The sequence below is a fragment of the Stomoxys calcitrans genome, chromosome 3, assembly GCF_963082655.1.
Source record: "Stomoxys calcitrans chromosome 3, idStoCalc2.1, whole genome shotgun sequence".
Lineage (NCBI taxonomy): Eukaryota > Metazoa > Arthropoda > Insecta > Diptera > Muscidae > Stomoxys > Stomoxys calcitrans.
In genome coordinates, this window is record NC_081554.1 from 104,362,795 (window position 1) to 104,506,973 (window position 144,179).

Here is a 144,179-nt window from a genome sequence, read left to right on the forward strand (position 1 = left end):
GAAAATCCGATCATTAACCAGATCCTCCACTTGGGACCGATGTTCTGGTGGAATGCTACCGGTTGCACAGCCGATATTGATGTCTGCATAAGTCAGCTCATCTCTGTTGTGTTTCCTTGCCACTCTGGCGTAAGAGAGCGGCTCTTTACCATTCTCAGCGACCATCTTCCCCTTCCGTGATGGCTGTGGCCTTTTGGAAGTCACAGTCCTCCATGAAGACTCAGGGGCCGTGCGCGCTTCCTTCGTTCCTGTTCCAACTTTGTCTACTTCCGCAGGACACTGTCTGGAGTCTTCATTGCGGGATGGCTGACTTGGTTTTCCCAGAGTACTTGAAAGCGGGAAGCTCTTCTTCTTCTTCAGTATTTTAGCAGTGTTATGCTCTTCGGGGGATCTGATTTTTTTCCAGCTTCCGTAGAAGTGCTTGGAATTTCAGTTCTATCCCTTCCAGCATCCTGCACTTTTGCCCGATTACGCTACAGGTACATACTCCTCTGTCTCCTTCTTCGATCGCTTCCTCGGTCTGCTTGTGAGCTTAGCAAAGCCATCGCTCACTTCTGCTGTCATCCCCATCCCCTCATCTCTTGATTCGGCTGGGATGACTGTTTCATTGACACAGTCGCTGTCTGAATCCGAGTCAGAAACACCACCTTTACCTAAAGGCTAGGGACGAACTGTGCATCCCTTTGGTTTATCCGTCCCTTCCTAATTTATTAGTCTGACGACTAGTTGTGCGCTTGAAGCATTACTCTCGACTACAGGTGCCAAGGCACCCACACCTATAGGAGGGGAGGACAACATGCTGCGGTCTGACGCCACCACCGCAGATGTTGAGTCTTTGGATTTCTAGCCTACTCCAAAAGGCTTAAAATTTCTTTCGTAATAGGTAGTACCTATTCCGAGATACATACGAATACATATTTATTTTTTCTTTGTGGAGCGAAATAAAAACACGTCCGCTTCACTCAACGGCTATATTATTTGTCAAAATTTGTTAACAGGGCAAAGAAAATTAGATTCGCCCTGACATTTAAAATTATCGGCAATTTGGTTTCGACAATACAGAGCAAGTAAGAAGTTGATTGATTTTTGAGTGTCAAGAAAACATATATTTAAAAATGTTCAAAATACCAATTAGCTCCAGAGGCTTTATCCACAAAAGCTTTGAATCTCAGTGAGAATCCGGGCGGCACCTACTCTTGTGTAAATACTCAGTGCCTATAATGCTCGATATGACAAGGCATGTAATTGGCGCCTTTAAATAACCAATGGCCACCCTTTTTGAGTGGTGATCGGTCCTTTGGACCGGAACAAGCTTGCTCACCTACATGAGCCTAACGAGGATCGTCACTTACACATGAGAATGAGAGTACAACAAAAACCCACAAAATCACCATGATGGCAGGTTTAAATAGTTTTCCTAAGGTTTTTTATAAAAAGTACTGTGCCACTGTTCCGGATAGTATCGATGGAACTAAGATATCCCTAGTAACAGGAGTTACATAGACGGATGGTTCCAAATTAAACGACCAGGTGGGCTTTGGCGTGTACTCTAAAGGTCTAGAATTGGTCATATGGAAAAAGTTACTTGACCACTGCAGTGTGTATCAAGCAGAGATCCTTGCAATTAAGGAAGTGGTGGAATGGCTAAGATATAATGAATGTCATTACGACGATTGGCACAAATAATTTCTCAGACAGCTATTAAATCCCTTGGAGAACGTATTTCTGAACACGGAAACCCCCTCGACAGTCGCAGATCTCTCAACGAGATGGCTGGACAGTTCAAAATTCACCTGTTTTGGGTACCGGGCCACAGAGATAACTTAGGGAATTGTAAAACGGATGAGCTTGCGAGACTAGGAACTAGAGGGTATGCCTCTAGCGACATGTAAGCTAAGTTTTCAGGACCAGGCCCGAAGAACAACGAATGATAGATTTTCACAATGAGGGGGCTGTGTGCATTCCAAAACTATGTGGCCTAATCTACACTTGAGGAGGTCAACTGCTTTGCTGTCATTGGTTAGAACAGACGTCTCAGTCATTGTGTCCGTCATGACAGGTCACTGTATAATCGGAAAACATGCTGATAGACTGAAGGTTCCCAGCAACGACTTTTTCAGAAGCTGTGAGGACATCGAAGTAGAAGCGACTATAAAACACCATACGTGTGTGTGTCCCGCGCTAGCAGTTAGAAGGAGTTCCACTTTAGGTTCTCATTTCTTTGAGAACCTGTCTGATTTAGCAGATGTGAACATTCGCAAGTTATTGGGCATTTTTTAGCGATCTGGATGGATGGAACTAGAAGGCGTCTTCCTTCTTCTGTTCCTGTGGTATCATAATGGACGAAAACGTCTAAGTGAATCTGATGGCAGACTGCCACTTAAACCTAACCTAACCTTCAAAAGGTTATTGTAACCGTAGACAGCTACCAAGTGAGTGCTAACAAATGCCTCAAATATTGGGCTGCCCAACAAGTAATTGCGGATTTTTTAAAAGAAAGTAAATGCATTTTTAATAAAACTTAGAATGAACTTTAATCAAATATACTTTTTTAACACTTTTTTTCTAAAGTAAGCTAAAAGTAACAGCTGATAACTGACGAAAGGGGGTTGTGTACCTCCTTTTGGCTCTTGGATATCTGTCGGATTTTCAGCTCATTTGAAAAGGACAGTTAAAGTTTGTTGGGTACGAGGATGACGTTGTCATCATGGTGTGTGGCCGTTCAGAGTACATATAGTATGCTGCCAAAATACTATGTAACTTTGTATGTCTAGGCGACCTCACCTGTGATGGACTAAATATCCTGAAAAGCCATTGCGCTGGAAACATGGCGGACTAAAGCTGGATTTGTGGGGGAGAGGAGGAGTCATTGATGGTTGAGTACTTATTGTGGGACTGCCCTGGAATTGAGAGTAGGTGTAGAATTATGGCTGCACAAAATCTATTTTCCTTTCTAAATTATCTTCATGCAAAAGTCCTTTCGCCATTCTTGACTACTATAGCTTTATATTGCACATTGAAAGAAGCTTCTCCAGACCAGGCCATATTGGCATGCATGTTGGCTCCTAATCTTCTTCATTTTAATGTCTGGCATCATACTGGCGTAAAGTTTATCCGCTTTCTTCTGCACTTTTTGAATCTTTCTGGGGCGACACAATAGACCTAAGTTCCCTGAGTCAAACTAATAGTGAATGAGGTTGCTAGATGTCTGCCATTATATACCCTAAGTTTAAAAACCATAACAGCAGCAAACACTATAAATTATTTATTTTGATGTTTATTTTTTTGTATGGCGAATTAAAAAAAGAGTTAACATATCAAATTCTCTCAGCTGGGTTGATGCGGCCACCTGATAAATACGCCTTGACTGAAACAAAGAATATAAGAATGCGTGTTATTTGACATCAAAGCTACCGTAAAGGGTGAGACATCTCTGTTTTATATACATATGTTGTTTATTACGAATTTGGTAAAATAGAATACTAGTTATTGGTCAAAGTGCTCTTTACAAAGCGCAATTTGTTGCTGTAAAAACCAACTTGAGGTTATTCTTTGGCAGGACTTGTTAGACAGCCAAATTCGCGTCTGGTTTTTATTACTGGCCTAACCTATGGTAGTCAAACGGACGATACTGGAGGCGACATTACTGAGCACTTTAAAGTTCACTTTTGCCTTATAATTTTAACAAATGTATTCCATATGATATGTGGTTTAACTTGGTAGGTTCCTTGTCATTTGTTGTTGTCCAAGATACCACGTTTTTAAACGTTGAGTAATTTCCGTAAATGACGGCCTCCGTACAGATTGTTCGTGCCAACATTCAATCATTAATGAGTATACTGCTGATGGACAATCCTCTGGACAATGTAAAAGTTGTCTAGATCTGACTAAATTTATGACCTCCTGGTTGCTGTGTCCATAATATGGCTAAAAAAAATAAATTAAATAAATAAGTTATACATACATGGTTTATTTTTATTAATACCTGTACACCGTAACTGTATATTTCCCATAAAACCACACCGAATGACCAAACATCACTCTCAGTAGTAAATTTCCCATAAAGTATTGATTCAGATGGCATCCAACGAACAGGCAAAAGCGATTTTGATTGTACCCTACCAAAAAAGGAAATTTAAAGCTAGAATTAATTTAAAGATAGTTTCACATAGTTAATTTAAGCAGACCTGTAATAATCCGAACTGTATATATCACGAGATAGCCCGAAATCAGAAATTTTTACCATTAAATTTTCACCAACTAAGCAGTTACGCGCAGCCAAATCGCGGTGAACATAGTGATGTGCGGACAGGTATTCCATTCCTTCGCTTATTTGTACAGATATTTTAAGAAAATCAAGTTGATTTAATGTCTTGTTTTCATTTGGGGAATTTGATATCAAGAACTCATGCAAATCCCCATTTGACATGTATTCAAAAAGCATACAAAATGGTTCTTTATTTAAAACGACTCCAAGTATACAAACTATTTTATCGTGCTTAAGATCAGATATTAGTTCAATTTCACGTTTAAAATCTTGTTGCGTCTTCAAAGACGCGTCTTCCTTAAGGGCTTTGATAGCTACATACTTTTTGTCAGATCCGCTTGCATTGAGAAGACCCTTATAGACCTTTCCTATATGAAAAATAAATATTTTATAATATTGTATTTTCAATAGTTATGTATATAAGAATATCTTACCAAATGCCCCTTCTCCAAGCTCTTCCACAAATTCGACGTCCTGTAATGAATAATGTGGTATTTTCAAAATAGATCCCCTATCGCAATTTTGAATAAAGGTCGAAGAAACGCCAACAAAATGGTTTGTACTAACTCGTGGTATTTCGAGGGACCCACTTATTTGAGAACTTCCATATATATTTTTGTCAGCGTTGGGGGTGTTTATCTGTAGTAATTATTTTGAAAAAATAAGTGAATAGTTCCGTTAAATTTCATGTATAAATTCTACATTTTGAATGCTTGTCATTTCGTTGCATCTTCTACGTCGGCTAATAAATAAAATAGTATATATCAAAAGGAGGCATGCAATTGTCGCAATCGTTGTTGAAATATACATCCACAGATTGTCAGAACACTTTGGAATATCACACAGCTCTACATTTTTTTCGAAAGATTTTTCCCCGACAAAGCACCACGGTTCCTTTTCCACTCCGCCAGGATTCCTAGAATGCATTGGATTAAAAAAATGGCTGAACCCAATCTTATTTAAATTACCTGCAGTAATTTTGTCCTACTAATTCGGGAAAATCGGATATTTCTTTCATGAGCCAAGACCATCGCAAACAAGATTTTCCGGAAGCGGATATAGCCAAAGTTCCTCTATAACTTGATCCATCATCCCAATAGCAAGTTTGAGTTTTATCAACATCTATTACAATACCCAGACTTGAACAATCTGTATGCCGTGGAAGTCTAGAACACTCTTCAAGCGGTAATTTTTGACCAATCACTGGATGTCGCTTGGCTATTGCATACTCTCTTTGACAAAGTTCATTCTCAAGAATTTCGCACTCTTCCCTACAAATCCGTTTTAGGTTTTCGGTTTCCTTTGTTGGAGGATAGTAGCTGGGTACCTCCCCATTGTCCGTCATGAGAGTTTTCCGTTTTAGAACCAATTTTAATTCAAGTGCAGTCTTATCCATGAAGCGCTTATGGCGTTTATAAAGTATATGATTTTTTCGTCCATCAACATCTGATGACACATTTTTGCTTGATTTACCCTCTTTGTGAATTGCTCTGTTTGAAAAATAGAGCATATTTGTACGTTCTGGTGTTCGACACAATGGTAAAGTACTGTAGCACAAACTTGGCAGAGCATATATACGACAGTTCTGATTCATGTCTCTAAAAAGGGATTTATTTAGTACTTTGCGATGTAGTAAAAATACTATTTTTGAAACATTATTATATAAGTTGATTGGATTGCATTGGATAGAATAAAAATTAACACAAAAGTTCGAAAACGTATATGTTTTTCAAAAATACCAGGCAATTTATTTCACAAGCCTTATTTTGATACCAAAAAATATAAAATTTTAAAGATATAAAACAAAAACTAAAATAGAATATAATTCAAATCAAACATTGCCTTTTTTAAAGTCTATTCTGTAACTTCTTTATGAAAAATCAATAAGTGAAATTCATGTTCTGCTCTTAAAAATACAGTTCATAAAAATTTTGTCAAATTCTATGACTGTGTACTATACCCATACGTTACTGGAGGAGGCAATTTTTAACCGATGTGGCTATTTCTGTTGATATTGCACACATGCACAAATTATGGTCTAAATCTGTCCATAACTCGATATAAGTAGCACCCATACTTCTGTCATGTAATTTTGTAAGTGGTGTTTTGTTATGACCTCGAACATCCATGCGTGCAATGGGTCTATAACCTTATGTAGTATGTGGTAGAAATTTTTCAAAGAAAAAACACGCGTCACAAACTTCGACGTGTGGTAAATTTTGCACCAGCACATGATGCACTACAGATACCAAAACACATCGGCCTAAACAAGACAATAAATGACAAGATACACAGAGAATTGGATCGCAAAATTGAGAAAGAAGTTTTTCAACAAGTATGTGTTTAGGGTACAAAAATTACCACCACGTAGCCAGTAAAAGGTTAAATTCACTAAACTGTCGAAAACAATTATTATTTAACTACAATTTAGATTTGTTAATTTTCCAAAAAGGGCTCCCAGGTGGATATGGAGCAGCTGAAAAGTTCATTCGGATTCCTAAATGTGAGATATTTTGTGAATTTTTAAAATTGGATCAATATGTAGTTGTAGGTGTTAACGTTTGCTATTATGTGATCTATGGGAGTTTGAGATTTAAAATATAACACGGTTCCAGAATGCAAAATATTGGAAACATTTTTAGTATTTTGAACTATATTTGCACCTTCCGCAAATTTTAAGTTTATTTTAATTCATTTTTATGTTCTTATGGCCGTATTTACAAATAAACCTATTTCAAATCTTCTTTAAGTTTGTGAATGCCGGTGCTAATGTTTACATTCTTATGTTTTGTGATTTCACCACCGGAGAAATTCATTTTCTCATTCGTTTTGCAACACTTGTCATTTTCCAAGAGACAATGGAAATTTTCAAAAAACTTTTTGGGAGGAAAGAGAGCGTTTTCAGCTTTCGGGTAAATGCGTGCAAAATGTTGAAATGGCGACGGAAGACATGATCATCACTTGCGAGTGTTAATAAGCATTGCAAACATTTCGATTTAAGCAAATGCACTGCAAAAAATTTCAAGGGTCTCATGTTTGTTAACGGTTATAAACACAAACAGATATCGTATATAAAAGCAGACTTTTAGCATTGCTTGATGCTGGAACAGTATAAAGGCAGCTGGGTCTTCATGATTTGTGAGCGGAAATTGAATTAAGCGTTGGAAAAACGAAATTTCTGCAAATAATTTAATTACGAAACCGGTAAATACAACGCTGTGGGCAATTTCAAACAGAATCAGGACAATAAAAACAATTACAAAAATCTCAAACCAAAAAGACCTTGCTGGCAGTGTGGAGCTATGCACTTTGTACGAGAATGTTCTTACACGCAGCATAATGTACACAGTGTAATAAAACTGGTCACGAGGAAGGTTATTGTTTGTGTATTTCTAACAAATCATCTCAAAAAAAAACCAAATACGCACAATACTAACCGTGTGCACACAACCAAATCTAAATACATACGTTACGTTTCGGTGTCTATCAACAACACATGCATCGCACTACAGCATGACACAGGGCCCAACGTAATTATGATCTCCATAGACAACTGGATACGACAAGTATCATCAACATTTTTGGAGTTTGAAGTGTTAGTAATCGTAAATGGCAATTCGCAAGAATGCAGCATTTTGGTCTCATCACAACCCAATTTAAATTTGTTTGGAGCAGATCATCGAGCGTTTAACATTGTGGAATGACCTAATCGACGGGTACATATCAAGAAAATGTCTGCAGCTGAACGAATAACGAAAACCTACGATAACTTTATCCGGATGTTTTCAAACCTCATGTTGGCCACTGTACCCATTTTAAGGCACACCTTCCACTTAAAAGTCAAACAGTTCCTGTTTTTGATCAAAAAGGCCAGTTGCTTATGCTGTTCGCGAAAAGTTAGATAATTTGTTTGCCAAGCTAGAACTTGAAGAAATAATCACACCAAACAACTTTTCGGAATGGGCCGCCCTAATTGTTGTTGTGAAAAAGGCATCAGGTGAGCTTCTTATATGTGGTGACTATACCACAGGTTTAAATGCACAATTGGAGCCATATTCATTTCCACTGCCAATTCCGGATAAAATTTGTGCAAATTTGTGCTGTTACTTTTCCACCATAGATCTTAACAACGCCTGCATTCAAATGGAAGTAGACGATGGCACGAAAAAGCTACTTGTCATGAGCCCCGCTCCAAGTGTTCGTTCAGCTCCAGACGCATTTCAGCAATGCATCGAAACAATGCACTATGGTTCCAATGACCCATTTTTTGGCCAAAAGTAAAAAAAGGAGTTTCGACATATTTTTGATTTTTTCCAATAGAAAACACTCCAAAAAGGACAGAAACCAAAGGGGTTTTTTTTTTTTTTTTTAAATCATTAACAAATTCTCAGTTAGGGGTAGGTCGAATTTGAATCATTTTTAGAAAATTCTCTCCTTTTACACGTCGGAATATTTTTTCTACTTTGCTTTCATAAATTAGATGCTTTAAAAATAGTTATAAAACAATGATATACCCGAAATTAAAGGTACTTACAAGACCTTTCAGAAACATATACAAAAAGTTGTCACTTTCCGTTGTTTGAGAGAAATGAGCGGTTTTTTTTAAATAAACATTTTTACTTTGTTTAGAAAATGCCAAAAAAGAATGGAGTTAAACTAAAAAGTACATGAAAGCTAGATGCCAAGGTCTGCCAAAACAAAAAATTGGACAAATTTCTTCTACTTTTCGCCTATATAATTCCCCTTTTTTAAGTTTTACCAAAGCATAGAAAATTTAGCAGTGAAAAAAAAATACTTTATTAACTCTTTTTATAGAAAAAACAGACAGGACACGAGTTACTTATATGGTGCGATGCGAACTCTCACCACATTTCGTGGGGTAGTACCAACACTAATAAGCGGGGTCAAGCCCTGGCAGAGTTCTTGAATTCTATCTTTGTTAATAGGATTAGGGAGGAGGTATTAGATGTGACGATATGTTCGGAAAATCTATTCGATGAGGTTCATGGTTGGAGGGTCTCCATGGAACACTCTTGCTCTGACCATCGCTACATTAGGTTTAGAATAGCACGTCCAACGCCGAATCCGATAAGCTTCCAGAATAATCCGATAAGCTTCCAAGTCAGAAGAAGACTTGGGTAGGATAATTAAGATTGTCCAAGTATAGAAGAGATAAACGAAAATGTCAACGGGATTACGACTGCACTGGTAAAGACTTTCAAAGAAGGTTTATAAATACGGAATTAATGGTGAAGGGATCCTTGAGGAACTTCAAACCATTTAAGTCACCCGGACCTGATGGAATATTACCGGCGTTACTACAGAAGGAGGTAGACTATCTGGCGCCCCACCAGGCCAATATTTTGATATTTCGTGCCTGGGACTTGCATACACTCCGAAATCCTGGCAGGAGGCAATGGTGGTATTTATACCCGAGCCCGGCAAGGCAAGTTATGCGACACCAAAGGCCTACAGACCCATAAGCCTTACGTCCTTTCTACTCAAAACCATGGAACGTATTGTGGACACCATGATTAAGAGTAGGAGATCCAGCGAACTGCTCAAATACAAAAACCATGCCTATGTCAAGGGAAGGTCGGTGGAGACTGCCCTGCACGAGGTTGTGCATAAAATAGAAGAATCCTTCGATGTTAAAACGTACACACTGGCGGTGTGCATTGACATCGCGTGGGCATTTAACAATGTGCGGGGTGACACTCTGATACAATCCTTAGACCAGTACAGGGTGGACCTGGCCCTTAGAGACTGGATAAACCATATGCTTAGGAACAGGTGGATAAATTGTATGTCCCATGACATAAATATAAGGGAGAAAGTGGCACAAGGCACGCCATAGAGGGCATTTTATCGCCACTCCTATGGATGACCACCATAAATGACCTATTACAGATGCTGACTGAGGAGGGATTTGAACCCGTCTGCTAAGCAGACGATGTTATAATACTTCTAAGGGGTAAGGTAACCCAGAGAAGACTGAAATATGCCTGTTCACGAGGAAGACGAAGGTGGGCCAATTTAACGCACCACGTTTCCTCAACGAAACGAAACAAGGTCAAATACTTGGGTGCGATCTTGGACAGGAAACTGAATTGGAATTGTCACACTCAGGAGCGTACTGAGAAGGCTCAAGATGTTGGGCAATATGTAGAAGGGTCATAGGCTCGAAATGGGGCCTGAATCCGAAGAAAGTCCACTGGATCTACAGGAACGTGATTAGACCAACACTTACTTACGCCACAGTAACTTGGTGGGTTGCTATGGAGAAAAAGTGCAACATAAGGACCATACAACGGGTGCAGAGAACATGTTGTCTTGGCATAGGAGGAGCGATGAGGACCACGCCCACCAGGGCACTGGATACTATTCTATTGTAGATATCCGACCCATTGATATACAGATTAAGTGTTGGGCAGCCACTGCGGCTATGAGACTTAAGGCGATGGGAGCAGCTCATACCATCGCGCTATAATTCAGGCGACGATAGGACACCTGGAAGGAAGGGCAGAAGTTTCCGATCGGATACCTGAGATGAACCTTGAAGTCGAGTGCGAGGCACTGCTGCCATCGGCACAGTCTTGGATTGACGGAACCCTAGTATTGCCATCTTGAAGATCATGATACACGGATGGATCAAAGCTAGAGGACAGAGTGGGCCTAGGGGTTTACATAGAGAAGCCAGGGACTGGGATCTGTTTTAGACGGTCAGGCAGTCTAAAACAGATCCCAGTCCGGTCCTGCAGGCGAAGATCCGGGCGATCACGGAATGCGTGAAGTGAATGTGAACATCTTTACCGACAGTAAAATTGCCATAAGGGCAATAACAACCAGGACGGTAAGGTCACGAACAGTCTTGCAGTGTAAGAAGATTAACGCCTTCTCTGAGGAGGGCAAAATTCGCATCGTTTGGATGCCGAGCCATAACGGAGTAAGGGGAAATGAATGGGCAGACGATTTGGCGGTGAAGGCCAGAGGACTGCCGTCAATAAACTTGGTTAACCCGATGCCTTTCGGGTCGACACAGTCCGAGTTAAGGGAGTGGGTAGAAAGGCGAAAATCCTATGGGGGGATAAAGATCGTGAGAAGATGAGGCTTTTATTAAAAGGAAGTAAGAAGGAGGTCAGTATAGCTATTGATATTATAACGGGACACGTAGGACTACGAGCTCACTTATGTTAATTCGGTGCGGCAAATGCGGACACAATACCAGAAATGAACCAACTTAGGGGCGTGGCATGGAAAACAATTAAAGATTTTGTAAGTAGCACGGAATTCCTAGTTTAGACTTTCTTTTTAGAGGTTACCTTATAGTTTTTAGAGCATACAACAAGCCGATTAATGGCTTAGGCGTATGTCTATAGTGGCATGCTGCCCCATTAATATCTGCACCCTCTTTTCAAACTAACCTGACTATTTTTTATCGTCCATATCCTTCTGCGATTGAAAGGGCAGTGTACCATGCATGAAGAAATCTCACAGCAGCGTAGACAAATTATTCTCGTATTGAGAGAGTCGTTAAATTTCATCAAGCTCTGAAAAAGCTTGATGATGGAGGTACATTAATTGAGTATCTTGTTGCCATATTTTTAAAACGTTACCGCTCAACATCTAATCCGGCAATAGAGGGTAAGGCTGAATTGTTCATAGGGGGGAAAGTCCAAAACAACTTGGAACTACTAAAAAAGCCAACACTAAACAACAACCGCATCGCAATGTAAAGATGGAAAATCAGTTTAACAAACAGTATAGAGCAAAGCACAGATACTCATTTGCTCAAAAAATATTCGAAAAGCTTTATAAGCACATTGAAATGGAATGGCATCCTGACGTAATCACAAAAGTTTTGATAAACGTTAACTATGAAATCAAGAATGATGGTAATCCAGATTTTCGTGCTGTTCGATCAACCAGTTTCTTGTGAACCAATGAATGATTCTTTACAATCTTCTCATCATTTGTCAAAATCCTTTATTTGTCAAAACATCAAACACTCAAAAATTTGTGCAAATTTGCACAAATTGTTACTGGAAGTCGTTCGCCTACTTTATTTGCCATCATAAGAGAGCAGGAGAATGCGTGAGTGTGTGAGAACAGCTGTTTAATTCAAATAAATAGCAACAGAGAGTAAAGGCTATTCTTATTCTCCAGCAAATTTTTTGTTGGAAAAGTACGCGAAAAGACCTAATATATCTTATTTTGTTCGCCTTTGTAGCAGATTTTGTTCGTTTGTTCATCCAAAATATCTGTTCAATTATTTTTGCAAATTTTGAAACGCTGGTGTTCTAAAACACTGTTGTAGCAATAGGAAACTTAACTACAACCAGTCGGAATACAGTGTTTTCGGATAGCAGAATGACTTCTATCAAATATAGAAGGAGTTGACGTAGGTGGGTGAAGCTTAGGAGACATAGGACCAAAATGGATCATATAGGCTCACGATTTGGAATAGTTCCCATATAGACCGATCTTCCGATTTTACTTGCAGAGACCACAAAATGCTCATATTCTATCCGACTTCCCTCAAATTTGAAACAGACTTTTCGGACAAAGACAAATAGGATAGTTTTTTTACATAGACCGATCTCCTGATTAATGGTTTTGGCCTATTAAGTACCTATTTTTCAACCGATTGTACTGTATTAGTGAATTATATAACACCTCTCAAAGCCGTATCGAATGTGATTCAAATCGGACCATATTTGTATATACCATATAGACCGATCTCTCGATTTTGGCGACCATAAAATACATATTTGTCATATTTTCATTTCCCGTTTGCACAATATCTACCATGGACGTTTGCACTGCATGCAAAATTTCAGCCGAATCGTATACAAATTACGGCTTCCAGAGGCTGAATATATAAAATCCGTAGATAGGTTAATATAATAACGTTTGTCCTTTGCTAACGCAGGAAAATGCAGCTGATACTTTTACAGGTTTAAGAACATACTTTTTAAGACTTAAGAAACAAAAAACTAGGGCGAATGTTTTCGAACATTTTTTTTCTTGATCCACTTAAGTTGGGACTCACTTCCATGAGTTCGTTTTACTAAGTACTTCAGTTATGAGTAACTGTTGTTGTTGTTGTTGTAGCAGTTTATTGTGTACTATCTTTCGTCTGCTTGATTCTGTTGAGTGTCAAGACCCAGGAACTCCGCGACTAAGATGGGGTGCGTCCACAGGGATCTGGGTCTGAGTCGAGTGGGTCTGGCCGGGCAGTTAAACAGGTGACGTGTATCGTGCGGTCCCTGGTTACAGTCGGGACATACATCTTCCACGTCGGCATCAATCCTAGCTCTGTGGGAATTGAGGCGGCTGCATCTGCCGGAACGTAATTGAGCCAGAATCACTCTGGTTTGCCGGGGGAGGTCGATTTCTTCGGGTGCAATGGGTGGCGGTCGTACTCCAAGGACTACATTCACCCGGTAGCCAGTTAACGCGTCTGCTACCGTGTCTGCATGAATGTTGTTCAGACCCGCTTGATATGCCGCTTGATCTAGAGGTTCTCTCTTGTAGCGCTGGACCTCACGCTCTAGATCATGTAGATCTACCTTAAGGCTTCTGGGCGGTGGGTATCTATCCACAAGATGATGATTTGGATGATTTCTGCGATAACAGCCCAAAAGGTATTGCTTAGACAGCATGTAGTTATGTCTTCGCACTGGTAGGATCTTTGTCTCCTGGTGGAGGTGGTCCACATGAGAACTAAGGAGGCAGCCCGTCGCAGTTCGGAGGGCGGCATTCTGACAGATCTGAATATTATTCCACTGCGTGTCACAAAGCTGACGTGACCACACTGGCGCTGCATAACTTACCACAGACCGGCCAATTGCTTTGTACGTGGTCAACAAGGTTTCTTTGTCTGCACCCCAAGTGCTGCCAGCGAGTGACTTGAGGACCTTATTTCTACTTTTGACTTTATTGCAGATTGCTGTGGCATGTGGGGAGAAAGTGTAGGAGCTGTCAAATGTGACTCCAAGTATTTTGGGACACTTGATGGTCGGAATCAATTCTCCATCGACCATCACAGTCAGCTCAGAATTCACCTCACGCGTATTTGTAGTGAACAGTGTGGCTGAAGATTTGGTGGCGGATATCTTCAGATTTCTTGCAGCGAAATATGAGGCAAGCTCGTTGAGGTAGACGTTCAACCTATCGCAGATGTCATCAATGGGTGGGGGGCCTGATGCCAAGATCGTACAGTCGTCCGCATATGATACGATCTCTATGCCGTCTGGAGGAGGTGGGATGGAGGAAAGGTAGAGGTTAAACAGAGCCGGAGATATCACCCCGCCTTGGGGAACTCCCTGTTTCACTCTACGGTGTTTTGACTTCTTGTCCCTAAATTCCACAAATGACTGGCGGCCACACAGATAATTCGCGACCCAACGTTTAAGGCCTGGCTGGAGGGACGTGTTGGCGATGTCCTCAAATAATTTGGCATGGCTGACCGTGTCGAATGCCTTCGATAGGTCCAATGCCACGAGGACCGTCCTATCACATGGCCTGGGTTGATTGAAGCCACGGCAAATGTGTGTGGTGATGGCATGCAAAGCTGTTGTTGTGCTGTGCAGTCTCCGAAATCCGTGTTGATGCTCGGCGAATGGAAATTCTCCTACGAGGCTCGGGAGGAGTAATGCCTCAAGCGTCTTAGCCACTGGTGAGAGAAGGGAGATCGGTCTGTACGACTCCCCCAAACTCGGGTCTTTACCAGGCTTCAGTAGCGGGATCACTCTGCCCATTTTCCAGACATCGGGAACTATAAGAGTGTTCAATGACAGGTTAAGGACAGTGGTAAGGTACTCAACTCCAGGTAAATCCAGATTCTTCAGCATCAATGTAGAGATTCCGTCGGGGCCCAACGCCTTGGAAGATTTGGCGCCACGGATGACATTCGTAACTTCGCCCACGGTAAATTGTGATGGCTGTTCATCGGCTCGGAGACCACGAATACGGCGAATGGCTCTCCTCCTTGCCCTGTCTCTCTCGGGATGCACGATAAATTGACGGTTGAACAACCTGGCGCATCTCTTCGGATCAGTCACGGTTAACTCGCCAAAAGTGACTGAGGTCCTGTCGTCCCGTCTACCGGGGTTCGAGAGAGACTTAACAGTGGCCCACAATTTGCCTGCACCGGTGCCTAAGTTACATTGCTCCAAGTGTTCCAGCCACAAATTCCGCTTATGTTCGTTGACTACCCTGTTTATTTCCAGATTCAGCTCGCTGATTCTGGGGTTAGCGGGGTCCATAGCACGAATCCCATCACGCTCGTCTGCGAGTACCACTGCTTGCGCCGGGAAATTGGGTCGCACTTGCGGTATTCGACCGGCTGGTATAAAGCGAGCGGCTGCTGCGTTGATGATGTCTCGGAATTTCCTCTCGGCCACAAGCACATCAGAGGGGGGTGGCAGTTCATTGAAGCGGCGATTGGTATACTCTCTGAAGCCAGTCCAATTGGCCTTCTTATAGTTGATGAACGTTCGGCGCTCAGAGGTTATGAAGTCGGGTGGTCGGTCGATGGTGAGGATTATGGGGAGGTGGTCTGACCCCAAAGAGATGACGGCTTGCCATGATACGTCACTCAGGAGATCAGGGGATGCGATTGAGATGTCTGGCGAGCTGCTGCACCTCCTCGTAATCCTAGTGGGGGCATCCTCATTCACCGTGCAAAACGTGGAGCTATCTATCTGCTCTGCCAAAGCTATGCCACGCTGGTCGTTGCCTAGGGGAGAATGCCATGACGAGTGATGTGCATTGAAATCCCCCAGAACCAGACGACTATGGCCAGATAGCAACCCACTTATGTCGGGGCTGTAGGCCTGGCCATTAATCGGGACACAGCTGCCAACCGGCGGTATATACACGTTGTATATCTCTATCTCGGCAGTACCAGACTTGACTGCTACCCCCATACATTCCATGTATGGGTCACTAGCGTCAAGCGCAGGCGAGATAGGTCTATACTGCACGGAATGGTGTATAACGAAGGCCAATCCCCCACCTCCATTCCTTGAGCGATCCTTACGTAGCACATTGTAGCCGTGACAACTGTGCAAGCTGCAGGTGTTAGTCAGCTTTGTCTCCTGGATCGCTGCGACCGATATGCTCTTCCGACTCATAAAATCCACAATCTCATCAATCTTGCCTCGCAGTCCATTGCAGTTTAACTGCAGGAACGATACATTTCCCGACACTGGCCTGGCAATAGTAGGGCTAGGGTGCTGTCTTTGCATAAATTGCCGTACGGGAGAGGTCGGGGGGGTCACATAGTCCGACGACGAGGACGCCGAAGGCGACGACGGCGACGCTTGTGACCCACTGCTGGCTGTGTTCGCACAGCACCTAGCGACATAGCCAGTATGACTATACTCCCGTAGCGAAGTTAGGCCAGAGCAAGAACGGAAATGTACCCACTCCAAGCACCTGTTACACCTCACCGACACTGACCGATGATGAAGGCGGTTCTGGCAAACGGAACAGAACCAGGGTCCGGGGTTCTTTTCAATCCCGGCACGGACCAAAAGCATACGGAGAAGGCACTCCGGGATGTGCCTCTCCCATGACGAAAAAAGACGAACACGTACACTGAGGCGGCAGCCCTTGCCGATGAAGATTCTATCGGGTCAATCCGGTACGTACAACCGGCTGCCATGGGATTGTAACTGCCATGAGTAACTGTAAATATCATATGGTCAATATTTGTATTCAAAAAAACACAGTTTAAAACATACTGTTTACGAGCATACTTTTTAAGACTTAAGAAACAAACAAACTAGAGCGAAAGTTGTCGAACTTTTTTTCGTCATTAAACAAGAAAAAGACTATATACACAAAACTACTTGATATATTGAAACCAAAAGTCACATTTACTGTAATTGGAATGTTCTCTACCAAATTGCATGCGGATTGTGTCGACTTTTGCCAATTTTAAGCACGGTCCTGACACTGTGCATCGTACCCATATAGAAATCGGACTATTTCAGGGAATATATTTTGCTCATAGTGTTGAAACCCTGGTTAGAAAGTGTTTAAGTTCTCTTTTTCTGCGATGAATAATTTTCAGATAAGTTATTTGGCCGGATCTATGACTGCTTTTTCACATTTTACTTTGTTTCAAATGTTTGGCTGAAATAGAGCATGTGCTAAATCGAATTGCAGCCAAATTAAGATTATTTTTCCTGTGAACTTTGTTAAGGACTTGGCCTTATTCTTACCAAGTGCGGGTGAGCTGCGGTTTTTGTAGGGTGCCTGTTCCCTCGAAGAGTCTACATGCCTCTGGATGATGATTTTATTAGACGGCAGAGGAAATGGAAGGGGCAGGAATTCTGCTGTTTGAGGGTGGAGATGACATATGGGTGGAGATGACATATGGGACTTCTTTTCGGCGGGCCAATTAGTTTGTTTTATTTAGTTATTGGTAGCAAAATTATGACTTCTTTTATTGGGTTGCCCAAAAAGTAATTGCGGATTTTTTAAAAGAAAGTAAATGCATTTCTAATAAAACTTAGAAAAACTTTTTTTCTAAAGCAAGCTAAAAGTAGCAGCTGATAACTAACAGAAATGAGAATGCAATTACAGAGTCACAAGCTGTGAAAAAATTTATCAACGCCGACTATATGAAAAATCCGCATTTACTTTTTGGGCAACCCAATAATTCTGCGGATGGTTTGTTGATATTGACTGTTAAAACAATGATAGTATGGTAGTTTTAGAAGACGCCTGGAGGAATGGAACACAGGGTGTCGGTACACGGTATTATCTGTGGACCTGGTTGTCATTAGAATTAAGGAGAGGATCTCAGAGCAACAACAATTCTAATGGCTAGGTCTGATTGCGAAGATGGTGACAAAATAGTTAGAAATAAAGGTATATAGAGTTTATTTGAAAGTAAATAGTTTATAGCCAATAGCATGGAGGTTGCGCGTAGTCTGGCGTCAGCAGTCTTACGCATGCTGTGAAGTTATATAGAAGTCAGTTAAGTACGTTTACATTGGTCACTAAATCCGGATTTATGGCCTTTTCGAGATTCAAGTGTAAAATCCTGTGCTTTTTTGCAGGATTTATTTTTAAATCTCAAATAATCTAATTTCCTGGCTGGAATAATCGATAGAAGTACCAAAAAATGCGACTGTTGCTATGATGTTAATTTTTGTACAGCTGATTGTCAAGCATTAAAAACAGCTAAATGGACAATAACAAGTAAGTAATTTTTATTTAAAAGTTATATTGCATTAAAAGTAATAATTTATTTTTATTTTAGTGCAGCAAAACAAAAAGAAAGCGTTGGTCGGCCGAAAGCGAGGAGATCTTATTTTCGCTTTGGGATGAACACATTGAGGAGCTGCGGGGAAAAAAATCCCACATATATTCAAGGATGGCAGCAGAGATGTCCGCAAGTGGGTACTTATATACGGATACAGCATTTCAGTACCATAATACGGCATTGATAGAAAAGCAATCCCGTATGGTACAAAAACAATTCTGGATGGTATGGATGAAACATAAAATGATTAGTACTGTTTGGTATTAGCCTTTTTACCTAATTGGCATTGGTTTCAATCCCAATCTGTTATTGGTTTAGGCACCTGACCCTTATTGGTTCTAGTACCAAACCGTTTTTGATTATTCCACCCCCTTATAAACCATTAAAAATAATTGTTATCTATTCATTTCGATTATTTATGTTATTAATTACAAAAGGTAATGTTACACCATGACCAATCTCAATTATTTGTATTCAGCAATTGATTCCATGTCCATTAGATTCCCAGAAGTAGTTTTCATACGAATACACACCACACAGCATCGTTTTCCACACAATGGACTTTCACGTTTTTGGATCACCTGGATCTGGTAATGCAGCATTTGTTGTTGCTGAGATGGGTTGTGTTGTTGCGCCGCCATATGTTGCTGTATCCGTAATGTTTGCTGCACCATATGAGCCGATGGATTATGATACAGCGTTCGTTTGCAGTTTTATGTGCTGTTGCTGAGGATCGGACTGTGACTGCATTATTGTTTGCTGTTGTCGCTATGCGATTATCGCCTTAGACAACACGTGGTTGTTGCCTCATTATCAGCTCCTGTATCAAAACTAGCTGTCCAGATGACTGTTGTACTGTCAGTTGTGCTTTACCAAACAGCAGGTTTTACTGTTGAAGTTGTTGTGACTATGCGGTTGCATTCTGTAGATTATTTGAGGTTGTTGTTGCTGCTGTTGGATTGCGGTCGAAACTTGATGTTCTGCTTGAATCTGCAGTTGTTTTCGATCTCTGTAAAATATGCTGTTGTTGGGGAGGCGATGGTGGCGGCTGATGGTAAATAATTTGCTGATGAGTTTGCTCTTGGGGATGAGGTTGATATTGTTGTTGCATTGTAGGTGGCGGTGGTGGGGGCTGTAGTTGTATATACACTTTCTTCTGCTTTTTATTTGCAATTTAAATTTTTGTGCAAATGAAAAACTACACGTAACGTAGGTATACATAAACAAAAATCAGCTGACTGTCACTTATTATATCCCAAAAACGCAGAGTAGACGGTCTGGATTTATTTTTGGATTTACCTAAATCCAGATCATAAAAATTTCAATGTAAATGTGCTATAAGGTTTTACTGAAATAACCAAAGTTTTTTTTAAAGTGTGCAAAAGGAGAGGTTAACCATTGCGTATGGCAAAGACAGTAAAAAAGAAATCAGTAAAAGCAAGAGGATTGTTAGGTTTCTTATTTAAGATCGCTAGTTAAACCCAACGTAGTATACCAATAATAACCTCCTTCGATTTGCGTGCAGTGTGTGGTTGTGATTACCGTAAGTCTAGGCACAGATATAGCTGTAACGTGCTGATAATAATAAGGTTTCTTTCAGCAGTGTGGCCAAGAGTCTAAGCGTAGGGTGAAAGAGCGAGTAACCTGTGTCTGGAGGACAATGGATTTGGCCACAGGAGTTTAATTTTAAATCCAACTATCACAGATATATATAGGTAGACAAATCGGTAGGATAAGTTGGAACAATTCCAACGGAGATTTCTGCTAGAGTTAACCTCCCGGTAGTCCACACAACGGTATTACTCGTATAATAGTGGGTGCTGAAATTGGCTTGCCAAGAACCTTATGGCATGGAGGCATATGCTATAAATATTGCAGTTTAGTTGGGATAGCAGCTTGGTCAAGTGAGACGTTTGACTGGCTGTATCATTTCGTTTCGAGATTTTTTTTTAATACTGTTTAATGTTTTTAAGGCGTTAAAATTTAACATTAGTTTTAGGCGTTAAAATTGAACATATTAGCTGCAGTAAGAAGTCTTTTATATGTGTATGTATTTATTGTGTTAAGATTTTATTTCTCTCTTTGTTCAATTGTAAGGGTCATACTAGTTGTTTGATTGGTCTGTTTTTTTTTTACTTGATTTTTTTTGTTTTGTTTTAATTTTACCGTCCAGGTCTTGGTGAGTAATAGGAGTAAAAACGATATTCCGCCTGAAAAGCTCTTTAGGTTTGGAGTGAATTTAGCACTCAAGGGTTTAGTTAACTAGACAAAGGAACAGAACATATAAAAAGCCAGTTTATTAAGATGTTATGGCTGGTACTATGTTTGTTTTTCACCGGTGAAAACTCGTGTATTTCACGATTACTTTTTTGAAACACTACAAAAATCTCAATGATAACATAATAATTTTACAAAAATTTGTTCATAAGTAATGAGGGCATGTCCTACTGAATGAAATCAGCAAGTTTTTTTGCTTCAAAATCTATTATCCAAAAAAAGTAATCATTCTTCAAGTTTTTTGCCTGTTAGGGCGAGATCATTTAAAAGTCTTCTAACCAAAGACGAAACGCGTCCCATAGTGGTTGGTGTGTGTTGCTATCTTTGGCTTTACTTTTTCATTTGCATCTCCGATCATTGAGCTCCTCTCGAAAGAGAAACAAACTGAAATTGTAAAATTTAATGATCTCAAAATCTCAGGCAAAAAACTTGAAGAATGAAAAATTCGGCAGAGCCCGGCCAGGATTCGAACCTGGGCAGACGGAACAACAGCGAGAGCCATTGCCGTTGTCTAAGCGTTCGAAGCCATTAATACAAATTCTAACAGATGAACTAGATCATGTGTGGTACGGAAGAAAGTGTAATTTACCACAGACAGAATGTCTGCCATTACACAAAAATAAATGCATTGAAAAAGTACATCTAAAAAGCAGGGTTGTCGAGCTTGGTTAATGTGGTAATTGTAACATAGATGCGTTTTCGCAATTAATACGATTCAAATACAACATACCAACGCACAACCCTTGAAGCCATTACACCTAATATGGTTGAAAAGTCTTCTAACCAAAGACGAAACGCGTCCCATAGTGGTTGGTGTGTGTTGCTATATTTGGCTTTCCTTTTCCATTTGCATCTCCGATCATTGAGCTCGTCTCGAAAGAGAAACAAACTGAAAGAAAAAGTAATCATGAAAAAATTTTGCTAAAAGCGAATTTAGTACAACCCTTTAGTCATTTAATTTCGTTTTGCACGTAAATTGTAATGAAGAATTTCTTTTTATATCATTATTATTATTTTTTGATTTGAAAGTAGATAATTCCAATACATTGATTGTTTATTAGGAGCTAATGTGATATCGATTTTTACAATAAGTAATTTTCATATTTGTGTAAAGGAGATTTAATTATGGTTGATAATTGGTTTTATAAGGATCTTAAGTCAAATAGGTGTCCAAGGGGATATGTCCCAGTAGTTGGGAAGGGAAGGTAAGTGATTTGTTGGTGGAGATAGTGGTCATTACAATATGTGATGGATGGCTTTTGGATGGTAAGGAAGCATATCTGGGAGACCTTTCCCATATACATTTTTTCAGATGGTCGGACGATTTCGTGTTGTTAATTTCAATAGTCTAGTAAAGTCACAGTACCGAGATCAGAGTTAGTTGGGGCAAGATCACATAAGCAGGATGGCATCCAAAGGAAACGGATGTACATTTTGAAATAGTCGGATTTGATGTTTATCTTTACGGTACGTGCATATCTTTTGCCTTTATAGAACAAAATCAAATCCAGGTACGGAAAGAGGGTATCAATAGCCCCAGAACACGAGTGACTTGTTCGCTGAAAGAAGAATGGCACGAACAGTTTATGAGTATTCAGAGACATTTTTTGTAACTACATTCCCTTAGTCTTCCAAGTATGGATTCAGGATTTGAGGAAGTCCTTGGTATCCAAGTATGCGCCATTAATCGAGAAGGAATATCTTCCTTCTTGACTAACTCTAGTGCTGCACATGGCAAGATCTTATAAATCCTTTTTAGCGCACAACGATACATTTCAATTGAGCGTTGATGTCCGAAGGCAATTAGTCTGTATCGTCCCCAATACCAGCCTGCATCGTCACAAACTGGAGAAGACCCAGGAAATTCCGCAAGGACATCGGAGTAGTCTGATGACAGTCCAATGACTATCCCATTCCAATTATTCGTAGGTATGGTATTCTCCTTTGTCGACAACTGCCATCACCAAACTGTCCCTGGTGACATTAGCAAAAGTTCTTCAACCCATCTTACTATTGTTCGCCCTAGTTCTTTTAGGCATGGATGCCCTCCAGGTGACCGTAGTCTTTTGGAGTTTCCGTATCTAAACGTGTAGTCTTTGTGGTAGCCTGTGGAGCGAAGCCCCGATCCCAATTTAGGGTCTTAGGATCATTCGCAATAAACCTGAGAGCGATGTGCCTCTTATTATTCAAACCTCTAACCTCTTAAAGTGCGTGTTGGTTTGCCGGGGAAATTATAGGCATGCGAAGATAGAATAGGTTCGGCCTTGTTCTTAAGTCTCGAACCAGGTGCCTTCAAAAGTCTCTGCTGATTGGTCGTATGTCGGCTATGGAGCCTGGAGCAGACGCTCCACCATTCGAGGTTTCAATAGCAGGCAACGTCCGCTCCACTCGACGGTTCAAATTAGTAAGGGGATAACGACCGTGTTGATGTTCACGCCGGACATGCTAACCTTTGCGCCAGGTTGGCCTCCAATATTTTTTTTAATATTACTTATCAAAACTATTATTGGCTACTAGTTATCGACTGGCATTCAACTGGCAAAGACGTTTCTCGTCGCGATCCACTCAATCGTATAACAACACATAAAAAGGGATCACAAAAAAACCAACAACTTATCTTTTTTTCTCTTTCTTTAAAGACGTTTTTTTCATTCTCTCAAAAAAAAAACAACAACAACTGATTAGAGGTACGAAAACTTATAAAAGTTGCAAAGAAATAAACCCGAAACCCCAAGATATGTTGTGATTACTTCCACCGATGTCAAAAAGTGCCTAGATTCCATTTCCACAGAAGTAAAGTCCATATCATTGTTAAGAAACGGTAGTCTCCTAATACTTATATGCAGCACCCGCGTAGCGGAGAGCCTAGTGCAAATTACATGATAAATTAAACTCCGTTAAAGGAACCATATACACGTTCCGGAAGATAAAATTGTTAAGGAAATGAAAGAACAAGGTGTGACCGAAGTATACAAATACACTGTCCCCAGCGAAGACGGTAAATCTCGTATTCCTACCGGCACTATGGTTTTAACATTCGATCTTAATCGACTGCCAAGGACTGTAGTAGCTGGGTGGTACACATGTTTAGTAAAATACTACACACCAAACCCAATGCAGTGCAAAAACTGTCAACGTTAAACGTTGACGTCCTAAGGACACACAAATAAAAGATGCAAAGGTGTCGACACGTGTCCCGAGTGCAGTCTTCCCCCCATGTGCTAGAAAAATGCACGAGAAAATTGTGCTCAAACTGTAATGGACCGCATAGCTCTACTGATAGAAACTGCCCTAGATACAAGCAAATGAAACAAATATTGAAAATTAAAGCAGAAGAATACTGCAGCATGGCAGAAGCTTGGAGAATTTATAAAGAAAAGAACCCAATTTATCCAAATTAAACCACTACATACACAGCCGTTTTTACAGAAAGCAACACAACATAACAATCCAACAACGAACTCAATAATACTAAATTCCGTCCACCAGCAACAAAACAAACAAAAAAACAATACTCACCACACAATTACACTCAAATACTCCCACCTCCAACAACCAAACACAACAGAGCATTCTAATTCTCCTCAAACCAACCACCACCAAGAACACAACAAACAACGAAAAATTTATTTATTTACGAAAAACAACAAACTAACTCCAATGTACATTCTGAATGAAAAACGTATCAAATAAAACAACAACTACACCAAAAAACAAACCATTATCACCGATTTCTTCCTTAACACAAACTCTAATCAGAGACAATGCGTATTTTATCACAGGGGAATCAATAGATGAAGAAACTATAGATCTTAGCACTCTATAAATACAACTTTCATTTTCTTTTTCTCCCTTTTGTATCATGATATTTTAAATTTTACAATGGACTATTAAAAGTCTTAAATCAAATTACAGTGATCTTCAAATGCTCATCAAACACTCAGATCCCGATTTCAAGAGACCAGAATACCACCTAACTCCACCTTCCTTATTTCAAAAAATTACATGGATTCTTCCGCAACTCGCCTTTAACACCACTGGCAAGCAAGGAGTTGCTATTTTCATAAAGAAAACAATTCCACACAAACAAATAACAGTGAATTCAGTATACCAAGTTGTAGCCGTTGAAAAACAGAACACAATACTCTCGTTCTACGTGCCTCCCATCGAAGATTCATCATTACATCACTTGGCACAGACTATGTCATCCCTCAATGGGCCACTATTAGTACTAGGGAAATGGGGCTCCCCCACAAATTGTTGAAATGAACCTGCAATATTTATACTTGTTCCATGTTATATTAGAATAACTTAGTTGCCTTAGCTTTCTATGCTCATTTGTCATATACCAAAAATAGTATTAATAAATTTTTCTTCACTTCATTTTAAATACTCGAATAGACTAGTTGTCTTTATTCTATCACTTCCACTTTTACATCAGGTTATGGGCCTTTTGTACTGTTTTTGGTAGAATTGTCTCGCGAAATACAACAATAATACAAGGTGCATTTTTCAAACGCGATGGCTTCAGCTTTAAATTTTCCATTCGAAAGGCTACGTGGACGTGAAAATTTCGATGTTTGGAGAAGACATGCGAAGTCATGTTTGGTAATAAAGAAATGCTGGAAAGTTGTGGAAAAAGGCGTAACTGGGGACAACGATAATGAAGCGAATGAACTTGCTTTAGCGGAGATAACGCTAATGATCGAACCCACCAATTTTGCTCACATTGCAAAAGCTAAAACGGCTAAAGAGGCTTGGGATTCGCTAGTGCGTGCTTATGAGACACAGGATTAACCCGGAAAGTTGAATTGTTGAAACAGTTGGTGCAACTTAAGCTTGGCGATTTTTCTTCAATGCAAGAATACGTTAATGCAATGATTTTAACGTCAATTAAGGTAAACAATGCAGGTCTGAACATCAATGACGAGGTGACGGCTTCACTAATGTTGGCTGGGCTGCCGGAAGAATTCCAATCATTGGTGATGGCAGTTGAGAATTCAACTGTTGATTCTGTGAAGAACCTATTGTTGCAAGATGCGAAATTTGACAATGGTAAGAAAGAAAGTGCAATGGTGTTTAAAAAGAAATTTAAAAATGGGAAATTTAAGTGCCATTCTTGTAATGAAATCGGCCATATCAGTAAAAATTGCCCACAGAAAAACAAAAATAATACGAAAAAAAACAACGAAAAATAATGGTGACGTTTTGTTTGCTGCTCTGTTAACTGAAAGAGAAAATTCGAACGAGTGGTATATTGACTCCGGTGCGACATCCCATATGACCAATAATGATGAGCTGTTGCATAACAAAACTGAAGTCCGTAACAAGGAAATAGTTGTCGCTAACAATAACAAATTGAAAATTTTGTCTTCAGGAGATGTCCAAATGTCTCTAAAATTGGGAAAAAATTAACGTAAAGCAGTTGTTAAAAATGTTGAGTATGTTCCAAACCTTTGTGCAAATTTAATGTCAGTTTGTCAGTTAACTCAGAATGGCAATAAGGTTGTTTTTGAGAAAAATATTTGCCAGATTTTTAGCAAGAAAGGTGATTTGATTGGGAAAGCATTTATGTGCAATGGTTTGTATCGCCTGAACTGTGATGTGTTTGCCTCCGACGAAAAAGCTCTCATTGCGAATGTAAGTTCAAATTTATGGCATCGGCGACTAGGTCACATTTGCAATGAAAATCTCCGAAGTGTTAAATCGGCTTGTTTTGGTATAAATTGTGAAATTAGCTCCAAATATCAATGTGCAACGTGTATTGAGGGAAAACAAAAACGAAATTCTTTTAAAGATACTGGTGAAAGAGCTACGGAGTTACTGGAAGTGGTGCACTCTGATTTACTTGGTCCATTTAGAGAAAAATCTTTCTCGGGAAACTGTTATTTATTAACATTTGTGGATGATTTTTCCAGAAAAGTTTTTGTTTACCCAATTAAACGAAAATCAGAGGTTTTTGAAAGATTTATGGAATTTAAGAAATCTGTGGAAAATGAATGTTCCAGTAAAATCAAAATATTACGCACTGACAACGGAACAGAATATGTAAACAACAAATTATCCGATTTTCTGAAGAACCATGGAATAAAACACCAGAAAACCTGTCCATACACACCTGAACAAAATGGGGTGGCAGAAAGAATGAATAAGACTGTGGTAGAAAGGATGCGTTGTATGTTATTCGACAGCGGTTTAAGAAAAATTTTGGGCAAAAGCTGCTGTGACTTCTGTATATCTCATAAACCGAGTTCCATGCAGGGGAAATGCCCGTACTCCAGAGGAAGTTTGGTCAAATAAAAAGCCTACATTAAAACATTTAAGAGTATTTGGTTGCAAAGCTATGGAAAAAATTGAAATTGTCGAAAAAGTCCATTGAAAGTATATTAGTTGGGTACAGTTCAGAGTCAAAGGCTTATCGACTGTTTGATCCAGTAAGAAAAGAAATCATTACCAGCAGAGATGTGGTTTTTTTTTCGAAAACGAATTTCTTGGTGAAACTCTAAATAAAAATCAAATTTTGTATTTTCCAGAAGTGTATAAAGAGATTAATTCTGAAGGTGTCAATTCTGGGGAAAGTACGTCAGTAGAATTGCCAATGGCGAAAGAACCAGAAATAGAAAGTACTTCAGAAGATTTGCCAATTGCTGGAGAATCAGAAAATGATATATTGGATTTGCCACCAAATGCTGAAAATAATTCAACAAGCAGTGAAGAAGATTTCTTTGATAGCATAATGCTGGAAACAGGACACAATGACGAAAATTCAGAAATCCCATCGATGGAACTTTCCGAAGCAGTAACTGAAAATATTCAAATTCGACGTTCTGGGAGGATAGCAAATAGGCCTAAACGTTCATTTGTATTTAGTGCTTTGGAGTTCGTGTCTAATGACCCAACAAATTTATCTGAAGCAATTTCATCTCCTTATTCTGAGGAATGGAAGCAAGCTATGAAAGAAGAATACGATTCTCTGATTGCAAATAAAACTTGGATTTTAACGGATTTACCACCTGACAAGAAACCAATTCCTGCAAAGTGGGTTTTTAAAACGAAAATTGGTGCACATAACAAGGTATTGCGAAGAAAGGCAAGGTTGGTGGCAAAAGGTTATAGCCAAGAAAAAGGAGTAGACTACAACGAAATTTTTGCTCCTGTGGTAAGATATGAATCCGTACGGTTTTTAATTGGATTAGCTGCCAAGCATAATTTGAAAATACATCAAATGGATGCGGTTACAGCATTTTTAAACGGAACACTTAAGGAAGAAATCTACATGGACCAGCCCGAAGGTATGAATGATGGAACTGGAAGATATTGCAAACTACAAAAATCCATATATGGGCTAAAAGAAGCTAGCCGTGTATGGAACGAAACGATTAACAAAGTTTTGTTGAAGATGGGTCTCACTCGATGCGATACTGATCAGTGTATTTACTACAAAATTGAAAATGATGATAGAACGTATGTTGCAATTTACGTAGACGATGCACAGTGGGCCAAATGGCAAAAAAATTGGAAATAAGTCTACAACTTTTTATCTGTTGATTTTAGCCATACAAAATGTTCTAGACATTTGTAGAGGAGGACATAGGCTTTCAGAAAAGTGCTGTTGTTGGTCCATATCTTTAATACAGGGTGAGCTACAGGGTGTGAAAGTTGACCACTTTTGACTTCTCCAAGCTTCTGGGGGCCATAACTTTTGATCTACTCAACCGATTTACATGATTTAGGACTCTAGAGAAAGAGCTTGACAAGATCTAAAAAACTTATGCATAAAGTACCATGCCATCGTGTACTGTTAAGGAGTTATGAATTGTTTAATTTTAAAATATGAAAATTTGGCCTTGGTTTTTTTCAGTGTTTTTTAAATAACTCCGTCAATTTTAAAGCTACAAACTTCATACTTCACACAAATTATGCCAGCATATGTGTGCATAAAATACAAAAGGAATCACGTGAATATCTTTGGCGGTTTAAAAATGGCATCGTTTTCAATATGAAAAATATTTTTTTTGTCAAAAAATTGCAAAATTTTTCAAAAAAGATACTCCCATTTCCTTTAAGTTTTCGCAAACTTTGGCCGTCAAAGCATTATCATTTCTTTCCATTTTCACAAAGTCGAGGTATTAAGAAAAGTTTTAAGTGCTAATTTGGCTAATTTCGATATCAAACAACACCGTTATCTTAAGACCAAAATGGCCAATTTTTTTACTAAACTTCAAAAGTTTCTCACTGGAAAAAAAGTTCCACGGGGATTTTTTCGCTTTTTTTGAACTTAAATGAAAGCTTAAAATGTTCCCAACATTTTAAGGTATGTCTCGCCATATCCTAGCCATAAATGAGATCGTAGCGATCAAAATACTGAAAAAAGTCAATTTTCAAGTAGTGCTATATTCATTGCTAAAAAACAAGTATTACGTCACATTTTATTGCAAAGATGTTAAATAAACTTTTATTTGGTAACACTTCTTCTACAAAACACAAAAAGAATCATGGAAATATCTCTATTCTATTCCATTTTATGGAACCGGCAATAAAAAAGTCAATTTTTCAAAAAAGTCGAATTTCCCAAATTTTGTTTTTGTTGTCCTAATTGCACATGACACACTATAGCCATATTTACGCAACATACCTTATCGTAAAGGAAATTTTCATACCTTTCCAACAATGTATAAAACATTTCTCAACTCGGATTCTATCTACTCTAAAATTCATTTACACTTCATTAAACTCTATATAAAAATGTCTATTTGTGAAATGGAACCTTATATGGGGCCTACACTAAAACATTGATAGATTTGCCCAGGGTTTACAATACAAATGTGTTAGAATAAAAAAAGGTCTCCTGCCAAAGTTTAAAAAAATTGGAATAAAAATATGTGTTTTAGAGCGAAAACACTTCGCATCGGCGTGCGTTTGTATAGTACCTACATCTATTTTTAATGTAAGCTGATGATTTTTGAATAAAAAGTAACCTAGAAATATACCTGCATATATATATATATTTGTGTTAAGATTTGATGCAGACAAATGTTACCTGTTTCGCTATGTCGAATTCCCAGGAAATCCACCGTATCAATGAATGTGAAAAAACCTACCCATAAAAAATTCATTGTCATTTTTTTTAACCAAATTCGAGTCCAGGTAAATAATTATAGAAGAGTAAGTAAAAAGAGGCACTTTGGAACCCTTTTTACGATTGCGTCTGATACCTGAAATGGGTCATTAATTGTGAATATATTGCATAAATATTTGAACAAAATCCAAATTTTCTTCATTATATTTTGTAGAGGCGTAAAGGACATTTATAAGTTATGGAAGTCATACTGAAGTATTCCACTCTTTCGAAAATTGTATGGGACATCAAAAATGATTCCAAATCATACACGGAGTCATTTAAGGAACTTGTTTACACTTTGGACCACATATATGGAATAAGGCTAAATAAAGACGCTTTAGACAAACTTGAAAAATTCTACAAATCATTTGAGAGAAGGTTGCCAGAATGTTCATTCGCAAAAATCAAGTTTTTCAAAATGTATGAGAAGTGGCTGAAATCGGATCTACTTATTGAAATTAAACCGCTGATTCCCGGCCGGCCTAGCAAAGCATACGACGAAGTTACGGAGAAAACCAAAAAGAAAAAACAAGAGGAACTATTGGCGGCACATCCGCCAAATTTAATAAAAGATACGTTCAAAACAGCATTGTTAAAAACACAACCAAAAAATGTTGGACGAATTGTCGATGTTTTACCATTAGCATCTCCGAAAAGGGTAAAGAGAATGGTAGCATCAAATCTTAACACAAATATATATATATATGCAGGTATATTTCTAGGTTACTTTTTATTCAAAAATCATCAGCTTACATTAAAAATAGATGTAGGTACTATACAAACGCACGCCGATGCGAAGTGTTTTCGCTCTAAAACACATATTTTTATTCCAATTTTTTTAAACTTTGGCAGGAGACCTTTTTTTATTCTAACACATTTGTATTGTAAACCCTGGGCAAATCTATCAATGTTTTAGTGTAGGCCCCATATAAGGTTCCATTTCACAAATAGACATTTTTATATAGAGTTTAATGAAGTGTAAATGAATTTTAGAGTAGATAGAATCCGAGTTGAGAAATGTTTTATACATTGTTGGAAAGGTATGAAAATTTCCTTTACGATAAGGTATGTTGCGTAAATATGGCTATAGTGTGTCATGTGCAATTAGGACAACAAAAACAAAATTTGGGAAATTCGACTTTTTTGAAAAATTGACTTTTTTATTGCCGGTTCCATAAAATGGAATAGAATAGAGATATTTCCATGATTCTTTTTGTGTTTTGTAGAAGAAGTGTTACCAAATAAAAGTTTATTTAACATCTTTGCAATAAAATGTGACGTAATACTTGTTTTTTAGCAATGAATATAGCACTACTTGAAAATTGACTTTTTTCAGTATTTTGATCGCTACGATCTCATTTATGGCTAGGATATGGCGAGACATACCTTAAAATGTTGGGAACATTTTAAGCTTTCATTTAAGTTCAAAAAAAGCGAAAAAATCCCCGTGGAACTTTTTTTCCAGTGAGAAACTTTTGAAGTTTAGTAAAAAAATTGGCCATTTTGGTCTTAAGATAACGGTGTTGTTTGATATCGAAATTAGCCAAATTAGCACTTAAAACTTTTCTTAATACCTCGACTTTGTGAAAATGGAAAGAAATGATAATGCTTTGACGGCCAAAGTTTGCGAAAACTTAAAGGAAATGGGAGTATCTTTTTTGAAAAATTTTGCAATTTTTTGACAAAAAAAATATTTTTCATATTGAAAACGATGCCATTTTTAAACCGCCAAAGATATTCACGTGATTCCTTTTGTATTTTATGCACACATATGCTGGCATAATTTGTGTGAAGTATGAAGTTTATAGCTTTAAAATTGACGGAGTTATTTAAAAAACACTGAAAAAAACCAAGGCCAAATTTTCATATTTTAAAATTAAACAATTCATAACTCCTTAACAGTACACGATGGCATGGTACTTTATGCATAAGTTTTTTAGATCTTGTCAAGCTCTTTCTCTAGAGTCCTAAATCATGTAAATCGGTTGAGTAGATCAAAAGTTATGGCCCCCAGAAGCTTGGAGAAGTCAAAAGTGGTCAACTTTCACACCCTGTAGCTCACCCTGTATTAAAGATATGGACCAACAACAGCACTTTTCTGAAAGCCTATGTCCTCCTCTACAAATGTCTAGAACATTTTGTATGGCTAAAATCAACAGATAAAAAGTTGTAGACTTATTTCCAATTTTTTTGCCATTTGGCCCACTGTGCGATGTTTTAATAATGTCAAATAAAAGTAGTAATATTGCACATATTAAATCGTCATTGAAAAAGAACTTCGAAATAAAAGATTTGGGTGAAGCATCATCAATTTTGGGAATTCGAATTTCTCAAACGAAAGATTCAATTAAAATGGATCAGTCCCAGTGTTGTGGATGGCAACCCTGCCACACAAAACGATTGTTAACATTCTTTGATCTGTTACTTTAATATAGACTTACAGGCAGAACGGTAGATACGCACATACATACTTACATATTCATATTTCTGCATGTATGTCTGTTGTTCTTTTGCTGCTGCTTTGGCGTACACACACACACGTACAAACATACTGGTCTTCTACTTACACAAATCTAATTAGATTTGTTTATGTACTTTGTCGATACATGTCATGGCGTTATTGTTTGTACATTGTGCGTTTGTTAGCAGAGCAGAAGATGAACATAACCATAGGTTATGGACACTCTTATTCTGCGTTCAAGTCAAGTACAAGTGCACCAGTTAAGCTCTCCTCAACTTTGTTATTTTGATTTTAATAAATATAGTTTTATAACGTTTTATAAAACATTCTGTGTCTTTACTCAAAAGCAAGGGACGCAACAGTGGCGACGAGGATTTAAAGTGATTCTTAAACGATTTTCAAGTGTTTTTTTGACGACGTCAGTCTTTTTCATACAAAAAAAAAAAAAAAAAAAAAAAAACAATTTTTTTTTTTCTTTCTCAAATTGTACAACAACGTACTAACAAAAAAAAATGGAAGAACAACTATTGCAATCTATTTTGGCGCAACAAGCCAGGTTGTTGGAGCAGTTGGTGGCAATCGCAAAGCCATCCGGAGGGGCAAGTACAAGCAGTGATGGTGTTATGGATATGCTGTCCAAGTGCATAAAAGAGTTTGTATATAATCCGGAGGCAAACCAAACGTTCGAGAATTGGTACGCACGCTATGATCATCTTTTCGGCGAAGATGCAAATAAACTCGCTGACGCCGAAAAAGTGAAATTGGTGTTGCGGAAGCTGGAACCGGAGGTTTTTGACAAATATGCCGACTATTTGCTACCAAAAGTGCCTCGAGACTTGAACTTTGAGACAACAGTGTCCACTCTCAAAACACTGTTTGGAAGAAGAGAGTCACTTTTCAGTTCACGGGTCGCATGTATGCAGTTTACAAAGACAACACAAATGGACTTCTTCACATATGGTGCCATGGTAAACCGAAATTGTGACAATTTCGAATTTGGCAAACTGACGGAGAATCAATTTAAGTGCTTGATGTTTCTGCGAGGACTTCAAGCACCAGAAGATGCTGATGTTAGAGCCCGCCTATTGCACTTTCTAGAAGGAAACACTGAAGACACGGTTACCATTGACAAAATGGTGTCAGAGGTAAATCGTATGCTCAGCTTGAGGAAAGATGCCGCCGTGGTAGAACAAAATGTCGTCCATGCAGTCAAACGCAATCACAAACAGCACAAAGTTAAGCAGCAGAGCAGCGCAGCACCCAGTGAAAAACCGCGACGTCCATGTTGGCAGTGTGGCGAAATGCACTTCGCTAAAAACTGCAGCTACAGCAAACACTTGTGTGAGCAGTGTGGCATCGTAGGTCACAAAGAAGGCTACTGTTCTTGTTTCGCTGCAACATCAAAACAGCGCAGCGAGAAGAAAAGCAAAAAGAAGCAGTATAGCAAAGCGCAAGTAAGTGTTACTGCAGTTAGAAATGTTGCTGCAAATAGAAAGCACGTCAGCGTCAAAATTAATGGCGTCAAGCAGCGCTTGCAGTTCGACACTGGTGCAGACATAACAATAATTTCGCGCCGAATGTGGATGCAAATAAACAAGCCAACGCTACTGAAACCAGCTCATATTGCCAGAGACGCATCAGACCATGTACTGAACCTTTTGGGCCAGTGTGAAGTGGAGTTTGAATTTAAAGGCAAGTCAATTAAAGCAACAATTTTTGTGACCCCAAACAACAAGTTGAACGTTATGGGTACTGACCTAATGGACAAACTTGGTATCTGGAGCTTGCCTATCGACACAATTTGCAACACAATTTCAACGTCGGAAATCGAAAATATCAAAAGCAAATATCCATCGATATTTTCCACACAACCTGGACACTGCTCAACTTTCAAGGTCAATTTGAAAATCAAACAAGACTCACAACCCGTCTTCAAACCAAAACGACCCGTCGCTTATGCCGCTTTACAACAAGTAGATGAGGAACTCCAACGCCTGGAGCAGGCAAATATCATCACACCTGTAAGTTACTCCAGATGGGCAGCACCTATTGTTGTTGTAAAGAGGTCAAACGGTAAAGTTCGCATATGTGGTGATTATTCCACTGGATTGAATGAGTGTATGGAACCTCACACCTACCCATTGCCGTTACCTGATGACATTTTTATCAACTTCAACAATTGCCAATTTTTCACGCAAATTGATTTGACGGATGCTTACATGCAACTGGAAGTCGATGATGCCACCAAAGAGATTCTCACCATCAACACGCACCGAGGTCTCTACACATTCAACCGACTTGCACCAGGGATCAAATCCGCACCAGGGGCATTCCAACAGGCAATTGACACAATTTTATCTGGAGTTAAGTTTGCACATCCCTATCTTGATGACGTCATCATTGCAACGCCATCAAAAGAGGAAAATCAACACGCAGTCGATGAAGTTTTCCAGCGGTTCCAAAGGTATAATCTTACCATAAACATTAATAAGTGTTCATTTTTTTCCCGTAGTTGCACCTATCTTGGATATAAGGTCGATGGCACTGGAATTCGTCCTGACCCTTTGAAGATTTCCGCCATTTTGAAAATGCCAGCCCCAACAAATGTTTCAGAGCTTCGATCTTTCCTGGGTGCAGTAAACTACTACGGGAAATTCATACGGAAAATGCGCAACTTAAGAGCACCAATGGACGACTTGCTAAAAGTGGACCGTGAATGGAAGTGGAGTAAGGCCTGTGAAGACTCCTTCCAGGAATTCAAAAACATCCTGGGTTCCCAACTGATGCTGACTCATTATGACCCAAGACTCCCAATCAAAGTTGCAGCAGATGCATCGAATGTAGGCATTGGCGCCTATATTTGCCACGTTTTCCCCGATGGTGGCGAGAAGGCCGTGTATCATGTGTCACGTTCTTTGACACCAGCAGAGCGGAATTATTCGCAAATCGAGAAGGAGGGTTTAGCCTTGGTTTTTGCCGTAAGCAAATTTCACAAAATGCTGTATGGTCGTCGTTTCAAGCTTGGAACCGATCATAAACCGTTATTAGCGATTTTTGGAAGCAAAAAGGGTATAGCAACGCACACAGCCAGTCGACTACAACGTTGGGCTTTAACTTTAATGTCCTACGACTTTGAGTTGAGCTATACCCCAACACAGAAATTTGGTTGCGCAGATATTTTATCCAGGCTAATCAACAAAAACGAAAAACCCGAAGAAGACGTCGTGATTGCATGTGCTCAAATGGAAGCTGAGATCAAATATATTGTTCAGGACAATATCACAGCATTGCCCATCACACACAATATGATCCGCTCAGCTACATCAAATGATAATACGCTTCAAAACATCGTCAAGTATCTACAAAATTCCTGGCCAGACACGAAGACCCCCGAAGAGCTTGTTTTTTTCCAACGCCGTGAAGGTTTGTCAGCATGTGATGGTTGTGTTCTATACCAAGATAGAATGGTCATCCCCAAGACTCTGCGGCAGCGTATACTAAAACAACTACACAAAGGACACCAAGGTATTGTTCGCACGAAATCATTGGCACGAAGCTACGTGTACTGGCCGAATATTGACAAGGATATAGAAGACATAATCAAAAGATGCGATGTATGTGCCTCAACAGCTAAATCACCACCACGAACAACACTGCATTCGTGGCCCATTGCTACAAGACCCATGCGACGCATTCATATTGATTTCGCTGGTCCAGTGAATCAGTCAACATATCTTTTGATCATTGATGCCTTCTCCAAGTACCCTGAAGTCTACCCAATGAAGTCGACGACGTCGTCATCAACAATAGAGTGTCTCAGGGACTATTGTTCCAAATTTGGGTTCCCAGAATCATTGGTGAGTGATAATGGTACTCAATTTACTTCACAAGAGTTTGTTTTGTTTTGTAGTGAAAACGGCATTGAGCATATTCGCACCGCCCCATTCCACCCGCAATCAAATGGTCAAGTTGAGCGTTTTGTTGACACTTTTAAACGTGCTTTAAAGAAACACCAAAACAGTCTCAAAGGCATACGAGAATTTCTCCTCTACTACAGAGCAACCGACAACAATAACACACCTGGAGGTAAATCTCCTTCAGAACTTTTCCTGGGGAGGAAAGTGAGAATAAATTTAGATTTGCTGTTTAAGCCCAAAGAAGACGTACTCCTACGCAATGATAAGATGGAAGCGCAATACAATCGGAAGTTCAATACAAAATCCAGACACTTTGCAATTGGTGCTGAAGTCTATGCAAAGGTGTACAAACACAACAAATTCTTCTGGGCACCTGCAATAGTCAAGAAGCAAATTGGTAAAGTGAACTATGAAGTGGAAATAAAGGTGTTCCCTTATTTCAAGATGATGAAATCGCATGCAAATCAGCTTCGTACGCGACACAACGACACATCAACAAGCAATACCCCTTGGTTTGACATGTTTGAGATATGTCCACCGCCTCGCAATACACGTCCATCATCTGAAATAGCATCAACATCTACATCTACTCTTGACCCACCGGCATCAACTTTGCAACGGCCAAGTGAATCTTCCAGTGACCCTTCAACACCTACACAACCTTCACCTACACACCCTTCAACATCAGTCCGTCGTTCCAGCCGTGTCAGACGTGCACCTCAACGTTTCAGGGACTACACATCCTAAAAGGGGAGATGTTGTGGATGGCAACCCTGCCACACAAAACGATTGTTAACATTCTTTGATCTGTTACTTTAATATAGACTTACAGGCAGAACGGTAGATACGCACATACATACTTACATATTCATATTTCTGCATGTATGTCTGTTGTTCTTTTGCTGCTGCTTTGGCGTACACACACACACGTACAAACATACTGGTCTTCTACTTACACAAATCTAATTAGATTTGTTTATGTACTTTGTCGATACATGTCATGGCGTTATTGTTTGTACATTGTGCGTTTGTTAGCAGAGCAGAAGATGAACATAACCATAGGTTATGGACACTCTTATTCTGCGTTCAAGTCAAGTACAAGTGCACCAGTTAAGCTCTCCTCAACTTTGTTATTTTGATTTTAATAAATATAGTTTTATAACGTTTTATAAAACATTCTGTGTCTTTACTCAAAAGCAAGGGACGCAACACCCAGTATGTTCAAAATGTACTTAAGCGTTTTCAAATGTTCGATTGTAACCCCACAAAAACTCCGGTAGATTGCAATACAAAAATTTCCAAGGAGTTTTGTCCTAAAACAAAGGAGGACGAAGAATACATGTCAAATGTTCCGTACATGGAAGCTATCGGCTGTTTGTTATATGCTGCTAATGTGACTCGACCTGATATTTGCTATATTGTCAACGTTTTAAGCAGATTTTGTGACAATCCTGGAAAAGGGCATTGGGAAGCATGTAAAAAAGTGATGCGTTACTTAAAGGGAACATTGGGCAGAGGTATTGTTTATACAAAACGTGGTCAAGAAATAACTGGATATTGTGACGCTGATTGGGCCAGTGACGTTGATGAAAGACGTTCAACTACTGGATATATTTTCACTTTTCAAAATGGCGCTGTGTCATGGGCTACTAAAAGGCAGAAAACTGTTGCTTTAACTTCAACTGAGGCAGAATTTATGTCCATGGTTGCGGCCTTTCAAGAAGCTATTTGGCTGAAACGTTTGGAGAAAGAACTTGAAGTTAAACCTACAAGAACTATAATTTTGCACTGTGATAATAAGAGTGCTATTCATGTTGCTTGCAATAACGCCTACTCATCTAGAACGAAGCATATTGACGTCAGAGTTAAATCCATCCGAGAACGTCTGAATGATGGCACCATACAACTGCAGTATGTATCTACAAATGAAATGGTTGCAGACATGCTTACAAAGGGTGTTCCTTTGAACAAACTATTGATATTTACAAAAGAGTTTGGTTTGCAGTAACTTTGCTATTTTACTTATTTTGTTTTAAATGTAAATTTAATTAGTTTTAATATAAAAAAGGATATTACGTGTTCAGGGGTACTGTTGAAATGAACCTGCAATATTTATACTTGTTCCATGTTATATTAGAATAACTTAGTTGCCTTAGCTTTCTATGCTCATTTGTCATATACCAAAAATAGTATTAATAAATTTTTCCTCACTTCATTTTAAATACTCGAATAGCCTAGTTGTCTTTATTCTATCACTTCCACTTTTACATCACAAATTATCGTAGGAAGAAATTTTAGAAAACTTTATAAATAATTATGTTTAACTTATGCGTATTAAATGATAGAAGCCCAACACACCTCTCGACCCATTACACCTTCCACATATTGACATATCTTGTTGCTCCATTTCTCTTCTTCCTATTACTACTTGGGAAATTTCCAATGACTCGCACAACAGCGATCTTTTTCCAATAAACATTAACATCAGTGTGTCAAATAGACATTTTAAGGAAGTAAACGGCAATTACTACTCCATGCATAAGGCCGATTGGAAGAGATTTCTAGACAATGTTGAAAAAGAAATAACTGAAAGAAACTGGGCAACACAAAGCAATCGCAATGTGGCCTTATTAAACATGGTAATCAGAAAAGCCGCGAACATTAGTATACCACAACATAGAACCAGAAACAGGTGTCAATCCCATGGCAGCCGGTTGTACGTACCGGATTGACCCGATGAATTCCTTCATCGGCAAGGGCTGTCGTCTTAGTGTACCACACACTGCTACTAAATCAACAACAACAGAAACCCGTGAAACGCGGATTTAGCTGCTCTGAGGTCAACGACGATGAGATTTTAGCATGTATTTCAAAGGAACCCAACACAGGCAAACCTTATAGCATATATGAAAGCTAACGCACAATTTCGCAGATCATCAAATGACAGCAAAATAGAAGAGCTTTAGGATTTTCATGGAACAAATAAATAAAGACATATGGAATAAGATCAACCGCCTTACAAGGGAAGGACCCGCTTGACAAATAAGAGCCATTGATTCACCACAGGGTACTTTAAGCGACTCAGTGGAAATCAGCAAACACTTTGCTCTTGAATGGTCAAAATGTGCGGATGACTCGAATTTTTCCCCATTATTCAGCTCTTTGAAAGTCGGCTACGAGAATCTGACCTCTTCGATTCATACTAACAGACAAGCTGTGTCACAAACTTAGAACTCAACCATTGTCTTAAGAGGGTAAAGGGTAAATCTCCGGGTTTAGACCGCATAAATTATCCAATGTTGAATCATCTAAGGGAAAAAAACCAACTTCTACACCTATATAATAACATCTTTAACTCAGGACACATCCCCCAGGCTTAGAAAACTGCGCTAGTGGTCCCAATACCTAAGACAAAGACAAGTTACTATGTTGGTTCTTATCGCCCAATCTCACTTCTATCCTGCCTTTCTAAAATCCTAGACAAAATAATAAGCAATAAATTATCTTGGTTCATTAAAGTTTATGGCCTTATTTCTAAAAACTTAATAGGTTTTAAACCAGGGTTAAGTTGTGAAGACACTCTACTACACATTGACCACATTGTGACAAGAGCTTTTTCGGCAAGAGACCATGTAACAGTTTTGTCAATCGGTTTGAAAGAGCATTCGATAGAATCACATAATACTTAAGATCTTAAAATTGGGAGCAGTTGGTCCCAAGATCTTCAACTACTTAAAATTGTTTCTGACAAACACAAGGTTTAAAGTTAAGGTAAACCGAGTATTGTCGAACACCCACAACTTAAACAACGGCATCCTCCAACGTTCACCCCTTTCGATTGTCCTCTTCCAAATTGCGTTCAACGAGATTAGCATTCTAATTAACAGCATTCCTAAGATCAATCATTGTTTATATGCTGACGACCTCTGTATCATTAGCAAAACTAACAAAAACAACAACAGGAAAAAAAGGCAAAAGTTGAAAGAAATTTTGGAGAAAATCGGTAACTGGTCTATATCTTTAGGAGTCAGAATTTCTCTGGCCAAAACTAAATTACTGCACAAATGTAGAAAACATAAACCTTAATAACACAGAGATAAGCAATGTTAACAATCTGAAAAATTTTAGGAATTGTATTCTCCACAAGATACAGCTCGAAAGACCACTGCATAAGACTGAAAAACGCACTAATCCCTCGAGTCAACATTATAAGGTTCCTCAGTGCCAAGAGTGCAGTACACATAAACACTCTCACATACAATACTCGTACGCTTGTATTAAGAAAAATCGATTACGGAATGTAAATCAATTTTAAATATCATTAAGCCCACCTATCATCAAGCAGCAAGATCAACTGTTTTCGCTTACCATACTACTCCGATTAACAATATCTAATTAGAAGCAGTACTTCCTTTCTGATTGCCTTTCGGTAATTAAGACAATAAACAATTCATTCTGCTGCAAGTAGAACACAATTTATACAATTAGAAACTTAATCTCCGGTAAATATCATAAATTACGCATTCACTGGATACCAAGTCACGTTGGTCTAGAAGGCAACGAATATGCCGACAAAGCAGCTAAATCTGCTTCTGTTCAACTTTTAATCACAAATCCCACAGTTGAAAAAATGATATAAGGCGGATTATATTCACCAAACTACAGGACAATTCAACACTACGGCCGAATAACCACCCACATTACAGCACAATAAACCTTTATCTTCTGCCAGCTTCTTATCGAATCAACAATAACAACAAAATCGAGTGTTGTCCAGTGTAAGGCTCTCTACACATTCCAGGGATACTGGAATTTGTGGGATTGGCTATAGGACATGTAAGCTAAGTTTTCAGGACCAGGCCCAAACATGCTGACAGACTGAAGGTTGCCAGCAACGACTTTTGCAGAAGCTGTAAGGTCATCAAAGAAGAAGAGACTGTAGAACACCTTCTGTGTGTGTGTCCCGCACTAATAATCAGAAGGAGTTTCAGTGTAGGTTCTCATTTCTTTGAGAAGCTGTCTGGTTTAGCGGATGTGAACATTCGCAAGTTATTGGGCTTTTTAAAGCGATCTTGATGGTTCAACGGTAGGAACTAGAAGGCATATTCCTTCTAGTAGCCATACCCACAAATTCCTGAGGTATCACAATTAAAGAAAACGTCTAAGTGAGTATGATGGCAAACTGCCACTTAAACCTAACTTAATCTACCCTAGGACACACTATATTCTCACAGAATGGATCTTAAAAAATACAAAACCACAGGCTGGCTCAAGATGTGGAGGTGCGATATCGCTAAAACACATTTTAAATGAGTGCACATCACTAATCAAACAAGAATTACATTGTTTGGAAATAGCACAACGAGGGAAACTCTCAGTAAACCCTCTCATGATAATATTGATAAGATCTATGAATTCTTAGCCATTTTAAAAATTAGAATTTAAGCATCCACTATATATACATAATTTTCTTTTCTTTTTAATTGGGTAAGACAGGATATTTGTTCCACTAGCCGAACGTAGAATAGCGTTCCAAGCGCCTCGATCTTCTGCGCTCATTCTAAAATCTCCCACTCCAAGTTTCGAGGTGTCTTCACCACTTGATCTTTCCATCGGGCCTTTGGTCTTCCCGGTTTGCGTGTACCACCGTGTTTGCCTTCAAAAGACTTCTTTGCTGGAGCTTCTTCATCCATTCTGACAACATGACCTAGCCAACGCAGCCGTTGTATTTTGATGCGTGTAACTATGATATCGTCGTCATACAGCTCATACAGCTCGTGGTTCATACGTCGCCTATATTCTCCGTTAACGCAAACTGGTCCATATATTTTACGAAGAATCTTTCTCTCAAATACTCCAAGTACTGCCTTATCTGCTTTCACAAGTACCCATGCTTCAGAACCATATAACAGCACGGGTAGTATCAGTGGTGGCTTTGTTTCAAAACTGCTTACTTAGTCCAAAGTATCATCTGTTTGCCAGTATTATTCTTCGATTTATCCCAAAACTGGTGTCATTCGTTTCGGTTACGGCGGTGCCGAAGTAGATAAAGTTACTGACTGTCTCAAAGTTGTGGTCCCAACTTTCTCCATTTTCTTTATCTGCTGGGTTGTGGAAGGCTTTTTGGGAGTTGGAACCATCCATTTCGTCTTATATCCATTTACTGCCAGACCCATTTTCACTGACTCTCTTTCGATTCTTTCAAAGGCTGCAGTTACTACTTCCGGTGACCGACCTATGATATCGATGTCGTCGGCATAGGCGAGTAGCATGTGTTCTCTTGTGATTAGTGTGCCATATCTATTCACATCTGCATCTCGTATAATCTTTTCCAGCAGGATATTAAAGATATCACACGATAGGCTGTCTCCTTGTCTGAAATCACCTTGGTATCAAATGGTTCGGAGATTCTTTCCAATTCTTACTCTGGAACGCGTATCAGCAAGTGTCATCTTGCAGAGTCTTATTAATTTTGTTCTTTAGTCGGATCACTGCTACTTGGACCTCATTTTGACTAGGAGGTAAACATTCTATACCATCATCAGGGATTGGTTCTGCGGTATCCTCTTCGCCGCCAACATCGGACACTAGCAGTTGGGAAAAATGTTCTTTTCATATCCTCAGCATGTTATCTGTGTCAGTTACCAGATTTCCTTCTTTGTCTCTGCAGGAGGATGTGACTGCAGCAAAGACATCGGTTTGATGTTTAATTCTTTGGTAGAATTTCCGGACTTCATTCTGACTCCTGTACATCTCAATTCGTTCACACTCACGTCTTTCCATTTCCTTTATCTTTCTGGTGGAATAGACGTTTCTCCTCTCTCCTTTTCTCCCGATCCTTCATCTGGCGCGTTGCTCCACGAATCGATCGTACATCTAACACGCTAGATGAATGCCTTCCATCTATCACAACGTGATCAATTTGGTTTCTCGTGTTTTGATCGGGTGACAGCCATGTGGCTTTGTGAATATTTTTATGTTGAAATCTGGTGCTACTAACTACCATGTTTTTTGTCGCGGCGAAATCTATCAGCCTCAACCCATTACTGGACGTTATCTCGTGGAGGCTAAACTTTCCGACTGTTGGACCAAGAAAGTCTTCCTTCCCTATTTTTGCATCAAAATCTCCCAGAACGATTTTAAAATCATGGGCGGGGCAGCGGTCATATTCTCTCTCTAGGCGCTCGTAGAAAATATACTTGGTCTGCTCGTCTTCGTCTTCCATCGGGGCATGGGCACAAATAAGGCTGATGTTGAACAATTTGGCTTTTATGCGGATTGTGGCTAGCCTCTCATCCACCGGAGTAAAGCTGGAGTCTAGGTGTTTCAGTCTCCGACTAACCAAAAATCCAAAGCCAAATTCATGCCTCGTGTTATGGCAGCTATAGTATAGTTTGTCACCGTTTGGTGATGTAGTGACGCCAGTCCCAGTCCGTCGCACTTCCTGTAAGGCGGTAATATCTGCCTTGTTTGCGTGGGTCGTCAACGTTAGGAGGGTTGGGGGGTGTGGGGCAGTGCCACCTGACTCTTCACTGAGACTCTCCTCTCAAGAATCGCTGACTACCCGCGGCCGCATTTGCAGCTACTCCGCATAAAAACGGAGCTTTCCACCATCCGCAACCTGTGGACTCGCCCGGTAGCTTTCAGCTAAGCTTCCCGTGATGACGATGGGCACCACATAAGTCGGAGCCCAAAGCTCCAGCCCGTGTGGTGCTCATAGTCATCCCGTATCGGCCGGGATATATACATACTTTGCCGAGTGAAATTTCAAGGAGTCGAAAGACAGAGTAGCTAGTAGCCATTATTATGTTTTTAATCTTAAAAAATAGTGGATTAAATTTACAAGTAAATAATTAATAAATTTTATTGACCAAATATCGTACCCCATGCTTCAAAATGCAAAGTATGTTAAACTTATACAATAACATTATCACTTACGACATAATTCCCCCACAATGGAAAATCTCTACCATTTTCGCAATACATAAGCCAAGGAAAGATAAATAGATGAAGAAACTATGGATCTTAGGACTATATAAATGCAACTTTCATTTTCTTTATCTCCCTTTTGTATCATGATATTTTAAATTTAGAATGGAATATTAAAAGTCCTAAATCAAATTACAGTGATCTTCAAATGCTCATCGAACACTCAGATCCCGATTTCAAGAGACCAGAATACCACCAACTCCACCTTCCTTATTTCAAAAAATTACATTGGATTCTTCCACAACTCGCCTTTAACACCACTGGCAAGCAAGGTGTTGGTATTTTCATAAAGAAAACAATTCCACACAAACAAATAACAGTGAATTCAGTATACCAAGTTGTAGCCGTTGAAAAACAGAACACAATACTCTCGTTCTACGTGCCTCCCATCGAAGATTCATCATTACATCACTTGGCACAGACTATGTCATTCTTTAATGGGCCACTATTGGTACTAGGGATATGGCGCCCCCACAATTAATCGTAGGGAAGAAATTTTAGAAAACTTTATAAAGCCCGCTCCGCTGCGCTTTCTTTTACTTTATATGGAACAAAAGTTTCGTTGGAATATTTATTTTCAACAATTAAAGATCTTTTAGTGAAATATCATGCTAACTTTACTAACAGTTTAACAATATAAGTGCCTTTGTCTGAATCCCATATGATCTTTATTGGTCTACGAATTAAAGTTTGGATGTAAGGTGTACTCCATTCTCAAAATAGAGGTGGTCCCCCATATACTTGGAAAAAATATGAGCATCGTGCTCTTCTCTAAAATACCATTTATTTAAACCCCATATTGCCATTGGCTTAAGAGGAGTTTACAGGATGAGGCGTCCCCCAAAGACATGGCCCCAAAATAGGTTATCAAATTCGTTTTCTAATCTCAAATACATTTCATTTGAGCCACACATTGGCATGGTCGAAAAATTTTAACCCTTTGGGGAAGGGGTGATGCCCTAAATACGTGGTCCTACATTTGGATATCAAATTCGTATTCTACTCCCAAATACCTTTATTTGAGCCACATATTGCGATGGTCACTAAAAAATTGCTGTTTGTGGGGTACTTTGGGAAAGGGGTTGACTCCCAGAAAATTGGTCCCGAAAATGGGTATCAATTCTTGATCTACCCCCAATACCTTTCATTAAAGCTCTACGTTGACATAGTCGGTAAATATGCCAGATTTAGGGGTGTTTTGGGGATTGGGGTGGTCCTCCAAACACTAAGCCCGGAAATATATCAGCAACGTGCTCTATTCTCATATATATATATATATAATTTATTTGAACCCCATATTGCCATTGCCCTCAAAATTGGGTGTCAAATTCGTTTTCTAATCACATTTAAACTCCTTATTGCAAAAGTCAGCAAATATGTCCGGTTTGGGGTATTGGCCCTAAAACTATGAATATTTAGTTCTACTCTCTTTAAGACCCAAATTGTCTTGGTGAGCAAATACGTCCTATTTGGGGGTTGTTATGGTGGTGGGATGTCCGCTAGACAGTTGGCCCCAAATGTTGATATCAGATACGTGGTCTACTCCCACATACCTTTTATTTGAGCCCCATATTTCCAAAGTCGGCAAACATGACCAGCATGGGGGGTGCGACAATAAATATCGGATTCGTGTTCCACTTTAAAAACCCTCTAATTTGAGCCTCATATTGCAATAGTCAGAAAATACTTACTATTTTGGTGGTGTAGTGGGGGTGGCGCGGCCCCATAGACACTTTTCCCGAATATTGATATCAAATTCGTGCTTTACTCCCAAAGACCTTTCAGACCCATATTGCTATCGTCGTAAATTTGTCCCCTTTGGGGGATGTTTTTAGTGAAAGGCGTCCCCCCAAACACTTGGTCCCATATTTGGATATCAGATTCGTATTCTACTCGCAAATACCTTTTATTTAAGTCCCATATTCCCATGGTCAGTAAATAAGTCCAGTTTGGGGGGTGTTTTGGGGAAGGGGTGGACCCCCAGAAGCGTGGTCCCACATTTGGATATCAGATTCGTATTCTACTCGCAAATACCTTTCATTTGAGTCCCATATTGCCATGGTCGGTAAATATGTCCGATTCAGGGGTGTTTTGGGGCTTGGGGTGGTCCCCTTAGCACTTGGTTCGATAATTGGATATCAGATACGTTTTCTTATCCTAAATACCTTTCATTTGAGTCCCATATTGTCGTGATTGATCTAAATATATGTTTGGTAGGTTTTAGGGTGGCGCATCCCCCTAGGTACCCCATCCGAAATTTGGATACCAAATCCATCTCCGAGATCTGGCGTTCCTGAAAATTAGGGTAAGGGGGAGGGTCCGTCCCCCCTTCAGATATCAAAAAATGTTGTACCCTATTTTCACCACGGGGTAATTATGCACCATCTGTGAAAATTTCAAGAAAATCGGTTCAGCCGTTTCTGAGTCTATAAGGAACACACAAACATACAAACAAACAAACCTACAAACACAAATTGATTTTTATATATAAGATTAAAACTTATGCGTATTAAATGATAGAAGCCCAACACACTTCTCGACCCATAACACCTTCCACATATTGACATATCTTGTTGCTCCATTTCTCATCTTCCTATTACTACTTGGGAAATTTCCAATGACTCGCACAACAGCGATCATTTTCCAATAAACATTAACATCAGTGTGTCAAATAGACATTTTAAGGAAGTAAACGGCAATTACTACTCCATGCATAAGGCCGATTGGAACATATTTTCAGACAACATTGAAAAAGAAATAACTGAAAGAAACTGGGCAACACAAAGCAATCGCAATTATTATTAACCAAGGTAATCAGAAAATCCGCGAACATAAGTATACCACAACATTGACCCGATGAATTCCTTCATCGGCAAGGGCTGTCGCCTTAGTGTACCACACACTGCTACTACAACAACAACAGAAACATGTGTAGTACAGTTCACTGGTGGAACGCGTATTTAGCTGCTCTGAGGTCAACGAAGATGAGATTTTGGCATGTATTTCAAAGGAACCCAACACAGGCAATTACTTTTTGGGGTTGCTCAAAAAGTAATTGCGGATTTTTTAAAAGAAAGTAAATGCATTTTTAATAAAACTTAGAATGAACTTTAATCAAATATACTTTTTTTACACTTTTTTTTCTAAAGCAAGCTAAAAGTAACAGCTGATAACTGACGGAAGAAAGAATGCAATTACAGAGTCACAAGCTGTGAAAAAATTTGTCAACGCCGACTATATGAAAAATCCGCAATTACTTTTTGGGCAACCCAATAGCATATATGAAAGCTAACACACAATTCCGCATTTCATCAAATAACAGCAAAACAGAAGAGCTTTAGGATTTTCATGGAACAAATAAATAAAGACACGCCGCTATCTGTCATGTGGAATAAGATCAACCGCCTTACAAGGGAAGGACCCGCTAGACAAATAAGAGCCATTGATTCAACACAGGGTACTTTAACTGACTCAGTGGAAATCAGCAAACACTTTGCTCTTAAATGGTCAAAATATGCGGATGACTCGAATTTTTCTCCATTATTCAGCTCTTTGAAAGTCGGCTACGAGAATCTGACCTCTTCGATTCCTACAAACAGACAAGCTGTGTTAAGAGAACTCAAGAACTCAACCATTGTCTTAAGAGGGTAAATCTGCGGGTTTAGACCGCATAAATTATCTAATTTTGGATCAAGGGAAAAAACCAACTTCTACACCTATATAATAATATATTTAACTCAGGACACATCCCCCAGGCTTATCGACCAAACTCACTTCTATCCTGCCTTTCTAAAATCCTAGACAATAATAAGCAATAAATTATCTTGGTTCATTAAAGTTCATGGCCTTATTTCTAAACACCAAATAGGTTTTAACCAGGGTTAAGTTGTGAAGACGCTCTACTACACACTGACCACATTGTGACAAGAGCTCTTTCGGCAAGAAACCATGTAACAGTTTTGTCAATCGATTTGAAGGAGCATTCGATAGAATCGGCCCTCACATTATACTTAAGATCTTAAAATTGGGAGCAGTTGGTCCCAAGATCTTCAACTACGTAAAATTGTTTCTGACAAACACAAGGTTTAAAGTTAAGGTAAACCGAGTATTGTCGAACACCCACAACTTAAATAACGGCATCCCCCAACGTTCACCCCTTTCGATTGTCCTCTTCCAAATTGCGTTCAACGAGATTAGCATTCTAATTAACACCATTCCTAAGATCAAACATCGTTTATATGCTCACGACCTCTGTATCATTAGCAAAAATAACAAAAACAACAACAGGAATAAAGGCTAAAGTTGAAAGAAATTTTGGAGAAGATCGATAACTGGTCTATATCTTTAGGAGTCAGAATTTCTCTGGCCAAAACTAAATAACTGCACCTATGTAGAAAACATAACTGCGAGGATTCCAATTTACATATGTATATACCTTCATAACACAGAGATAAGCAATGTTAACAATCTGAAAAATTTTAGGAATTGTATTCTCCACAAGATACAGCTGGAAAGACCACTGCATAAGACTGAAAAACGCACTAATCCCTCGAGTCAACATTATAAGGTACCTCAGTGTCAAGAGTGCAGTACACATAAACACTCTCACATACCTTACGCGTACGCTTGTACTGAGAAAAATCGATTACGGAATCGATAAAGGGAAGACTCCTTATACAATACCACTTGTAAATCAATTTTAAATATCATTAAGCCCACCTATCATCAGGCAGCAAGATAAAGTGTTTTCGCTTACCATACTACTCCGATTGACAACATCTAATTAGAAGCAGTACTTCCTTTCCTAGAACAATGTATTCGTGAAGTAAAAGCCAAATTAATACCTAATATACTATCCACCACAGAATCTATCCTGAGAAAGATATAGTACAAACTTTATCAGCAAAAAAGCCATTTCGCGTCCCATTGGCTATCTTGAAAATATAACAAAGCGAAACCACCATGGATGTTCAATAAATCTTTCATCGACAATGAAGAAGGATACAACTCCAATAGTAGCTTTCGACAAACTACTTTGTGAACAACTCAACGCACTATCCAGAGACGGTTGGTCTTTTCTACACATATGCTACCAAATTAGCATTTAATCCCCCAACTTATGCGCAGTGGTTGAAGCAACAATCAACAACGTTTCCGTGGGGCAATTGCTCCATACATCATCAGTGTTCACAGCAGAATTGTATGGTATATTGGAGGCAACCCCCATAGCTTTTAACTCGAATATGAAAACAGTGATTTACTCTGCTTGCCGTTCGGTAATCAAGCCAATTAACAATTCATTCTGCTGCAAGTGGAACACAATTTATACAATTAGAAACTTAATCTCCGGTAAATATCATAAATTACGCATTCACTGGATACCAAGTCACGTTGGTCTAGAAAACAACTAATATGCCGACAAAGCAGCTAAATCTGCTGCTGATCAACTTTAATCACAAATCCTACAGTTGAAAAAAATGATATAAGGCGGATTATATTCACCAAACTACAGAACAATTCAACACTACGGCCGAATAACACCCACATTACAGCACAATTAACCTTTATTCTGCCAGCTTCTTATCCAATCAACATCAATTAGAACAAAATCCGAGTGTTGTCCAGTGTAAGGCTAGGCTAGGACTGTCGAGGATCTCTCAACGAGATGACTGAACAGTTCAAAATTTACCTGTTCTGGGTGCCGGGCCACAGAGATATCCCAGGGAATTGTAAAGCGAAAGAGCTTGCGAGACTACGTACTACTCTACACATTCCAGGCATACTGGAATTTGTGGGCATGGCTCTTGCACATGTAAGCTAAGTTTTCAGGACCGGGCCCGTAGGACAACGAATGAAGGTCACAAAAAGGGGCTGTGAGCATTCCAAATTTATGTGGCCTCATCTAGACTTGAAGAGGTCTACTGCTTTGATGTCATTGACTAGAACAGACGTCTCAGTCATTGTGCCCATCATGACAGATCACTGTCTAATCGGAAAATATGATAACAGACTGAAGGTTGCCAGCAACGACTTTTGCAGAAACTGAAAGGCCATCGAAGAAGAAGAGACTATAGAACACCTTCTGTGTGTGTCCCACACTAATAGTCAGAGGAGTTTCTGTGTAGGTTCTCATTTCTTTGAGAAGCTGTCTGGTTTAGCGGATGTGAACATTCGCAAGTTATTGGGCTTTTTAAAGCGATCTGGATGGTTCAACGGTAAGAACTAGAAGTCATGGACGAAAAACTAACTAACTAGAATGGACGAAACTAACTAACTAGAATGGACGAAAAACTAACTTAACCTAGACTAGGACACACTATATTCTCACAAGAATACATCTTAAAAAATACAAAACCACAGGCTGGCACAAGATGTGGAGGTGCGATATCGCTAAAACACATTTTAAATGAGTGCACATCACTTATCAAACAAGAATTGCATTGTTTGGAAATAGCACAACGAGGGAAACTCTCAGCCAACCTACTCATGATAATATTGATAAAATCTATGAATTCTTAACCATATTAAAAATAGAATTTAAGCATCCACTATATATACATACTTTGCAGAGTGAAATTCCAACGAGCCGAAAGCCAGAGTAGCTAGAATCCATTATTATCTTTTTATTCTTGAAAAATAGTGGATAAAATTTACAAATAAATAATTAATAAATTTTATTGACCAAATATCGTACCCCATGCTTCAAAATGTATGTTAAACTTATACAAAGTTTGTTAAACTTATACAATAACATTATCACTTCCGACATAATTCGCCCACAATGGAAAATCTCTACCATTTTCGCAATACTTAAGCCAAAGGAAGATAAAACCACAGTTGAAGTATACCGGTCAGTTTCACTAATTCCTTGCGTATCTCGTGCCGGGATAGCTGTGAGCACCATACAGTTTGAAACATTGAGGCATGATCTGTGTGGGGTTCATTGCTATCACGAGAAGCTTAGCTGCGAGCTACCTGGGGCGTCCACAGGTTGCGGATAGTGGAATGCTCCATACGGAGTAGCTGCAACGGAAGTTGCGGACAATCATTGGTGTCGAGCGGAGAGTCTCAGTAAGAGGCCGGGCGGCATCGGCTCTTGCACAAATACTGAGTGCCTATGATGTGCCTTTAAACCTAAAAAAGGCAAACTTGATGCACTGATGTATATCGATCAGTTAGCTGTTACTACCATATCCTATAGGTCTATTCCATCAATTGATTTTGAAAAAGCCTTTGAAGGCATTGGATTTCACATAATCATTTCCCAACTTACAGAATGGAAACGTGGTAAAATAATACATGTTGTATACTACTTCTTAACCAATAGGAAAATAAGGGTAAGAGTCAACAATACCTATTCATCTACAAAACCTCTGTTCAAGGGAATACCACAGGGATCTCCGCTGTCGGTGATACTTTTCCAAATCGGATCGGAAAGAATTAATAAAATGATAGCCGACAATAAATTTTTTAAGCATGTCATTCACGCCGAACACCTCAACCATATTATTAAGCATAAATCGAAATTTTACGTTCAAGAGGAAACTGAAAACTTGTTTAGATCAATCAACAACTTGTGTGACTTCGCAGGGAGCAAAATTTCTTTTTCGAAAACAAAATGTTTGCATATATGTAATAAATATAAAAAAGTGTGTCTAATGTTGCTATACAAGGCACCGCTATCGAAACACTCAATTGCTTAAGGATCCTTGGCTTAATATTTGATAAAAAAAAGGTTTCTGGTCATCCCATATAATACATTGAAAACAATCATTGCAGCCACGTATCAACCTCCGCCTTAAATGTTGTTCGGAGTGTTATTCTTTCAAAATTTGACTTTTGGTTAGTAACATATAGTAAAGCTCCCCAATCGTTACTTGGCAATTCAAATCCTTCCTTTTATTCAGCTATTAAAATATTGCTTTCAAATCTACGCCAAATAAAAACCTATTAGCTGAAGCTGATATGACTTCTTTGAAGTGCAGATTCCAAATTATGGGGAATACAATAACCCACATTATAAGAATATCTTATCAAACGAATAGATTCAATTCAGAATCTTTCAACGCTTATACGCCCTTCTTCCTTATTCTTAACAATGAGACTTATTGTTAAACTTGGTCTAAATCCGAAACCGCAAAGAGCTTACATTCCCACAGAACCGCCTTCTAATTTAAGTTCAAAAGTTTTTATTAACGATATAATGAGTCTACCAAAAAATAACACGCCCGATGAACAGTTTGTCGGCTTATATAACAGTACAATTTTTGCTTTTACTAATAACAACTGGATATTGATTTTTTCGGATGGATCCAAAACGTGCTGTACTTCCTCATTTGCAGTAATTAATGAAGAATTTGAAACAGATTTCATTGCAACTCTTTATGAAAATACCTCTATATTCTCCGCCGAATCCGCAGCTATATATTGAGCCTTCAACAAGTACATAAATGTAAGATGAAAATACATACTTTGTACCGATTCAAAATCAGCTATGAACGCTATATAAAATAACAAAAACTGTAGCCTAATAATTTCAAAAAAAGGGGCTCCTTAAATAAATATCACCCAAAATTTAAAATAATGTGAATTCCTGGATATGTGGGTATTTTTGGCAATACATTAGCGGACCAGACAGTCAAATTCGCAGCAAATGCACCTGTAATTCGATATATGTCACCTAATCACAGATACAACTACTACTACAACTAAAATAACCCACATAAATCTATGCCCGTTTACCCAAACATGTGGGTAGTAGGGTAGATAACAACCAAGTTGTTAAAGGGCGGGGTAATTAAGGTATACTAACAAATGACTCAAATAGGAAGATTGTGATTAAAGCACAATCACCACAAGAAGGGGTTGTGTACCCTTTTTTGGCCCTTGGATATCTGTGGGAGTTTGAGGTCATTTGAAAAGGACGGTTAAAGTTTGTTGGCTACGAGGATAACGTTGTCATCATGGTGTGTGGTCGTTCAGAGTGCATAACATTTGCTGCCCAAATTGGGCAATGGGCTTAACGTAAACCCCTGAAAGATCAAGTTGGCACTATTCACCAATACTAGGTAACTTAGTATGTTCAGGGGACCTCTCCTGTGATGATGTGATGGAGCTGCCGCTCTCACTACTGGAAGTCCTGAAAAGCCATTGCAATGTCAGGACTTTGACCTTGCGGTGGACACATGGCGAACTTAAGCTTGATTTGTGGGAATGAGGAGGCGTCATATACGGTTGAGCACCTATTGTTGGACTGCCGCTTGCCATTATATATCCTAATTTAAAAACCATAATAGCAACAAACACAATTTATAAAATATTTATTTTAAAGTTTCTATTTTTGTAAGGCGAATTTAAAAATGAATTGATGCGGCCACCTGATAAATAAATGTTGTTAGCACCTATAAATATCTTTTATAAATCTTCATAATTCATTATGATTGTAATTTTTTTTGAAATAAATAAATGATTAACGTCGGTTTTTGATTATTGAATCACCTTCAATGTCAAGAAATGCTACCATTGCATATTCCTTAACAGCGAGAGATCCCTCTAAGTACTATACGCATGTTATTGCCGAGACAGGCGATCTCCAGGGATATTTGTCCTAAGATATGTTTCTATCAACCTCTATAATCCTCAGCATAAAGGATGACATATATGCATCATCATAGTGATACATCAGGGCCTGGCCTACTTAAAGGAGTCGAAACTTTTTATCGTTCAAAGGATTTTCGACTTAGACACAATTCACCCCATAATCTCCGACGAATCCATACTAGTGACAATCTCTCCTGGAGCCACGTTTTCCGTTGTTGAGTTTCCCGGGAAATGTGTTTCAACGAGTAGTTATAGTGTTTCCTCACTAGACATTGTCTGTCCATTATCTGACTACTGAATAATAGGTCTCGAGGACAGGATCTTTCTTAGCCTTTCTTAAGTGCAGAATTCCGACCAGAATTTTTTCTGAGCCTTTCTCAACTCGGAGGCTTGTGCAAATTTGCACACATTTTTGAAAACACTCCACTACTTTTTCCAAGTTTTTGCTGAAATTAGATTGTGTAACGATTATTTGGAATAAAACCTAATATAATTAGAAAGCAGGCTTCAAAATGTGTCGTTGTTTGAGTCAAGGGGTCATCGAATTAAATATTTCCATTTTGGGACAGTGAACCTACCAATATTCTACTACTGAACCTACCTATTTTCCCACTTCATATTATGGATGCTATGGGAACCAAATTTTATTGTTGATTAATTTTATATTATACAATAGATGTTATTAATGTTTTTTGCTGTTGTTTGAAATTACATTTTTGTGAAAAGATTTCCCTAATAATGCGATTTCCTTAATAGTGCTCTGTTAATGCCAGTTGTTGTTGTAACAGTGTGTTGTACACTGAGGCGGCAATCCTTGCCGACGAGGACTTCGCCGGGTCAATCCGGGGCGTACAACCGGTTGCCATGTGATTGCGCTATTGCCAGCAACAGAAGGCAATTAAGTTTCTGTCTCCACTAGTTAAATTCCTAAATTATCTTCACTCACATTATTAGGGCTAGGATGTGTATGTTGCTTACATTGCCTCGCGGGAAATGTCAGAGGGGTCATATAGTCCGACTACGATGCTTTTGACTATGTTAGCACAACACATTGCAACATATACATAACGACTACACTCTCGTAGCGAGGTTAGACCGGAGCAAGTTTGGAAAAGCACCCACTTCATGCACCGATTAACCTCACCGAGACCGAGCAATGATGGAGGCGGTTCTGGCAAACCAAACAGAATCAAGTCCCATAGTTCTCTACAATCCCGGCATGGAACAAAAGCGTATGGAGAAGCCACTTCGGGATGTTCTTCTCCCATGTCGAAAAAAGGAGGAACACGTACAATTAGGTGGCAGCAGGCCAATGAAGGGTTCCATCGGTTCAACCGGTACACGGAACCGGCTGCCACTATCCGCAACCTGCGGAAACGCCCGGTAGCTCACAGCTAAGCTTCTCGTGAGAGCAATGAACACCACAGATTGGAACTCAATGTTCCAGCTTGTTTGGTGGTCATAGCTATCCCGTGGCGGGACTGCATATGGTTGTTGTTGTAACCACATTTTCATGTGGAGGTGTCGATCCACGTCAAGCTGATGTAGGTTAGCAAGCTCGTTCCGGTCCAAGGGACAAATCGCCGCAGGAACAAAGTGGCCATTGGTTATTTAAAGGCACCAATAACTTACCTTGCCATATTGAGCATCATAGGCACTCAGTATTTGTACAAGAGCCGGTGCCGTTCGGCCTCTCACTGAGACTCCGCTCGATACCGCCGATTGTCCGCGACTGTAGTTACAGCTACTTCGTATGGGGCATTCCACTATCCGCAGCCTGTGGACGCGCCCGGTAGCTCGCAGCTAAGCTTCTCGTGACTGCAATAAACAGCTATCCCGTGCCGGGACTGTATATGGTGTTGTGGTCTGGTGGACGGTGCTTCATTAGTCCACTAGTACACAGCCTGATCAAAAGATTGGCTTGGTATTAGCATCACAGCTCACCCACATGAGCTTGACGAGGATCGCCACCTCCACATGGAAATGCGGCTACAACAACAACTGAATACGAATCCTTCTGATGCATTTTGACTGAACAAATTTCTGCGACCACTCCTGCAAGGCTAAGGGATATTTCTATTTGCGGTAGCTACGGAAATTTTCGGCCTTGATGTAGTGCCCGATGTTCCAGGTAGTATGGATTACACTTTGCTGAGCCGCTATAAGAAACGATGTACCACTATTCCTAATAAAACCAATGTCAACTAGAAGGTACGTAAACATCTATTAGGTTGTTTCCAGACTAAACGATGAGGTTAACTTGTTAAGTTATTTTATTTACCAGTCTAAGGGTTAGCTATCTTATGGATAAATAAAATTCTCTTCTCTCAAATGCATTATACTTTAGTGTTGGCAGCAATGATAATAACCGAAATAATCAAATATCAACAAAAAAAAAAAAATCTGTCATTTTAACTTTAAATAAATGTTTCTCGGAGTTCATAAATGTGATTTTATTAAAATCCTAAGCAGTTTTGCCACTTCAGAAGGTTTAATCAGTAAATAAATATGTTGTGTTCTTCGTCTTTTATTTTTGTCATTCAAATTGAACGATTACATCATATCTTTTAATAAACGGCTATAAGATTAGCCGCTGAGCTAAATGACGATATCATTTTCCTCCATACAAACTAAGCGAGAAAATCCACTTAAAGCCTAGTACTGACTTCATTCACAGTGAAAATGCCTATTAAATTATTGCGAAATCTAACGGACCACAAACAAAAGTCAAACAACAACACACAACAAAGACAACAGTGTTGAAGCAGAGTTGATTCGGCCCGTTTCGTGGACATTTAATTCATTTGCAATTAAAATTGTGCGAAATTTTAAAGAAAATTCCACTGAAACCCCCTCCATAGAGGGTTCTCTTTCTGTCAAGGAATATACAATGGTAGCATTTCTTGACATTGAAGGCTCCATAGAGGGTTCTCTCGCTGTCAAGGAATATACAATGGTAGCATTTCTTGACATTGAAGGTGCTTTCAATAATGTAAAACTGACGTCAATCATGAAGGAGTTGAAGTTTCTAGGCATCAACTCTACCGTAAGAAAGTTTATTAATAACATACTTACTAAAAGATGCATTACGGCAGGCTTGGGATATGTGGATCTAAAAAGATGGGTTAGCAGAGGAACACCTCAAGGAGGTGTACTCTCTCCTATACTTTGGAATATAGCCAATAACAAAATATTGTTGTCTCTGGAAAAAAAATGGGTAAACGTGGTCGCGTATGCTGATGACGTGGCAATTGCGGTTAAGGGAAAGTTTCCCAACACTCTAAAAGATATACTTCAGGAAGCTCTACGTGCAACAGCATAGTGGGCTACCGAAAGTGGTCTAGGTATACATCCGTGTAAGACAGAAGTAGTTCTTTACAGCAGGAGATATAAGTTGCCTACAGTGGAACCTGTATCCTTGGGTGGAGAGAATGTTCCATTTACAGAAAGCGCAAAATACCTGGGTGTTTTGCTGCACAGGAAATTCAAATCCAACATTTTGGAAAGGGCAAAAAAGGTCACTCTTGCCCTATTCACCTGAAAGAGAGCCATTGGTTGTTGTTGTTGTAGCAGTTTATTGTCTTCTATCTTTCGTCTGCTTGATTCTGTTGAGTGTCAAGACCCAGGAACTCTGTGACTAAGATGGGGTGCGTCCACAGGGATCTGGGTCTGAGTCGAGTGGGTCTGGCCACGCAGTTAAACAGGTGATGTGTATCGTGCGGTCCCTGGTTACAATCGGGACATACATCTTGCACGTCGGCATCAATCCTAGCTTTGTGGGAATTGAGGCGGCTGCATCTGCCGGAACGTAATTGAGACAGAACCACTCTGATTTGCCGGGGGAGGTCGATTTCTTCGGGTGCAATGGGTGGCGGTCGTTCTCCAAGGACTACATTCACCCGGTAGCCAATTACCGCGTCTGCTACCGTGTCTGCATGAATGTTGTTCAGACCTGCTTGATATGCCGCTTGATCTAGAGGTTCTCTCTTGTAGCGCTGAACCTCACGCTCTAGATCGTGTAGATCTACCTTAAGGTTTCTGGGCGGTGGGGATAACAGCCCAAAAGGTATTGCTTAGACAGCATGTAGTTATGTCTTCGCACTGGTAGGATCTTTGTCTCCTGATGGAGGTGGTCCACATGAGAGACAGCACGTCGCAGTTCGGAGGGCGGCATTCTGACAGATCTGAATATTATTCCACTGCGTGTCACAAAGTTGACGAGACCACACTGGCGCTGCATAACTCACCACAGACCGGCCAATTGCTTTGTACGTGGTCAACAAGGTTTCTTTATCTGCACCCCAAGTGCTTCCAGCGAGTGACTTGAGGACCTTGTTTCTACTTTTGACTTTATTGCAGATTGCTGTGGCATGTGAGGAGAATGTGTAAGACGCCAAGTATTTTGGGACACTTGATGGTCGGAATCATTTCTCCATCGACCATCACAGTCAGCTCAGTATTCACCTCACGCGTGTTTGTAGTGAACAGTGTGGCTGAAGATTTGGTGGCGGATATCTTCAGATTTCTTGTAGTGAAATATGAGGCAACTCGTTGAGGTAGACGTTGAACCTATCGCAAATGTCATCAATGGGTGGGGGGCCTGATGCCATGATCGTACAATCGTCCGCATATGATACGATTCCTATGCCGTCTGGAGGTGGTGGAATGGAGGATAGGTAGAGGTTAAACAGTGCCGGAGATATCACCCCACCTTGGGGAACTCCCTGTTTCACTCTAAGGTGTTTCGATTTCTTATCCCTAAATTCCACAAATGACTGGCGACCACACAGATAATTCGCGACCCATCGTTTCAGGCCTGGCTGGAGGGACGTGTTGGCGATGTCCTCAAATAATTTGGCATGGCTGACCGTGTCGAATGCCTTCGATAGGTCCAGTGCCACGAGGACCGTCCTATCACATGGCCTGGGTTGATTGAAGCCACGGCAAATGCGGTGATGGCATGCAAAGCTGTTGTTGTGCTGTGCAGTCTCCGAAATGCATGTTGATGCTCGGCGAATGGAAATTCTCCTACGAGGCTCGGGAGGAGTAATGCCTCAAGCGTCTTTGCCACTGGTGAGAGAAGGGAGATCGGTCTGTACGACTCCCCCAAACTCGGGTCTTTTCCAGGCTTCAGTAGCGGAATCACTCTGTCCATTTTCCAGACATCGGGAACTATAAGAGTGTTCAATGACAGGTTGAGGGTAGTGGTAAGGTACGCAACTTCAGGTGAATGCAGATTCTTCAACATCAATGTAGAGATTCCGTCGGGGCCCAACGCCTTGGAAGATTTGGCGCCACGGATGAAATTGGTAACTTCGCCCACGGTAAATTGTGATGGCTGTTCATCGGCTCGGAGACCACGAATACGGCGATTGGCTCTCCTCCTTGCCCTGTCTCTCTCGGGATGCACAATAAATTGACGGTTGAACAACCTGGCGCATCTCTTCGGATCAGTCACGCTTATCTCGCCAAAAGTGGCTGAGGTCCTGTCGTCCCGTCTACCGGGGTTCGAGAGTGACTTAACAGTGCCCCAAAGGTTGCCTGCACCGGTGCCTAAGTTACATTGCTCCAAGTGTTCCAGCCACAAATTCCGCTTATGTTCGTTGACTACCCTGTTTATTTCCAGATTCAGCTCGCTGACTCTGGGGTTAGCGGGGTCCATAGCACGAATCTCATCACGCTCGTCTGCGAGTACCACTGCTTGCGCCGAGAAATTGGGTCGCACTTGGGGTATTCGACCGGCTGGTATAAAACGAGAAGCTGCTGCGTTAATGATGTGTCGGAATTTCCTCTCGGCCACAAGCACATCAGAGGGGGGTGGCAGTTCACTGAAGCGGCGATTGGTATACTCTCTGAAGCCAGTCCAATCGGCCTTCTTATAATTGATAAACGTCCGGCGCTCATATGTTATGAAGTCGGGTGGTCGGTCGATGGTGAGAATTACGGGGAGGTGGTCTGACCCCAAAGAGATGACGGCTTGCCAGGATACGTCACTCAGGAGATCAGGGGATGCAATTGAGATGTCTGGCGAGCTGCTGCACCTCCTCGTAATCCTAGTGGGGGCATCCTCATTCACCGTGCAAAACGTGGCGCTATCTATCTGCTCTGCAAAAGCTATGCCACGCTGGAGAATGCCATGACGTGTGATGCGCATTAAAATTCCCGAGGACCAGACGATTATGGCCAGATAGCAACCCACTTATGTCGGGGTTGTAAGCTTGGCCATTAATCGGGACACAGCTACCAACCGGCGGTATATACACGTTGTATATCTCTATCTCGGCAGTACCAGACCTGACTGCTACCCCCATACATACCATGTAGGGGTCACTAGCGTCAAGCGCAGGCGAGATAGGTCTATACTGCACGGAATGGTATATAACGAAGGCCAATCCCTTACCTCCATTCCTTGGGCGATCCTTACGTAGCACATTGAAACCGTGACAACTTTGCAAGCTGCAGGTGTTGGTCAGCTTTGTCTCCTGGATCGCTGCGACCAATATGCTCTTCCGACTCATAAAGTCCACGATCTCATCGATCTTGCCACGCAGTCCGTTGCAGTTTAACTGCAAGAACGATACACTTCCCGGCACTGGCCTGGCAATAGTAGGGCTAGGATGCTGTCTTTGCGTAAATTGCCGTACGGGAGAGGTCGGGGGGGTCACATAGTCCGACGACGAAGACACCGAAGGCGACGACGACGACGCTTGTGACCCACTGCTGAATATGTTCGCACAGCACCTTGCGACATAGCCAGTATGACTATACTCCCGTAGTGAAGTGAGGCCAGAGCAAGATAGGAAATGTACCCACTCCATGCACCGGTTACACCTCACCGACACCGACCGATGATGAAGGCGGTTCTGGCAAACCGAACAGAACCAGGGTCCGGGGTTCTTTTCAATCCCGGCACGGACCAGAAGCGTGCGGAGAAGGCACTCCGGGATGTGCCTCTCCCATGACGAAAAAAGACGAACACGTACACTGAGGCGGCAGCCCTTGCCGATGAGGATTCCATCGGGTCAATCCGGTGCGTACAACCGGCTGCCATTGGATTGTTTGGTAAAAGTTGGAGGTTTAGACCACGGGTCATTCATTGGGTATATACTGCAGTTGCCAGATCTATAATGCTTTATGGAGTTGTGGTCTGATGGACGGCGATTCAAAAGTCCACTGCTCAATACTTAACCGGATCTAAAGGATGGCTTGTTTGTGCATCACTGATGCACTGAATTTAATGCTACATGTTATGCCATTGGACATTGTGGCTAGACAAATTGCAGCGACCAAAACAATTGCCAATAGTCAAAGTACACAGACGTGTTTTTAAACAGCTCATTAAAACGGATTTTAAAATACGAAAAATATGTTATTTATACAAAGGTCACAGTCATACATTTTGGCCGGCGCTCTCCAAAAATTTATTGGATTCATGAGACATCATGAATTTAAATTGCGGAAAAAAACAATTGCCAATAGTCAAAGTATACAGACGTGTTTTTGAACAGCTCATAAAAACGGATTTTAAAATACGAAAAATATGTTTTTTATACAAAGGTCACAGTCATACATTTTGGCTGGCGTTCTCCAAAAATTTATTGGATTCATGAGACATCATGAATTTAAATTGCGGAAAATGCAATGTTTCCTGCTAGGATAGCGAAGTTGTTTGCGGCGATTTCTGTGAAAAAGCTTCTCATATGAAATGAGTTGGCCTATCGAAGTATGAGTGCAATAACTTATTTAAATTATTATTATTTAACCTCAAATTCATATGTGATGGTTGTTTGGTTTTTATTAAGTGCAGAAATGAAAACTATAAAAGTTTATTTAATATGGTCAAGGAAGAAGTAACAAAGATGGCTGAAGAAATAAATAAAACTAATGTGTTGGTTGAGAAAAAGGTGGAAGAGGCAAAAAAAAGAGATTGTGAAGGAGTTAAAGCAAAATCAAGATGAAAGAGAGATGTACGCGAGTAAGTTGAAAAATACAACAAACAGCTTACCCGTTATACTAAAACCAAAAAGTAAACAAGAGAGCACTGAGACAGTGAGGGAAGTGAAAAGCGTAATGATGGAAAGGTTGCCATAGGATGCGAAAATGATAATGCCAGAAATATTTTATCGAACGAGATCAAGGATAAGATGGGGAATGATTATGACGTGCAAATTCCAAAGATGAGAAAACCTAGATTGTTGATTACTGGTATGAATGAAGAGATTGAAAAAAGTGATATTTTTGCAACGATCCAAAAACAAAATAATATTGATTGTACTTATATTGAATGCGTTAAAGTTTATAAGCCATTTAAAAATCCAAGAGTTTTTAATGCAATAATTGAGATTGATGGTAAAGGGTACAAAGAAATTATGAGGATGAGTAAACTTAACATTGAATGGGATAGATGTCCTGTGTATGAAAAGATTTTTAAGATGTTTCAAATGTTGGGATTCCATCATGTAGCGAAGTATTGCAAAAATAATGAGCAGATATGTGCCAAATGCAGTGAAAGTGGTCATTCATATAAATATTGAAGATAAATGCATCAATTTTGAAAAAGCTAAAGAGAAACTAAACCTGTGTGATGTGGATACAAAACATGATTGTAGAAGTGCAAATTGTCCGACTTTGCAGAGGAAAAATCGTTTGGAAGCTGAGAATATAGTTTTTTAGCAACCAAACGTTTTAAATGGACTCTATTTGAACATTTGTGGTTTAACGACGAATTTTGATGAGATTCAAGTACTCTGTCATGAAAAAACATTTGATTTTATTTGTTTGTCAGAAACCCATCTGACCTAAAGCATCGAAGATAATGAAATGGAGCTACATAACTATTTTATTTTAAGGTGCAATAGCACATCTAGACATACTGGTGGTGTTTGCTTTTATATATGTAAATAACAAATGGAAATATGAAGTAATCGAGAATGTTGCAACGGACAGTTGGATATGGTGGCTAAAAATAAAGATGAAATATATAAATGAAGCATATACATTAGTCGGCGTCTACAGATCACCACAGAGGCAGAATTTAGCTGAAACGATATTTACTGATTTTTTTGAGCTAAAGATTGAGAATTTTGGTGCTGAAGAAAAGTATTGATTGTGGGCGACTTTAATGTCAACTGGCTTAAGGATAACAATATTCACAAAATTAAATTGGAGGCAATTCTAAATGACAATTATTTCAAGCAATCAGTAATGGAACCAACTAGAATAACGAAAACCTCTTGCACGTTAATTGATTACGTAGTTCCAAATATTAATGGTGTATCTGCTAAAACTAACCACAAAATGAAAATAAGTGATCATGAATCAATAGAGATTTAAATTCCAGTAAGGACGGCGCTTGATCAATTAGAACCAAAATTAATACAATTCTTAAGTTATAATCACAATATGTTTCGTAACAATCTCTTATATAGCAATATAAATAACATTTCCCCGGATCAAAGTAGCCAAGAAATAAGTTTGGCGTTGGTTGAAACTTTAACAGACGCTACTACACCAATGATAAAAATGAAGGCGCTACATAAAAGAAAAACAGCACCATGGAATAATTACAGTATACAGGCGATGAAAAACATAAAAATAAATTTATATCAAAGAGCTATATGGTTAAACAACAATGTAAATTGGCAAGAATGCAGGCATTACAGAAATTTATATAAAACTAATATTCAAAAAGCAAAAAGTAATTACGTTAATAATAAAATTACACATCGTTCCGACCAAAAAAATATGTGGAGAGCCATTAAAGAACTCATTCTAAAAAAAGATATATCAACAATAAGGAACTTTATTTTGATGGAAAATATTATAAGCGAGAACAAGAAATTGCAAATATGCTCAACAACTTCTTCATAGACAGTATAAATAGTAGATAGCGTTCCAGCTGAAACTTTTCAGAACTTTATTCAAACGAGCCCTTCCACCAAATTTAAATTTGATATACCAGATATCGTATCATTGAAAAATATACTCAAAACCATGAATAATAAAAAAGACCAGAATTTTCTATCAGTAAAAATTATATTAGAAAATTACGATATAATTGAAAATCATCTAAGACAGAGTAATAGAATCACCAATGAATGAGGGAGTATTCCCAGAATGTCTTAAACAATCAATAATTATACCAATGCAAAGTTAAAAATTCCAAAGACCCTCAAGAAATTCGACCAGTCAACACACTACCAACAATAAGTAAAATCATAGAGAAAATTGTACATCATCAATTGAAGGAATATTTTGAAATCAACAATTTTTTAAATGAGACGCAATCTGGTTTTAGAGAAAAACATAGCTGTGAATCCCTGTTTAATTTTGTAGTTGCCCAATGGAAGACGGATTTCGGAAAATAAAAGTGTGTAGTAGCGGTAATTTCACATCTATGCCAGCCATTGTTAGCCATTAAAACATTGACCGCAAATATATGTACGTTTGCGGATGATGCCCTGATTTATATAACTGGTGAAGATCCCAAACATTTGCAAAATATCTAAAAATGAATAAAATAAACTGAATACAAGCAATGGTTATAAACGGAAAAGGAACGGAAAATATTATAATTGAAAATTCAATTATAAAGAAAGTGGAGGAGATAAAGTATCTTGGCATTATCGTCTATAAGCATTTGAAATTTGACAAACACTTTGAATTTGTATGTAAAAAAATAGCAAAAAAATGTGTCTTTCCTGGGTAGAATAAGACAGAATATATCAAAGAAAACTTCAATTCGAATTTACAATACAATAATAAAGCCTCACTTTGAATACTGTTCAACATTACTTTTCTTAGGAAGCAATACAGATTGGAGCATGTAGCATGTATGCTAGAAAACTTGCAGTGGATGTCGGTAAATCAGTTGCTGTCAACGAAAGCATTAATTTTCACTTTTAAAGCCAAAAATGGCATGTTACCACAATATGTTCAAAATCATTTAACGTATGTTTCTGATGTACAACCATAGAATTTACGCAATTTACACAATTTTAGATTACAACTTCGTAGATCTAACTTTTGTCGAAACTTAATATTTATAATGGCCTTAAGATATTTAATCAACCTCCTGTAGAATTAAAAACTGAAAATAACTTTAAAAACTTTAAGCGCAATATAATTTTCTATGTTTAACAAAATTTCTAATTTATAAAATCCGAACTCAAAAATTTTGTATTATCTAATAGCTTAAAAAATAGCTAAATAAATAAAAACCACTGCTTGGGCTTAAGGAAGCTGTCTCATTGGTCATGTGGCGGCTACGGACACTGATCCTTGATATAATATCCGATACTCCAGGCAGTGTGCATTACACCCAGATTGACCCGATGGAACCCTCATCGGCAAGGGAGAGGCACATTTTCGTCATGGGAGAGGCACATCCCGGAGTGCTTTCTCCGCACGCTTCTTGTCCGTGCCGGGATTGAAAATAGCCCCGGACTCTGGTTTTGTTCGGTTTGCCAGAACCGCCTCCATCATCGGTCGGTGTGGTGTAACCGGTGCATGTAGTGGATACATTTCCGATCTTGCTCTGGCCTCACTTCACTTCGGGAGTATAGTCATACAGGATATGTCGCAAGGTGCTGTGCGAACATAACCAGCAGTGGGTCACAAGCGTCGTCGTCGTCGCTTTCTACGTCCCCGTCGTCGGACTATGTGACCCCCCAGACCACTCCCGTACAGCAATATACGCAACGGCAGCATCCCAGTCCAAATATTGCCAGGCCAGTGCCAGGAAATGTATCGTTTTTGCAACTAAACTGTAACGGACTCCGTACCAAGATCGATGAGATTGTGGATTTCATGAGTCGGAAAGATATATTGGTCGCAGCGATCTAGGAGACAAAGCTGACCAACACCTGCAGCTTGCAAAGTTGTCACGGATACAATGTGCTACGTAAGGATCGCTTAAGGAATTAAGGTGGGGGATTGGCCTTCGTGATACACCAGACCCATCTCGCCTGCGCCTGGGACTAGTGACCACTACATGGAATGCATGGGGTTAGCAGTCAGGTCTGGTACTGCAGAGATAGAGCTATACAACTTGTACATACCGCCGGTTGGTAGCTGTGTCCCGATTAATAGCCAAGCTTACAACCTCGACATAAGTGGGTTACATCTGGTCATAATCGTCTGGTTCTATGCGCAGCACACTTCATGGTATTCTCTCCTAGGTAACGACCAGCGTGGCAGAGCAGATTGAAGGCTCCACGTTTGCACGGTGAATGAGGATGCCCCCACTAGGATTACGAGGAGGTGCAGCAGCTCGCCAGACATTTCCATTGCATCTCCTGCGTGACGTATCCTGGCAAGCCGTCATCTCTTTGGGGTCAGACCACCTCCCCATAATTCTCAGCTTCGACCGACCACCCGACTTCATAACATATGAGCGCCGGACGTTATCAATCAGAAGAAGGCCGATTGGAATGGCTTCAAGAGTATACCAATCGCCGCTTCAGTGAACTGCCACCCCCCTCTGATGTGCTTGTGGCCGAGAGGAAATTCCGACACATCATTAACGCAGCAGCTGCTCGCTTTATACCAGCCGGTCGAATACCCCAAGTGCGACCCAATTTCCCGGCGCAAGCAGTGGTACTCGCAGACGAGCGTGATGAGATTCGTGCTATGGACCCCGCTAACCCCAGAGTCAGCGAGCTGAATCTGGAAATAAACAGGGTAGTCAACGAACATAAGCGGAATTTGTGGCTGGAACACTTGGAGCAATGTAACTTAGGCACCGGTGTAGGCAAACTTTAGGGCACTGTTAAGTCACTCTCGAACCCCGGTAGACGGGACGACAGGACCTCAGTCACTTTTGACGAGATAACCGTGATTGATCCGAAGAGATGCTCCAGGTTGTTCGTCAACTTATTGTGCACCCCGAGAGTGACAGGAAAAGGAGGAGAGCCATTCGCCGTATTTGTGGTCTCCGAGCCGAAGAACAACCATCACAATTTACCGTGGGCGAAGTTACGAATGTCATCCGTGGCGCCAAATCATCTAAGGCGTTGGGCCCCGATGAAATCTCTACATTGATGTTGAAGAATCTGGATTCACCTGGAGTTGAGTATCTTACTACTGTCCTCAACCTGTCTTCGAACACTCTTATAGTATCCGAAGTCTGGAAAATGGGCAGAGTGAACATGGAAAGGACCCGAGTTTGGGGGAGTCGTACAGACCGATCTCCCTTCTCTCACCAGCAGCAAAGACGCTTAAGGCATTACTCCTCTCGAGCCTCGTAGGAGAATTTGCATTCGTCGAGCATCAACATGGATTTCGAAGACTGCATAGCACAACAACAGCTTTGCATGCCATCACCGCATACATTTGCCGTGGCTTCAATCAGCCCAGGCCATGTGATAGGACGGTCCTCGTGGCACTGGACCTATCGAAGGCATTCGACACGGTCAGCCAAACCAAAATATTTGAGGACGCTGGGTCGCGAATTATCTGTGTGGTCGCCAGTCATTTGTGGAATTTAGGGATAAGAAATCGAAGCACCGTAGAGTGAAATAGGGAGTTCTCCAAGGTGGGTTGATACCTGCGGCCCTGTTTAATCTCTACCTATCCTCCATTCCATCCCCTTCAGACGGCATAGAGATCTATCATATGAGGACGATCGCACGATCATGGCATCAGGCCCCCACCCATTGTTGACATCTGCGATAAGTTGAACGTCTACCTCAACGAGTTGCCTCATATTTCGCTGCAAGAAATATGAAGATATCTGCCACCAACTTCAGCCACACTGGATGTGGTGATGTGATGGTGGATGGTGGTGATGTGGGTGATGTGATGATGGATGGTGGATGGAGAAATGATTCCGACCATCAAGTGTCCCAAAATACTTGGCGTCACATTTCCGTTCCGGTAGATACAACCGCCTCAACTCCTACAGAGCAAGGATTGATGCCGAAGTGAAAGATGTATAATCCCGATTGGGACCGCACGATACACGTCACCTGTTTAACTGTCCAGCCAGACCCACTCGACTCAGACCCAGATTCCTGTGGACGCACCCCATCTTAGTCGAAGAGTTCCTGGGTTCCTCAACAGAATCAAGCAGGCGAAAGATAGAACACAATAAACTGCTACAGCAACAAATAGACGTTATCTCGTGGAGGCTAAACTTTCCGACTGTTGGACCAAAAACGTCTTCCTACCCCAACCGCATGGGTTGTATCCCTCGATCTGACGCTCGCCTCCAGCCGCCCCTAACATGGGAACAGACGCTTATCCCAATAGACTGAAATATTACCCAATGACATTGTTACGGTAACCCTAACAATCTTCTGTTTTATTTTAATAATCTGGCAACTTCATGGCAGCGCAGCTGGCTCAACAGTTTTTGTATTTCTGCACACACGCTGAGTCAAGATGTAGCCGTCAACCAATACACATCTCTTAAAGACAATTTCATCATACTTGCTTAGTTACCTTTTATTTTTCATTAATATCATTTAAAGTATTGTTTAAATAAATAAATTGATTGTTATGTTTTAAACATCGTCTTTCTATTGATCGAACATCTCGTAAGAACATAACAGACATCTACTATGGTCTTCAACTGGATATATCTCAAATAGCACAACAATTCTTATCCACTATTCTTTGTTCGCCTAAAAAAGAGATACCGCGCAAAAAACTTGACAAATGCGATCCATGGTGGAGGGTGAATACCGTTCTGTTTTTTTTTTATTTTTGAATGTATTTTTCTTTTACGAAATCCAACGTCAAATCATCATCAGCACAAACTTGTGATTAGTTAAAGTTTCACCCAATCCTTTCAATCTATCGACTGTTTCAAGCGTTTCAGAAATGTGTGATTTCATACGATGACCATTTTTCAACTACATACGACACAATTTCTTCAAAACCATTAAGTTTGATAAAGTTGCCTTTTCGTAAACTTTTCTCAAAGCTCCCCATTCAGTTTCTTTACACTAGACCTAAAAACCTCCATTTTCCAGGAAAAAAAAAACAACTTGTTTATATCAAACCATAAAGAAGATTATCAGGTGCTACATTACAAATCGTTGTTGACGCTTACGACTCTCAACCACCAAAACATGAAATGCCATTTTATAATTCGTTGAGCAAATAAGTGTTTTTGCTAATGAGCATAAAATAATGGTTGGTCGTATTTTATATTTTGAGCAATACTCATACTACTCACAACTGAATAGATGACACACACACACATACAGCTATCGTTCAAAATGTGCGGGCTTTGTAAAGAACAAATGGCTTGGGTAAAGGTTGGTACTATATTCGGTTTTCGCGGTGAAACTCCATATAAAAAAATTAGCAGAAAATATTGATGGAAAGTGTTCATTTAACCATAACTTGTTTTTTCATCAGGGGAAATTCACATTTCACGACGCCCAAAAAGAGCACAACCAGAGTCGCTGTGCATTAATGTTCTTTCGCAAAATAAACGCGATCGCCAAACTGCTAATTGTAATTAAGTGTTTGCTACTGCTAGTAATCTTGCTCACATGTATTTACTCGGGATGACAAAAAAAATTTTATTTGTGGATGCATAAATAAACTATAAATAAAAAAATAAATAAATTTACTTCTAAAAGAAAAAAATAATAAATGTTTCATTCATAACAAGCTATTGCAATAATCTGTTCGAAGTAATAAAGATTGTGAAAGAAAGTGTTGTGCGGTCTTGCTATACAACAACTTATACAAGTGGAAGATTCTGGCAAAGGCTTTTGGAAAGTTGTGCTTATTTAAGTAATACCAACGAAAATACTCCAAAATCTAATTATTTTTACCAATAAAAGCTCAATTCGTTTCCTTTTGAATAGTTTTTGTTTCATTATTTATTAATTTCGAAGGGGTAGGTTTTGGTTGAAATTGCAACAACATATATGAATTTGAGTACGTTCCACACACTCACATTTATGTGTAAGCATGTACGTAAACAGCTGATAAATTGGTTGGTGTCACATTAATTTTTATATGTAAATGACATTTTAGCCAAAGAAAACAAAAAAAATCAAATATGGTAACCTTGTCAAAGCACTGAAAGAACGATTTGTGGATCTATGTGTCTTTGCCGTTTGTTTGTCTATTGTGGTATGCCTCTGCCTGCTTTGGCTTCACATGGCAATCATCTGAGTAGTGCTCATTCGAAAACAACATACGATGCCCGACACTCAAATTGAAAAGCACTTTCACTGAACGATTGCTGAAACGTTCTGTCAACTCTTGCTCTATTGTCATATGAATAGCGTTTCTAGCTAACATTGTTTTGATGTGGCATGCATAACAGACACTTACTTTGGTACAAGTGACATTTATGTGCAAAATTTAGGATCTCATGCAGTTCTCTGCTTCAAACGCTACACAACGGCTCTCGCTGTTGCTCCGTGCACCCAGGTTCGAATCCCGGCCGTGCTCTGCCAAATTTTTTTCATTTTCAAGTTTTTTGCCTGTTAGGTCGGAATTCGATAAATTTTTGTTTGTTTCTTTTTCGAGACGAGCTCACTAGAACAGTCTAGAAATGTCGGAAGATGCAAATATTGTGAAATTACTTTCAAGTCAACATGATTTGTTAGTTAAACTCACACAACTCATTGCAAACCAAAACACAGATGCGAACACAGTCACGTCATCAATTCCAATTAAGGAATCACCAGTGGCAAAAGCTCAACTCATGGAATCTTTAGCTAACTCCATGATGGAATTTAACTATCAGCCTGATAGTGGTTTATTATTCGATTCTTGGCACAATCGACAATGAACTTTCTTTGGAAGACACACAAGCATCTTTCCAAACTGTTTGGCAGAACCGAAACCCAAGTCAACCTTACAAGTGCCTTCAAATATCGATGATGGAAAACGAAGATTTCAAGGAGTACACAAGTCGAGTTAATCTTCAATGTGAACTTTTTAAATTAGATGAACTAAACGCAGATCAGTTCGAGTGCTTAATTTTTATACTTGGTCTTAAATCATCCGATGACGGTGAAATCAGAATCCGTTTGTTAAGACACCTCAACGACAGCAATGAAATGGTCATTGATAATTGGAAAAGCTGGTCGATGAGACACAAAGTATATTGGATTTGAAAAGGGACACAGCGTTAATCGAAGAGGAACCGAAACAGTGTAACAGAATTGGTAAGCACAAACAGAAACAGAAAGTACCGAAAATTTCTTGATGGTATTGTGGAGAGTTGCATTATGCTAAACATTATCCATACTCCAATAAGAAATGTCCAACATGTCAACTGATTGGACACAAAGATGGTTTTTGCAACAGCGCTAACAAAGGCGGCAGAGCAAATCAAAACAACCATAAGAGCAAAGCCAGTCATGATTCAAACTCAACGACTAACAAAACAAAGCATCAAAATTCCAACAGCAGCAACGACAACAACAAAACAAGATTCAGTGCAAAATCAGCGTTTGCTGTAAATCAAGTTCAATCCAAGATATTAAAAAAATACGTCACAGTGAGTATGAATGCAAAATAAGTAAAGTTACAGGTGGACACGGCCTCTGACATAACGATTATTTCAATCTCGACGTGGAAACTTATCGGAGAGCCAGAAGCATTCACTACGACAGACACGGCAAATGATGCAAATGCTAATAAAATCATATTATTGGCAACATTTCCAACGGAAGTTACAATAGGCGAAATATCCAAGATTGTGGACTGCTATATTTCAAATATAGAAAACCTGGATATTCTTGGCATAGACTGGATTGAGAAATTTAATTTGTGGGATATACCAATTTCAGCATGGTGTCATCAAATAAATTTCAATGATGAAATTTCAAATTTAAAAACGACATTCAAGGAAGTGTTTGACAACAGCTCATTGGACCTTTGCACTAAGACAAAGGTACCTTTGCACTAAGACAAAGTTACTTCCAAATGCAAAAGAGATCTTTATACCCAAACGTCCAGTTCCATATGCGGCACGCAGTGAAATTGAAATGGAACTACAACGTCTGGAAAATGCAGGTATAATTACTCCAGTGGACACATCAAAGTGGGCAGCTCCTATAGTAGTTAGTAAACGAAATGGAAAAGTCAGGTTTGTGGAGACTATTCAACCGGTCTAAACAACCCTATAGAATCAAGCCAGTATCCACTTCCTACTCCAGAGGATATTTTATCGGAATGTCATAATTGTACAATTTTCACACATTTGGACTTATCAGACGCTTATCTCTAAGCAGAGATTGATGAGTTACTAACTGTAAACACCCACAAGGGACTATTCAAGTTCAACAGGTTAACTCCAGGTGTAAAATGTGCACCAGGAGCATTTCAACGTATTATGGATCAAGTCTGCGCAGGCATAGATGGAGTTAAAGCCAGTTCAAATATTGCTCAACATAAGCACAGCTTAAATACATTACTGGAGCGTATCAAGGAGTTCGGATTTCGTCAAAAATTTGAAAAATGTCAGTTTTTCAAGAAACAGATCAAGTACTTGCGACAGATAATTGATAAAAGCGGTATACGTCCAAATCCAGAAAAGATCAGAGCACTCCAGCAGCTCAAAGCTCCGGAAAACATATCTGAGGTAAAGTCCTTATTAGGTTCAATAAATCACTACGGGAAATATGTTCCTAATATGAGAAACTTAAGAAAACCTTTAGATGACCTTTTAAGGAAGGAAGCTCATTTTAAGTGGACAACCGAATGTCAGTCAGTCTTGGACAAATTCAAAAGCATTCTTTCATCAGAATTGCTTCTTACACATTATGATCCGAATTTACCCATTCATATACCGGCTGATTCCTCAAGCCATGGTATGAAAGTATGAAAGAGAAATATCATATTTCGAGGTCATTGACTCTCGCGGAAAAGAATTATAGTCAAATCGAAAAAGAGGGTCGCAAATTCACACTCCACACAGACCATAAACCATTGTTAGCCATATTTGGGTCTAAGAAGGGCATCCCTGTTTATACAGCGAATAGACTACAAAGATGGTCGCTAGTTCTACTAGGATACGATTTCGATATCAAGTATACGAACACACAGGATTTCGGTCATGCCGACGTGCTTTCAAGATTAATAAGCTCGCATGAAAAACCCGCGGATGATTTAATAATTGCATCCATAAGTTTTGAAAAGAACATTCAACATGATTTAAACGAATCATTATCATCACTTCCTGTCACTCACAACATGATATCGAAAGCGAAAAAAACAAACAGATGAAACTTTTCAGCAAATTTTATCATATATGGCCATCCAGAAAAGCAAAGTGAAGTTGAACCTCAGGTGCTACCATTCTTCAAAAGGAAGGATTCACTTCATATGTGGACGAATGTTTGCTTTTCAACGCCAGAGTAGTTATTCCACGAATCTACAGGAAGAAAATCTTGAAACAACTTCATCGTGGACACTTTGCGATTGAAAAATGCAAGACGCTCGCAAGGAGTTACGTCGACGGGCCGAACATAGACAAAGATATTGAGGACTATGTAAAATGATGTCAAAATTGCCAGCTAGTTGTTAAAAATCCAGAAAAGACGGACTTGTCTTCATGGCCATTAATGACTAGGCCTTTAGAAAGAGTCCATATCGACTACGCAGGTCCAGTGAAGGGACACTACTACCTCATAATAGTTGATGCATTTTCAAAGTATCCAGAAATTTACCAAACATCTAATATCACCGCTACAGCTACGATCAAGCTAATGAACGAGTATTGTTCACATTTCGGAAACCCCGAGCAACTGGTATCAGATAATGGTACTCAGTTTTGTTCCAGCGGTTTTTAACAATGGTGTAATGAAAGAGCCATAACACATACTCGAACTGTTCGTTTCCACCCCAGCTCGAACGGTCAAGCCGAAAGGTTTGTCGACACTTTCAAATGAGTACTCAAGAAAATGGAAAAGGAAGGAACGACAGCGGAAATTCTTCAAAGATTCTTAGAGGTATACAGATCCATACCAAACTCAAATTCGCCAAAAGGTGCATCGCCAGCAGAAGCATTTTTAGGACGCAAGATGAGAACCATATTTGACGCTCTTAAACAGCCTTCACCATCGCTTCTAGAAAGGAACCTGAAAATGGAGAATCAGTACAACTGCAAACATGGAACTAAGTCAAAATCGTTCAAGCATGGAGATCTTGTTTATGCAAAGGAGTTCAAAAGAAATAAGTCATTTTGGGTACCTGGAGAAATTCTAAGCAGAATAGGCAACGTCACCTACAAAACATTAATATGGATAGGGAATCGGAAGAAGATAATTAAAGCACATTCAGATCAGCTTCGAACCAGGATAGCAGATGTGCAACCACCACCAGACAACACATTATCTCTGGACATTCTACTTCAAGATTTCGAGATTCGACCAACATCAGAAGAAAACGCACCTCTTGTATTACCTTCTAATATTTCGACATCACCACCGCAGCCAACGGATGAGTTCATTACTCCTCCAACTTCACCAATCAAAAACCAACCAAAATGGATCACCCAAAGAAGACAACCTGTAGAACCAATCTGCAGGAGCCCGGTTTAAACTTAAAAGGGAAGATGTTACGGTAACCCTAACAATCTTCTGATTTATTGTAATAATCTACCAACTTCATGGCAGCGCAGCTGGCTCAACAGTTTTTGTATTTCTGCACACACGCTGAGTCAAGTTGTAACCGTCAATCAATACACATCTCTTAAAGACAATTTCGTCATACTCGCTTAGTTACCTTATATTTTTCATTAATATCATTTAAAGTATTGTTTAAATAAATAAATTGATTGTTATGTTTTAAACATCGTCTTTCTATTGATCGACCATCTCGTAAGAACATAACAGACATCTACTATGGTCTTCAACTGGATATATCTCGAATAGCACAACAATTCTTATCCACTATTCTTTGTTCGCCTAAAAAGAGATACCGCGCAAAAAACTTGACAAATGCGATCCATGGTGGAGGGTATATAAGATTCTTGAATACCGTTCTGTTTTTTTTTATTTTTGAATGTATTTTTCTTTTACGAAATCCAACGTCAAATCATCATCAGCACAAACTTGTGATTAGTTAAAGTTTCACCCAATCCTTTCAATCTATCGACTGTTTCAAGCGTTTCAGAAATGTGTGATTTCATACGATGACCATTTTTCAACTACATACGACACAATTTCTTCAAAAGCATTAAGTTTGATAAAGTTGCCTTTTCGTAAACTTTTCTCAAAGCTCCCCATTCTGTTTCTTTACACTAGACCTAAAAACCTCCATTTTGCAGGAAAAAAACTACTTGTTTATATCAAACCATAAAGAAGATTATCAGGTGTTATATTACAAATCGTTGTTGACGCTTACGACTCTCAACCACCAAAACATGAAATGCCATTTTATGATTCGTTGAGCAACTAAGTGTTTTTGCTAATGAGCATAAAATAATGGTTGGTCGTATTTTATATTTTGAGCAATACTCATACTACTCACAACTGAATAGATGACACACACACATACAGCTATCGTTCAAAATGTGCGGGCTTTGTAAAGAACAAATGGCTTGGGTAAAGGTTGGTACTATATTCGGTTTTCGCGGTGAAACTCCATATAAAAAAATTAGCAGAAAATATTGATGGAAAGTGTTCATTTCACCATAACTTGTTTTTTCATCAAGGGAAATTGACATTTCACGACGCCCAAAAAGAGCACAACCAAAGTCGCTGTGCATTAATTTTCTTTCGCAAAATAAACGCGATCGCCAAACTGCTAATTGTAACTAAGTGTTTGCTACTGTTAGTAATCTTGCTCACATGTATTTACTCGGGATGACAAAAAAAAATTTATTTGTGGATGCATAAATAAACTATTAAAAAAAAATAAATAAATTTACTTCTAAAAGAAAAAAATAATAAATGTTTCATTCATAACAAGCTATTGCAATAAATCTGTTCGAAGTAATAAAGATTGTGAAAGAAAGTGTTGTGCGGTCTTGCTATACAACAACTTATACAAGTGGAAGATTCTGGCAAAGGCTTTTGGAAAGTTGTGTTTATTTAAGTAATACAAACGAAAATACTCCAAAATCTAATTATTTTTACAAATAAAAGCTCAAATCGTTTCCCTTTGAATAGTTTTTGTTTCATTATTTATTAATTTCGAAGGGGTAGGTTTTGGTTGAAATTGCAACAACATATATGAATTTGAGTACGTTCCACACACTCACATTTATGTGTAAGCATGTACGTAAACAGCTGATAAATTGGTTGGTGTCACATTAATTTTTATATGTAAATGACATTTTAGCCAAAGAAAACAAAAAAAATCAAATGTGGTAACCTTGTCAAAGCATTGAAAGAACCATTTGTGGATCTATGTGTCTTTGCCGTTTGTTTGTCTATTGTGGTATGCCTCTGCCTGCTTTGGCTCCACATGGCAATCATCTGAGTAGTGCTCATTCGAAAACAACATACGATGCCCGACACTCAAATTGAAAAGCACTTCCACTGAACGATTGCTGAAACGTTCTGTCAACTCTTGCTCTATTGTCATATGAATAGCGTTTCTAGCTAACATTGTTTTGATGTGGCATGCATAACAGACACTTACTTTGGTACAAGTGACATTTATGTGCAAAATTTAGGATCTCATGCAGTTCTCTGCTTCAAACGCTACACAACGGCTCTCGCTGTTGCTCCGTGCACCCAGGTTCGAATCCCGGCCGTGCTCTGCCAAATTTTTTTCATTTTCAAGTTTTTTGCCTGTTAGGTCGGAATTCGTTAAATTTTTGTTTGTTTCTTTTTCGAGACGAGCTCACTAGAACAGTCTAGAAATGTCGGAAGATGCAAATATTGTGAAATTACTTTCAAGTCAACATGATTTGTTAGTTAAACTCACACAACTCATTGCAAACCAAAACACAGATGCGAACACAGTCACGTCATCAATTCCAATTAAGGAATCACCAGTGGCAAAAGCTCAACTCATGGAATCTTTAGCTAACTCCATGATGGAATTTAACTATCAGCCTGATAGTGGTTTATTATTCGATTCTTGGCACAATCGACAATGAACTTTCTTTGGAAGACACACAAGCATCTTTCCAAACTGTTTGGCAGAACCGAAACCCAAGTCAACGTTACAAGTGCCTTCAAATATCGATGATGGAAAACGAAGATTTCAAGGAGTACACAAGTCGAGTTAATCTTCAATGTGAACTTTTTAAATTAGATGAACTAAACGCAGATCAGTTCGAGTGCTTAATTTTTATACTTGGTCTTAAATCATCCGATGACGGTGAAATCAGAATCCGTTTGTTAAGACACCTCAACGACAGCAATGAAATGGTCATTGATAATTGGAAAAGCTGGTCGATGAGACACAAAGTATATTGGATTTGAAAAGGGACACAGCGTTAATCGAAGAGGAACCGAAACAGTGTAACAGAATTGGTAAGCACAAACAGAAACAGAAAGTACCGAAAACTTCTTGATGGTATTGTGGAGAGTTGCATTATGCTAAACATTGTCCATACTCCAATAAGAAATGTCCAACATGTCAACTGATTGGACACAAAGATGGTTTTTGCAACAGCGCTAACAAAGGCGGCAGAGCAAATCAAAACAACCATAAGAGCAAAGCCAGTCATGATTCAAACTCAACGACTAACAAAACAAAGCATCAAAATTCCAACAGTTTACTGTAAATCAAGTGTTTACTGTAAATCAAGTTCAATCCAAGATATAAAAAAAATACGTCACAGTGAGTATGAATGCAAAATAAGTAAAGTTACAGGTGGACGCGGCCTCTGACATAACGATTATTTCAATCTCGACGTGGAAACTTATCGGAGAGCCAGAAGCATTCACTACGACAGACACGGCAAATGATGCAAATGCTAATAAAATCAAATTATTGGCAACATTTTCAACGGAAGTCACAATAGGCGAAATATCCAAGATTGTGGACTGCTATATTTCAAATATAAAAACCTGGATATCCTTGGCATAGACTGGATAGAGAAATTTAATTTGTGGGATATACCAATTTCAGCATGGTGTCATCAAATAAATTTCAATGATGAAATTTCAAATTTAAAAACGACATTCAAGGAAGTGTTTGACAACAGCTCATTGGACCTTTGCATTAAGACAAAGGTACCTTTGCACTAAGACAAAGTTACTTCCAAATGCAAAAGAGGTCTTTATACCCAAACGTCCAGTTCCATATGCGGCACGCAGTGAAATTGAAAAGGAACTACAACGTCTGGAAAATGCAGGTATAATTACTCCAGTGGACACATCAAAGTGGGCAGCTCCTATAGTAGTTAGTAAACGAAATGGAAAAGTCAGGTTTGTGGAGACTATTCAACCGGTCTAAACAACCCTATAGAATCAAGCCAGTATCCACTGCCTACTCCAGAGGATATTTTATCGGAATGTCATAATTGTACAATTTTCACACATTTGGACTTATCAGACGCTTATCTCCAAGCAGAGATTGATGATGAAAGTAAGGAGTTACTAACCGTAAACACCCACAAGGGACTATTCAAGTTCAACAGGTTAACTCCAGGTGTAAAATGTGCACCAGGAGCATTTCAACGTATTATGGATCAAGTCTGCGCAGGCATAGATGGAGTTAAAGCATATATCGATGATATAATGATTGCCAGTTCAAATATTGCTCAACATAAGCACAGTTTAAACACATTACTGGAGCGTATCAAGGAGTTCGGATTTCGTCAAAAATTTGAAAAATGTCAGTTTTTCAAGAAACAGATCAAGTACTTGCGACAGATAATTGATAAAAGCGGTATACGTCCAAATCCAGAAAAGATCAGAGCAGTCAAGCAGCTCAAAGCTCCGGAAAACATATCTGAGGTAAAGTCCTTATTAGGTTCAATAAATCACTACGGGAAATATGTTCCTAATATGAGAAACTTAAGAAAACCTTTAGATAACCTTTTAAGGAAGGAAGCTCATTTTAAGTGGACAACCGAATGTCAGTCAGTCTTGGACAAATTCAAAAGCATTCTTTCATCAGAATTGCTTCTTACACATTATGATCCGAATTTACCCATTCATATACCGGATGATTCCTCAAGCCATGGCATTGGCGCAATTAGTTATCATACATTTCCGAACAAAAGTATGAAAGAGAAATATCATATTTCGAGGTCATTGACTCTCGCGGAAAAGAATTATAGTCAAATCGAAAAAGAGGGTCTCGCCCTAATATTCGCAGTTCAGAAATTTCACCGCAATTTTGGTCGCAAATTCATATTTGGTCACAAATTCACACTCCACACAGACCATAAACCATTGTTAGCCATATTTGGGTCTAAGAAGGGCATCCCTTTTTATACAGCGAATAGACTACAAAGATGGTCGCTAGTTCTACTAGGATACGATTTCGATATCAAGTATACGAACACACAGGATTTCGGTCATGCCGACGTGCTTTCAAGATTAATAAGCTCGCATGAAAAACCCGCGGATGATTTAATAATTGCATCCATAAGTTTTGAAAAGGACATTCAACATGATTTAAACGAATCATTATCATCACTTCCTGTCACTCACAACATGATTTCGAAAGCGAAAAAAAAACAGATGAAACTTTTCAGGATTCACTTCATATGTGGACGAATGTTTGCTTTTCAACGCCATAGTAGTTATTCCACGAATCTACAGGAAGAAAATCTTGAAACAACTTCATCGTGGACACTTTGCGATTGAAAAATGCAAGACGCTCGCAAGGAGTTACGTCGACTGGCCGAACATAGACAAAGATATTGAGGACTATGTAAAATGATGTCAAAATTGCCAGCTAGTTGTTAAAAATCCAGAAAAGACGGACTTGTCTTCATGGCCATTGATGACTAGACCTTTGGAAAGAGTCCATATCGACTACGCAGGTCTAGTGAAGGGAGACTACTACCTCATAATAGTTGATGCATTTTCAAAGTATCCAGAAATTTACCAAACATCTAATATCACCGCTACAGCTACGATCAAGCTAATGAACGAGTATTGTTCACATTTCGGAAACCCCGAGCAACTGGTATCAGATAATGGTACTCAGTTTTGTTCCAGCGTTTTTTAACAATGGTGTAATGAAAGAGCCATAACACATACTCGAACTGTTCGTTTCCACCCCAGCTCGAACGGTCAAGCCGAAAGGTTTGTCGACACTTTCAAATGAGCACTCAAGAAAATTGAAAAGGAAGGAACGACAGCGGAAATTCTTCAAAGATTCTTAGAGGTATACAGATCCATACCAAACTCAAATTCGCCAAAAGGTGCATCGCCAGCAGAAGCATTTTTAGGACGCAAGATGAGAACCATATTTGACGCTCTTAAACAGCCTTCACCATCGCTTCTAGAAAGGAACCTGAAAATGGAGAATCAGTACAACTGCAAACATGGAACTAAGTCAAAATCGTTCAAGCATGGAGATCTTGTTTATGCAAAGGAGTTCAAAAGAAATAAGTCATTTTGGGTACCTGGAGAAATTCTAAGCAGAATAGGCAACGTAACCTACAAAACATTAATATGGATAGGGAATCGGAAGAAGATAATTAAAGCACATTCAGATCAGCTTCGAACCAGGATAGCAGATGTGCAACCACCACCAGACAACACATTATCTCTGGACATTCTACTTCAAGATTTCGAGATTCGACCAACATCAGAAGAAAACTCACCTCTTGTATTACCTTCTAATATTTCGACATCACCACCGCAGCCAACGGATGAGTTCATTACTCCTCCAACTTCACCAATCAAAAACCAACCAAAATGGATCACCCAAAGAAGACAACCTGTAGAACCAATCTGCAGGAGCCCGGTTTAAACTTAAAAGGGAAGATGTTACGGTAACCCTAACAATCTTCTGTTTTATTGTAATAATCTACCAACTTCATGGCAGCGCAGCTGGCTCAACAGTTTTTGTATTTCTGCACACACGCTGAGTCAAGTTGTAACCGTCAACCAATACACATCTCTTAAAGACAATTTCGTCATACTCGCTTAGTTACCTTATATTTTTCATTAATATCATTTAAAGTATTGTTTAAATAAATAAATTGATTGTTATGTTTTAAACATCGTCTTTCTATTGATCGACCATCTCGTAAGAACATAACAGACATCTACTATGGTCTTCAACTGGATATATCTCGAATAGCACAACAATTCTTATCCACTATTCTTTGTTCGCCTAAAAAGAGATACCGCGCAAAAAACTTGACAAATGCGATCCATGGTGGAGGGTATATAAGATTCTTGAATACCGTTCTGTTTTTTTTTATTTTTGAATGTATTTTTCTTTTACGAAATCCAACGTCAAATCATCATCAGCACAAACTTGTGATTAGTTAAAGTTTAAAGCGTTTCAGAAATGTGTGATTTCATACGATGACCATTTTTCAACTACATACGACACAATTTCTTCAAAAGCATTAAGTTTGATAAAGTTGCCTTTTCGTAAACTTTTCTCAAAGCTCCCCATTCTGTTTCTTTACACTAGACCTAAAAACCTCCATTTTGCAGGAAAAAAAACTACTTGTTTATATCAAACCATAAAGAAGATTATCAGGTGTTATATTACAAATCGTTGTTGACGCTTACGACTCTCAACCACCAAAACATGAAATGCCATTTTATGATTCGTTGAGCAACTAAGTGTTTTTGCTAATGAGCATAAAATAATGGTTGGTCGTATTTTATATTTTGAGCAATACTCATACTACTCACAACTAAATAGATGACACACACACATACAGCTATCGTTCAAAATGTGCGGGCTTTGTAAAGAACAAATGGCTTGGGTAAAGGTTGGTCCATATAAAAATATTAGCAGAAAATATTGATGATTTCATTTCACCATAACTTGTTTTTTCATCAGGGGAAATTCACATTTCACGACGCCCAAAAAGAGCACAACCAAAGTCGCTGTGCATTAAGTCATTTTCTTTCGCAAAATAAACGCGATCGACAAACTGCTAATTGTAACTAAGTGTTTGCTACTGTTAGTAATCTTGCTCACATGTATTTACTCGGGATGACAAAAAAAAAATATTTGTGGATGCATAAATAAACTATTTTTATAAAAAAATAAATTAATTTACTTCTAAAATAAATAAAAAATAAATATTTCATTCATATCAAGCTATTGCAATAAATCTGTTCGAAGTAATAAAGATAGTGAAAGAAAGTGTTGTGCGGTCTTGCTATACAACAACTTGTACAAGTGGAAGATTTTTGAAAAGGCTTTCGGAAAGTTGTGCTTATTAGGTAATACCAACGAAAATACTCCAAAATCTAATTATTTTTACAAATAAAAGCTCAATTCGTTTCCTTTTGAATAGTTTTTGTTTCATTATTTATTAATTTCGAAGGGGTAGGTTTTGGTTGAAATTGCAACAACATATATGAATTTGAGTACGTTCCACACACTCACATTTATGTGTAAGCATGTACGTAAACAGCTGATAAATTGGTTGGTGTCACATTAATTTTTATATGTAAATGACATTTTAGCCAAAGAAACCAAAAAAAATCAAATATGGTAACCTTGTCAAAGCACTGAAAGAACGATTTGTGGATCTATGTGTCTTTGCCGTTTGTTTGTCTATTGTGGTATGCCTCTGCCTGCTTTGGCTCCACATGGCAATCATCTGAGTAGTGCTCATTCGAAAACAACATACGATGCCCGACACTCAAATTGAAAAGCACTTCCACTGAACGATTGCTGAAACGTTCTGTCAACTCTTGCTCTATTGTCATATGAAGAGCGTTTCTAGCTAACATTGTTTTGATGTGGCATGCATAACAGGCACTTACTTTGGTACAAGTGACATTTATGTGCAAAATTTAGGATCTCATGCAGTTCTCTGCTTCGAACGCTACACAACGGCTCTCGCTGTTGCTCCGTGCACCCAGGTTCGAATCCCGGCCGTGCTCTGCCAAATTTTTTTCATTTTCAAGTTTTTTGCCTGTTAGGTCGGAATTCGTTAAATTTTTGTTTGTTTCTTTTTCAAGACGAGCTCACTAGAACAGTCTAGAAATGTCGGAAGATGCAAATATTGTAAAATTACTTTCAAGTCAACATGATTTGTTAGTTAAACTCACACAACTCATTGCAAACCAAAACACAGATGCGAACACAGTCACGTCATCAATTCCAATTAAGGAGTCACCAGTGGCAAAAGCTCAACTCATGGAATCTTTAGCTAACTCCATGATGGAATTTAACTATCAGCCTGATAGTGGTTTATTATTCGATTCTTGGCACAATCGACAATGAACTTTCTTTGGAAGACACACAAGCATCTTTCCAAACTGTTTGGCAGAACCGAAACCCAAGTCAACGTTACAAGTGCCTTCAAATATCGATGATGGAAAACGAAGATTTCAAGGAGTACACAAGTCGAGTTAATCTTCAATGTGAACTTTTTAAATTAGATGAACTAAACGCAGATCAGTTCGAGTGCTTAATTTTTATACTTGGCCTTAAATCATCCGATGACGGTGAAATCAGAATCCGTTTGTTAAGACACCTCAACGACAGCAATGAAATGGTCATTGATAATTGGAAAAGCTGGTCGATGAGACACAAAGTATATTGGATTTGAAAAGTGACACAGCGTTAATCGAAGAGGAACCGAAACAGTGTACACAGAATTGGTAAGCACAAACAGAAACAGAAAGTACCGAAAACTTCTTGATGGTATTGTGGAGAGTTGCATTATGCCAAACATTGTCCATACTCCAATAAGAAATGTCCAACATGTCAACTGATTGGACATAAAGATGGTTTTTACAACAGCGCTAACAAAGGCGGCAGAGCAAATCAAAACAACCATAAGAGCAAAGCCAGTCATGATTCAAACTCAACGACTAAGAAAACAAAGCATCAAAATTCCAACAGCAGCAACAACAACAACAAAACAAGATTCAGTGCAAAATCAGCGTTTGCTGTAAATCAAGTTCAATCCAAGATATTAAAAAAATACGTCACAGTGAGTATGAATGCAAAATAAGTAAAGTTACAGGTGGACACGGCCTCTGACATAACGATTATTTCAATCTCGACGTGGAAACTTATCGGAGAGCCAGAAGCATTCACTACGACAGACACGGCAAATGATGCAAATGCTAATAAAATCAAATTATTGGCAACATTTTCAACGGAAGTCACAATAGGCGAAATATCCAAGATTGTGGACTGCTATATTTCAAATATAGAAAACCTGGATATCCTTGGCATAGACTGGATTGAGAAATTTAATTTGTGGGATATACCAATTTCAGCATGGTGTCATCAAATAAATTTCAATGATGAAATTTCAAATTTAAAAACGACATTCAAGGAAGTGTTTGACAACAGCTCATTGGACCTTTGCACTAAGACAAAGGTACACATCAAGTTACTTCCAAATGCAAAAGAGGTCTTTATACCCAAACGTCCAGTTCCATATGCGGCACGCAGTGAAATTGAAATGGAACTACAACGTCTGGAAAATGCAGGTATAATTACTCCAGTGGACACATCAAAGTGGGCAGCTCCTATAGTAGTTAGTAAACGAAATGGAAGTCAGGATTTGTGGAGACTATTCAACCGGTCTAAACAACCCTATAGAATCAAGCCAGTATCCACTGCCTACTCCAGAGGATATTTTATCGGAATGTCATAATTGTACAATTTTCACACATTTGGACTTATCAGACGCGTATCTCCAAGCAGATATTGATGATGAAAGTAAGGAGTTACTAACCGTAAACACCCACAAGGGACTATTCAAGTTCAACAGGTTAACTCCAGGTGTAAAATGTGCACCAGGAGCATTTCAACGTATTATGGATCAAGTCTGCGCAGGCATAGATGGAGTTAAAGCATATATCGATGATATAATGATTGCCAGTTCAAATATTGCTCAACATAAGCACAGCTTAAACACATTACTGGAGCGTATCAAGGAGTTCAGATTTCGTCAAAAATTTGAAAAACGTCAGTTTTTCAAGAAACAGATCAAGTACTTGCGACAGATAATTGATAAAAGAGGTATACGTCCAAATCCAGAAAAGATCAGAGCAGTCCAGCTGAGGTAAAGTCCTTATTAGGTTCAATAAATCAATACGGGAAATATGTTCCAAATATGAGAAACTAAAGAAAACCTTTAGATGACATTTTAAGGAAGGAAGCTCATTTTAAGTGGACAACCGAATGTCAGTCAGTCTTGGACAAATTCAAAAGCATTCTTTCATCAGAATTGCTTCTTACACATTATGATCCGAATTTACCCATTCATATACCGGCTGATTCCTCAAGCCATGGTATGAAATTATGAAAGAGAAATATCATATTACGAGGTCATTGACTCTCGCGGAAAACTACAATTTTGTTCGCAAATTCATATTTGGTCGCAAATTCACACTCCACACAGACCATAAACCATTGTTAGCCATATTTGGGTCTAAGAAGGGCATCCCTGTTTATACAGCGAATAGACTACAAAGATGGTCGCTAGTTCTACTAGGATACGATTTCGATATCAAGTATACGAACACACAGGATTTCGGTTACGCCGACGTGCTTTCAAGATTAATAAGCTCACATGAAAAACCCGCGGATGATTTAATAATTGCATCCATAAGTTTTGAAAAGGACATTCAACATGATTTAAACGAATCATTATCATCACTTCCTGTCACTCAAAACATGATTTCGAAAGCGAAAAAAAAACAGATGAAACTTTTCAGCAAATTTTATCATATATGGCCATCCAGAAAAGCAAAGTGAAGTTGAACCTCATGTGCTAACATTCTCTAAAAGGAAGGATTCACTTCATATGTGGACGAATGTTTGCTTTTCAACGCCAGAGTAGTTATTCCACGAATCTACAGGAAGAAAATCTTGAAACAACTTCATCGTGGACACTTTGCGATTGAAAAATGCAAGACGCTCGCAAGGAGTTACGTCGACTGGCCGAACATAGACAAAGATATTGAGGACTATGTAAAATGATGTCAAAATTGCCAGCTAGTTGTAAAAAATCCTGAAAAGACGGACTTGTCTTCATGGCCATTGATGACTAGACCTTTGGAAAGAGTCCATATCGACTACGCAGGTCCAGTGAAGGGACACTACTACCTCATAATAGTTCATGCATTTTCAAAGTATCCAGAAATTTACCAAACATCTAATATCACCGCTACAGCTACGATCAAGCTAATGAACGAGTATTGTTCACATTTCGGAAACCCCGAGCAACTGGTATCAGATAATGGTACTCAGTTTTGTTCCAGCGTTTTTTAACAATGGTGTAATAAAAGAGCCATAACACATACTCGAACTGTTCGTTTCCACCCCAGCTCGAACGGTCAAGCCGAAAGGTTTGTCGACACTTTCAAATGAGTACTCAAGAAAATGGAAAAGGAAGGAACGACAGCGGAAATTCTTCAAAGATTCTTAGAGGTATACAGATCCATACCAAACTCAAATTCGCCAAAAGGTGCATCGCCAGCAGAAGCATTTTTAGGACGCAAGATGAGAACCATATTTGACGCTCTTAAACAGCCTTCACCATCGCTTCTAGAAAGGAACCTGAAAATGGAGAATCAGTACAACTGCAAACATGGAACTAAGTCAAAATCGTTCAAGCATGGAGATCTTGTTTATGCAAAGGAGTTCAAAAGAAATAAGTCATTTTGGGTACCTGGAGAAATTCTAAGCAGAATAGGCAACGTCACCTACAAAACATTAATATGGATAGGGAATCGGAAGAAGATAATTAAAGCACATTCAGATCAGCTTCGAACCAGGATAGCAGATGTGCAACCATCACCAGACAACACATTATCTCTGGACATTCTACTTCAAGATTTCGAGATTCGACCAACATCAGAAGAAAACGCTCCTCTTGTATTACCTTCTAATGTTTCGACATCACCACCGCAGCCAACGGATGAGTTCATTACTCCTCCAACTTCACCAATCAAAAACCAACCAAAATAGATCACCCAAAGAAGACAACCTGTAGAACCAATCTGCAGGAGCCCGGTTTAAACTTAAAAGGGGAGATGTTACGGTAACCCTAACAATCTTCTGTTTTATTGTAATAATCTACCAACTTCATGGCAGCGCAGCTGGCTCAACAGTTTTTGTATTTCTGCACACACGCTGAGTCAAGTTGTAACCGTCAACCAATACACATCTCTTAAAGACAATTTCATCATACTTGCTTAATTACCTTATATTTTTCATTAATATCATTTAAAGTATTGTTTAAATAAATAAATTGATTGTTATGTTTAAACATCGTCTTTCTATTGATCGACCATCTCGCAAGAACATAACAGACATCTACTATGGTCTTCAACTGGATATATCTCAAATAGCACAACAATTCTTATCCACTATTCTTTGTTCGCCTAAAAAGAGATACCGCGCAAAAAACTTGACAAATGCGATCCATGGTGGAGGGTATATAAGATTTTTGAATACCGTGTCGTTTTTTTTTTTTTATTTTTGAATGCATTTTTCTTTTACGAAATCTAACGTCAAATCATCATCAGCACAAACTTGTGATTAGTTAAAGTTTCACCCAATCCTTTCAATCTATCGACTGTTTCAAGCGTTTCAGAAATGTGTGATTTCATACGATGACCATTTTTCAACTACATACGACACAATTTCTTCAAAAGCATTAAGTTTGATAAAGTTGCCTTTTCGTAAACTTTTCTCAAAACTCCCCATTCAGTTTCTTTACACTAGACCTAAAAACCTCCATTTTGCAGGAAAAAAAAATAACTTGTTTATATCAAACCATAAAGAAGATTATCAGGTGTTATATTACAAATCGTTATTACGCTTACGACTCTCAACCACCAAAACATGAAATGCCATTTTATGATTCGTTGAGCAACTAAGTGTTTTTGCTAATGAGCATAAAATAATGGTTGGTCGTATTTTATATTTTGAGCAATACTCATACTACTCACAACTGAATAGATGACACACACACATACAGCTATCGTTCAAAATGTGCGGGCTTTGTAAAGAACAAATGGCTTGGGTAAAGGTTGGTACTATATTCGGTTTTCGCGGTGAAACTCCATATAAAAAAATTAGCAGAAAATATTGATGAAGTGTTCATTTCACCATAACATGTTTTTTCATCAGGGGAAATTCACATTTCACGACGCCCAAAAAGAGCACAACCAGAGTCGTTGTGCATTAAGTCATTTTCCTTCGCAAAATAAACGCGATCGCCCAACTGCTAATTGTAACTAAGTGTTTGCTACTGTTAGTAATCTTGCTCACATGTGTTTACTCGGGGTTACAAAAAAAAAATTATTTGTGGATGCATAAATAAACCATTTAAAAAAAAATAAATAAATTTACTTCTAAAATAAATAAAAAATAAATGTTTCATTCATAACAAGCTATTGCAATAAATCTGTTCGAAGTAATAAAGATTGTGAAAGAAAGTGTTGTGCGGTCTTGCTATACAACAACTTATACAAGTGGAAGATTCTGGCAAAGGCTTTTGGAAAGTTGTGCTTATTTAAGTATTTAATACCAACGAAAATACTCCAAAATCTAATTATTTTTACAAATAAAAGCTCAATTCGTTTCCCTTTGAATAGTTTTTGTTTCATTATTTATTAATTTCGAAGGGGTAGGTTTTGGTTGAAATTGCAACAACATATATGAATTTGAGTACGTTCCACACACTCACATTTATGTGTAAGCATGTACGTAAACAGCTGATAAATTGGTTGGTGTCACATTAATTTTTATATGTAAATGACATTTTAGCCAAAGAAACCAAAAAAATCAAATGTGGTAACCTTGTCAAAGCACTGAAAGAACGATTTGTGGATCTATGTGTCTTTGCCGTTTGTTTGTCTATTGTGGCATGCCTCTGCCTGCTTTGGCTGCACATGGCAATCATCTGAGTAGTGCTTATTCGAAAATAACATACGATGCCCGACACTCAAATTGAAAAGCACAACTCTTGCTCTATTGTCATATGAAGAGCGTTTCTAGCTAACATTGTTTTGATGTGGCATGCATAACAGGCACTTACTTTGGTACAAGTGACATTTATGTGCAAAATTTAGGATCTCACGCAGTTCTCTGCTTCGAACGCTAAACAACGGCTCTCGCTGTTGCTCCGTGCACCCAGGTTCGAATCCCGGCCGTGCTCTGCCAAATTTTTTTCATTTTCAAGTTTTTTGCCTGTTAGTTGGGAATTCGTTAAATTTTAAAATTTTTGTTTGTTTCTTTTTCGAGGCGAGCTCAATGATCGGAGATTTTTTTTGTAAATGGAAAAGGAAAGCCAGAGATATCAACAACTACCACATTAACCACGCTCGCCAACCCTGTCTATCAGCTGTACTTTTCCCAATGCATGTGTTTTTCTTTATCATAGATGCGTTTTCGCAATTAATTCGATTCAAATACAACATACCAACGCACGACCCTTGAAGCCATCACGTATAATATGGTTGAAAAGTCTTCTAACCAAAGACGAAACGCGTCCCATAGTGGTTGGTGTTTGTTGCTATCTTTGGCTTTCCTTTTTCATTTGCATCTCCGATCATTGAGCTCGTCTCGAAAGAGAAATAAACAAAAAGATTATATTTTAGTTAAATTTTGTGACCAGATAAAATCAGTTAATTGAATGAAAAATTTACCAAATTATGTATCCATTTATTTTAACAGAGAAATTAAAGTTAAAATGATCGAAATAATAGGGGTGTTTTATTTCCCCATTAAGCCCAGTACTGACTTCGACATTTCACACGAACAACTGTCAAAAGAGGAAAAAAATGGTGACGATGATAATGCGAACGCATTCCGTACAAGTGGTACTGAGTTCTATGAACAAAATAGTAGCGACATGTTGCTGCATCAGGATAGATTAGGTTAGGTTTAAGTGGCAGTCTGCCATCAGACTCACTTAGACGTTTTCGTCCATTGTGATACCACAGGAGCAGTAGAAGGAAGATGCCATCTAGTTCCTACTGTTGAACCATCCAGGTCGCTTTAAAAAGCCCGCTAAATCAGACAGGTTCTCAATGAAATGAGAACCTGAAGTGGAACTCCTTCTAACTGCTAGTGCGAGACACACACACATTCTATAGTCTATTCTTCTTCGATGTCCTCACAGCTTCTGCAAAAGTCGTTGCTGGCAACCTTAGTCTGTCAGCAAGTTTTCCGATTAGACAGTGACATGTCATGACAGACACAATGACTGAGACGTCTGTTCTAGTCAATGACAGCAATGCAGTAGACCTCTTCAAGTCTAGATTAGGCCACATAGTTTTGAAATGCTCACAGCCCCATCTTTGTGACTGTCTTATCATTCGTTGTCCTTCGCACCTGGTCCTGAAAACTTAGCTTACATATCACTGGAGGCATACCCACAGATTCCAGTATCCCTGGAATGTTTAGGGTAGTTCGTATTCTCGCAAGCTCATCCGCTTTACAATTCCCTGGGTTATCTCTGTGGCCCGGCACCCAGAACAGTTGAATTTTGAACTATTCAGCTATCTCATTGAGAGATCTGCGACAGTCGGGGCGGTTTTTGTGTTCAGAAATACGTTCTCCTGGGATTTAATGGCTATCAGAGAAGATATTTATGCCAATCGTCGTAAGCACATTATATCTTAGCCATTCCACCACTTCCTTAATTGCAAGGATCTCTGCTTGATACACACTGCAGTGGTCGGGTTATTGTTGTAGTAGTTTGTTGTGTTCTATCTTTCGTCTGCTTGATTCTGTTGAGTGTCAAGGCCCAGGAACTCTGCGACTAAGATGGGGTGCGTCCACAGGGATATGGGTCTGAGTCGAGTGGGTCTGGCTGGGCAGTTAAACTGATGACGTATATCTGCGGTCCCTGGTTACAATCGGGACATACATCTTGCACGTCGGCATCAATCCTTGCTCTGTAGGAGTTGAGGCGGCTGCATCTGCCGGAACGTAATTGAGCCAGAACTACTCTGGTTTGCCGGGGGAGGTCTATTTCTTTAGCCATTTGCCGCATCTGCTACCGTGTCTGCATGAATGTTGTCTAGACCTGCTTGATATGCCGCTTGATCTAGAGGTTCTCTCTTGTAGCGCTGAACCTCAGCTCTAGATCATGTAGATCTACCTTAATGCTTCTGGGCGGTGGATATCTATCCACAAGATGATGATTTGGATGGTCTCTGCGATAACAGCCCAAAAGGTATTGCTTAGACAGCATGTAGTTATGTCATCGCATTGGTAGGATTTTTGTCTCCTGATGGGGGTGGTCCGCATGAGAGCTGAGGAGACAGCCCGTCGCAGTAGAGGGCGGCATTTTGACAGATCTGAATATTATTCCACTGCGTGTCACAAAGTTGACGAGACCACACTGGCGCTGCACAACTTACCACATACCGGTCAATTGCTTTGTACGTGGTCAACAAGGTTTCTTTGTATGCACCCCAAGTGCTCCCAGCAAGTGACTTGAGGACCTTGTTTCTACTTTTGACTTTATCGCAGATTGCTGTGGCATGTGGGAAGAACGTGTACGAGCTGTCAAATGTGACGCCAAGTATTTTGGGACACTTGGTGGTCGGAATCATTTCTCCATCCACCATCACAGTCAGCTCAGTATTCACCTCACGTGTATTTGTAGTTAACAATGTGGCTGAAGATTTGGTGGCAAATATCTTCAGATTTCTTGCAGCGAAATATGAAGCAAGTTCGTTGAGGTAGACGTTGAACCTATCGCAAATGTCATCAATGGGTGGGGGGCCATGATCGTACAATCGTCCGCATATGATACGATCTCTATGCCGTCTGGAGGGGTGGAACGGAGGATAGGTAGAGGTTAAACAGTGCCTTAGATATCATACCATCTTGGGTAACTCCCTGTTTCAATGACTGGCGACCACACAGATAATTCGCGGCCCATCGTTTCAGGCCTGGCTGGAGGAACATGTTGGCGATGTCCTCAAATAATTTGGCATGGCTGACCGTGTCGAATGCCTTCGATAGGTCCAGTGCCACGAGGACAGTCCTATCACATGGCCTGGGCTGATTGAAGCCACGGCAAATGTGTGCGGAGATGGCATGCAAAGCTGTTGTTTGCTGTGCAGTCTTCGAAATCTATGTTGATGCTCGGCGAATGGAAATTCTCCAACGAGGCTCGGGAGAAGTAATGCCTTAAGCGTCTTTGCCACTGGTGAGAGAAGGGAGATCGGTCTGTACGACTCCCCCAAACTCGGGTCTTTTCAAGGCTTCGGTAGCGGGATCACTCTGCCCATTTTCCAGACATCGGGAACTATAAGAGTATTCGAAGACAGGTTGTGGACAGTGGTAAGGTACTCAACTCCAGGTGAATTCAGATTCTTCAACATCAATGTAGAGATTCCGCCGGGGCCCAACGCCTTAGATGATTTGGCGCCACGGATGACATTCGTAACTTCGCCCACGGTAAATTGTGATGGCTGTTCATCGGCTCGGAGACCACGAATGCGGCGAATGGCCCTCCTCCTTGGGGAGGTGGTCTGACCCCAAAGAGATGACGGCTTGCCAGGATGCGTCACTCAGGAGATCAGGGGATGCAATGGAGATGTCTGGCGAGCTGCTGCACCTCCTCGTAATCCTAGTGGAGGCATCCGCATTCACCGTGCAAAACGTGGAGCTTTCAATCTGATCTGCCAAAGCCATGCCACGCTGGCCGTTACCTAGAGGAGAATGACACGAAATCTGATGCGCATTAAAGTCCCCTAGAACCAGACGATTCTAGTCAGATAGTAACCCACTTACGTAGCACATTGTATCCGTGACAACTATGCAAGCTGCAGATGTTGGTCAGCTTTGTCTCCTAGATCGTTGCGACCAATATGCTCTTCCGACTCATAAAATCCACAATCTCATCGATCTTGCAGAAATGATACACTTACCCGCACTGGCCTGGCAATTTTAAGGCTGGGATTCTGCTGTTGCGTATATTGCCGTACGGGAGAGGTCGGGGGGGTCACACAGTCCTACGACGAGGACGCAGAAGGCGACGACGATTGTGACCCACTGCTGGCTATGTTCGCACAGCACCTTGCGACATAACCAGTATGACTATACTCCCGAAGTGAAGTGAGGCCAGAGCAAGATCGGAAATGTAACCACTCCATGCACCTGTTACACCTCACCAACACCGACCGATGATGGTGGCGGTTCTGGGAAACCGAACAGAACCAGGGTCCGGGGTTCTTTTCAATCCCGGCACGGACCAGAAGCGTGCGGAGAAGGCACTCCGGGATGTGCCTCTCCCATGACGAAAAAGACGAACACGTACACTTAGGCGGCAGCCCTTGCCGGTGAGGATTCCATCGGGTCAATCCGGTGCGTACAACCGGCTGCCATGGGATTGCAACGTCTAGTATTGGGTTGAGGCTGATTGATTTCATGGAACCTAGACATTGAAAAGCTGCAAACACAAGCATACTCCAGTCGACTGACCCATCAGCTTGATGAAAGCACTCCTTGTTTTGATAATATAACTGCGCAGTGGCAAACTATTGCCCACTTCATGGAAAATGGCGCGAAATCCGTACTTGGATACCGGAAGCCTCCTCCAAGAAACCCATGGTACGACCAAGAGTGTCGAGATGCTACTGAAGCTAAAAATGCGGCATATAGAGCAACCCTGCAATCAGTAGCAACGCGCCAGATGAAGGAGAAGTATCGGGAGAAAAGGAGAGAAGAATATCCGCAGAAAGAAAAAGGAAATGGAAAGACGTGAGTGTGAGCGAATTGAGATGTAGAGAAGTTAGAATGAAGTCCGGAAATTCTACCAGAGAATTAAACATCAAACGGATGGCTTTGGTGCAGGCACATCCTCCTGCAGAGACAAAGAAGGAAATCTGGTAACTGACACAGATAACATGCTGATGATATGGAATGAATATTTTACCATACAGCTAGTGTCCGACGTTGGCGGAGAAGAGAATACCGCAGAACCAATTCCTGATTGTTGTTGTTGTAGAAGTTTATTGTGTTCTATCTTTCGTCAGCTTGGTTTTGTTGAGTGTCAAGACCCAGGAACTCTGTGACTAAGATGGGGTGCGTCCACAGGGATCTGGGTTTGAGTCGAGTGGGTCTGGCCGGGCAGTTAAACAGGTGACGTGTATCGTGCGGTCCCTGGTTACAATCGGGACATACATCTTGCACGTCGGCATCAATCCTAGCTTTGTGGGAATTGAGGCGGCTGCATCTGCCGGAACGTAATTGAGCCAGAACCACTCTGGTTTGCCGGGGAAGTCTATTTCTTCGGGTGCAATGAGTGGCGGTCGTTCTCCAAGGACTACATTCACCCGGTAGCCTATTACCACATCTGCTACCGTGTCTGCATGAATGTTGTTCAGACCCGCTTGATCTAGAGGTTCTCTCTTGTAGCGCTGAACCTCACGCTCTAAATCGTGTAGATCTACCTTAAGGCTTCTGGACGGTGGGTACCTATCCACAAGATGATGATTTGGATGGTTTCTGCGATAACAGCCCAAAAAGTATTGCTTAGATAGCATGTAGTTATGTCTTCGCATTGGTAGGATCTTTGTATGACCCGACTAAAGAACAACAAAGCAGCAGGAGCCGACGGGTTACCCGCTGAACTATTTAAGACCGGAGGCGAAACGCTGATAAGGCGTATGCATCAGTTTATCTGCGCAATCTGGCTAGAAGAACGCATACCCGATGATTGGAACTATGTCCCGTACACAAGATACTATGTCTCGTACACAAGAAAGGAGACAAGAAGGAATGTGCCAACTACAGAGGAATAAGTCTCCTCCTCCATCGCATACAAGATACTCTCGAGCGTACTGTGTGAAAAATTAAAACCGAAAGTCAATGAGATAACTGGACCCTATCAATGCGGCTTTAGACCTGGTAAATCCACCCTGGACCAGATATTCGCACCGCGCCAAATCCTGGAAAAGACCCGAGAAGAACAAATCAACACCTACCATCTCGTTGTTGACTACAAAGCCGCCTTCGATACTCCTTTACGTTCAAAGGTATTTCAAGCCATGTCTGAGTTTGGTATCCCTGCAAAATTAATAAGACTCTGCAGGATAACACTTGCTGATACGCGTTCCTCAGTAAGAATAGGAAAGAATCTCTCCGAACCATTTAATACCAAACGAGGTTTCAGACAAGGAGAAAGCCTATCATGTGATATCTTTAATATCCTGTTGGAGAAGGTTATATGAGATGCAGATGTGAATAGATATGGCACACTAATCACAAGAGAACACATGCTACTCGCCTATGCTGAAAACACCGGAAATAGTAACTGCAGCCTTTGAAAGAATCGAAAGAGGGTCAGTGAAAATGGATATAAGACGAAATGGATGGTTCCAACTCCCAAAAAGCCTTGCACAACACAGCAGATAAAGAAAATGGAGAAAGTTGGGAACCACAACTTTGAGACAGTCAGTAACTTTATCTACTTCGGCACCGCCGTAACCGAAACGAATGACACCAGTTTTTGGATAAATGGAAGAATAATACTGGCAAACAGATGCTACTTTGGACTAAGTAAGCACCTCTCGATAGACGAAGATTACACTATAAAAGACACTGATACTACCCGCGCTGTTATATGGTAGTGAAGCATGGGTACTTCTGAAAGCAGATGAGCCAGTGCTTGGAGTAATTGAGAGAAAGATTCTTCGTAAAATATATGGGCCAGTTCACGAGAAGAAAAGCCGTTGTTATGGATAACCGTCATTGCGCTAACGTAAATTATTTACTTATTAACCAAAAGTAAACTAACGTTACGAAGTGTGCTGAATTCCATGTGGTGCCGATACTTTCTTTCCCCTTTTTATTCGCTTACTGTTAAGTTTTACTGTAGTAGCAAATAGCTAAATATAATAATTTCAAATTCAATACAGTTGTTTAATTTACACTAAAGAAAAATGTGAACCCAAAATAAGAAAAAGATGGAAATGAACCTACAATGTAAAGACAGTACCAGATAGAAAATGCAAATTTTAGATTAGATTTTAAATTATTATCAGTCTTACAAAAATATCTTACAAAAATATCCTAGTTCACCACATCGGCATGAAAACAGCATTTTATAACGGAGACTTGAATCCCAAATTGCATTTGAAGTAACCTGAAGGCTATGTTTTCCCAAACGGACCTAACATGGTTTCCAATTTAAAAAATAAGACCAAATATGGCCTAAAACAGAAAATGATTTCCTCACAAGTTAAGGATTCTGAATGGGAAATAATAACTGCTGTTTCTACACGAAGAGTGAAAAGCATGACATTGTTCATTCATCTCGTTTAAACGATGATATATGTACTTGTTTTAAAAAAAATCAAGTACGGCTTCAAAATATAATTACGGATATTGCCAAAACATTCAAAATAAACGATCTTGGTTTTTTAAAATTGTACTTAGTACTTACAAGTAGAAAAAGAGAATGGTAATATTTTAATACATCAACAAAATTTTAATAGATTGTGATGTGCCAAATTCAAAGCCATCTAAAGTACCAATGAACGACGTTAACACAAAAGAAACTACCAAAGAACAATATATATTGGAATCAAACTGTTTGTATAGACGAGTAATAGGATCACTATTACATCTAGCGAATAATACCAGGACAGATATTACTGTCGCAGCTTCCGTTCTCAGACGCAATGTCATGTAAAACAAAAGCAGGCTGGACAAAGCTTAATTTAAGTTCTCGAAACATGCAGCTAATAAGATATGTTGATCAATCCCATGGCAGCCGGTTGTACGTACCGGATTGGCCTAATGGAGTTCTTCATCGGCCTCAGTGTATAACACACTGCTACAACAACAACAACAAGATATGTTGATGCAGAAAATGCAAGCGAAATAAATGGTACGCAAGTAGAAAGCAAAAACATGTTACGTTGTCCTCAACTGAAGCTGCTCAAGAACTGCAATGGCTGCGAATGGTATTCAATGATTTCATATCAGCTATCACAATTTTAATCAAAGTGTCTTAAAATTGTTAAATGCTGAGAAAATCGACCCTCAAAACATCTAGACGTCAAGAAGTTAAGCAATCAAAGGAAGACCAATTGACCACCAGTGTAGCAAGTGAAAATCCTTGCAATTTAAGAAGTAGAGGAATGGTTAGTATGTGATGTCATAACTACGAATGACAGAAGACGGCCATGTAGACATTAAATCTCTGAGGAAGATATTTCAGAGTTCAAAAACAGCCCTCGATTGTCGCAGCCCTCTCAACGAGATCGGTGGACAACGAATTGTCAAAAAAAATGCAGTTCAAAATTAAGTCTTGAAGAGGTCTACCACGTTGGCTTAAAAATAAATCTCAGTCATTGTTTCATTCATGGTCTGATCGGAAAACATGCTGATAGACTGAAGGTTGCAATTAAGAAGCCGTCTCGAAGAAACAGAGAATATATACATCTGCTGTGTCTCGCACAGACAAGCATTATGTTCTCATGATCTCAATTCCTTGAGGGCTTGTCTGATTTTGATTTTCGAAAATTGTTAAGATTTTAAATTCGATTTGGTATCACAATGGGCGAAAAGGTGTAAATAAGTCTTATTGCAGACTTCTATTAAATCTATCCTAAAACCATTTCGACCTTTTCCTTTATGCAAAATTGTACTTACTTCGATTCCCGAATAACACCATAAGCTGCCTTTAATCGTTCTTCTAAATCATCAAGCGAGAGGTTTGGTGGAACAAAAACGCTCCTGTTCGACAAGTAATTACCACAAGTAGTTCCATTGTAGTATTGGCAAATACCAGCAGGAATCTGAAAAAAAAAACTCAATTCAACATTGCCGAGTCAATATACACCCTTACCTCATCAGTATTAACATATCCTTTATTGTTAGTTTCCGTCAGAGACCTATAATATTTTATTTCATGTTATTTTGTTTCAATATTTTAGATGATAATAGACAAACCGTTTTTGTTCTAAGTAAGTTTCCCCAGATGAAATGCCACTAAGTGTATAAGCATATACAACAAAAATTGTTGTTAACATTTTTAAAACAGGATACTGAACCCTAATTTGTTTACAATGATTAAAAACCTTACAACCCTCAGCTATTCTCAATACTTTAAGCATTATCTAAACCACCCTTATCGATCATCGCCGACAAGCAGGATTAATGCGAAGTTTACACGGCATATCAGGATACGTGATAATTACCTATTTTACCACAAGAAAAAATATGTCCGACCAAAAATTTTCAAAAAAAATTTACCAAATCCACAACCAGAATTCACTAATTATTCCGGCACGGGATAACTATGTTCACAACACAGACTAGAACTTTGTCTGCTGAGTGTCCAGAGGGATCTGGGTCTGAGATGAGTGGGTTTGGCTGGGCAGTTAAGCAGGTGACGTGCGTGCGGTCCCTGATCACAATCGGGACACACATCCTTCTAGTTGACATCAATGTTCTGTAGGAATTGAGGCGGCTGCATCTGCAGATCGTATTTGAGCCAGAACCACCCTGGTTTGCCGGGGAAGGTCACCTTCTTCAGGCGCAATGGGAGACGGGCTTCCTCCATGAACGACATTCACCCGGTAGCCATTTACCGCATCTGCTACCGTATCTGTATGAATGTTGAACTAGAGGTTATCTCTTGTAGCGCTGATCCTCACGCTCTAAATCATGTAAATCTACCTTAAGGCTTCTGGGCGGTGAATACCTATCCACAAGATGATAATTTGGATGGTCTCTGCAATAACAGCCCAAAAGGAATTGCTTAGGCAGCATGTATGTAGTTATGTCTTCGTACGGGTAGGACCTTTATCTCCTGATGGAGGTGGTCCACGTGAGAACTGAGGAGACAGCCCGTTGCATTTCGAGGTGCGGCATTCTGACAGATCTGTATCTGTAGCACCCTAAATGCTGCCGGCAAGTGAATTGAGGACCCTGTTTCTATTTTTGAGGAAAATTTGTAAGAGCTGTCAAATGTGACACCAAGTATTTTGTCACTCCGTCGACCATCACTTTCAGCTCCCTAAGCACCTCATGCGTGTTTGTAGTAAACAATGTGGCTGAAGATTTGATGAAAGATATCTTCAAATTTCTTGCAGCGAAATGTGAGGCAAGTTCGTTGAGGTAGATGTTTAACCTATTACAGATGTCATCAATGGGTGGGGGCCTGATGCCATGATCGTACATATGATACGATCTCTATGCAGTCTGGAGGCGGTGGAATAGAGGATAGGTAGAGGTTTAACAGCGCCTGCTATATTACGCTGCCTTGGGGAACTCCCTGTTTCACTCTACGGTGTTTCGACTTCTTATCCCTAAATTCAATAAATGACTGTAGACCACACAGATAATTCGCGACCCAGCGGTTCAGGCCTGGGTGAAGGGACGTATTGGCGACGTCCCCAAAGATGTCGATAGGTCCCGTGCCACGAAGACCGTCCAATCACATGATCTGGCTGAATGAAGCCACGGCAAATGTGTGCCGTGATGGCATGCAGAGCAGTTGTTGTGCTATGTAGTCTTTGAAATACATGCTGAGGCTCGGCCAAAGGAAATTCTCCAACGAGGCTCGGGAGAAGTAGTCCCTCAAGCGTTTTGGCTACTGGTGAAAGTAGGGAAATCGGTCTGAACCACTTCCCCATACTCGGATCCTTTCCAGGCTTCAGTAGCGGGATCACTCTGCCCACCTTTCAGACATCGGGTGCTATAAGAGTGTTCAAAGCCAGGTTGAGGACAGTTGTAAGGTACTCGACTCCATGTTGATCCAGATTCTTCAGCATCAGTGTAGAGATTCCGTCGGGGCCCAACGCCTTGGATGACTTGGCGCAATGAATGACATTCGAAACTTCGTTGGAAACCACGGATACGACGAATGGCTATCCTTCCAGCCCTGTCACTCTCGGAAAGCACCATAAATTGATTTTTGAACATTCTTGCGCACATCTTTGTATGAAGCACGGTTACGTCGCCTAAAATGACTGAGGTCCTGTCGTCCAGTCTACAGGGGTTCGAGAGTGACTTAACAGTAGACCACGGCTTGCCTTAGCAGGTACCTAAGTTAAATTGTTCCGCTTATGTTCGTTGACTTCCCCTCGGCAACTAGCACATTTAATGGGGTGTCAGTTCCCTCAAGCGGCGATTGGTGTACTCTCTAAAACCAACCCAATCGGCCTTCTTTTGTTTGATAAACGTTCGGCGCTCTGAGGTTATGAAGTAGGGTGGTCGGTCGATGGTGAGAATTCTGGGGAGGTGGTCCGAACCCAAAAAAAATTACGGCTTGCCAGGATACGTCACTCAGGAAACCAGGGGATGCAATGGAAATGTCTGGCGAGCTGATATACCTCCTCGTAATCCTAGTGGGGGCAACCTCATTCACCGTGCAAAACGTGGAGCCTTCAATCTGCTCTGCCAAAGGTGGTCGTTACCAAGGGGGGAATGCCATGAAACGTGATGCGCATAAAAGTCTCCTAGAACCAGACGCACCAGACGATGGTCAGACAATAGCGCTCTTTTAAGTTGACCGTTAATTGGGACACCGCTACCAACCGGTGGTATGTACACGTTGCATATCTCTATCTCAGCAGTATCGGACCTGACTGCTTTCCCCATGCACTCCATGTAGGGATCACTAGCGCCAGGCGATGGCGTGATAGGTTTATACTGCACGGAATGATGAATGGTGTATCACGAAGGTCAATACTCCAATTACGTTCCTCAAGCGATCCTTACGTATCACATTGTGAAAGCTGCAGGTGTTGATAAATTTTGTCTCCTGGATCGCTGCAACCAATATGTTCTTCCGACTCATAAAATCTACTAACTCGTCGACCTTCCCACTGAGACCGTTGCAATTAAATTGCAAAAATGTTAAACTTCCCGGCACTGGCCTGGCAATATTGGGTCTGGGCCGACGACGAGGACGCAGAAGGCGACGACAACGCACAGCACCTTGCAACATATTCAGTGTGACTATACTGCCGTCAAGTCAAAAAAAATTTATTAAGATTTATGCACATAATTTTATAAATAATTGGTTTTAATTTAATTTTGGCATTTACAATAGAGTTATTTCTGCAGGTGGTTAAACTTATTTGTGAAAAAATCATGGCAATTCTGGCTGGAACTTGTCCTGGAAAATTTGATTTTTTTTAAAAATTTCATTGCATTGCACTATAGTACTAAACGAAACAGAGCTATTGTATCAAGACAACACAGTGAGAATTTGCATTCATAAACGTAAGGATCGGGTTTTATAACCTTTTATTCAAAAATATTATAAAATAATAAAAAAATAATATCATAAATATTATGAATCAGAAATCGAGAGACAGATATCCGATCAAATACTTTTCAGCAACATCACACAATTTGCCTTACCTTTGAAAGTTCTTTGCTGTTTGAAATGTTCTATAGCCGGACAATATCATGCAATGGAATCTAAATAAAATCTTAAACCCAAAGAAGAAAACGCAAATACACAAACCTAAAGAAGAAAACGAAAATACATAAACCAAACGAAAGGGACGTGGCATATGGTGCAGGTGTCACTACCTTTACACAAAACAGCACTGGCAGCATGAGCCGATGGCTGATCTCAATGCAGAGAACAAATAAGTTCGGCAAAATTATATTGGTTTGTTGCTATTGGCATTGTTGGATAAGTTTGATTTGGATAAGGGAAGTAAGATTTTACTTGTTTTTTATTGCGCTTGTGAATAAAGTCGTCTTAAAGAGCCCTGCTCAAATTCAGATGTGTGCTTTGAATTGGGTTGGTATGCAAAACACCGTAATCCATTTGACAAATTTCTGCTGATAAAGATTCTGGCGAATCAGAAATCGCGGTACAGAAAGCCGGTAAAATCCTTTTAAGCAGCATCAAACAATTTGCCTTAAAGGCTGGTACTACATTAGTTTATCGCGTTATTTTTCGCCGATTGCCTTTTTTAGGTACTGGATTTTAAAGCCAAAAGACTTGCTGCTTTCATTCAGTAGGACATTTCCCCATTACTTTCGGACAAATTTTAATAAAATTGTTATTTGCGTAATGTTTCAAAATAGTAATCACGAAAAACAATGTTTTTCAACGGTTGTGAGGCGGATTAAGTTATAGGGGAACTATAGAAATCTACTAGTTTCGAAAGGTTTTAATTTTCAATGAAGGTGGCCTAGAAAAAAATTCGAAAAAAGATAAGAAAATTTTGTTCGAAAGGGATTGGAATTTGAAATTTAAAAGAAGACAGACGTTTTTTTTTCTATTTGAAAACACAAAAAGATATAAACGATTGGCTCTTTAATCTGCGTTCTGGTTCCGTGAGTCGAAAGGATTAAATTTACTTTTGGTCATAAAGCACAACTGGTCCGCCAACATTGAAATTCTAAGGAGTCTATCGCATTCCGAAGTGACCTGATCCGTGAGAAAATAAAGCTTTTTTTTATAAAATTTGCTTATTGCTGACATGTTCAAAACGATGGTACATCAAACCCTTTATTCCTCATTTTAATGTGTGGTCAAGGAATCCATTTCTGGTTCATTTGTGAAATTGAAGCGATAATGCGGCAGGGTTTGAAGAATTGTGGATTTGCAAAAAAAAGAAGAAGAAGAATCTATTTCTAAGCACACAAATCATTCATATTTAATTTTAATTTAATTAAAGTATTTCACATGAATACTTTAAGTGGAGTGGAAACCTTTCGACTGATTAAATGTATATATATATATATATATATATATATATATATATATATATATATATATATATATATATATATATATATTTCCCACTTAATATCTTGCAATTTAAAATTTTCAAATATTCATTGATAAAGCACTTAATATTGTATTTTTTTTTAATAATTATTAATTACTTATGTTTAAACTAAATATTCAACAAAAATAGTATTCTTACAATTATTAATTTTTCCCTATAAAATAGTAACGATTTTAACACTTTGTTATTTTACCTTAAATTTTGATACACTACTCCTAAAATAATTGTTTATTGTTTTGTTATAAATAACTTCTAAAGTGAATTAGTTGAATAATTTTATTTCTACGAAAGATTTAGGGCGGAAGTAGCGCAATCGACAAGGGTATCCAATGACATCTAAATAGGATAACATAGGTGGGAGGGTAATGAACAAAGGGGAGAATTACATCTTAGTCCTCTTTTACTCGAAGACTTCCAATTTATCGTTTGTTTTATGTTTTTATTATCTTATCGTTATGTACCGTTATTATTCATCCGGGTTTATGCTACCTAACTTTTGGTTTTTGTAATAGGCCCTAACACATCTTCTAAGACCAAAATCACCACCCCATTTCCCTGAGCACGGCCGAGTACAAAGGTAGCAACCGGTCCTTAGAAGATGTAGCCTATGCCAGGTCGTTACAGAAATTAAATGTCGCCCAACGTGGGGCCACAGTTATCGAAAAGCTGCGAGATTCGTTTTGTATCTTAAGACCAATGAAATTTTTTATGAATAACTGTTTTCTCTAAATTTTGTAATAGCTTTCCGTGGTATAATGACGGCACGTGACAATTCTTCTTAGTGGTTTGATATGAATTTGGATTGCATGTAAGTTCCATACATTCCATTTCTTTGGAATCATGCAGGATTCACTAATAGAAGGTTAGGTCACATGCAAAACACAAAGTGGATAGGCCCCATAAACATCATTAAGGATGTCAAATCTGACGATTGAAAATGTCATCATATAGGAGAAAACGTAAACAAAGAATGAATGTAAAAAGACAGGATTCACTGAATAAGGTTAAGCCAAGCGATCAGCCGATATACTTTTTTTTTAATATTTGGCAGTACTTGGCATTGAGGATGTCAACTTGTTCTCTTTTTACATTCATTCTTTGTTTACGTTTTCTCCTATATGATGACATTTCCAATCGTCAGATTTGACATCCTTAATGATGTTTATGGGGCCTATCCACTTTGTGTTTTACATGTGACCTAACCTTCTATTAGTGAATCCTGGTAAAAAGAGAACAAGTTGACATCCTCAATGCCAAGTACTGCCAAATATTAAAAAAAAAGTATATCGGCTGATCGCTTGGCTTAACCTTATTCAGTGAATCCTGGGAATCATGTATCGATCATCTAAACTGCTTGTCATTTTGTTTTGAGTTTAGTAGAGTTTGTTTCGAGATTTCAGTTATTGATTAACACTGAAAAACTTCTCACAAAATCTAGTGAATTTTTGAATATTTTTTAGTTTTTAAATTTTTTTTGATAGTGATTAAGATTTCATTGTCTGATTTTTGCGGACTATGACTTGCTCTAGACATTTCAGTAGTTTTTTTTTTTAATGGCATTTGGTAAATTTTGTTACGTGGATTTTTATTGCTGTTTGTTTATAAAGCAATAAACCATTTCAAAATCTTCCTTTCATAATCATTATTTTTTTTTTTAATTTATTCCATGTTCGAGTTTTTTTGTACTGGATTGCGCTTACTGAAACCCTAAGTCGAGTAGTATACTTTGTGAAATTTAATAAATAACTTTATCATATCATGCCGTTGACACGTAGTCGTGATAATTTGTTAAATATTGAGGAGCCGACCAATGTTCGTTTCACCATTGATATGGCTGATGAACCTTCAATCTCTCAACGAACTTTGGGGGTGTTGGCTAGACCTCGGATACATTCTAATGTTAGTGGTGGAGATGCCGTAACGGATGATTCCAGAATTGAAGGCATGATTGCGGACTTATTAGCACACGTTTGTTCAGAGATCAATAATATTATTTCAGTTGTTGGTTCAGAATTTAAATTCAAGCAATAATGTTAATAATAATGATGACAATAATAACAATAATCATGACAATAGGAGAGACAATACAGCGCAATGGAATTTAGTTGCTTTTGCTTCAACCACAGGTAGTCCTGGGCCATTGTATCAATTTACCAGAATGCCCTTTGGACTATGCAATGCGCCACAGACTCTAAGTAGGTTGATGAATAAGGTAATTCCTTACGACCTTAAAAATCGAGTATTTGTATACTTGGATGATTTGTTCATCGTGTCCGAGGATTTCGACCAACATTTGACTCATCTAATGGAAGTAGCCACTCAACTGAGAAAAGCGGGATTGACAATAAATGTGGCAAAAAGTAGCTTTGGTTTGAATAAGGTTAAATATTTGGGTTATATAGTTGGAAATGGCACATTGCAGGTCGATGAGGAAAAGATTCAGGCAATTAGGGAGATACCAGCACCGACATCTATTAAACAACTACGTAGATTTCTGGGGATGTCCGGTTGGTATCGCCATTTTATTCGAAATTATTCGTCTCTCACATTTCCGCTAACAGAGCTACTTTCGAAGAAGAAAAGGTTTACATGGTCTGAAATAGAACAAGAAGCGTTTGAAAAATTGAAATCTGAATTAACAAGTGCACCGGTCCTAACGCATCCAGATTACAATAAGCCTTTCATCTTACAATGTGATGCGAGCATTTGTGGTGTCGGAGCAGTGTTGGCACAGGTGGATAGCAATGGCGGGGAGACACCGATAGCGTATATGTCTCAAAAGCTAAACCGTGCCCAAAGAAACTATACGATAACGGAACTGGAATGTTTTGCTGTAATTTAGGCTGTTAAAAAGTTTAGGCCTTATATAGAAATGGCTTATGGGACAGCGTGATTTATCGGGTAGGTTAGCAAGGTGGTCATTAAAGCTACAAGGCTTTGATTTCACGATTGAGCACAGAAGTGGATGACAAAATGTGGGGCCCGATACGTTGTCAAGGATTTATGAAGAGGAGCCAATCTTGAATGCCATTGACGTGGGTGCAGTTCCATCTATTGATTTGAATTTTGATGCATTTCGAAGTTTGGAGTACACAAAACTTAAAACGGATATAACAGAATCGGGTCATCCTGATTTTAAAAAGGTGGATGACTTTATTTACAAAAGAACTAATTTTACTTCGGGAAATATAGACGAATCAGATTCGTGGAAGTTGTATGTACCGACTGAACTTAGGGAGGGAGTGATGCATTCATCGCATGATGTTCCAAATGCTGCGCACGGTGGAACTGCCAAGACCATAGAGCGAATTCGACGATATTTTTATTGGCCTAGGCTAGTTACTGATGTACGGGAATACATCCAAAATTGCATCTTGTGCAAAACGTCGAAAACTTCAACCTATGTTTTAAGACGACCCTTAGGACAAATGGTGCAGATGGAGCCTCGGTTTCAACGACTTTATATCGATTTCATAAGTCCATTGCCTAGAACAAGAGCTGGTAATATTGGTATTCTTATAATTCTGGACCATTTTTCAAAGTTTACATTTTTGGTTCCACTTCGTAAACTTGTTTCGAAGAATATCAAAAACTAACTTCAGAGACATATATTTAATTTCTTCGGAGTGCCTGAAATCATTTTGACTGATAACGGGTCCCAATTTCGATGTAGGGACTTCAAGAAATTCCTACAGACTTTCGGAGTGAAACATGTCCTTACGGCGGTTCACAGCCCTCAAGCAAACGCAAGTGAGCGCGTAAATCGCTCAATAAACGAAGCCTGACGTTCTTATGTGCGTAAGGATCAACGGGAGTGGGATTTATACTTGGACAGCGTGAATTGTGCCTAGAAATGTGGCCTAGAAAAAAAAATTCGAAAAAAAAGATAAGAACATTTTGTTTGAAAGGGATTGGAATTTCAAATTTTAAAGACAGACGTTTTTTTTTTCTATTTGAAAACACAAAAAGATATAAACGATTGGCTATTTAATCTGCGTTCTGGTTTCGTGAGTCGAAAGGATTAAATTTACTTTTGGTCATAAAGGACAACTGGTCCGCCAACATTGAAATTCTAAGGAGTCTATCGCATTCCGAAGTGACGTGAACCGTGATAAAAAAGCTTTTTTTTTATAAAATTTGCTTATTGCTGACATGTTCAAAATGATGGTACATCAAACCCTTTATTCCTCATTTTAATGTGTGGTCAGAGGAATCCATTTCTGGTTCATTTGTGAAATTGAAGCGATAATGCCCGAAGAATTGGTCAAGTTCCCACATAACACCAAATGGTCAACGTCATATAATTCAATAAACATACTCTAATAAGGACAGCGGCAGGGTTTGAAGAATTGTGGATTTGCAAAAAAAAAAAGAAGAAGAAGAATCTACTTCTAAGCACACAAATCATTAATATTTAATTTAATCCTGGTAGAGTGGAAATTTTGCAGTTTTTGTTTGGATCAAGATGCGACAACAGGCCTGCGGTCAACTTCGAGGATCTAAAGATGAGTTTTTTTCACATTTAATCAGTCGAAAGGTTTCCACTCCACTCCATTCATGTAAAAAAAAAACACTTATTATCTTAAATTTGTTATAAAAATATATATATTTTTTCCCCACTTAATATCTTGCCATTTAAAATTTTCAAATATTCATTGATAAAACACTCAATATTGTATTTTTTTTAAATAATTATTAATTACTTATGTTTAAACTAAATATTCAACAAAAGTAGTATTCTTACAATTATTAATTTTTCCCCATAAAATAGTAACGATTTTAACACTTTGTTATTTTACCTTAAATTTTGATACACTACTCCTAGAATGATTGTTTATTGTTTTATTATAAATAACTTATAAAATGAATTAGTTGGATAATTTTATTTCTACGAAAGATTTAGGGCGGAAGTAGCGCAATCGACAAGGGTTATCCAATGACATCTAAATAGGATAACATAGGTGGGAGGGTAATGAACAAAGGGGAAAATTACATCTTAGTCCTCTTTTACTTGAAGATTTCCAATTTATCGTTTGTTTTATGTTTTTATTATCTTATCGTTATGTGCCGTTATTATTCATCAGGGTTTATGCTACCTAACTTTTGGTTTTTGTAATAGGCCTAACACATCTTCTAAGACCAAGATCACCACCCCATTTCCCTGAGCACGGCCGGATACAAAGGTAGCAACCGGTCCTTAGAAGATGTGGCCTATGCCAGGTCGTTACACGGTAGCAAACGAACATAGAACAAGGCATTAGGCCGGTACTATATTCGGTTTTCGCGTCAAAACTCCATATAAAAAAAGACAAACGGAAAAATCTGCAGAAATCGCCAAACTTCTAATTGTAACTGAGTGTTTGCTAGTGTTAGTGATGTTACTGGTGTTAGTGTTAGTTTCGAAAATAAATAAAAAATGGTTCTCATAGCAAGCTATTGCAATAAATCTGTACGAAGTAATAACGAATGTCATCCAGGGTTTTTCTTGGGAAATCGCCGGAGGGATTCTCAATATTGGGTAAGAGTTCCGCAGATTTACAACAGAGTACGTCGTAAAAAAGCTGCAGTTTTTTGGGATGTGTATTACACATGGCTCAAGGAATACAATAAGATTACCAGAGCGGCGAAACTTGCTCCTGGAAGCTTTTCTGCGAACAGGTCGATAGCGTTAATGACGCAGCCAAGATAAAAAAGTTTCTATCAAAAACCCATGTCCAAACTGAAACTTTAGTAGACGACATTGGAGTGAGAGCAGAGACAATTGAGGATATGTTGAGGCTTTTGATGAAAACCCATTTCCACAGAATACGACTGGACTCACGGAGACACGGGAATCTTTGAATAATGATGTTAATCGAAGGTTTATAATTATATAAGGAACCCTTGAGGAGCTTCAAACCATTTCAATCAACCGGACCTGATGGAATATTTCGGGCGTTACTACAGAAAAAAGCAGATATCTGGCGTCCCATCTGGCCAAAATTTTCACATCGTGTCTGGGACTTATATATACTCCGAAAGACTGGCAGGAGGCAAGGGTGGTATTTATACCCAAGCCCGGCAAGGCAAGTTATGCGACACCAAAGGCCTACATACCTATAAGCCTTACGTCTTTTCTACTCAAAACCATGACACATGTTGTAGACTCTTTGATAAATAGTAGCAGATCCAGCGAACTGCAGAAATTCAAACAACACGCCTGTGCCCAGGGAAGGTCAGTGGAGACTGCCTTGTACGAGGTTGTGCATAAAATAGAAGAATCCTTCGATGCCAAAATGTACACCCTGGCGGTATGCATTGACATCGAGGGGGCTTTTAACAATGTGCAGACCGACATAATGATCCACTCCTTAGACCAGTACCGGGTGGTCCCGGTCCTTAGAGACTGGATAAACCATATGGTGGATAAGACTGGATAAACTATAAGGTGGATAAAATGTGCGTCCCATGGCATAAATAAAAGGGAGAAAGTAGCACAAGGCACGCCAATGGGGGCATTTTATAGCCACTCCTATGGGTGACCATCGTAAATTACCTATTACGGATGCTGCTATGCAGACGATGCTATGATACTTCTTAGAGTAAGGATCCGAACCAGCCATGCAGAAGGGCAGAAAGGGTCTTGCATATGGCGTATGGATATACCCAGGGGCCAAAATGTTAACCCAGAGAAGACTGAAATATGCTTGTTCACGAGGAAGACGAAGAAAATATGACGATTTCGATATCTGACAAGGTCAAATACTTAGATGTGATCTTGGACAGGAAACTGAATTGGAAATGCCACATTCAGGAGCGTACTGAGATGTTGGGCACTATGTAGACGGGCCGTAGGCTCAAAATGGGGCCTGAATCCGAGGATAGTCCACTGGCTCTACTTACTTACACCTCAGAGTGGGCCTGGGGTCTACATTGAGAACCCAGGAACTGCGATCTGGTTTAGAGTGCCTGACCATAATACGGTCCTGCAGGCAGAGAACCCGGCGATAACGTGAAGTGGTGTTGTGCTAACGCGAGGACGTCGAGTGTGAACATGTTTACGGACAGTAAAATTGCCATAAGGGCAATAACAACAGGACGGTAAGGCCACGGACAGTATTACAGTGTAAGAAGGAGATTCACGCCTTCATTGAGGATGGCAAAATCCGCACCGGATGGATGCCGGGCGATAACGGAGTAAGGGGGAATGAAAGGGCAGACGATTTGGCGGTGAAGGCCAGAGGACTGCCGTCTATAAACTTGGTTAAACCGAAGCCTTTCGGGTCGACGCAGTATGAGTTAAGAGCGTAGGCGATGAATACGCATACAACCATGTGGAACAGCGTTACAGTCGGTAGGACGGCGAAAATCCCATGGGGGGATCTAGATCGTGAGAAGATGAGGCTATTACTAAAAGGAAGCAAGAAGGAGGTCATTACAGCTATAGATATTATAACGGGACACATAGGACTACGAGCTCACTTATGTAAAATCGGCGCGACAAATGATAACATGTGTAGGGCATGTGGAGATGACGAGTCGTTGGAGCATTTTCTTTGTCATTGCCCGGCTTTCGCGTCTAACAGATACCGGCACTTAGGTGGGGACAGTATACCAGACATAAACCAACTTAGGGGAGTGGCATGGAAAACAATTAAGAATTTTTTAAGTGGCACGGAATTCCTAACTTAGATATTCTTGTTCGAGGTTACTTCTTTTTATTTAGAGAGCACAACAAGCCGATTACTGCCTTAGGTGTATTTCCATAGTGGCATGAGACAGATTAATATCTGCACTCTCTTTTCAAACTAACCTAACAACGATTGTGAAAGATAGTGTTGTGCCTTTGGTCTTGCAATTACAACTACATCATTTTGAAACAAATGGAAGATGTTGGAAAAGTCTTTTAGAAATTTGTGCTTATTTAACTTTTACCTATGGAAATACTATCAAATCTAGTTATTTTCATTAATTTCAAAGGGGTGGGGTTTGATTGAAATTGCACCACCATTTATGAATTTGAGAACGGTCCACACATTCACATTTGTGAGTAATATGCATGTAAGCAACTGGTAAATTGATTGATACCATATTAATTTTTATATGTAAATGGCAACATTTTGGCCAAGAAACCCCAAAAATTCAAATGTGGTAACCTTGTCAAACCACCGGGAGAACGATTTTGTGATAATTTTGCCAAAAAACTTAGTACTACCCTTAACTGTGAAAATACTACAAAATCTGATTATTTTTACAAAAAATCAATGCTGCATTTGTCTCTTTTGAAATTTTGTGTGTTTAATCATTTATTAATTACGAAGGGGTGGGTTTTGGTTGAAACTACAACGAAATACATGAGTTTTAGTACGACCCACAAACTCACATTTGTGTGTACACATGCACGTAAGCAGCTGATAAATTGTTTAATGCCAAATTAATTTGTATGTGTAATTGGCAACATTTTGGTTAAAGAAACCAACAAAAAAAATCAGTATGCCGAACTGACTCTCGTCGTTACGAGGAATTGAAGCGTAAAAACTTGGTACATAATTTGCAAAGTAAAGCCATTAATAGACCATTAAAACTTGCACAAAAAAGGTAACCGTGAAGCAATATTTTTTTCAACTGTATAATACTAAAACGCGATGGTTTTATGTATCGGAACGTCCAGCCTTCCTAGAGACTGGTCAAGAATCGCTACTCCCTTTCCACACGCAAGTGTGACTACAACAACACAGTACTAGATTTATATTCAACTAATTTTATCTTATGGTTTCATGAATATAATAAATATTATTATACATTTTATGAATTTTTTTTTTTAAATGTTATAAAAAATGCTCATGAATATTATGAAAGTTTTTCATAAATATGAAAACTCTTTATAAACTATATGTTTGAATTTCATAAATGTCATAACATGTTTCATTGATTTGAATTTGTATCATAAATAATATGAAAAGTTTCATTGGGACATAATTAAACATTCTTTCATAAATATTATGACAAAATCATGAAAATTTGTCTATCTGTGAAGGTGGTCTCAGGCGAGCCGAAAGCAAAAATTATTATGTCCCGCTTATACGGCGTTCAATATGGCTATCCGACTAATTATCAGCCATCTCAGTGGGCATGTGTCTCAACCTGCCAATATTGACCCCAGAGCACTAACATTAAAAGGGGGACATTTTCACAGTGAAAACAAACGAATCTTAACTCAAAACAACTGCAAAACATCAATACAGAAATCTTGGTGGAATGATCTCACGCTAGCCCACTAAATCATGGTCCAAAAGTCCTTCACTTACGAAAATATTGGACCCCACATACATCAACTCACACACTCACTTCATTACCCTGCACCCGAGTTCACAAAATTACCATCACATCTTTTGTTCTATTATTATGGATTTAAGACTCAAAACAAAATTTAAAGCTATTTTTACAATAATATTAAAGCACAAATGAAGAACAATAGTGGTGAATTTAAAACTTTCTGTTAGGTGAGTTCTTAGTTTACTACAGAATCAAACTACGACAAGAGACAGGAAATTCGTCAATCTTCTTGGTCACATTAAGTTTTATTGAACGCAAATCCAAGCATTATTCTCCTTACAATTGATTTTTGTTATTGTGCCAATGACGCTATCTCTTAATTATACCATGATCTAAATGCCTAACCTATATCTGGGTTGGTTTATTTACCATTCTAGCGGATTCGGTAGCTTAAGGGTGGTACTATGTTTACCCATGGCAGCCAGTTGTACGAATCGGATTGACCCGATGGAATCCCCGTCGGTAAGGGCTACCACCTCAATGTACATGTTCGTCATTTTTTCGTCATGGGAGTTGCACATCCCGGGATGGTCTGGGAGGCAATATCGACGAGTTACTAGATTTAATGAGTCAGAAGAACATATTGTTTGCGGCGATCCAGGAGACAAAACTGACCAACACATGCCGCTTGCACAGTTGTCACGGATACAATGTGTTACGTAAGGATCGCTTAAGGAATGGAGGTGGGGGATTGGACCTCGTGATACACCATTCCGTAAAGTAAAGATCTATATACATGAAGTGCATGTCGATAGCAGTCAAGTCCGTTACTGCCGAGATAGAGCTATACAACGTATATATACCGGTTGATAATTGTGACCCAGCTAATAGCCAACCTTACAAGCCCGACATAAGTGGACTACTGTCTGGCCATAATCGTCTGATACTAGGAGACTTTAATGCACATCACGTTTCATGGCACTCTCCCCTAGGTAAGGACCAACGGGGCATAGCCTTGGCAGAACAGGTTAAAGGTTTTGTACTCATGTACTATGCCAGCATTAGGAGGGGATAACCACCACCGAACAATTTTTTCTCCGTCAGGATTCGAACCCAGACGTTCAGCGTTATATGTGGACATGCTTACCTCTGCGCTACGGTGACCTCCAGAACAATCATAAATAATAAACAGGGTATTCAACGAACATAAGCGGAATATGGGGTTGGTACTGTTAAGTCACTCGAACACTGGAAGAAGGGATGGCAGGACCTCAATTACTTTTGGCGACACATCTGTGACTGACCCGAAGAGAGACGTCAATTTTTCAACCTTAATTTATTGAGCATCCCAATAGTTACAAGGCTAAGAGCAGAACCATTGCACCGATCCTCTGGCACATCCCAGAGTGCCTTCTCCGCACGATTCTGATCTGTACCGGGATTGAAAAGAACCCCGGACCCCGGTTCTGTTCGGTTTGCCAGAACAGCCTCCATCATCGGTCGATGTAGGTGAGGAGTGGGTAAATTTTACATTACACTGAATATGTTGCAAGTGTTGTGCGAACATTCGCCTTCGGCGTTTTCGTCGTCGGACTATGTCACCGACCTCCCGTGCGGCAATATACGCAACAACAGCATCCCAGCCCCAATATTGCCAGGCCAGTGCTGGGAAGTGTACAATGTGCTACGTAACGGTCGCTTAAGGAATGTAGGGGTGGGAGTGGCCTTCGTTATAGCAGTCAAGTCCGATACTGCCGAAATGGAGCTATACAATGTATACATACAGTCGGTTGGTAGTTGTGACCCAAGCCCGACATAAGTGGGCTACTCTTTGGCCACAATCGTCTGGTTCTAGGAGACTTTAATGCGTATCATGTTTCATGGCTTTTTTCTATAGGTAACGACCAGCAGGGCATAGCTTTGGCTGAACAGATTGAAAGCTCTACGTTTTGCACGATGAATGAGGATGCCCCCACTAGAATTGCGAGGAGATGCAGCAGCCCTCCAGACATTTCCATTACATCCCCTGATCTCCTGAGTGGCGTATCCTGACAAGCCGCAATCTCTTTGGGGTCAAACCACCTCCCCATAATTCTCACCGGTCGGCATCAGAGAGTACACCAATCGCTGCTTCAGAGAGTTGACACCCTCTCGAATGTGCTAGTTGCCAAGAGTAAATTCCGAGACATCTTTAACACAGCAGCCGCTCGCTTTATACCAGCCGGTCGAATACCCCAATTGCGGCCCAACTTCCCGGCGCAGGCAGTGATACTCGCGGACGAGTGATGAGATTCGTTGCACAGGGTACTCGGGAACACTCGGAGCAATGTTACTTAGGTATCGGTTTAGACATGCTGTGATCTAATGTTAAGTAACTCTCGACACCCCGGTTGACGGAATGACAGGACCCCGGTCGCTTTTTTCGACGTAACTGTGACTGATTCGAAGAGAAGCGCCAGGTTGTTCAACCGATAATTTATTGTGCATCCCGAGAGTATCAGGGCTAGGAGGGGAGCCATTCGTCGTATCCGTGGTCTACGTGCCGAATGACAGCCATCACAATTTACAGTGGGAGAAGTTACGTATGTCATACGTGCCGCCAAATCATCCAAGGCGTTGGGCTGCGACGGAATCTCTACACTTCTCTCACTAGTAGCCAAAGCGCTTAAGGCACTACACCTCCCGAGCCTCGTTGGAGAATTTGCATTCGCCGGTCATAAGCACGGATTTTCAAGACTGCATATCACAATAACTTGTTTTCCATGCCATTACCGCACACATTTTCCGTGGCTTCAATCAATATATATTAATTTATAGGTAGTGGCACTTGCCCAACAACAAAATATTGAGTTCAATATCTGTCAAAATCAGTGATTAGGGTAACTCTGATTTTGAGTATGTTATTAGTTCGCGCCATTTTTCGATGTTTGTGTGCGTTATAGTTCTTAACTGTAATACACACACACAACCAAAACTCGTTGACAGATAGTGAACCTCAGCTGTTTACGGTACACTTCCGGGAAGTTATGTCATGGCTTCAATCAGCACACGCCATGTAATACGACGATCCTCGTGGCACTTGATCTTTAGAAGGCATTCAACACGGTCAGCTATGCCAAACTATTTGAGGACATCGCCATCACCTTCTTCTAGCCAGGTCTGAAACGCTGGGTTGCATATTATCTGTGCGGTCGTTATTCTTTTGTGGAATATAGGAATTAGAAGTCAAAGCACCAAAGAGTGAAACAGGGACTTCCCCAAGGCGTGGTGGTATCTCCGGCACTGTTCCAGCACTTGGGGTTCTGAAAAAGAAACTTTGTTGACCACGTAGAAAGCAACAATGTCTGTGGTAATTTATACAGCGCTAGTTTCAACTATTGGAAATTTTACATTTAGCGACGCCAAGGAAAGCACAATCGCAGTGACTATGAAACACACGCAAAAAAATTCGATCGCTGAGGCATTCATTGTAACTCAACGTTGTTAGCCATGGCTAGATATGGGTTTCTATCGGGTAAATACCCAATGCTTGGAAGATATTCAACAAAAAGGTTAAGAGGGGTACCAAAACACACTGTTTCAAATTTCATCCAAATCGGATGACAAGCGCTTCTTTTATGGGCTCATTACACTATATCGGGAGATCGGTCTATATGACAGCTAAATCCAAATATAGTCCGATAAAGACGATGTTCAACAAAAAGGTTTAGAGTGGTACCAAAATGCACTGTTTCAAATTTTATTCAAATCCGTTGAAAAATGCTTCTTCTATAGGCTCATTATACTATATCGGGGGATCGGTCTATATGGCAGCTATATCCAAATATGGTTGTTGTTGTTGTAGCAGTTTATTGTGTACTATCTTTCGTCTGCTTGATTCTGTTGAGTGTCAAGACCCAGGAACTCCGCGACTAAGATGGGGTGCGTCCACAGGGATCTGGGTCTGAGTCGAGTGGGTCTGGCCGGGCAGTTAAACAGGTGACGTGTATCGTGCGGTCCCTGGTTACAATCGGGACATACATCTTGCACGTCGGCATCAATCCTAGCTCTGTGGGAATTGAGGCGGCTGCATCTGCCGGAACGTAATTGAGCCAGAACCACTCTGGTTTGCCGGTTGTGGTTGTTCAGACCCGCTTGATATGCCACTTGATCTAGAGGTTCTCTCTTGTAGCGCTGGACCTCACGCTCTAGATCGTGTAGATCAACCTTAAGGCTTCTGGGCGGTGGGTATCTATCCACAAGATGATGATTTGGATGATTTCTGCGATAACAGCCCAGAAGGTATTGCTTAGACAGCATGTAGTTATGTCTTCGCACTGGTAGGATCTTTGTCTCCTGATGGAGGTGGTCCACGTGAGAACTAAGGAGACAGCCCGTCGCAGTTCGTAGGGCGGCATTCTGACAGATCTGAATATTATTCCACTGCGTGTCACAAAGTTGACGTGACCACACTGGCGCTGCATAACTTACCACAGACCGGCCAATTGCTTTGTACGTGGTCAACAAGGTTTCTTTGTCTGCACCCCAAGTGCTGCCAGCGAGTGACTTGAGGACCTTGTTTCTACTTTTGACTTTATTGCAGATTGCTGTGGCATGTGGGGAGAAAGTGTAGGAGCTGTCAAATGTGACGCCAAGTATTTTGGGACACTTGATGGTCGGAATCATTTCTCCATCGACCATCACAGTCAGCTCAGAATTCACCTCACGCGTATTTGTAGTGAACAGTGTGGCTGAAGATTTGGTGGCGGATATCTTCAGATTTCTTGCAGCGAAATATGAGGCAAGCTCGTTGAGGTAGACGTTCAACCTATCGCAGATGTCATCAATGGGTGGGGGGCCTGATGCCATGATCGTACAGTCGTCCGCATATGATACGATCTCTATGCCGTCTGGAGGAGGTGGGATGGAGGATAGGTAGAGGTTAAACAGAGCCGGAGATATCACCCCACCTTGGGGAACTCCCTGTTTCACTCTACGGTGTTTTGACTTCTTATCCCTAAATTCCACAAATGACTGGCGGCCACACAGATAATTCGCGACCCAACGTTTCAGGCCTGGCTGGAGGGACGTGTTGGCGATGTCCTCAAATAATTTGGCATGGCTGACCGTGTCGAATGCCTTCGATAGGTCCAGTGCCACGAGGACCGTCCTATCACATGGCCTGGGTTGATTGAAGCCACGGCAAATGTGTGTGGTGATGGCATGCAAAGCTGTTGTTGTGCTGTGCAGTCTCCGAAATCCGTGTTGATGCTCGGCGAATGGAAATTCTCCTACGAGGCTCGGGAGGAGTAACGCCTCAAGCGTCTTAGCCACTGGTGAGAGAAGGGAGATCGGTCTGTACGACTCCCCCAAACTCGGGTCCTTACCAGGCTTCAGTAGCGGGATCACTCTGCCCATTTTCCAGACATCGGGAACTATAAGAGTGTTCAATGACAGGTTAAGGACTGTGGTAAGGTACTCAACTCCAGTCAATCCCATGGCAGTCGGTTGTACGCACCGGATTGACCCGATGGAATCTTCATCGGCAAGGGCTGCCGCCTCAGTGTACGTGTTCGTGTACGTGTTCCAAATATGGTCCTACCACACTGTGCCAAATTTCATCGAATTCGGTTAATAAGTAGATCTTTTATGGCTTCAATACCCTATATCTAGAGATCGGCAGCTATATCCAAATATAGTCCGATCTGGACCACACTTAACAGAAATGGATAGGAGTCTTTTAGAACTCACTGGGCCAAATTTCATCGCAATTATTCTCTCAAGACTTTAAGTCTGGAGATCGGTCTATATAGCGGCCATATTTAACTAAAACTCGATTTTATGAGATCAGAAGGTCATTTTTATATACAAGGAATACGAAATCATTAAAAAGTTTTTATAACCAAGATATCTGCATAATTATAAATACCCAGCTTTTGGGTATAATGGGTAAACACCCGGTTATTTGGCCAATGTAGGGGGTAAATACCTTTTGGGTATTTACCCATCGCCATGGCGAAAGAATTAAAAGTGAACTCATTTGTTCAACAACCACATATCATATGGTGCTATCCGCCATCTTGTCATCAAGCTGATCGGTGTTTTGCCAAAGCACACCAAGATAATAGTGTGCGCGTGCGTATACGTGTGCGTACATGAGCAGAGAATATGGGAGAAAGAAGATAACAAAAAAGAGAATGCAAACAAAAATATTACATCTAAATACCGTCAATTCCGACCGGCTGTTGACAGCTGTTCGCGTGAGACCACCTTTTTAAATCCGCCTTGGTTATTAGCATTTGAGACCATAAGCATATTAGAGGTGGGCATTTTAGTTCCTTAGCTCCTTTTTCATATGCGATCCCCTTTTTTGATTCCTTTATACATAACAAAAAAAGAGCTCTGAATTTTGTTTTGAACCTTAAAATGAATGTTTTTAATTCTACATATATGTAGATACAAACATTCCGATTATACATGTAATTGAACGTAAATTTCTTTTATTGTACTTTTTTTAAACAAGTATTAAGTCTCGAAACAATTTAGATTTGCTGACAAAAAAATATGTGGATGCCACCACGTTTCTATATTTGCGCCACCACATTCACTTAATGTGGTTGCCACAAATATTTTATTTTCCGTTTACCTAAATCGCAACGTACACATTTGTTGTCCATTCAAAAAGTTGACGCTTTCATTTAGTTGATGTATGAAGCTGAAAAATATGGTATGTCAATCAGCTGGTCTGGTCTACAAATTAAGAAAAGGGAACAAAAGAAAAGTGTACATGCAACAAAATGAACTATAAGGATTAAAGAGATGGAGTTAGTTCCTGCAGTTCCTTACTACTTCTACCAAAGAATTAAACATCAAACCGATGGCTTTGGTGCAGGCACATCCTCCTGCAGAGACAAAGAAGGTAATCTGGTAACTGACACAGATAACATGTTGATGATATGGAAAGAACATTTTACCTAACTGCTAGTGTCCGATGTTGGCGGGGAAGGGGATACCGCAGAACCAATCCCTGATGATGGTATAAAATGTTTACCTCCTAGTCAGAATGAGGTCCAAGTAGCAGAGACCCGACTAAAGAACAACAAGGCAGCAGGAGCCGACAGACTACCCGCTGAACTATTTAAGACCGGAGGCGACACGCTGATAAGTCGTATGCATCAGCTTATCAGCGCAATCTGGCTAGAAGAATGCATACCCGATGATTGGAACCTCAGTATACTATGTCCCGTACACAAGAAAGGAGACAAGACGGAATGTACCAATTACAGAGGAATAAGTCTCCTCCCCATCGCATACAAGATACTCTCGAGCGTACTGTGTGAAAAATTAAAACCGAAAGTCAATGAGATAATTGGACCCTATCAATGCGGCTTAAGACCTGGTAAATCCACCCTAGACCAGATATTCACACTGTGCCAAATCCTGGAAAAAACCCGAGAAGGACAAAGGAAAGAATCTCTCCGAACCATTTAATACCAAACGAGGTTTCAGATAAAGAGACAGCCTATCGTGTGATCTCTTTAATATCCTGCTGGAGAAGATTATACGAGATGCAGATGTGAATAGATATGGCACACTAAGCGCGCCTATGCTGACGACATCGATATCATAGGTCGGTCACCGGAAGTAGTTACTGGAGCCTTTGAAAGAATCGAAAAAGAGTCAGTGAAAATGGGTCTGGCAGTAAATAGAAATAAGACGAAATGGATGGTTTCAACTCCCAAAAAGCCTTGCACAACCGAGCAGATAAAGAAAATGGAGAAAGTTGGGAACCACAACTTTGAGACAGTCAGTAACTATATATACCTCGGCGCCGCCGTAACCGAAACGAATGACACCAGTTTTGAGATTAAGCGAAGAATAATACTGGCAAACAAATGCTACTTCGTCTTAACGAAGATTACACTATACAAGACACTGATACTACACGTGCTGTTATATGGTTCTAAAGCATGGGTACTTGTGAAAGCAGATGAGGCAGTGCTTGGAGTATTTAAGAGACAGATTCTTCGTAAAATATATGGACCAGTTTACGTTAACGAAGAATATAGGCGACGTATGAACCACGAGCTGTATGACGACGATAGCATAGTTACATGCATCAAAATTCAACAGCTGCGTTGGCTAGGTCATGTTGTCAGAATGGACGAAGAAGCTCCAGCAAAGAAGTCTTTTGAAGGCAAACACGGTGGTACACGCAAACCGGGAAGACCAAAAGTCCGATGGAAAGATCAAGCGGTGGATGACCCCCCGAAACTTGGTGTCGGAGATTTTAGAATGAGCGCAGAAGATCGAGGCGCTTGGAACGCTATTCTAGGTTCGGCTAGTAGAACAAATATTCTGTCATAGCCAATTAAAGTAAGTTCCTTACTTAGATAAGTTCTAGTGAACTAATCCGGAACTACCTAACTCTAAAATATATGTGGTAAAAATGATCGTTCGCCCGCAGAAGATGCGAGTGGAAATAAAATAAGAGAAAAGGGCGGGTCGACCAAACAATCGTATTACTAAAGTTTATTTATTGGCATACTTCCGTTTCTACAAAAGCAGTTGATGTGAAAACAATGTTAGCACAGTCGCCAGGACTACGCAAAAATAGTCCCAAATTCCATATCAGCAAAACACAAGACACCACAACGACTTCAAACACAAACTGTATCCATAACTTATCTAATACTTATCCTTATTTGCTTCATTGCAACGTTTAGTTTTATATGTCCAGCGTTGGACATATCCACGTGTATTCTAAAATTAATATTGATGTTTTTATTCTTAATTTACTTTTACAAACTAACTTCATAAGAGTATGCTTGTTTACTTTTTTATTTGCAGAGCAAACCTTAATACGCCCGCAATGATGCCAAACGTACCTCAGTAACATCGACAACGTTATCAACTCACTCCCACTATCAATCGTCATCGTGTTCTCACTATCATCAACAGCAAATGCCAAAGCATTTGTATCATATAGCGCTAGGTCCAATAAACCCGAAGATGTTTTAAATCACAAGATCTCACCACTCGTTCCGAATTGGAAATGATATTTCTTAGCTCAAATCCACCAGCACTATGAATCTTGATAACATCTTTTACAACACTTACAGCTTCGTCCTCAGTGTCAAAACAATCGACGTAATCGTCGACGTAGTGACGGCCGATTATACCATGCACTGCTCGAGGGGCTTCTTCAAAAAATCTTTGGGCATTTAAGTTTTTAATAAACTGGGAAATTGTTGGCGAACATGTAGCTCCAAATATCATCCTCTGCATAACGTACACTTCCACTTTTTTATTTTTGTCCCCATTTCTCCACAAGAAATCCTAGTCGGCACCCAAGATAAATAACAAGACAAGTTTTACAATTTTAAATGATTGATGACAAATGTTTGTGTAATGTTTATTCGCTAATAAATAAAGGAAAACATTTATAAAAATTTAACAAGTTATAAAGGTTAACCTTACGTGTTTAGTTAAGTTGTCCAAGCAAAAAAGGAAAGAATCAAGGCCTGAAGGGCTTTTATACTATAACAAATGACTCTAAATTTACAAATACATTATCAATTTTACTGTCTCTGATCAGACTGCAATAATAATTAGTGTTCAATGGATGCGGTTCATACCACATCCAACCCCTTTTGCGTTGCCCACTTTAGGGGTGACCATCTGCGCCACCCACTTTAGGGGCGACCATCTTTGCCACCCACTTTAGAGTGACCAACATCGACACAAAGGGAGCGACACAGTTTGACCCATTGCAGTTGACCCATCAATGGCGGCCTTGGGAAAACTTTTCAGTTTTTGCAAATTTGACACAGCTTTTTGGCGCTTCGCACCAGTTGCCTTAAACAAAGTATCCAATATTTTGTCCTTATTGCCGCACAAATATAGTCTTGGTTTTGATGGTTTGATCTTCGTGCTTCATAATTTTTTTTGTAATGACATTATTCTTTGGCCTAATTACTGGTTCCTTGGAAGACACACCCACAAATTCTGCCAATTCCAATCCCATGGCAGCCGGTTGTACGCACCGGATTAACCCGATGGAAGCCTTATCGGCCGCCTCAGTGTACGTGTTCGTCTTTTTTCGTCATGGGAGAGGCACATCCCGGAGTGCCTTCTCCGCACGCTTCTGGTCCGTGGCGGGATTGAAAACAACCCCGGACCTGTTCGGTTTGCCAGAACCGCCTACATCATCGGTCGGTGTCGGTGAGGTGTAGCCGGTGCATGGAGTGGGTACATTTCCGATCTTGCTCTGGCCTCACTTCACTACGGGAGTATAGTCATACTGGCTATGTCGCAAGGTGCTGAGCGAACATAGCCAGCAGTGGGTCACAAGCGTCGTCGTCGTCGCCTTCGGCGTCCTCATCGTCGGACTATGTGACCCCCGACCTCTCCCGTACGGCAATTTACGCAACGGCAGCATCCTAGCCCTAAAATTGCCAGGCCAGTGCCGGGAAGTGTATCGTTCTTGCAGTTAAACTGCAACGGACTTCGTGGCTAGATCGATGAGATCGTGGACTTTATGAGTCGGAAGAGCATATTGGTCGCAGCGATCCAGGAGACAAAGCTGACCAACACCTGCAGCTTGCACAGTTGTCACGGTTGCAATGTGCTACGTAAGGATGGCCAGGCTTACAACCCCGACATAAGTGGGTTGCTATCTGGCCATAATCGTCTGGTTCTAAGGGACTTCAATGCGCATCACACGTCATAGCATTCTCCCCTAAGTAACGACCAGCGTGGCATAGCTTTGGCAGAGCAGATTGATAGCTCCACGTTTTGCACGGTGAATGAGAATGCTCCCTCTAGGATTACGAGCATCAAGTGTTCCAAAATACTTGACTTCACATTTGACAGATCTTACACATTCTCCTCACATGCCACAGCAATCTGCGATAAAGTCAAAAGTAAAAACAAGGTCCTCAAGTCACTTGCTGACAGCACTTGGGGTGCAGACAAAGAAACCTTGTTGACCACGTACAAAGCAATTGGCCAGTGTGGTCTCGTCAACTTTGTGACAAGCAGTGGAATAATATTCAGATCTGTCAGAATGCCGCCCTCCGAACTGCGACGGGTTGTCTCCTCAGTTCTCATGTGGAACACCTCCATCAGGAGACAAAGATCCTACCAGTGCGAAGACATAAATACATGCTGTGAAACAATACCTTTTGGGCTGTTATCGCAGAAACCATCAAATCATCTTGTGGATAGATATCCACCGTCCAGAAACCTTAAGGTAGATCTACATGATCTAGAGCGTGAGGTTCAGCGCTATAAGAGAGAACCTCTAGATCAAGCGGCATATGAAGCATTTCAACATTAATGCAGACACGGTAGCAGATGCGGTAATAGGCTACCGGGTGAATGTAGTCCTTGGAGAACGACCGCCACCCATTGCACCGAAAGAAATCGAACTCCCCCGGCAAACCAGAGTAGTTCTGGCTCAATTACGTTCCGACAGATGTAGCCGCCTCAATTCCCACAGAGCTAGGATTAATGCCGACGTGCAAGATGTATGTCCCGATTGTAACCAGGGACCGCACGATACACGTCACCTGTTTAACTGCCCGGCCAGACCCACTCAACTCAAACCCAGATCCCTGTGAACGCACACCATCTTAGTCGCAGAGTTCCTGGGTCTTGACACTCAACAGAATCAAGCAGATGAAAGATAGAACACAATAAACTTCTACAACAACAACAACAGAGTCCATAAAGAACAACAACAAATGCTAATAATAATAACCAAAATAAAAAAGACAAACTACCGCCAATTAACATTTATAATATGGACACAAATGAATTGATCCTTTTATTAAAAAATGGATTGAAAATAAATGATTTTAAAATTAAAGACTTAAAACTTATTTTTATAAAAAGTCACTTTGTACCTAAATTCAACTTCCGATTTCGCAAGGTTTACAAACTATCTACCAAAGATTAATACTCCAAACATTCACACCAAAAATTTTAAAAAACAAAAAAAGAAAGCTCTCAATTATTCCACAGATACAAACTCGATTATGAAGGAGTTAAAAACATATGAAACGACAAATTTAAAAAAGTATCACAGTTTTACACCAACAAATCAAAAAAGAAAACAATAGCATCCCTGCTTTTTTAGTCTAAATAACCCCAGATACCGATAATAATGAATTAAAGAAAATAAAGGGATTCTTCACCTGCGCATAATGGGAACACCTTAAAAAACCAGAAATTCAACAATGTAGGAACTGCCAAGACTTTTTCCACAGAGCGTCCAACTGTTTTTGTTACATAGTTGCGTAAAATGCAACCAAGCCCATGACATTGGAAAATGTTCAATTACTTCGGTCGAAGAAAACGATCGCAATAATATTGTATTATGTAGTGTGCAACAAATTCGGGCGTCCGGATTCCTACAAGAGATGTGAAAAGCATGAGCAGAGAATATAAAAAGAAGATAACAATAAAGAGAATGCAAACAAAAATCTGTCATCTTAATACCGTCAAACCTGGCCAGCTGTTAACGGCTGTTCGCGTGAGACCACCTTTTTAAATCCGCTTAGACAATTTCTTTACTGAACTTAGAAATGCACTAACAAATCTGACCACACAAATGTTTAAACTTCAGAAACAACTACAATACAATCTACAAGAATAGATACTCTATTTTCATTTATGGGTGTGTAATGAATTTAGCAACTAATCCACCAATCTTAACATCCAAATTATTGAATATATTTCACATAAATGTTAATTCTTTAGATAAATAGAATAGACGGACGATCTGAATGACTTCATAAAAACAAGAAATTAATCTTTCTAACGATCGATTCTTATTTACATACTTTATTCTGCAATTGCTAATGTGATCAGACCATCTGTTCCAGTCTGGAGAACGAAAAATTCCCTTGAGGAATTTATAACGCCATAGGTTAGTAAATTATAGAAAGAGAAGACTAGGATTCTGACGACTATTAAAAGACACAACCGACTGTAGCTTGCATTGGCGGATGGGGCACTTGCTTCACTTAAAGCTAGATTGAAACTTATTAGGCAACAACCAAGAAAATACTATGAATTCATATAAGATCATATAAGAAGACAAAACTTTCTAAACTTAGCCCAAAAAAATCCTCAACAGATGTACACGAAACTTAAGAAACGCTATAGAAGATATGATTTGAATATAGAAGGCATGATTAGAAGAAGAGAGTACTGAATGAGGGTCTATATTACCCTCATTCAGTATTTCTCGAAAATAAATCGTAGAAATATGTCATAAACGACGGAATACAATTACTTGATATTTTTGGTGCTTTTTTGGAAATGTATATGCTGCAAATTAATAATTACCTCTCTCGATGTTTAGAAGAAAAATCAGGATTCGATGAAATTATAAGACATCCAGTGTATTCTTCTGACGACATTCGTTCCAACGACATTCGTTCCAGAAAGTTCTGAGAACTTTATAACCAGAGATGAACTTATGTAGGTATTTAGAAATTTAAGGGGTAAATACTCCGCTGGTATTGACGATATCCAAAATATAGCCCTTAGAAATCTACCACCGTTAATGATATGCTAAATAGCTCCTACTTTCCATCGGCATGGAAAATAGGCAAGGTTATTGCGCTTCCAAAAATGAATAGACACCAGCCATCCTAGAAACCTGAGAGGCATAACATTACTTCCTAACATATGCAAGGTTTCCGAAAGTCGTATTAATGCTAAAACTAACAGGTTCATTGAAATTAATAACCTAACCAATAACAATCCTTTTGGGTTCAAGTATATATAAGGAAACATGTTTGATAGATTTTGAGAATTTGTTTGACAATGTATGGATCCTCTGGTATGGTACTCAGCCGTGGCGGCGCTAGCTCACAGATATATCGAATGAAAACGGACTACAGCAGGGAACAATCAATGCCTTTGGCAGATTGTAACAAATTCTGGTATAGGCAAACCGAAATTTTGTCAGGCACAAGCAACGCCTTACCGAACCGATTTCCAATAGGCAGCAACAAATACAGATTTTATGTACAAATTAAGATTTAAATATTTATCGAATTCCATTGTTAAGTAAATCACTTAAACTAAATAAACATGCGAATTTATATTGAGAATTGTATGACGAGTGCGGTGATGACTTCTTGTTCGCATGTGATTATGCGATGGCGTGACTTGAAGGGATGGTTGCTCTTTTCTCCACCTTGAACGTCTTAATAAATGTGGCAAATATTCGATTACCTGTCTTTTCCATATTCTGTCCTTCAAGTTTTGGGCAATTCTGCACTGTTTCCGAAGACATACTTTCTCATCAATAGGATCGTGTTTGTGTCGATCTCAAAGTTCCCATTAAGAAATGATTAGGCGTTAAGGGTTCATCCGCATCAGGTTCAATGGGAAAATCTGCCAAAGACCTATCATATGTATATATAAAAATTAATTTGTATTTGTTTGTAGGTTTGTGTGTTCCTTATAGACTCAGAAACGGCTGAACCGATTTTCTTCAAATTTTCATAGATGGTGCATAATTACCCCGTGGTGAAAATAGGGTACTACATTTTTTGAAATCTGAAGGGGGGACGGACTCTCCCCCTTACCCTAATTTTTAGGAACGCCAGATCTCGGAGATGGGTGGTGCGATTTAAGCGAAATTTTGTGTGCTCTCATATAGTACCCGAAAAATAAAAATTTGGTATCCAAATTTTGGATGGGGGAGGGCTGCCCCACCCTAAAACCTACCAAACATATATTTAGACCAATCACGACATGTGGGACTCAAATGAAAAGTATTTAGGATAAGAAAACGTATCTGAAAACGTATCCAATTGTCGGACCAAGTGCTAAGGGGACCACCCCAAGCCCCAAACACCCTAAATCGGACATATTTACCGACCATGGCAATATGGGACTCAAATGAAAGGTATTTGCGAGAATACGAATCTGATATCCAAATGTGGGACCACGTTTCTGGGGGTCCACCCCTTGCCCAAAACCCCCTCCCCCAAACTGGACTTATTCACTGACCATGGGAATATGGGGCTTAAATAAAAGGTATTTGCGAGTAGAATACGAATCTGATATCCAAGTGTTTGGGGGGCCGCCTTTCACTAAAAATATCCCCCAAAGGGGACAAATTTACGACCATAGCAATATGGGGCTCAAATGAAAGGTCTTTGGGAGTAAAGCACGAATTTGATATCAAAATTCGGGAAAAGTGTCAATGAGGCCACGCCACCTCCACTACACCACCAAAATAGTAAGTATTTTCTGACCATTGCAATATGAGGCTCAAATAAGAGGGTTTTTAAAGTGGAACACGAATTCGATATATATTGTCAAGGCCAACTCACTGAGTGGCCGCCCATCCCCCAAAACACACCCCAAGCCGGTCATGTTTGCCGACTATGGAAATATGGGGCTCAAATTAAAGGTATGTGGTGGTAGACCACGTATCTGGTATCAACTTTTGGGGCCAACTGTCTAGCGGACATCCCACCACCATAACAAACCCCAAATGGGACGCATTTGCTCACCAAGACAATTTGGGTCTTAAAGAGAGTTCACAGTTTTTAGGGCCAATATCCCAAACCAGACATATTTGCTGACTTTTGCAATAAGGAGTTTAAATGTGATTAGAAAACGAATTTGACACCCAATTTTGAGGGAATGCCAATATGGGGTTCAAATAAATGACATATTAATATATGAGAATAGAGCACATTGCTGATATATATTTCCGGGCTTAGTGTTTGGGGGACCACCCCAATCCCCAAAACACCTATAAATCTGGGGGGTAGATCAAGAATTGATACCCATTTTCGGGACCAATTTTTGGGGGGGTCAACCCCTTTCCCAAAATACCCCACAAACAGCAATTTTTTAGTGACCATCGCAAAATGTGGCTCAAATAAAGGTATTTGGGAGTAGAATACGAATTTGATATCCAAATGTAGGACCATGTATTTAGGGCATCACCCCTTCCCCAAAGGGTTAAAAATTTTCGACCATGCCAATATGTGGCTCAAATGAAAGGTATTTGAGATTAGAAAACGAATTTGTAACCTATTTTGGGGCCATGTCTTTGGGGGACGCCTCATCCTGTAAACTCCTCTTAAGCCAATGGCAATATGGGGTTTAAATAAATGGTATTTTAGAGAAGAGCACGATGCTCATATTTTTTCAGGGCCAAGTATATGGGGGACCACCTCTCCCCCGAAAACACCACTAAATCAGACATCATGAGAATATCGGTCTGAAATGAAGTATTTTCAGAATGGAGTACACCTTACATCCAAACTTAAATTCGCAGACCAATAATGATCATATGGGATTCAGACAAAGGCACTTATATTGTTAAACTGTTAGTCAAGTTAGCATGGTATTTCACTAAAAGATCTTTAATTGTTGAAAATAAATATTCCAACGAAACTTTTGTTCCATATAAAGTAAAAGAAAGCGCAGCGGAGCGGGCCCGGGTCAGCTAGTTATTTATAATATTGTCTGCCTTTATCACGGCACTTCGTAAGGTTTTGAGTATTGGAGCCTCCTTAAATATCCTGTACAACAACTGCTTCACACACCTTACCAATCTTTCCCAATAACCACATGCGTGAGGATTCGAAGGGCAATTAAATACTCACTCAATATTATCTCTCGATAAATTTCTTTGGATTTCATCAAAATCAAAAAATCTGTTTTGGGCAGAAATCTCCTTTTAGGCTCCAATAAAATTATCCCATTATCGCTCCTGATTCTTATAGGAACTCCGCGGCAGTTTACAAAATTTCTGGTGGTGACATTTAAATAATGAGATCCAACTCTTAACTCGGCTTTGTCGAATTGTGAGAAAACGGTCCAAGTAGTCCAGGCCAGTATAACTAAATGGTTGAACATAGGGTGTCAAACGGTCAATAGGTGCTTGATCCATCAATGGTGGCAAAGGTCTGGCTGATTCTCGTATGCATATGGGGAAAGCCCTCTTTACAGATCTCAAAACAGTTCGAATATGAGACACCCACATTTTCTATCTTACCTTGTTCATACCAATGTGGTCATTCTGATGATGTCCCAGTTGGTGATAATGTGCCACGATAAGTTTACTTGGAATTATCATTGGCTGTCTCGCTGAATCAGGTAAATATCAATTATCAATCCGACTATTGACCCTAATCAGCATCTCATCATCCAAATATGGCGTCAAGTGGAATTTGTCATTTGATTTCAATATGGGTCTTCCAACTATAAGGCACATTCTTTCAGCACCAAACCTCTCCATTTGCACAAGACGACATATTAGCTTTTCACATGCCTCTATTTCAGAGGACAACAATTCATTCGAGACAATCTAAGATTTTCCAACGTAAACTTTTATAAATCTCATTCTGGTCATTCTGATGATGTCCCAGTTGGTGATAATGTGCCACGATAAGTTTACTTGGAATTATCATTGGCTGTCTCGCTGAATCAGGTAAATATCAATTATCAATCCGACTATTGACCCTAATCAGCATCTCATCATCCAAATATGGCGTCAAGTGGAATTTGTCATTTGATTTCAATATGGGTCTTCCAACTATAAGGCACATTCTTTCAGCACCAAACCTCTCCATTTGCACAAGACGACATATTAGCTTTTCACATGCCTCTATTTCAGAGGGCAACAATTCATTCGAGACAATCTTAGATTTTCCAACGTAAACTTTTATAAATCTCAAAGCCATGCGGTATATCTCTTCATTTTCAAATAACTCGAGAATCTTTCAAGATTTAATGTGGGTCGATCAATCGTATCCATCATAACCCCTTCAACCACCTGGATGTGGCGTTATTGACGAAACACAATTTTGCCCTGATGGCCTCTTCGGCAATATTCATATCTGTAGGCAGCCACCTCCATAGTTCGGGAACAGATGACGACAATATTTTGGCTTTTCTATGGGCGATAAATTGTTTATACTCCTTCTCTTTTGAATGAATCCAAAGTATAACCGTCTTAGAATTACTTCAAAATGTTGTACGGTTTATCTTAAATTGATAACTTTCTTCTACGAAGAGTCGAGATATAATCATACCCTTTGGTGGAGCACATCGGGATTTGGCGGCAATAAATGAAACTTATATCTTCTTCTCTTGTTTCACCCGAAGATAGGCGACGGCAGCGTAGGCAACAGAACTTGCATCGACAAAAATATGCTACTGAATATCATAAGCTGAGGGCAGTAGGCTTGAATAACAAGGAGGAACAGACATTTGGCCTATCTTATCTAATTTGTTCCACCAAGTACGCCAAATGACCAAATGGGTCAAATATCGCCATAATTATTCCCAAGGCCTGTCTTTTAGAAAGATCTTTCTTCTCCTCCAACGTTTCTCGGCTTACCTTGTGGAACTTGATTTAGAATTCAAAACAATTCATCAACTTATTCCAATAAAGTCCTAATATTTTGTCTGTCTGGTTTTGTCTTTCCACATTCATTATTTTTGAATCGCCAAAAAACCATTATCCATACAATTCAACAATCCAATTCGATTGAATTTGATGAAAAGTTCTTTAATCTAAAGCCAGAAGTGGCCTAATTTGTTATTTGTAAAGCCTCCTTCTTGCTATTGAAACTCATCACCAAATAATCGACATACATATTGTTGACTACAGCATCAGAACATATGGTTCCAAATATCATGACCTTCATTACAAAAAGCTGTATCTTGTTCCCATCGCGCCATAAAAATCTCCTGTTTTTTTTTTATACACACCTGGGAATACATCTCCTAAATATAGCCGTCAACAGCGATCTTTCCTTGGGGAAATTGAAATAAAATAGTTTGGACCTTTCAGCAAAGTTGAATTCAAAGACACATCTGATGTAACAGCGGCGGCATCAAATACTATTCGTATCTCATCTGGTTGTGGGGACTGGTTGCACCAAAATGTGATAAATACCATACCCTATCAAAGTCATCATGCATTTCCATTCGTTTCAACAATTTGGCGTAACCCTTTTCGATATATTCATTCTTCTCATGTCTTTAATTAGAGGCATAAACTGAATCCCCAGACATCCGATTTTCGATTTTGTATAAACGACGTTTGCCCATTTCAAAACTAGAGGGCCGATGATGTCAATTTGACATCATCGGCCCTCTATACTAGATCCGTTTTGTAATGACCTTTTAATATTTTTGTTGAATTGCGTAAAATTTCCTTGTCTCGCTTGTTCTCATCGGACTCCAAAATCACGTCATTTGATCTGACCCCAAAATTCTCAACGGAAAAATTATCATCCATCATTTGCTTCATATCGTCTAAAGGGCTATTAAAACTAATGTGGCAAACTGTGGCAACGTTGGCAGATGTAATCGACGTAGGCCCATAAACGACCCAACCAAGTCTGGGGCCGAATTACCGCATACGTGATCGAGTACACTTTTGTATCGAATGTGATTTTGTCATGTATAGAATGGATGTATTACCGCACTCGAAAGCTGTCCTATCGAAATTTGTCAAATAGCTACCGAAAATTGTTTGCATTAAAGTTGATTTGAACATATGTATATTTGTAGCGAAACAACACAAACTAAAAGTTTTTGTCAAAAAAAAAGAATTTATTGAAATTTTTTAAGCAAACGTGAATTTATAAATAAAAATGCATGGTTACATTGATTTTGCTGTTCTTGTCGTCCTCTGATTCTGAAAAGAACAATAACTTTGCGCGTATTCGCATAGAAATGATAAATAAAAGTGATCCGATGTCATTGCCGAATAAAGCGTACATAAATAATCTAAATAAAAAATTTATATTGTTAATAACAAATGCAATTTATTTAGATTTACCGGGTAGCTGACAAATGTTCACATTTTTTGTGTAAAAATATTTTTTATTGTATCAAAGTACGAAAATATGTGGAAATATTTATGTTCCAGCACATTCGTGCTGCTTGCAATTCGACATGTGGCAAATTGGACAGCCACTCTGTGATTAAATGAAGTGCGGAACATTATTTTTTCGCCATTCTTGGTTTAAACGTAATAAAGCACGATGCAGAGTTTTGTTGTGACGGTGCTGAGTCTTGTTTGTACGTCCATAGTCTGTGACCGAAATTAGGCTTGCCCATGGCTCCAAAATAGCGACTAACATGTTTTAACGATAATAAATTGCATTTACTTTGATTGATTTGAGCTAAACTTCAAAGAGCTCGTGTCCACCGCGGTACCACCAATGCTGCAATTGACCGATTTTACATTTCTCCAAGATTTGGCATCATTTGTTCTTTAGCTGTTGCCTTCCCTTGTCTACAATTTGGATTTTTTGCAAATTTAAATTTTTTGTAGCCCATTTGTTTTGGAGAAAATATTCCTAAATACGAAAAAGTATGTATTTATTTATTTCCGATTATAATGAATCTCAAAAACTTAAGTTTTTACTTTTGTTTTAATTATTAATATCAAGTAACAATTCTATTCAATTGATCCAGAGCTCAGGAGTGGATTTCGAACAGTTGATACTTGATTATGCTCTCGGTACGAATTCCATAATGTCGAATATCGAAAGTCTGTGCTAATAGATTGGGAATGCACTTTTATGTATGTGTGAGTGTATGTACATAAACCTTTTTTGTACGTGAAGCCCTTTTTATACATGAATGCAGTTGCATTTATGGTTGAAGTTATATTTTTTGCTTTAAATATAACATTAGTCTTTTTGGTTAGCAACAAGCAATTCTATAAAGTTGTTCAATTCGGAACTTTATTTTTTTTTTGTGAAAAGCTTGCTGTGTTTTATTTTCGATTCGAACAGCCTGTAAAAAATATTACAGACTCAAACATTGGTGACCCCGACGTGATCTATTTGGTGATCACTAGAAAAATATTGTCAATTTGGATAATATTTCCTTTGTTTTTGAAAGTTTTTGTGAATAAACGCAAAGTTGTTAAATTAAAAAAAAGGAAATATGCCAGACGCAGAGCATACAAACAACGCAAGTGATGGCGGAAATTCAAAAAATGTATTGCCCTTCATGACAAGGATTGCATCAATGCTAAAGCAGTTGGAGATGTTGAAAAAATCCCTTACGCCGACGCAGCTTGGTGAATATGATGATCAGAGATGGCCTGTCAGAAACAGTGACGTATATTACATACATTTCCGACGTATATTACATACGTCGAAAACGTCGTAAACCTAGCCAAAAAACTAGGTTTCTGACAGAAAAAAAATTCGAACGAAAATATGTCGAATTTTTGATCTGATTAACTAAAAATTTTGGCATAAGTAATTTTTTCCTCCTGGAGACGAACAATATTGAAATTGGAAAAAATCGGTTAAGAATTAGAAAAAGCTACCGTAGGTTTACACGATTTTTACCAATATTGTTATAAAATGAATGACATCTGAGGTAGTGTCAAGTGAAATGGTAGATGGCGTGTTAAGTATGCTAATGTGAGGTAATGTCAAGTGAAATGGAAGATGGCGTGTTAAGTATTTTATTGAATAAGTAATGTTATTTTTAAGTATTGTTATTGAATAACATAATTAACACTCCATGTACCATTTCACTTGACACTTCCTCAGATGTCATGCATTTTTAACATATGTCGTTTACAACAGCTTTCAAAAAGCAAATTAAAACGGGAGAAGCAAATAATTTTGCAAAAGGATACAAAATAATTGCAATTTCTAAATATAATTGATGAAAACTAATAATTTATTGATTTTTTGCTTCACAAAAAAATCCTTAAACGTTACTTTATAAATTGACTTGAAATTTGCGTATATTTCCAATTTATTGTGTGAAAAATGTAAATGCAAAAATTAAAAAAAAAACTTAATATTTCTTTTATTGCGAAATTTTTTTACATAAAGGGTGATTTTTTTGAGGTTAGGATTTTCATGCATTAGTATTTGACAGATCACGTGGGATTTCAGACATGGTGTCAAAGAGAAAGATGCTCAGTATGCTTTGACATTTCATCATGAATAGACTTACTAACGAGCAACGCTTGCAAATCATTGAATTTTATTACCAAAATCAGTGTTCGGTTCGAAATGTGTTCATTCACCGTAACGTTGCGTCCAACAGCATCTTTGAAAAAATACGGTCCAATGATTCCACCAGCGTACAAACCACACCAAACAGTGCATTTTTCGGGATGCATGGGCAGTTCTTGAACGGCTTTTGGTTGCTCTTCACTTCAAATGCGGCAATTTTGCTTATTTACGTAGCCATTCAACCAGAAATGAGCCTCATCGCTGAACAAAATTTGTCGATAAAAAAGCGGATTTTCTGCCAACTTTTCTAGGGCCCATTCACTGAAAATGATTTGCAAGCGTTGCTCGTTAGTATGTCTATTCATGATGAAATGTCAAAGCATACTGAGCATCTTTCTCTTTGACACCATGTCTGAAATCCCACGTGATCTGTCAAATACTAATGCATGAAAATCCTAACCTCAAAAAAATCACCCTTTATAAACTCTTCTATATACAACAAATAAGTGACAATAATATTTGTTAAAAATCAAACTTTTGCACTGAGTTATTAAGGTTTATGACGTTTGCGACTTTTTCTACGTTTTATACAAGTATACGACGTTTTCGACTTTTACAACTTTTTGACAGTCGGAAACCTAAAAAATCGTCTTACGGACCATCTCTGATGATGATGCAGATTTGTCCGTCCGTCTCGACTTTCTGGAGCAGATAAGCGCCTCATTCGAAGAGGCTCAGTCAGCGTTGGAGGAAATGGTAACGGCCGAAATGAAAAGTGAAGAACGGATGAAGTTTACAACCTTGTATCTGGATGTCAAGGCCAAATTGACTCGACAGATGAATTCCATCCGGAGATTGGAATCAAATCCACGTTCATCGACGGTGCGTCAATTTTCTGTTGATGGTAGTCCATTTTCTGAAACTTCATCTTCGACACGCAAAACACGCATACCAGAGATACAGTTGCCGAAGTTTGGTGGAGCTATGCCGATTGGCTGAATTTCTCTCAATTGTCGACAGCAGCACGGATTTAAGTGACCTGGAGAAATTCCATCATCTGCACTCAAGCTTAACTGGTGCCGCCTTGGACACAATTTCAACGTTGGAGCTAAACGAGACAAATTACATGCGGTAAAATTGTTGGAAAATCGTTTCGATAACAAATTGTTAAATTTTCAGACCCACATAAAAGCCATTTTCCGCTGAAAGCTGCTGAAGGTTCCCCATCCATTGGCTTACGTCACCTTAGTGATAAATTTAATTCCCACCTGCGGGCTATGCAGACTTTAGCCAGTAGGGATCTAATTGCAGATGGCCTCTTAATTTATTTAGCTGCAACTAAAATGGACAGAGATTCCCAAATAAAATGGGAGGAGAGTCTGACTATGAATGAACTGCCATCCTGGTCATCCATGTCAAGTTTTTTGGAGCAAAGATGTCGAATGATGGAAAATTTGGACAACTCGGTCGTTTGTGCCAGCTCTTTTCAACAAAACAACAAAAAGCAAACATTTTAAAATCGTCATGTGCTCGTAGCCCCTGGAAGTTCGTCCCCGTTGTGTGCCTTTTGTAATTCGATAGACCATAACATTGTCAATTGTCCATCTTTCAGCAACCTCTCTCCATCTCTTCGTTTCAAGGAGGCAAAGCGTTTGAAATTGTGCTTAAATTGTCTTCTGAGGGGCCATGTGTTGAAAAAGTGCAATTCAAGTGCCTGCAGACAATGCTCTTCAAAACACCATACAATATTGCATATAGACCAATCGCCAGCAACCCAGCCATCTGGTGCAGTGGAACCATCAACATCCCAATCAGTGCTTATTTCGTCAGCTGATTCATCTGGGAAATCCGCAATCACAGGTGGAACCGTCCTGTTAGCCACAGTCATTATCCTCGCCAAAAATAAGTTTGGGAATTTCGTGCCATGTCGTGCAATTTTAGATTCTGCATCCCAATTGAACTTGATTGCAAATTGTTTTGCAAAGATTCTTGTCTTAAATTGCAATCGGGTTTCAGCCACAGTTTACGGGTTAGGTGACGGAAGTATGCTGGTTGAGAAATCTGTTGATTTGGTTGTGAAGTCTTGCCATAGTGATTTCACCACTTCGTTCGCTGCAATGGTGGTACCAAACATCACAGATTACAAGTCAAACATAAATCTTGATACTTCCAACTGGAATATACCAAAAAGCATACAATTGGCAGACCCAGCATTCAACAAACCGGATCATATCAACATGTTAATTGGTGCCGAATTGTTTTTCAATTTGATGTGGTGGGGCAAATAAATATTGGTGCCAACCTTCCTGTACTACAAAAAACATTATTCGGCTGGGTCGTGGCAGCTGGGTAGCAGGTGATAATTTTTATCCATGTCAATCCTGGTCACTTGCTGTATCGTATGACGAGGTAAAGTAAGAAGAAGAGTAACTTTGAGCCGTCATCAAATCTTTTTGGAAAATCGAAACCAACTTTTTCCATGATGAATCCAGATCTGAAAATGAACTACTGCGAAAATCATTTTCTAAGCAACTTCGTTCGTTTGCCTTCTGGGACATAATCAGTTCGGCGGCCGCAAATCGAAAGCAGAGGAGTTTCATCACTTGGCGGTTCATACCAGCGTGCATTGCAAAGGCTGAAGTCCTTGGAAAGAAAGTTTCGGCGAAATCCAGAAATAAAGGCTCAGTATACAGCTTTCATGAGTGAGTATGCCACATTAAGCCATATGCCGTTAATTTCGCCACAGGTACCAGATTTGAAGTACTATTTGCCACACCACTGTGTTCAGAAGCTGGACAGCACATCGACCTAACTTAGAGTAATTTTTAATGGATCGGCAAAAACTACAACCGGACTGTCGTTAAACGACATTTTGCATTCCGGCCCTACTATACAACCAAAGCTCTTCAATACCCTCCTCAGGTATAGATTTTTTAAAGTGGCCCTTAGCGGAGACATTTGCAAAATATACAGATGTGTACGAGTGTCTCACCCTGACGATTACCTCCAATGCATTCTGTGGAGAGAGAACGAGGCGGATGAAATAAAAACATATAAATTGAACACAGTCACCTATGGCACAAATCCCGCTGCGTTCCTGGCTGTCCGTGCAATGCATCAACTTGCAATCGATGAAGAGCAGAATTTGCCACTGGATTCCAAAGTGGTTCTGCGTGACTTCTACGTAGATGACATGCTTTCCGGTGGCAATTCCATAGCATAGGTCGAAGAGATAAGGCATCAAGTGACAGCTTTGCTTAAAAAGGGCGAATTCTTGATTCGCAAATGGTGCTCCAACGATCCAGATGCTCTACGAGATGTTCCTACAGAAGACTGCGAAACAATGTTGAAATTTCACGACCGAACCGATGTCACCCAAACTCTTGGGCTCCCAGAGTGACAATTACATATTTTCGTTTACCTCCATTGATGACTGCAAGGTGGTGACAAAGCGGTCCATATTGTCTTCGATTGCCCGTCTTTGCTTACTACGACGCTTCGTTGCCACTAGAGGCAAACCTAAAACGATTTAATCCGACAATGCGACAAATTTTGTGAGAGCAAAAAATTAGTTGGATGAATTGAAGCAAATGTTTTGAAGGCAATCACATCCAAATGCCATTCATGATCAATGTCTTGATGATGGCATTGATTGGAAATTTATCCCACCCAGATCACCACATTTTGGTGGTGTCTGGGAAGCGGCCGTAAAGTCTGCTAATTCCATTTCTACCGAGCAGTTGGCCTCAATACACTTCCATTCGACGAGCTACGCACCCTAGTCTTCGATTTTGAACTCTCGTCCATTGTGCCCACTCTCCGAAGACCATGAGGACCTGGATATATTAACGCCTGGCCATTTTTTAGTTGGTGGTCAACTTATTTCAATACCCGAACCAAATATGTCATCAATAAATTTAGGTCGTCTCAACAGTAGGCAAAAGGTTTCGGAATTGCAACAGATTTTTTGGAGAAAGTGGAGCAGTTCGTATTTAACTCTTCTAAAAGAGCGATCAAAATGGCAGTCTCAAAGTGAAAACATCTCCGTTGGTGCCATGGTGATAATAAAGGATGAAAATTTACCACCACTAAAATGGCAAATGGGACGAGTGGTTGAAACTACAAAGGGCGAAGACGGAATAGTGCGAGTGGTGAACGTTCGAACAAGCAGCGGAATATTTAAGCGAGCTGTAACTAAACTGGCCGTACTACCAATTGATAAGTCAGTTGAAGCCCTAAGACCTTCAACGGGGGGATGTTAACCGCAAGTCCGGCCCTGTTTGGTTTGAATACTGCTGTTACCCAAAAATGTTATGCAAATTATTGGTATTGCATTTGCATTGCAACATCTCAAATCTGCTACCTGCCTGCCATCTAAATGCAGCATGCACTTTCACACATACGCCTGCGCATTGTAGATGTCCTGTGATATGTCATTTTTGTATTCACATGTAATTGAAAATGTTTGTCAACATTGTTAATTTACATACGATTCATCATATTTGCTATCACACATGCATGTTATTTTCCTATGACATAGCCTACAAATTTGAGCAAAAGCTACCTTTTTTAAAGCGTAGAAATTGTTAAAGTTGTGAGAAAGCTGGTTAAAGCATAAATTTATGAAAACAATCTAATTTAGGGTTGCTTTCATTCGATTAACAACAAAAACAGCTAATTTCTTTGTTTTTGTAAGAACGAATAGAGCACGCTAAAATCGAAAAAAATACATGTGCTATTTTGAAAAGTGATTTCCAGATTGTTACAATTTCAACTTTGTTTATTTTTATCCCTTTGAATTCAATAGTTCATTAAAAATAGATTGTTTGCTCCGGTTCCCGAGAGGTATTGAATTTTATTTTATTTGTGAAAGAGAAAACTGCAAGCTACGCGTCGAACTTCGGCAACGAATCTACAGATGCGGCGATAGCAAGCAGAATGAAGAAGTTTTGCCGACGGTCAGCTAGATGGTGATGACGATGCTGTTATGATTTTCGGGGTTTTGACCGTTGTGGAGGGCTCTCACTCACAGGAGTTTATGGTGAATCGGGGGGAGTCGATGGCAGCACAAGCTCGTAAAGAAGCACCGGCTCAATCGCACAACAAGGCGGCACTCGAATCTAAAAAGGGAGAAAGCTAAGAGGAGCAAGTCACCCTCAGAATAACTCAAGCAACAAAAAAAAACATTTTTTTCCTTTGCGTCGATCGCCACTTCATTTTGTTTCACTCCTATTGCGTTCCTCCTTCTCTTTCGTTGTATATGGTAAGAGGCAATCGCCAGTTTGTTTTTATGGCTGTGCCATTACTTGTATCACACGACATGTACAACTCTAAATGTGCTAATTTTGACTGTCATAAGACAACTACATGCCGTGTAATAGAGCCTTTACGCAGACATCCGAAACACAAGTCGCATTTGGCTGACTTAAAAAATGCAACTACAATACATTTCCAAACCCAAAATACCATCAGGTCGACCCTCTGATATGGAAGGAAAAGCTTGTATCTTCTCGAGCTGCGACTTGATCAGCATATCTGGACGTCCAATGTTGAAACACAATTCCTCCATAATATGTGCACGGAGTCTCTTGCTGCCTTCTGTAAGTGAATTAAATTTTGTCTATTAGAATATCCATTAAAATATCTAATGTCGTGTCGCTATATGTAGTCAGGAACAATGGCCAATCCTATGACTTACCATCGAAGTGCGGTTAGTTATACAACTTCGTAAATAATTCACAATTTCTTACACGAATTTCATTAGTTGCACCGTCTGCATTGTTTACATTTGACAATGGATGCAAAGCTGGTGCTACTTCTGACGGCGGCTTGTGTAACGAAAAAGGATTCTTTATTCGTTTATATCGATATTGATGATCGGCTATCGGCACAGCTGATAACAAATCATTCTGTGATGACGGCAAAAAGTAAGATGATGGCTGTTGTGTAGCCCAAAGAGGGTAAGATAATCAAGAGAGAGTTTCTGCTTTGTCTTCCCCGTACCGTAAAATAACTCGCGTTAAAGACACAACATTTTTATTGTATTCCAATTGGATTCACATTGAGGGTTGCAACATTTTCGGGTTATTCTGTTTTGATTCGGGCATTCGTTCGAACATTTTTTCGTATTTTGCTTTGTTTCTTTGCAACCGAAAGTTGCAATAAAGGAAAAACGAAATATCGTGAGCAATTCAAATATGTTGTGTCTTAAAATTTTGTCACTCGTCATCACGTATTGCCCTCTAACGCCAGCTCTTATCTTTCTTACCCTCTTTGGTGTAGCCAACGTTCTTCTTTGATTGTGTTGGGCGTTCACACTTGTTTTGTGTAAATAGTCGATTTCTGCAAAGTTGTCGTTATCGATGGCTGTGTTGATTCTGCTTTCGACATCTGTTGTTGCAAATCATTGGCAGCATTTGCAGACATGGCTATTTCACGAATTGGGACAGTATAATGGCAATGGCGGCATTATTTTGGCTCGTGTCCCTTTTCATTTCATCTATTGAATACTTCGACGAATTCATTGTTGACATTATTGAAAACAAAATCTCATCGGTAACCGGCCTGGCTCCTTTGGTGGTAGTATCAAGCCATATTCATTTTCAGGTATTGGCAGTTGCCCAACAAAATATTGAGTACACTATCAGTGATTAGTGCAGCTCTGAATTTGTGTATTTTATTAGTTCGCGCCATTTGTCGTTGTTTGTGTTATGGTTCTTAACTATAATATACACAACCAACTGGTTGACAGGGAGTGCACTTCGCGAGAAAAAATTGTACTCAGCTCTTTACGGTACACTACCTGGTAATTATGTCATAGGTGGTATATTGCCCAAGCTTCTAATGGCTTTTGTACTTCTCCTGCTTCTGAGCGTGCCGACGGTGTGTTTGTCGTGGCAGACAATAGTTTTCCTGGCTCTTTGGCAGTAGTTTTAGTCTCCACGGTGACCAATGTCGAATTTAAACTACCACTATGAGAGGACTCCCCATCTTCTTGACTCGAGGCTGCATTCTTTCTTGATCTTGTGTCAGACATTTTTGACTTAATAGATGAGGCGATCCACTTGACGAGAGCGCAGAGAAAACAAAGAGAAACTTTTGTGGCAGATTGTAATAAATTCTGATGTAGGCAGACCGAAATTTGTCAGGCACAAGCAATACCTTACCGGATCGATTTCCAATAGGCAGCAAAAAAAATGGAGTTTTAATGTACAAATTTAAATTTAAAATTTTATCGAATTCAATTGTTAAGTAAATCACTTAAACTAAATAAACATGCGAATTTATATTGAGAATTATATGACGAGTGTGGTGATGACTTCTGTTCGCATGTGCATATGCGATGGCGTGACTTGAATGTGTGTCTGTGTGTACCTATTACTGTGTTTGCGTGTGGATTTTTTCTTTGGTGTTGTCTCTTCGCGTCTCTTTCAACGACATGTTTCACTGTCATCGGTGCTTATTTAATCGATTGCTAAATCATCGCAGTAAACAGAGTTGACTCCATATAAAATAGGTTGATTCACAGCTCCACTTTTTTCAATTTATATATATTTGATTTACCTAACTCTATAAGTGAATCAATCGATTTCGCCCATCATATAATAGTCTACCATACGGAAAAGGTCATCATTGTCACTATATACGCAAAGGATTGAACATTGTCCATAAATTTCGAAAAGTGCGAGACTATTCTCTTTAGACCATCAGTCGGGAAATGTTTTGTTTTTTGTAAATTGGAAGTCATTCAGGATATATTCCCCAATCGATGGTAAAAGCGTTCAGAATAAAGAAGGAGTGAAGGATTTGAGTATTCACATAGATAAATTTCGCTATTTTGATAAACATGTTAACATAAAATTAGAGAAAGCTAGAGGCGATTTTTTCAATTTTAAGCACATCCAACCCAAATGTGAAAGTACTTTTATATCAGGCCTTGCTACGTCCTTTTATCACATATGAATGCAAATTTTGACAGTTCGAAAATAAATAACCTGGAAATTTTTACTTGGACTTTCTTTCCCAGCAGAAATTTGCAACTTTGAACAGATGTTTTTAAAGGTCAGATATTCTATAAAATGCGCTATTACATGAAAATAGATCAAAAAGGTTGAGGTAAGTAAAAAACAAAAATATTGTTTGTTGGTAATTATTAAATTTATTTGTAATTCTACAGTACAAAATATGCGGAACTCTTTCTATTCTTCCAGAAGCCAAGAAAAGAGCAATTATCAGTTTCTTTAGTGTTTTGACTCATCGGAGATCTACGATGAAACCAACACCGTTCCTTTGAAATTATTAAGAAGGTTGCTGAGATTGAGTGGGTCTGGCTGGGAAGTTAAAAGTGGGTTAGCAAAGCTCCGGAAATACTTAACAGAACCAAAAATCAAGAGAAATTAATTAAATTTCTTACCTTCTATCAACTTTTGCAAATATTTGTAAAATAGAAATTTAACCATACCAAAATTTGGAGTAAAATATCAATGCTTTGAATCAAAAATACCAAATGAAGTATCTATTACCGTAGTACTGAGAAAAATGACAAATTTATAAAAAAAATATTCTGGACAGGACTATGACCAATGGTCCTGGAGGACATCTAAGAATTTTACAAGGTACTACCATACATTATTGGAAAGGTCACGATGTGTGCTTTCCAAAACATGTCCTTATTCGAATCGAGCAGTTGGCTTTTTATATTCCTGTCCTTTTTAAAAATGTATCGAAAAAAAAAAATTTTTTTTGAGAGAGAATGTGGTTGTTTATCCGTTCTGTTGTGTACTCGCTCGCTCTTTTCAGTTACAAACATTGAATGTTAGATATAAAGCAGCTTCCTGTAAAAATGTTAATTACATATAATCATATACATGGGAATGTATACTTTTCAACCCTATAAAATAACTCATAAGTTTTCCCATAGAGGTCGCTTGTGTTATTAGCGTACTCGCATATTGCGTCTGCGCTGTTTACTTTTTCCACTTCTGTTCCAAGCTTTTTTGAAAATAGTGTGAGGTGTCTATACTTTACTTTATCTATGCCAGGCATGGACACATATTTTTGGCTGTGTTCGTGAGTACAATTGTTTTGCTCTACACGCGAAATAAAATTACAATGCCAAAATGGTTCGAAAATAGTTATTTTTTTACAATTCATTTAAAATGAGTTTTTTTGGTTTGAACTTGTGGCTTTAATGATGAAAGCCTTTCTATTTAAATATATATTTGATAGATACTTATTGAGCAAATGTTTCATTACAATTTGAACATGACTGTGTTTGCTTCCAAATTAAGCATCTCCAAAAGATGTCTGGTAAGGAACAAATTGATTTTTCATTCATTCGTCGTTATTTGTGTTTATGTTGCCTGATCAGTAATTAATAATGTACGTAGTTTGTTTCTATTTCAGCGTGTGTATAGAGAGCTAGTATCCACCAAATGAGCATAAGCTGCTAAGTTCAAATGCTCAAAAGAGTTCCTTTGCCCATGCCTGGTCTAGGCCAGCGATGGCCAAATCGGTACCCTGTGGTTTTTCTCTCGGCAGAGAAGTTTTTTTTTGTTGCGAGAGAGCTCTCTTTCCACAAGCAGAAATTAAAACAAACCACGAACATTCGGTGAATATTATTTAGCGCAGCTAAGGCAATTTGCAATTTTATTTCGCATGTAGACAAAACAATTGTACTCACGCAAACATAGCCAAATAATTGGGCCCACCGCTGTCATAGTCTATAACAGGCATTGTCACTACTTTTTGACTATGTGTGCGTGAGTACAATTGTTCATTCAGAGTTTGAAATAACTCTCTAACTGTAGAAGATGCAATGAAAGCAAGACCATTGGTCGTGAGTGAGAGTGCAAAGTTACTCTCTGTCTTCTAAATGTTTATTGGTTGTCGTTCGACAAATGCTTCTTCTCGCCAGCCGGCAATCAAAACAACTCTTTCTCTCTCTGATCTATCAGTGCAGAACATTGGGAAATGTTGGAGCGTAGCAAATTTCTCTTGCAGCGTTCCAATTGCAAAAGCTGCTACACGGATGGTACAGTTTATTCATCGGAATGAAGCACCATTAGCTTCTTTGAACTGCGACATGCGTTAATCCTGTGCAACGTAGGTGTTGTTACAAAAAACAAAAAAGAAATAGAATCATTATAGTGAAAGCATTTGTCAAGTGAGGTTTCATTATGGAGCAAAACAAAAAAACACTTTACCGCCTTAGTGCGAAACTATTTTATATGGATTTAAAAGAGAAAAAAAAAAAACGTTTCTATAAAAGATT

At 39.5% G+C, this 144,179-nt stretch overlaps 1 protein-coding gene and 3 long non-coding RNA genes across 6 annotated transcripts; 2 read left to right on the forward strand and 2 right to left on the reverse strand.

Moving 5' to 3' along the window:
- Window positions 1–3,252: 3,252 nt before the first annotated feature.
- Window positions 3,253–98,122, reverse strand: LOC106092933 (tyrosine-protein kinase transmembrane receptor Ror). 2 transcript variants are annotated; one of them, XM_013259887.2, is made up of 9 exons: window positions 97,861–98,122; window positions 97,757–97,802; window positions 97,561–97,706; window positions 5,236–5,865; window positions 4,970–5,183; window positions 4,702–4,906; window positions 4,188–4,635; window positions 3,986–4,118; window positions 3,253–3,927 (listed from the first exon to the last, which is right to left on the reverse strand). In XM_013259887.2, exons 1-9 carry the CDS (start codon window positions 98,022–98,024, stop codon window positions 3,712–3,714), a joined length of 2,202 nt encoding a protein of 733 aa, XP_013115341.1. In that variant the 5' UTR covers window positions 98,025–98,122; the 3' UTR covers window positions 3,253–3,711. The 2 variants fall into 2 exon arrangements, with proteins under 2 accessions (XP_013115341.1, XP_059220270.1); XM_059364287.1 differs by lacking the exons at window positions 97,757–97,802; window positions 97,861–98,122 and adding an exon at window positions 21,559–21,717 and having other exon boundaries at window positions 97,561–97,648.
- A 20,551-nt stretch (window positions 98,123–118,673) lies between these two features.
- LOC106092934 (uncharacterized) lies at window positions 118,674–121,382 on the forward strand. The gene is made up of 2 exons (XR_009397848.1): window positions 118,674–118,827; window positions 120,759–121,382. It is a non-coding gene; the product is annotated as an uncharacterized LOC106092934 (long non-coding RNA).
- A 17,283-nt stretch (window positions 121,383–138,665) lies between these two features.
- On the reverse strand, window positions 138,666–141,423 carry LOC106092936 (uncharacterized). Of its 2 annotated transcripts, XR_001222261.2 has the most exons (3): window positions 141,073–141,423; window positions 139,605–141,001; window positions 138,666–139,504 (listed from the first exon to the last, which is right to left on the reverse strand). It is a non-coding gene; the product is annotated as an uncharacterized LOC106092936 (long non-coding RNA). The 2 variants fall into 2 exon arrangements; XR_001222260.2 differs by having other exon boundaries at window positions 139,605–141,423.
- On the forward strand, window positions 139,425–142,165 carry LOC106092937 (uncharacterized). The gene is made up of 3 exons (XR_009397652.1): window positions 139,425–139,506; window positions 141,936–142,021; window positions 142,083–142,165. It is a non-coding gene; the product is annotated as an uncharacterized LOC106092937 (long non-coding RNA).
- Window positions 142,166–144,179: the final 2,014 nt, after the last annotated feature.

What these genes read in the sequence shown, in the direction of transcription:
- LOC106092933 (XM_013259887.2), bottom strand. Translation starts at nt 98,024, where the DNA reads ATGCTTAAAGTATTGAGAATAGCTGAGGGTTGTAAGGTTTTTAATCAT. An exon ending in ACTTACTTAGAACAAAAACG is followed by an intron (nt 97,803 to 97,860) that starts GTTTGTCTATTA and finishes AAAATATTATAG; the next exon opens with GTCTCTGACGGAAACTAACA. An exon ending in TATACAGTTACGGTGTACAG is followed by an intron (nt 3,928 to 3,985) that starts GTATTAATAAAA and finishes TATTTTTTTTAG; the next exon opens with CCATATTATGGACACAGCAA.